This window comes from Oncorhynchus kisutch, unplaced genomic scaffold (genome assembly GCF_002021735.2).
Source record: "Oncorhynchus kisutch isolate 150728-3 unplaced genomic scaffold, Okis_V2 Okis03b-Okis08b_hom, whole genome shotgun sequence".
NCBI classification, from domain to species: Eukaryota; Metazoa; Chordata; class Actinopteri; order Salmoniformes; family Salmonidae; genus Oncorhynchus; species Oncorhynchus kisutch.
Genome location: NW_022261980.1, coordinates 16686952 through 16831130, shown reverse-complemented (window position 1 = coordinate 16831130; position 144179 = coordinate 16686952). Strand labels below are relative to the sequence as shown.

Sequence of the window (144179 nt, the reverse complement as noted above, 5' to 3'; positions counted from 1 at the left end):
CCCTGGACCACTCTATTCTAACGTAGGGTACTCCCCTGGACCACTCTATTCTAACGTAGGGTACTCCCCTGGAACTGGGCCACTCTATTCTAACGTAGGGTACTCCCCTGGAACTGGGCCACTCTATTCTAACGTAGGGTACTCCCCTGGACCTGGGCCACTCTATTCTAACGTAGGGTACTCCCCTGGACCACTCTATTCTAACGTAGGGTACTCCCCTGGACCACTCTATTCTAACGTAGGGTACTCCCCTGGAACTGGGCCACTCTATTCTAACGTAGGGTACTCCCCTGGAACTGGGCCACTCTATTCTAACGTAGGGTACTCCACTGGAACTGGGCCACTCTATACTAACGTAGGATACTCCCCTGGAACTGGGCCACTCTATTCTAACGTAGGGTACTCCCCTGGAACTGGGCCACTCTATACTAATGTAGGGTACTCCCCTGGACCACTCTATTCTAACGTAGGGTACTCCCCTGGAACTGGGCCACTCTATTCTAACGTAGGGTACTCCCCTGGAACTGGGCCACTCTATTCTAACGTAGGGTACTCCCCTGGAACTGGGCCACTCTATTCTAACGTAGGGTACTTCCCTGGAACTGGGCCACTCTATACTAACGTAGGGTACTTCCCTGGAACTGGGCCACTCTATACTAACGTAGGGTACTCCCCTGGAACTGGGCCACTCTATTCTAACGTAGGGTACTCCCCTGGAACTGGGCCACTCTATTCTAACGTAGGGTACTCCCCTGGAACTGGGCCACTCTATTCTAACGTAGGGTACTTCCCTGGAACTGGGCCACTCTATACTAACGTAGGGTACTTCCCTGGAACTGGGCCACTCTATACTAACGTAGGGTACTCCCCTGGAACTGGGCCACTCTATACTAACGTAGGGTACTTCCCTGATCCAGCTAAGAATGCGCTCTCTCTCTCTCTCTCTCTCTCTACAGTATATAGCTTCCACATTGACTCTGTACCGTAACATCCTGTATATAGTCTCCACATTGACTCTGTACCGTAACACCCTGTATATAGCCTCCACATTGACTCTGTACCAGTACCTCCTGTATATAGCCTCCACATTGACTCTGTACCGTAACACCCTGTATATAGCCTCCACATTGACTCTGTACCGTAATACCCTGTATATAGTCTCCACATTGACTCTGTACCGTAATACCCTGTATATAGCCTCCACATTGACTCTGTACCGGTACCCCCTGTATATAACCTCCACATCAACTCTGTACCGGTACCCCCTGTATATAGCTTCCACATTGACTCTGTACCGTAATACCCTGTATATAGTCTCCACATTGACTCTGTACCGGTACCCCTGTATATAGCCTCCACATTGACTCTGTACCAGTACCCCCTGTATATAGCCTCCACATTGACTCTGTACCGTAATACCCTGTATATAGCCTCCACATTGACTCTGTACCAGTACCCCCTGTATATAGCCTCCACATTGACTCTGTACCGGTACCCCTGTATATAGCCTCCACATTGACTCTGTACCAGTACCCCCTGTATATAGCCTCCACATTGACTCTGTACCGGTACCCCCTGTATATAGCCTCCACATTGACTCTGTACCGGTACCCCCTGTATATAGCCTCCACATTGACTCTGTACCGGTACCCCCTGTATATAGTCTCCACATTGACTCTGTACCGGTACCCCCTGTATATAGCCTCCACATTGACTCTGTACCGGTACCCCCTGTATATAGCCTCCACATTGACTCTGTACCGTAACACCCTGTATATAGCCTCCACATTGACTCTCTACCGTAACACCCTGTATATAGCCTCCACATTGACTCTGTACCGTAACACCCTGTATATAGCCTCCACATTGACTCTGTACCGGCATTTCACTGTAAGGTCTACTACACCTGTTGTATTCAGCATTTTACTGTGAGGTCTACTACACCTGTTGTATTCAGCATTTCACTGTAAGGTCTACTACACCTGTTGTATTCAGCATTTCACTGTGAGGTCTACTATACCTGTTGTATTCAGCATTTCACTGTGAGGTCTACTACACCTGTTGTATTCAGCATTTCACTGTAAGGTCTACTACACCTGTTGTATTCAGCATTTCACTGTAAGGTATACTACACCTGTTGTATTCAGCATTTCACTGTGAGGTCTACTATACCTGTTGTATTCAGCATTTCACTGTAAGGTCTACTACACCTGTTGTATTCAGCATTTCACTGTGAGGTCTACTACACCTGTTGTATTCAGCATTTCACTGTGAGGTCTACTACACCTGTTGTATTCAGCATTTCACTGTGAGGTCTATTACACCTGTTGTATTCATCATTTCACTGTAAGGTCTACTACACCTGTTGTATTCAGCATTTCACTGTGAGGTCTACTACACCTGTTGTATTCAGCATTTCACTGTAAGGTCTACTACACCTGTTGTATTCAGCATTTCACTGTAAGGTCTACTACACCTGTTGTATTCAGCATTTCACTGGCAGGTCTACTACACCTGTTGTATTCAGCATTTCACTGTGAGGTCTATTACACCTGTTGTATTCATCATTTCACTGTAAGGTCTACTACACCTGTTGCATTCAGCATTTCACTGTGAGGTCTACTACACCTGTTGTATTCAGCATTTCACTGTAAGGTCTACTACACCTGTTGTATTCAGCATTTCACTGGCAGGTCTACTACACCTGTTGTATTCAGCATTTCACTGTAAGGTCTACTACACCTGTTGTATTCAGCATTTCACTGTAAGGTCTACTACACCTGTTGTATTCAGCATTTCACTGTGAGGTCTACTACACCTGTTGTATTCAGCATTTCACTGTAAGGTCTACTACACCTGTTGTATTCAGCATTTCACTGTGAGGTCTACTACACCTGTTGTATTCAGCATTTCACTGTAAGGTCTACTACACCTGTTGTATTCAGCATTTCACTGGCAGGTCTACTACACCTGTTGTATTCAGCATTTCACTGTGAGGTCTACTACACCTGTTGTATTCAGCATTTCACTGTGAGGTCTACTACACCTGTTGTATTCAGCATTTCACTGTGAGGTCTACTACACCTGTTGTATTCAGCATTTCACTGTAAGGTCTACTACACCTGTTGTATTCAGCATTTCACTGTTAGGTCTACTACACCTGTTGTATTCAGCATTTCACTGTGAGGTCTACTACACCTGTTGTATTCATGTGACAAATACAATTTGATTTGTACATTGACAAGACGGAGAAACCAGACATGCGCTCCAAACAAAAGACAATGAAGAAATGCACATTAAAACTGGTAAATCTCATTACATTTGGAACAAACCTCTAGTTGGTTATAGAGCAGGTTAAACCTCAGGGAGGGAGGCTTCTAGAAACACAACTGCCAGCTACGCCTGTAATAACACACAACAGAAACCAGGCTACCTTAACCACACAGTGTAGAGTACTGGGGAAACCAGGCTACCTTAACCACACAGTATAGAGTACTGGGGAAACCAGGCTACCTTAACCACACAGTGTAGAGTACTGGGGAAACCAGGCTACCTTAACCACACAGTATAGAGTACTGGGGAAACCAGGCTACCTTAACCACACAGTATAGAGTACTGGGGAAACCAGGCTACCTTAACCACACAGTATAGAGTACTGGGGAAACCAGGCTACCTTAACCACACAGTATAGAGTACTGGGGAAACCAGGCTACCTTAACCACACAGTATAGAGTAATGATCACTGTTGTGATCATCCTGTCTGGGTTGGTGCCCCCCCCCTTGGGTTGTGCCGTGGCGGAGATCTTTGTGGGCTATACTCAGCCTTGTCTCAGGATGGTAAGTTGGTGGTTGAAGATATCCCTCTAGTGGTGTGGGGGCTGTGCTTTGGCAAAGTGGGTGGGGTTATATCCTTCCTGTTTGGCCCTGTCCGGGGGTGTCCTCGGATGGGGCCACAGTGTCTCCTGACCCCTCCTGTCTCAGCCTCCAGTATTTATGCTGCAGTAGTTTATGTGTCGGGGGGCTGGGGTCAGTTTGTTATATCTGGAGTACTTCTCCTGTCCTATTCGGTGTCCTGTGTGAATCTAAGTGTGCGTTCTCTAATTCTCTCCTTCTCTCTTTCTTTCTCTCTCTCGGAGGACCTGAGCCCTAGGACCATGCCCCAGGACTACCTGACATGATGACTCCTTGCTGTCCCCAGTCCACCTGGCCATGCTGCTGCTCCAGTTTCAACTTCCACCTGACTGTGCTGCTGCTCTAGTTTCAACTGTTCTGCCTTATTATTATTCGACCATGCTGGTTATTTATGAACATTTGAACATCTTGGCCATGTTCTGTTATAATCTCCACCCGGCACAGCCAGAAGAGGACTGGCCACCCCACATAGCCTGGTTCCTCTCTAGGTTTCTTCCTAGGTATTGGCCTTTCTAGGGAGTTTTTCCTAGCCACCGTGCTTCTACACCTGCATTGCTTGCTGTTTGGGGTTTTAGGCTGGGTTTCTGTACAGCACTTTGAGATATCAGCTGATGTACGAAGGGCTATATAAATAAATTTGATTTGATTTGATTTGATTTGGGGAAACCAGGCTACCTTAACCACACAGTATAGAGTACTGGGGAAACCAGGCTACCTTAACCACACAGTATAGAGTACTGGGGAAACCAGGCTACCTTAACCACACAGTATAGAGTACTGGGGAAACCAGGCTACCTTAACCACACAGTATAGAGTACTGGGGAAACCAGGCTACCTTAACCACACAGTATAGAGTACTGGGGAAACCAGGCTACCTTAACCACACAGTATAGAGTACTGGGGAAACCAGGCTACCTAAACCACACAGTATAGAATACTGGGGAAGCCAGGCTACCTTAACCACACAGTATAGAGTACTGGGGAAACCAGGCTACCTTAACCACACAGTATAGAGTACTGGGGAAACCAGGCTACCTAAACCACACAGTATAGAATACTGGGGAAGCCAGGCTACCTTAACCACACAGTATAGAGTACTGGGGAAACCAGGCTACCTTAACCACACAGTATAGAGTACTGGGGAAACCAGGCTACCTAAACCACACAGTATAGAATACTGGGGAAACCAGGCTACCTTAACCACACAGTATAGAGTACTGGGGAAACCAGGCTACCTTAACCACACAGTATAGAGTACTGGGGAAACCAGGCTACCTTAACCACACAGTATAGAGTACTGGGGAAACCAGGCTACCTAAACCACACAGTATAGAATACTGGGGAAACCAGGCTACCTTAACCACACAGTATAGAGTACTGGGGAAACCAGGCTACCTTAACCACACAGTATAGAGTACTGGGGAAACCAGGCTACCTTAACCACACAGTATAGAGTACTGGGGAAACCAGGCTACCTAAACCACACAGTATAGAATACTGGGGAAACCAGGCTACCTTAACCACACAGTATAGAGTACTGGGGAAACCAGGCTACCTTAACCACACAGTATAGAGTACTGGGGAAACCAGGCTACCTTAACCACACAGTATAGAGTACTGGGGAAACCAGGCTACCTTAACCACACAGTATAGAGTACTGGGGAAACCAGGCTACCTTAAATTTAATGAAGAGGATATCAGAAACCAGGTGTTACCAGAAACCAGGGTTTGGGGAATGGTCCATCATTAAGGATGGAGGCCTGGTTTGGGGAATGGTCCATCATTAAGGATGGAGGCCTGGTTTGGGGAATGGTCCATCATTAAGGATGGAGGCCTGGTTTGGGGAATGGTCCCTCATTAAGGAGACAGGCCTGGTTTGGGGAATGGTCCCTCATTAAGGATGGAGGCCTGGTTTGGGGAATGGTCCATCATTAAGGATGGAGGCCTGGTTTGGGGAATGGTCCATCATTAAGGAGACATGCCTGGTTTGGGGAATGGTCCATCATTAAGGATGGAGGCCTGGTTTGGGGAATGATCCATCCTTAAGGACACAGACCTGGTTTGGGGAATGGTCCACCCCTCCACTCCGTCTCAGATGGATGGACGTGTCACATGTCACTTGGAACTGTTCTCTCAGAGATAATATATCTGAGAACAAGAAAACCTTCAGCTGATTAGAGCTGGAGGGGACAACCCAAATATTAGAGCAGCTTAAACCTCTGGGAGACAGAGAGAGAGATTTAGGTGCTAGTTCTCTGCCTCAGATAATCAGCTTGGTGGATAATCAGTAAGTGTCTGAGGGACTTAAAAAGCTCTGAGAGCTATGATCCCTGTGTGACTGGGAGGACTAGGTACCGCATGGTGCTATGACACAATCTGCTCCCCATCACAGAGTGATGCTGAGTAGGTTATTCTAGATTAGGAGTCTGCCCTCCTGGAGTCAGGAACCTGGTATGCTGGCTATGCAGAGTAACACTGAGTAGGTTATTCTAGATTAGGAGTCTGCCCTCCTGGAGTCAGGTACCAGGTATGCTGGCTATGCAGAGTAACACTGAGTAGGTTATTCTAGATTAGGAGTCTGCCCTCCTGGAGTCAGGTACCAGGTATGCTGGCTATGCAGAGTAACACTGAGTAGGTTATTCTAGATTTGGAGTCTCCCCTCCTGGAGTCAGTCAGTCAGTTATTCAGCCAGTCAGGCAGCCAGTTAGTTAGTCAGCCAGCCAGTCAGTCAGCCAGCCAACCAACCAGTCAGTCAGTCAGTCAGTCAGACCTGTCAGTTAGTCAGTCAGTCAGCCAGTCGGTGAGTCAGTCAAACAACCAGTCAGCCAGCCAGTCAGTTAGTCGGCCAGCCAGTCAGTAAATTAGCCAGTCAGTCAGTTAGTCGGCCAGCCAGTCAGTAAATTAGCCAGTCAGTCAGTTAGTCGGACAGCCAGTCAGTAAATTAGCCAGCCAGTCAGTTAGTCGGCCAGCCAGTCAGTAAATTAGCCAGTCAGTCAGTTAGTCAGCCAGCCAGTCAGTTAGTCAGCCAGCCAGCCAGTAAATTAGCCAGCCAGTCAGTTAGTCGGCCAGCCAGTCAGTAAATTAGCCAGTCAGTCAGTTAGTCGGCCAGCCAGTCAGTTAGTCAGCCAGCCAGCCAGTCAGTAAATTAGCCAGTCAGTCAGTTAGTCGGCCAGCCAGTCAGTTAGTCAGCCAGCCAGCCAGTCAGTAAATTAGCCAGAGTCAGTCAGCCAGCCAGCCAGCCAGCCAGTCAGCCAGCCAGCCAGTCAGTAAATTAGCCAGAGTCAGTCAGCCAGCCAGCCAGCCAGCCAGTCAGCCAGCCAGTCAGTAAATTAGCCAGAGTCAGCCAGCCAGCCAGTCAGCCAGCCAGTCAGTAAATTAGCCAGAGTCAGCCAGCCAGCCAGCCAGTCAGCCAGCCAGCCAGTCAGCCAGTCAGCCAGCCAGCCAGCCAGTCAGCCAGTCAGCCAGTCAGCCAGTCAGCCAGCCAGTCAGTCAGCCAGTCAGCCAGTCAGCCAGCCAGTCAGTCAGCCAGCCAGTCAGTCAGTCAGTCAGCCAGCCAGCCAGTCAGCCAGCCAGCCAGTCAGCCAGTCAGCAGGGCCAGCCAGCCAGTCAGCCAGCCAGTCAGCCAGTCAGCCAGTCAGCCAGTCAGCCAGCCAGTCAGCCAGCCAGCCAGCCAGTCAGCCAGTCAGCCAGCCAGTCAGCCAGTCAGCCAGTCAGCAGGGCCAGCCAGCCAGCCAGCCAGCCAGTCAGCCAGCCAGCCAGTCAGCCAGTCAGCCAGCCAGTCAGTCAGTCAGCCAGTCAGCCAGCCAGTCAGTCAGCCAGCCAGCCAGTCAGCCAGCCAGCCAGCCAGTCAGCCAGTCAGCCAGCCAGTCAGTCAGTCAGCCAGTCAGCAGGGCCAGCCAGCCAGTCAGCCAGCCAGTCAGCCAGCCAGTCAGCCAGCCAGCCAGCCAGTCAGCCAGCCAGCCAGCCAGCCAGTCAGCCAGCCAGCCAGCCAGTCAGCCAGTCAGCCAGCCAGCCAGCCAGCCAGCCAGTCAGCCAGTCAGTCAGTCAGTCAGCCAGCCAGCCAGCCAGTCAGTTTAACCACAGACATGTATATACAGAATATATATATATATATATATAAAACAGTGGAGGCTGGTGGAGAAGCTATAGGAGGACAGGCTCAGAAGAAGAAGCCTGGAAGGAGGAGAGATGACGAAATTATTCGGTTGACCGTTTTATGTGTGAATTAATTGTCGGAGTAGAGGACCTTGTGCAGTTCAGGTAAAATAACAACTCAATGTTTATATCCTAGGACAAATTAGCTAGCAACTGCAAGTTAGCTAGCAAAATAAGACAAATTAGCTAGCAAAAACAATTTGCGGACGATGGACGCGCGGTTTGGGCATGATGTCAGAAATCTCAGTGAAGAAGTGACTTGACTCCTACTCTGTAATAAGCTGAAACCTAGAGACAGACTGATCTAGAACTGGTACAGTAGGAAAGCTGTTGAATGCTATCTGGAATCCCGTGTCAGATTTGGCCAGTAGAAGAGTTATTTAGCCAGTAGAAGAGTTATTTAGCCAGCAGAATAGTTATTTAGCCAGTAGAAGAGTTATTTAGCCAGTGGAAGAGTTATTTAGCCAGTAGAAGAGTTATTTAACCAGTGGAAGAGTTATTTAGAATAGTTATTTAGCCAGTATAAGAGTTATTTAGAAGAGTTATTTAGCCAATAGAAGAGTTATTTAGCCAGTATAATAGTTATTTATCCAGTAGAAGAGTTATTTAGCCAGTAGAAGAGTTATTTAGCCAGTGGAAGAGTTATTTAGCCAGTGGAAGAGTTATTTAGCCAGTAGAATAGTTATTTAGCCAGTAGAAGAGTTATTTAGCCAGTAGAAGAGTTATTTAGAAGAGTTATTTAGCCAGTAGAAGAGTTATTTAGAAGAGTTATTTAACCAGTAGAAGAGTTATTTAGCCAGTAGAATATTTATTTAGCCAGTAGAAGCGTTATTTAGAAGAGTTATTTAGCCAGTGGAAGAGTTATTTAGCCAGTAGAATAGTTATTTAGCCAGTGGAAGAGCTATTTAGCCAGTATAAGAGTTATTTAACCAGTAGAATAGTTATTTAACCAGTAGAAGAGTTATTTAGCCAGTAGAATAGTTATTTAGCCAGTAGAATAGTTATTTAGCCAGTGGGGAGTTATTTAGCCAGTAGAGGTATTTAGCCAGTAGAATAGTTATTTTGCCAGTGGAAGAGTTATTTAGCCAGTGGAAGAGTTATTTAGCCAGTAGAAGAGTTATTTAGCCAGTAGAAGAGTTATTTAGCCAGTAGAAGAGTTATTTAGCCAGTAGAAGAGTTATTTAGCCAGTAGAGTTATTTAGCCAGTAGAAGAGTTATTTAGCCAGTAGAAGAGTTATTTAGAAGAGTTATTTAGCCAGTGGAAGAGTTATTTAGCCAGTGGAAGAGTTATTTAGCCAGTAGAATAGTTATTTAGCCAGTGGAAGAGCTATTTAGCCAGTAGAATAGTTATTTAGCCAGTAGAAGAGTTATTTAGCCAGTAGAATAGTTATTTAGCCAGTAGAAGAGTTATTTAGCCAGTAGAAGAGTTATTTAGAAGAGTTATTTAGCCAGTGGAAGAGTTATTTAGCCAGTAGAATAGTTATTTAGCCAGTGGAAGAGCTATTTAGCCAGTAGAATAGTTATTTAGCCAGTAGAAGAGTTATTTAGCCAGTAGAAACGTTATTTAGCCAGTAGAAGAGTTATTTAGCCAGTAGAAAAGTTATTTAGCCAGTAGAAGAGTTATTTAGCCAGTAGAAGAGTTATTTAGCCAGTAGAATAGTTATTTAGCCAGTAGAAGAGTTATTTAGCCAGTAGAAGAGTTATTTAGCCAGTAGAAGAGTTATTTAGAAGAGTTATTTAGCCAGTGGAAGAGTTATTTAGCCAGTGGAAGAGTTATTTAGCCAGTAGAATAGTTATTTAGCCAGTGGAAGAGCTATTTAGCCAGTAGAATAGTTATTTAGCCAGTAGAAGAGTAATTTAGCCAGTAGAAACGTTATTTAGCCAGTAGAAGAGTTATTTAGCCAGTAGAAAAGTTATTTAGCCAGTAGAAGAGTTATTTAGCCAGTAGAAGAGTTATTTAGCCAGTAGAATAGTTATTTAGCCAGTAGAAGAGTTATTTAGCCCATGTAAACACAGTATTGTCGGTCACTCTACACCCCAGACACAGGTCACTCTACACCCCAGACACAGGTCACTCTACACCCCAGACACAGGTCACTCTACACTCCAGATGTAAACACAGTATTGTCGGTCACTCTACATCCCAGACACAGGTCACTCTACACCCCAGATGTAAACACAGTATTGTCGGTCACTCTACACCCCAGACACAGGTCACTCTACACCCCAGACACAGGTCATTCTACACCCCAGACAATGCTGCTGGTTTCACTACAATAGTTGACAAACCTTGATCTTCCACAGGCTGCTCTCCGGTGTTATTGACTGATCTTCCACAGGCTGCTCTCTGGTGTTATTGACTGATCTTCTCCAGGCTGCTCTCTGGTGTTATTGACTGATCTTCTCCAGGCTGCTCTCTGGTGTTATTGACTGATCTTCCACAGGCTGCTTTCTGGTGTTATTGACTGATCTTCTCCAGGCTGCTCTCTGGTGTTATTGACTGATCTTCTCCAGGCTGCTCTCTGGTGTTATTGACTGATCTTCTCCAGGCTGCTCTCTGGTGTTATTGACTGATCTTCCACAGGCTGCTTTCTGGTGTTATTGACTGATCTTCTCCAGGCTGCTCTCTGGTGTTATTGACTGATCTTCTCCAGGCTGCTCTCTGGTGTTATTGACTGATCTTCCACAGGCTGCTTTCTGGTGTTATTGACTGATCTTCCACAGGCTGCTCTCCGGTGTTATTGACTGTCTTCGTTGTGTACTCAGTCAGACATGTTGAAACACTCCCCAGTAGATTAATGGCAGGCTGGCTGGCTTGCAGGCTGGCTGGCAGGCTGGCTGGCTGGCTGGCAGGCTGGCTGAAGGACCGGCTGGCCCATCCCAGGGTGTACGACAGACCTGGGTTCAGAAACTACTTGAAATCTTTTAAAATAGTTTTATGGTTTGATCTAGCCTGCCTAGAGTGCCAGTCTGCAGTTTTGGGACGTCTCTATTGGCTCATTAAGCCAGGCAAGCTCAATCAAGCACATTTAACGTATTTTAACTCATTTCAAATAGTATTTGAACCTGGCAGACCCAGCCCAGGGTGGAGGTGTTGTGCTCAGGCCTGCTCTGCTGACGTGATGTCATGCTCTCTGTTTACTCTGGGTGATGTAGTAGACAGTACAGCCTGTCAGATCCTGTGTTTACTCTGGGTGATAGACAGTACAGACTGTTAGGTCCTGTGTTTACTCTGGGTGATAGACAGTACAGACTGTCAGGTCCTGTGGGTGATAGACAGTACAGACTGTTAGGTCCTGTGTTTACTCTGGGTGATAGACAGTACAGCCTGTCAGGTCCTGTGGGTGATAGACAGTACAGACTGTTAGGTCCTGTGTTTACTCTGGGTGATAGACAGTACAGCCTGTCAGGTCCTGTGGGTGATAGACAGTACAGACTGTTAGGTCCTGTGTTTACTCTGGGTGATAGACAGTACAGACTGTCAGGTCCTGTGGGTGATAGACAGTACAGACTGTTAGGTCCTGTGTTTACTCTGGGTGATAGACAGTACAGTCTGTCAGGTCCTGTGTTTACTCTGGGTGATAGACAGTACAGCCTGTCAGGTCCTGTGGGTGATAGACAGTACAGCCTGTCAGGTCCTGTGGGTGATAGACAGTACAGTCTGTCAGGTCCTGTGTTTACTCTGGGTGATAGACAGTACAGACTGTCAGGTCCTGTGTTTACTCTGGGTGATAGACAGTACAGCCTGTCAGGTCCTGTGTTTACTCTGGGTGATAGACAGTACAGCCTGTCAGGTCCTGCGGGTGATAGACAGTACAAACTGTCAGGTCCTGTGTTTACTCTGGGTGATAGACAGTACAGCCTGTGTCAGGTCCTGTGATCTAATAGCCCTCACTGTAACTAACAGGCCGTACTCAGCCAGAGTTATAACAGCCCTCACTGTAACTAACAGGCCGTACTCAGCCAGAGTTATAACAGCCCTCACTGTAACTAACAGGCCGTACTCAGCCAGTTATAACAGCCCTCACTGTAACTAACAGGCCGTACTCAGCCAGTTATAACAGCCCTCACTGTAACTAACAGGCAGTACTCAGCCAGAGTTATAACAGGCCTCACTGTAACTAACAGGCCGTACTCAGCCAGAGTTATAACAGGCCTCACTGTAACTAACAGGCCGTACTCAGCCAGAGTTATAACAGCCCTCACTGTAACTAACAGGCCGTACTCAGCCAGAGGAGAATGCAGCCAACAGCTTCAGACCGCTGATCACTATCTATGTAAGGAGGGGAGATATGAGTGGCTGTGTGTGTGTGTGTGTGTGTGTGTGTGTGGCTGTGTGTATGTGGCTGTGTGTGTGGCTGTGTGTGTGTGTGTGTGTGTGTGTGTGTGTGTGTGTGTGTGTGTGTGTGTGTGTGTGTGTGTGTGTGTGTGTGTGTGTGTGTGTGTGTGTGTGTGTGTGTGTGTGTGTGTATGTGTGTGTGTGTGTGTGTGTGTGTGTGTGTGTGTGTGTGTGTGTGTGTGTGGCTGTGTGTGTGTGTGTGTGTGTGTGTGTGTGTGTGTGTATATAAACTGGACAGTTAATGGTGCACCACAGCTCCGTCAGGACGAAGCAGCACCGAGCCCCAGGCGGTGCAGTTACCCAGCCTCCCTCCTTTCTAAAACCAGCTGGTACGTATCAACTGGAAACATTACAGGGAGCTAAACATTCTGCCATCTCACATGATGAACAGTCAGTTTAGACAGTAGTACTACCTCAGTTTAGACAGTAGTACTACCTCAGTTTAGACAGTAGTACTACCTCAGTTTAGACATTAGTATACTGGAACTATCTACTACCTCAGTTTAGACAGTAGTACTACCTCAGTTGAGGCAGTAGTACACTGGAACTATCTACTACCTCAGTTGAGGCAGTAGTACACTGGAACTATCTACTGCCTCAGTTGAAACAGTAGTATACTGGAACTATCTACTACCTCAGTTGAAACAGTAGTATACTGGGACTATCTACTACCTCAGTTGAAACAGTAGTATACAGGAACTATCTACTACCTCAGTTGAAACAGTAGAATACTGGACCTATCTGTAAAAGTCCTGGAATGCCACAGATGTCATTAATCTGTGCTGTGGTGCTCTGTTTACTCTGTGTAGTATACTGGTGCTCTGTGCTGCCAACAGGACAATTCACTGCATATGTAGAAGTGAATGCAACAACAAGTAATGCACTATACATACACTATAGTAACAAAGCGGCTGTATAACGGACGAGGCAGTAGGCCGATACAGCACCGACCAGGCAGTAGGCCGATACAGCACCGACCAGGCAGTAGGCCGATACAGCACCGACCAGGCAGTAGGCCGATACAGCACCGACCAGGCAGTAGGCCGATACAGCACCGACCAGGCAGTAGGCCGATACAGCACCGACCAGGCAGTAGGCCGATACAGCACCGACCAGGCAGTAGGCCGATACAGCACCGACCAGGCAGTAGGCCGATACAGCACCGACCAGGCAGTAGGCCGATACAGCACCGACCAGGCAGTAGGCCGATACAGCACCGACGAGGCAGTAGGCCGATACAGCACCGACGAGGCAGTAGGCCGATACAGCACCGACCAGGCAGTAGGCCGATACAGCACCGACCAGGCAGTAGGCCGATACAGCACGGACGAGGCAGTAGGCCGATACAGCACCGACGAGGCAGTAGGCCGATACAGCACCGACGAGGCAGTAGGCCGATACAGCGCCAATGAGGCAGTAGGCCGATACAGCAACGACGAGGCAGTAGGCCGATACAGCGCCGACGAGGCAGTAGGCCGATACAGCACCGACGAGGCAGTAGGCCGATACAGCACCGACGAGGCAGTAGGCCGATACATCACCGACGAGGCAGTAGGTCTGTGGCTACCTCAACTGTTCAGTCCCATCAGTAGGATCAGAACAAAGATAGGTCAATAATTAGCTCTGTGACTACCTCAACTGTTCAGTCCCATCAGTAGAATAAGAGCAGACAGCATATGGTCAGACTGAGACCACCTTAAACAGCACAGATTACATCCCACCCTGGACGATAACCTTGGTAATTAGAGGGAGTTTAGCTGCTGCTCAATCTGTGCCATTATAAAAACAGAGTTTAGAAGGATGGCACTGTTTGTTTGGAGCGTGGCTTTTTGGTATACAGCATGCAAGTGTTTACCTATCTCCCTCTGGTTAGTCTAATTTACCATCTGGTTAGTCTACTTTACCATCTGGTTAGTCTAATTTACCATCTGGTTAGTGTAATTTATCATCTGGTTAGTCTAATTTACCATCTGGTTAGTCTAATTTACCATCTGGTTAGTCTAATTTACCATCTGGTTAGTCTAATTTATCATCTGGTTAGTCTAATTTACCATCTGGTTAGTATACTTTACCATCTGGTTAGTCTAATTTACCATCTGGTTAGTCTAATTTACCATCTGGTTAGTCTAATTTACCATCTGGTTAGTGTAATTTATCATCTGGTTAGTCTAATTTACCAACTGGTTAGTCTAATTTACCATCTGGTTAGTCTAATTTACCATCTGGTTAGTGTAATTTATCATCTGGTTAGTCTAATTTACCATCTGGTTAGTCTAATTTACCATCTGGTTAGTCTAATTTACCATCTGGTTAGTCTAATTTACCATCTGGTTAGTATACTTTACCATCTGGTTAGTCTAATTTACCACCTGGTTAGTCTAATTTACCATCTGGTTAGTCTACTTTACCATCTGGTTAGTGCACTATATAGGGAATAGGGCTCTGGTCTATAGTAGTACCACTATATAGGGAATAGGGCTCTGGTCTATAGTAGTACCACTATATAGGGAATAGGGCTCTGGTCTATAGTAGTACCACTATATAGGGAATAGGGCTCTGGTCTATAGTAGTACCACTATATAGGGAATAGGGCTCTGGTCTATAGTAGTACCACTATATAGGGAATAGGGCTCTGGTCTATAGTAGTACCACTATATAGGGAATAGGGCTCTGGTCTATAGTAGTACCACTATATAGGGAATAGGGCTCTGGTCTATAGTAGTACCACTATATAGGGAATAGGGCTCTGGTCTATAGTAGTACCACTATATAGGGAATAGGGCTCTGGTCTATAGTAGTACCACTATATAGGGAATAGGGCTCTGGTCTATAGTAGTACCACTATATAGGGCTCTGGTCTATAGTAGTACCACTATATAGGGCTCTGGTCTATAGTAGTACCACTATATAGGGAATAGGGCTCTGGTCTATAGTAGTACCACTATATAGGGAATAGGGCCCTGGTTTATAGAAGTACCCTATATAGACAATAGGGCTCTTGTCTATAGTAGTACCACTATATAGGGAATAGGGTGGCATTTGTGACGCAACCCAGACAGAGAAATCTCTGGTGAAACTCAGTGTGGCGACAGGGTGGGTCAGCTGGCTTAGTTCACCTGAATAACCCGCTGGGAGGAGAGAGGATGACGCTTTAACACAGTCAATAAGGTGTAGCTGACTGTACAGAATAACCAACCACACACACACACACACACACACACACACACACAGACACAGACAAGTACGAAAGGCACGTGGAACCGTGTTGTGTCAATATGTGTGTCGGTCACGTATTTAATGTCTGTTGTTGTCATTGTTTGTATACTAATAGACTGTTTATTACAGTCTGGTCTATATGGATGTATGGGTCAGTGTTTATTACAGTCTGGTCTATATGGATGAATGGGTCAGTGTTTATTACAGTCTGGTCTATATGGATGAATGGGTCAGTGTTTATTACAGTCTGGTCTATATGGATGAATGGGTCAGTGTTTATTACAGTCTGGTCTCCATGGATGAATGGGTCAGTGTTTATTACAGTCTGGTCTATATGGATGTATGGGTCAGTGTTTATTACAGTCTGGTCTATATGGATGTATGGGTCAGTGGTTACTATAGTCTGGTCTATATGGATGTATGGGTCAGTGTTTATTACAGTCTGGTCTATATGGATGTATGGGTCAGTGTTTATTACAGTCTGGTCTATATGGATGTATGGGTCAGTGTTTATTACAGTCTGGTCTATATGGATGTATGGGTCAGTGTTTATTACAGTCTGGTCTATATGGATGTATGGGTCAGTGTTTATTACAGTCTGGTCTATATGGATGTATGGGTCAGTGTTTATTACAGTCTGGTCTATATGGATGAATGGGTCAGTGTTTATTACAGTCTGGTCTCCATGGATGAATGGGTCAGTGTTTATTACAGTCTGGTCTATATGGATGTATGGGTCAGTGTTTATTACAGTCTGGTCTATATGGATGTATGGGTCAGTGTTTATTACAGTCTGGTCTATATGGATGAATGGGTCAGTGTTTATTACAGTCTGGTCTCCATGGATGAATGGGTCAGTGTTTATTACAGTCTGGTCTATATGGATGTATGGGTCAGTGTTTATTACAGTCTGGTCTATATGGATGTATGGGTCAGTGGTTACTATAGTCTGGTCTATATGGATGTATGGGTCAGTGTTTATTACAGTCTGGTCTATATGGATGTATGGGTCAGTGTTTATTACAGTCTGGTCTATATGGATGAATGGGTCAGTGTTTATTACAGTCTGGTCTATATGGATGTATGGGTCAGTGGTTACTATAGTCTGGTCTATATGGATGTATGGGTCAGTGTTTATTACAGTCTGGTCTATATGGATGTATGGGTCAGTGTTTATTACAGTCTGGTCTATATGGATGTATGGGTCAGTGTTTATTACAGTCTGGTCTATATGGATGTATGGGTCAGTGGTTACTATAGTCTGGTCTATATGGATGAATGGGTCAGTGTTTATTACAGTCTGGTCTATATGGATGAATGGGTCAGTGTTTATTACAGTCTGGTCTATATGGATGTATGGGTCAGTGTTTATTACAGTCTGGTCTATATGGATGTATGGGTCAGTGGTTACTATAGTCTGGTCTATATGGATGTATGGGTCAGTATTTATTACAGTCTGGTCTATATGGATGTATGGGTCAGTGTTTATTACAGTCTGGTCTATATGGATGTATGGGTCAGTGTTTATTACAGTCTGGTCTATATGGATGAATGGGTCAGTGTTTATTACAGTCTGGTCTATATGGATGTATGGGTCAGTGTTTATTACAGTCTGGTCTATATGGATGAATGGGTCAGTGTTTATTACAGTCTGGTCTATATGGATGTATGGGTCAGTGTTTATTACAGTCTGGTCTATATGGATGTATGGGTCAGTGGTTACTATAGTCTGGTCTATATGGATGTATGGGTCAGTGTTTATTACAGTCTGGTCTATATGGATGTATGGGTCAGTGTTTATTACAGTCTGGTCTATATGGATGTATGGGTCAGTGTTTATTACAGTCTGGTCTATATGGATGAATGGGTCAGTGTTTATTACAGTCTGGTCTATATGGATGTATGGGTCAGTGGTTACTATAGTCTGGTCTATATGGATGTATGGGTCAGTGTTTATTACAGTCTGGTCTATATGGATGTATGGGTCAGTGTTTATTACAGTCTGGTCTATATGGATGTATGGGTCAGTGTTTATTACAATCTGGTCTATATGGATGTATGGGTCAGTGTTTATTACAGTCTGGTCTATATGGATGAATGGGTCAGTGTTTATTAGTCTGGTCTATATGGATGAATGGGTCAGTGTTTATTACAGTCTGGTCTATATGGATGTATGGGTCAGTGTTTATTACAGTCTGGTCTATATGGATGTATGGGTCAGTGTTTATTACAGTCTGGTCTATATGGATGTATGGGTCAGTGTTTATTACAGTCTGGTCTATATGGATGTATGGGTCAGTGTTTATTACAGTCTGGTCTCCATGGATGAATGGGTCAGTGTTTATTACAGTCTGGTCTATATGGATGTATGGGTCAGTGTTTATTACAGTCTGGTCTCCATGGATGAATGGGTCAGTGTTTATTACAGTCTGGTCTATATGGATGTATGGGTCAGTGTTTATTACAGTCTGGTCTCCATGGATGAATGGGTCAGTGTTTATTACAGTCTGGTCTATATGGATGTATGGGTCAGTGTTTATTACAGTCTGGTCTATATGGATGTATGGGTCAGTGTTTATTACAGTCTGGTCTATATGGATGAATGGGTCAGTGTTTATTACAGTCTGGTCTATAAGGATGAATGGGTCAGTGTTTATTACAGTCTGGTCTATATGGATGTATGGGTCAGTGTTTATTAGTCTGGTCTCCATGGATGAATGGGTCAGTGTTTATTACAGTCTGGTCTATATGGATGTATGGGTCAGTGTTTATTACAGTCTGGTCTATATGGATGTATGGGTCAGTGGTTACTATAGTCTGGTCTATATGGATGTATGGGTCAGTGTTTATTACAGTCTGGTCTATATGGATGTATGGGTCAGTGTTTATTACAGTCTGGTCTATATGGATGTATGGGTCAGTGGTTACTATAGTCTGGTCTATATGGATGTATGGGTCAGTGGTTACTATAGTCTGGTCTATATGGATGTATGGGTCAGTGTTTATTACAGTCTGGTCTATATGGATGTATGGGTCAGTGTTTATTACAGTCTGGTCTATATGGATGTATGGGTCAGTGTTTATTACAGTCTGGTCTATATGGGTGAATGTATCAAGTGTTGTGGAATGAGGAAGACAGCCAACTGAAGTCCATACCAATGACTTCACACCGCCAGAGCACAGTTCAGTCATAAAACGAGTCACAACAAAACAAATGAAACATATTCCTTAGAATGTGACATTGCTGAGTGGAAAAGGGGTAGGGGTGTATACTTCCATGTCTGTAAAACAGCACAGCGGATAAATATTTGGCACCTGGGAACCAAACGAGGGTGGTCTACAGAGGTGTGATGGGCTGAGAGTAGTGATTAAAGAGCTTGGTAATATATATATATACATACAGTTAGTGTAATTTATCATCTGGTAAACACACAGATTAGATAGATAGATAGATAAGATGATAGATAGATAAGATGGATGGATAGATAAGATGGATGGATAAGATGGATAAGATGGATAAGATAGATAGATAGATAGATAGATAGATAGATAGATAGATAGATAGATAGATAGATAGATAGATAGATAGATAGATAGATAGATAGATAGATAGATAGATAGATAGATAGATAGATAGATAGATAGATAGATAGATAGATAGATAGATAGATAGATAGATAGATAGATAGATAGATAGATAGATAGATAGATAGATAGATAGATAGATAGATAGATAGATAGATAGATAGATAGAACCAGTCAAAAGTTTTTACCCACCTACTCATTCCAGGGTTTTTCTTTATTTTTACTATTTCTACATTGTAGAATAATAGTGAAGACATTAAAACCACGAAATAACACATATGGAGTCATGTAGTAAACAAAAAAACGTTTTAAGCAAATCAAAATATATTTTATATTTGAGATTCTTCAAAGTAGGCACCCTTTGCTTTAATGACAGCTTTGCACACTCTTGGCATTCTCTCAACCAGCTTCACATGGAATGCTTTTCCAACACTCTTGGCATTCTCTCAACCAGCTTCACCTGGATTGCTTTTCCAACAGTCTTGGCATTCTCTCAACCAGCTTCACCTGGAATGCTTTTCCAACAGTCTTGGCATTCTCTCAACCAGCTTCACCTGGAATGCTTTTCCAACAGTCTTGAATGAGTGCTGTATCAGATGACCTGGCCTCCACAATCACCTGACCTCAACCCAAATTAGATGGTTTAGGATGAGTTGGACTGCGGAGTGAAGGAAAATCAGCCAACAAGTGCTCAGCATATGTGGGAACTCCTTCAAGACTGTAGGGGAGTTGGTACTAGCTACCAGTGACTCTAATACAGGTTGCTACTAGCTACCAGTAGCTCTAATACAGGTTGCTACTAGTTACCAGTAGCTCTAATACAGGTTGCTACAAGCTACCAGTAACTCTAATACAGGTTGCTACAAGCTACCAGTAACTCTAATACAGGTTGCTACTAGTTACCAGTAGCTCTAATACAGGTTGCTACTAGTTACCCGTAACTCTAATACAGGTTGCTACTAGCTACCAGTAACTCTAATACAGGTTGCTACTAGTTACCAGTAGCTCTAATACAGGTTGCCACTAGTTACCAGTAGCTCTAATACAGGTTGCTACTAGCTACCAGTAGCTCTAATACAGGTTGCTACTAGCTACCAGTAACTAGAATACAGGTTGCTACTAGTTACCAGTAACTCTAATACAGGTTGCTACTAGTTACCAGTAACTCTAATACAGGTTGCCACTAGTTACCAGTAACTCTAATACAGGTTGCTACTAGTTACCAGTAACTCTAATACAGGTTGCTACTAGTTACCAGTAACTCTAATACAGGTTGGTACCAGTGGTGGTGTAGACCAATATGTTGTTTATGCAAAGATATGTTCTGAATCAGAAAGCTTATTATATTCTAACATCTTTGTCTAAATGTAACACATAAGGTTTTCTAACGATGTTCCTAACTCTGTACTGAATGGTAAAGATCACAACAACACTAGTAAGGAGTCAATAGGGTTTTCTAACGATGTTCCTAACTCTGTACTGAATGGTAAAGATCACAACACTAGTAAGGAGTCAATAGGGTTTTCTAACGATGTGAACTAACTCTGTACTGAATGGTAAAGATCACAACAACACTAGTAAGGAGTCAATAGGGTTTTCTAACGATGTGAACTAACTAACTCTGTACTGAATGGTAAAAGGCAGAGAAACTCTAACAGGATATGACATCATCTCCAGACAGAACAATAGAGCCTAAATCTCCTCTATGCCCCCTCTAGAGTTTCATTTCCTCCCCACTAACCCTCGCAGCTGCTGCCTGAGCTGGGACGCGCCCCTCCACTCCTCTAGTCCCTGCCTCATTGTGTCTGAAATGGCACCCTATTCCCTCAGTAGAGCACTACTTTAGACCAGGGCCCTATGGAACCCTATTCCCTCAGTAGAGCACTACTTTAGACCAGAGGCCTATGGAACCCTATTCCCTCAGTAGAGCACTACTTTAGACCAGGGCCCTATGGAACCCTATTCCCTCAGTAGAGCACTACTTTAGACCAGGGCCCTATGGAACCCTATTCCCTCAGTAGAGCACTACTTTAGACCAGAGCCCTATGGAACCCTATTCCCTCAGTAGAGCACTACTTTAGACCAGAGGCCTATGGAACCCTATTCCCTCAGTAGAGCACTACTTTAGACCAGGGCCCTATGGAACCCTATTCCCTCAGTAGAGCACTACTTTAGACCAGAGCCCTATGGAACCCTATTCCCTCAGTAGAGCACTACTTTAGACCAGAGCCCTATGGAACCCTATTCCCTCAGTAGAGCACTACTTTAGACCAGAGCCCTATGGAACCCTATTCCCTCAGTAGAGCACTACTTTAGACCAGAGCCCTATTCCCTATATAGTGCACTACTTTAGACCAGAGCCCTATGGCACCCTATTCCCTCAGTAGAGCACTACTTTAGACCAGAGCCCTATGGAACCCTATTCCCTCAGTAGAGCACTACTTTAGACCAGGGCCAGCGCATTTGGCTTTGGGGCAATTCCAGAGTAGGCCAGAAATATTCTTTGGTAGCTCATACGGCTGGGAATTACCAGGGTCTCTCCCACTAGTTGTCCCTCATTAGCCAGTCCAGTCAACACAGTAACCTAGTTGTTCCTCATTAGCCAGTCAACACAGTAACCTAGTAGTTCCTCATTAGCCAGTACAGTCAACACAGTAACCTAGTTGTTCCTCATTAGCCAGTCCAATCAACACAGTAACCTAGTTGTCCCTCATTAGCCAGTCCAGTCAACAATCTAATTGCTGATCTCTGTTTTAGAGTGTCTCTGCTCCCCCCGACCATCTCTCGATAATCTAGTTGCTGATCTCTGTTTTAGAGTGTCTCTGCTCCCCCCGACCTTCCGCCTGGTCAGCAGCCCTTAACCTCCGAGCCACTCAGCCAGACATCTTACCTCTATTGGGCACGTACACACACACACACACACACACATGTACACACACACACACACACACACACACACACACACACGTACACACACACCTGCAGAAACGATGCAGTGCCCAATTTCTCAAAAGCCACAATGTGTTTGTAGGAATCTGTGAGTGTGTTTGTGTGTGTCAAGGTTTCTGTTAGGAAAATGTAGCGCCTGACAAGTGACCAGGAAGATTAACATTTAAATCGGACATTTACCCGGTTACAACGACATGATATAGTGTGTGTGTGTGTGTGTGTGTGTGTGTAAGTTGACTTTGGAAAAAACTATTTGAAATGTTTAACACATCATTGTTTCTGTGAAGCAGTCAGTCTCTCCTCAAACTCTGAGCCAAGAGAGACTGGAATAAATAGTATTTACATCAGCCCTCTGATTACAATGAAGAGCAAGACATGCCTCTCTGTTCTGGGCCAGATGCAGCTCAACTAGGATGAAGAACACGACTGGACAATAATCAAGATCAGACAAAACTAGAGGCTGCAGAACTTGCTTTGTGGAGTGGGGTGTAAAAAAGCAGAGCATCTCTACAGACAGACCTCTCCCCATCTTTACAACCATTGAATCTATATGTTTTGACCATGACAGTTTACAATCTAAGGAAACACAAAGTAATTTAGTCTCCTCAACTTGTTCAACAGCCACATCCTTCATTACCAGATCCAGCTGAGGTCTAGAACTTAAGGAATGATTTGTACCAAATAAAACCCTCTTAGTTTTAGAGATGTTCAGGACCAGTTTATTACTGGCCACCCATTCCAAAACAGACTGCAACTCTTTGTTAAGAGTTTCAGGGACTTCATTAGCTGTGGTTGTTGATGCGTATATGGTTCAATTACGTGCATACATGCACACACATGCTTTGTTTAATGCCAGTGGCATCAACAAATAGAAAAGAGTAGAGGGCCTAGAGAGCTGCCCTGCGGTACACCACACTTTACATGTTAAGAGTAGCTTCCATGAAAGAAAACCCTCTGAGTTCTATTAGCTCTGAATCCACGATATGGCAGAGGTTGAAAGGCCATAACATATAGGTTATAGGTCAACAACCGGTTATGATAAATAATGTCAAAGGCTACACTGAAATCTCCCACAATCTTCTTATTATCAATTTCTTTCAACCAATCATCAGTCATTTGTGTCAGTGCAGTACATGTTGAGTGCCCTTCTCTATAAGCATGCTGAATGTCTGTTGTTCATTTGTTTACAGAGAAATAACATTGTATTTGGTCAAACACCATTTTTTCCAACAGTTTGCTAAGAGCTGGCAGCTGATAGGTCTGCTGTTGGAACCAGTAAAGGCCGCTTTACCATTCTTGGGTAGCGGAATAACTTTGGCTTCCCTCCAGGCCTGAGGACAAAGACTTTCCTCCAGGCCTGAGGACAGAGACTTCCCTCCAGGCCTGAGGACAGAGACTTCCCTCCAGGCCTGAGGACAGAGACTTCCCTCCAGGCCTGAGGACAAAGACTTTCCTCCAGGCCTGAGGACAAAGACTTTCCTCTGGGCTCAGATTAAAGATATGCCAGAAATGAAGAAATAATTTAATACAGTTTAAATGTTTACAAATGAGATAATCTGAAATGAAAGCAACTTCCGAAAATGAACACTTGGATTAGGGTGATATTATGTATTTTATATATATATATTTACCTGTATTTAACCAGGTAGACCAGATCACCTGTATTTCACCAGGTAGACCAGATCACCTTTATTTCACCAGGTAGACCAGATCACCTTTATTTAACCAGGTAGACCAGATCACCTTTATTTAACCAGGTAGACCAGATCACCTGTATTTCACCAGGTAGACCAGATCACCTGTATTTCACCAGGTAGACCAGATCACCTGTATTTCACCAGGTAGACCAGATCACCTTTATTTCACCAGGTAGACCAGATCACCTTTATTTCACCAGGTAGACCAGATCACCTTTATTTAACCAGGTAGACCAGATCACCTTTATTTAACCAGGTAGACCAGATCACCTTTATTTCACCAGGTAGACCAGATCACCTTTATTTCACCAGGTAGACCAGATCACCTTTATTTCACCAGGTAGACCAGATCACCTTTATTTCACCAGGTAGACCAGATCACCTTTATTTAACCAGGTAGACCAGATCACCTGTATTTAACCAGGTAGACCAGATCACCTTTATTTCACCAGGTAGACCAGATCACCTTTATTTCACCAGGTAGACCAGATCACCTTTATTTCACCAGGTAGGCCAGATCACCTTTATTTAACCAGGTAGACCAGATCACCTTTATTTAACCAGGTAGACCAGATCACCTTTATTTCACCAGGTAGACCAGATCACCTTTATTTCACCAGGTAGACCAGATCACCTTGATTTCACCAGGTAGACCAGATCACCTTTATTTCACCAGGTAGACCAGATCACCTTTATTTCACCAGGTAGACCAGATCACCTTTATTTCACCAGGTAGACCAGATCACCTTTATTTCACCAGGTAGACCAGATCACCTTTATTTCACCAGGTAGACCAGATCACCTTTATTTCACCAGGTAGACCAGATCACCTTTATTTCACCAGGTAGACCAGATCACCTTTATTTCACCAGGTAAACCAGATCACCTTTATTTCACCAGGTAGGCCAGATCACCTTTATTTAACCAGGTAGACCAGATCACCTTTATTTAACCAGGTAGACCAGATCACCTTTATTTAACCAGGTAGACCAGATCACCTTGATTTCACCAGGTAGACCAGATCACCTTGATTTCACCAGGTAGACCAGATCACCTTGATTTCACCAGGTAGACCAGATCACCTTGATTTCACCAGGTAGACCAGATCACCTTGATTTAACCAGGTAGACCAGATCACCTTGATTTAACCAGGTAGACCAGATCACCTTGATTTAACCAGGTAGACCAGATCACCTTTATTTCACCAGGTAGACCAGATCACCTTGATTTCACCAGGTAGACCAGATCACCTTGATTTCACCAGGTAGACCAGATCACCTTGATTTCACCAGGTAGACCAGATCACCTTGATTTAACCAGGTAGACCAGATCACCTTGATTTAACCAGGTAGACCAGATCACCTTTATTTAACCAGGTAGACCAGATCACCTTGATTTAACCAGGTAGACCAGATCAACTTTATTTAACCAGGTAGGCCAGTTGAGAACAAGTTCTCATTTACAACTGTGACCCTGACCAAGATAAAGCAAAGCAGTTCGACACAAACAACAACAGAGTTACACATGGAGTAAACAACAACACAGAGTTACACATGGAGTAAACAAACATACAGTCAATAACACAATCTCCTTATTATGTCTGATCTCACAAACCAGCTCCAGTCTCAGCCCTAACCCCAGCTCCAGTCTCAGCCCTAACCCCAGCTCCAGTCTCAGCCCTAACCCCAGTCTCAGCCCTAACCCCAGCTCCAGTCTCAGCACTAACCCCAGTCTCAGCCCTAAGCCCAGCTCCAGTCTCAGCCCTAACCCCAGTCTCAGCCCTAACCCCAGCTCCAGTCTCAGCCCTAACCCCAGTCTCAGCCCTAACCCCAGCTCCAGTCTCAGCCCTAACCCCAGTCTCAGCCCTAACCCCAGCTCCAGTCTCAGCCCTAACCCCAGTCTCAGCCCTAACCCCAGCTCCAGTCTCAGCCCTAACCCCAGCTCCAGTCTCAGCCCTAACCCCAGCTCCAGGCTCAGCCCTAACCCCAGCTCCAGGCTCAGCCCTAACCCCAGCTCCAGGCTCAGCCCTAACCCCAGCTCCAGGCTCAGCCCTAACCCCAGCTCCAGGCTCAGCCCTAACCCCAGCTCCAGTCTCAGCCCTAACCCCAGCTCCAGGCTCAGCCCTAACCCCAGCTCCAGGCTCAGCCCTAACCCCAGCTCCAGTCTCAGCCCTAACCCCAGCTCAGGCTCAGCCCTAACCCCAGCTCCAGACTCAGCCCTAACCCCAGCTCCAGGCTCAGCCCTAACCCCAGCTCCAGGCTCAGCCCTAACCCCAGCTCCAGGCTCAGCCCTAACCCCAGTCTCAGCCCTAGACCCAGCTCCAGTCTCAGCCCTAGACCCAGCTCTAGCTTCAGCCCTAACCCCAGCCTTAATCCCAGCTCCATTCTCAGCCCTAACCCCAGTCTCAGCCCTAGACCCAGCTCCAGTCTCAGCCCTAGACCCAGCTCTAGCTTCAGCCCTAACCCCAGCCTTAATCCCAGCTCCATTCTCACCCTCAGCCCCAGCCCCAGCTAAATACCCTAATCTCAGCTCCATCCTCACCCTCAGCCCCAGCCTCAGCTAAATACTCTAATCCCAGCTCCATCCTCACCCTCAGCCCCAGCCTCAGCTAAATACTCTAATCCCACCTCCAGCTCCAGCCCCAATCCCATCGCTAGGGATGATTTATAGCTCCCACGCTTCCACAAATGCAAACCCTAATATCAGGCATGTGTCTCTCTCTCACTCTGGGTGTCTGGGGGGGGGGTTAATGGTGTGTGAACTTCAGCACGGTCCCAGTGCACAAACTCTCAACACTTCTATTTAAAAACAACACGCCACTCTCCTGATGGATTCATCCTCTCAGCGGGCTGCAAGACTGATATGGTAAATATTACTGACAGACTTCCAGAAGCCCATTCATAGGCTAGAAGTCTGACTTTACCACAGGCTGATTCCACAACAATACGTCTAACATGCTGACCACACTGCCCGCGCTGCAAAATTTAAATGTACACATACATGTTATTCAAATCATTGCACCCACAATGCTCGCGCACGCCAACGAGCGTCTGAGTAGCCAGGCGATAAAATATTACTTGGTTCTATTGTTGACGCTTGACGCGCTGCAAGTCCCGCCTCTCCCATCTCCTCATTGGTTTTCAGGAGCATATACCCACGTCCCATCTCCTCATTGGTTTTCAGGAGGATATACCCACGTCCCATCTCCTCATTGGTTTTAAGGAGCATATACCCACATCCCATCTCCTCATTGGTTTTAAGGAGCATATACCCACGTCCCATCTCCTCATTGGTTTTCAGGAGCATATACCCACGTCCCATCTCCTCATTGGTTTTAAGGAGTATATACCCCCGTCCCATCTCCTCATTGGTTTTCAGGAGCATATACCCACGTCCCATCTCCTCATTGGTTTTAAGGAGCATATACCCACGTCCCATCTCCTCATTGGTTTTAAGGAGCATATACCCACGTCCAATCTCCTCATTGGTTTTAAGGAGCATATACCCACGTCCCATCTCCTCATTGGTTTTAAGGAGCATATACCCACGTCCCATCTCCTCATTGGTTTTAAGGAGCATATACCCACGTCCCATCTCCTCATTGGTTTTAAGGAGCATATACCCACATCCCATCTCCTCATTGGTTTTAAGGAGCATTTACCCACGTCCCATCTCCTCATTGGTTTTCAGGAGCATATACCCACGTCCCATCTCCTCATTGGTTTTAAGGAGCATATACCCACGTCCCATCTCCTCATTGGTTTTAAGGAGCATATACCCACGTCCCATCTCCTCATTGGTTTTCAGGAGCATATACCCACGTCCCATCTCCTCATTGGTTTTAAGGAGCATATACCCACGTCCCATCTCCTCATTGGTTTTAAGGAGCATATACCCACGTCCGATCTCCTCATTGGTTTTAAGGAGCATATACCCACGTCCCATCTCCTCATTGGTTTTAAGGAGCATATACCCACGTCCCATCTCCTCATTGGTTTTAAGGAGCATATACCCACGTCCCATCTCCTCATTGGTTTTAAGGAGCATATACCCACGTCCCATCTCCTCATTGGTTTTCAGGAGCATATACCCACGTCCCATCTCCTCATTGGTTTTAAGGAGTATATACCCACGTCCCATCTCCTCATTGGTTTTCAGGAGCATATACCCACGTCCCATCTCCTCATTGGTTTTAAGGAGTATATACCCACGTCCCATCTCCTCATTGGTTTTAAGGAGTATATACCCACATCCCATCTCCTCATTGGTTTTAAGGAGCATATACCCACGCGGGTGATTGAAAGATGAACTGCCATTCACTCTCCAGTCCAGTTGGTGGTGGTAACGCACCTTAAAGTTGGTTGCCAACCGCCATATAAAGTCTACAGAAGAAGAAGAAGCCTGAAGGAGGAGAAAATAACTAGAAACGAACTAGGTTTCCCCCTTTTTAATATGTGGATTTAATTGTCAAGGACACACGATTTTGTGTGACTCAAAATGGGTCAAAATTCTAGAAAGATCCAGAAAAAAAGGAGCTTGTGCATTTCAGGTGAAACGACCCAGCGTGTATCTCCCAGGACAACCCAGCGTGTATCTCCCAGGACAACCCAGCGTGTATCTCCCAGGACAACCCAGCGTGTATCTCCCAGGACAACCCAGCGTGTATCTCCCAGGACAACCCAGCGTGTATCTCCCAGGACAACCCAGCGTGTATCTCCCAGGACAACCCAGCGTGTATCTCCCAGGACAACCCAGCGTGTATCTCCCAGGACAACCCAGCGTGTATCTCCCAGGACAACCCAGCGTGTATCTCCCAGGACAACCCAGCGTGTATCTCCCAGGACAACCCAGCGTGTATCTCACAGGACAACCCAGAGTGTATCTCCCAGGACAACCCAGCGTGTATCTCCCAGGACAACCCAGAGTGTATCTCCCAGGACAACCCAGCGTGTATCTCCCAGGACAACCCAGCGTGTATCTCCCAGGACAACCCAGAGTGTATCTCCCAGGACAACCCAGCGTGTATCTCCCAGGACAACCCAGCGTGTATCTCCCAGGACAACCCAGCGTGTATCTCCCAGGACAACCCAGCGTGTATCTCCCAGGACAACCCAGCGTGTATCTCCCAGGACAACCCAGAGTGTATCTCCCAGGACAACCCAGTGTGTATCTCCCAGGACAAATGAGTAACAAGCTACATGTCCATGAATGTTTAATGCTTTTCGACCTGTCCCCAAATGAATATAGTTGGTTCAGAGTTTGTTTTGATATATTTCAACCTGCGTGTCCTGATCGCATTTGGTGTGGATAGACAAAAGTAATTTACAACATTTAAAAACAATGAGCACAAGTCCTTGGTGTAGGGTAATCCCCGCGACTTTGTCTGGAACAAGCTAATTAGCTAGTCAGACTACAATAAGCTAATTAGCTAAAGACAGACAACAATAAGCTAATTAGCAAAAGACAGACTACAACAAGCTAATTAGCAAAAGACAGACTACAACAAGCTAATTAGCTAGTCAGAATACAACAAGCTAATTAGCTAAAGACAGACTACAACAAGCTAATTAGCTAAAGACAGACTACAATAAGCTAATTAGCAAAAGACAGACTACAACAAGCTAATTAGCAAAAGACAGACTACAACAAGCTAATTAGCTAAAGACAGACTACAACAAGCTAATTAGCTAGTCAGAATACAACAAGCTAATTAGCTAGTCGGACTACAACAAGCTAATTAGCTAAAGACAGACTACAACACACTAACTAAAGTCAGACTACAACAAGCTAATTAGCTAGTCGGACTACAACAAGCTAATTAGCTAAAGACAGACTACTACAAGCTAATTAGCTAAAGACAGACAACAACATGCTAATTAGCTAGTTGGACTACAACAAGCTAATTAGCTAGTCAGACTACAATAAGCTAATTAGCTAAATACAGACTACAACACACTAATTAGCTAGTCAGACTACAACAAGCTAATTAGCGAATGACTGACTACAACAAGCTAATTAGCTAAAGACAGACTACAACACACTAATTAACTAAAGTCAGGCTACAACAAGCTAATTAGCTAGTCGGTATACAACAAGCTAATTAGCTCATCAGACTACAACAAGCTATTTAGCTCGTCAGACTACAACAAGCTATTTAGCTCGTCAGACTACAACAAGCTAATTAGCTCGTCAGACTACAACAAGCTAATTAGCTAGTCAGACTAAAACACGATAATTAGCTAGTCAAACTACAATAAGCTAATTAGCTAGTCAGACTACAACAAGCTAATTAGCTAGTCAGACTACAATAAGCTAATTAGCTAGTTTATTTTTTATTTATTTTTTATTTTTTATTTCACCTTTATTTAACCAGGTAGGCTAGTTGAGAACAAGTTCTCATTTGCAACTGCGACCTGGCCAAGATAAAGCATAGCAGTGTGAGCATACAACAAAGAGTTACACATGGAGTAAACAATTAACAAGTCAATAACACAGTAGAAAACGAAGGGGGGGTCTATATACAATGTGTGCAAAAGGCATGAGGAGGTAGGCAAATAATTACAATTTTGCAGATTAACACTGGAGTGATAAAAGATCAGATGGTCATGTACAGGTAGAGATATTGGTGTGCAGAAGAGCAGAAAAGTAAATAAATAAAAACAGTACGGGGATGAGGTAGGTGAAAAGGGTGGGCTATTTACCAATAGACTATGTACAGCTGCAGCGATCGGTTAGCTGCTCAGATAGCTGATGTTTGAAGTTGGTGAGGGAGATAAAAGTCTCCAACTTCAGCGATTTTTGCAATTCGTTCCAGTCACAGGCAGCAGAGTACTGGAACGAAAGGCGGCCAAATGAGGTGTTGGCTTTAGGGATGATCAGTGAGATACACCTGCTGGAGCGCGTGCTACGGATGGGTGTTGCCATCGTGACCAGTGAGCTGAGATAAGGCGGAGCTTTACCTAGCATAGACTTGTAGATGACCTGGAGCCAGTGGGTCTGGCGACGAATATGTAGCGAGGGCCAGCCGACTAGAGCATACAAGTCGCAGTGGTGGGTAGTATAAGGTGCTTTAGTGACAAAACGGATGGCACTGTGATAGACTGCATCCAGTTTGCTGAGTAGAGTGTTGGAAGCCATTTTGTAGATGACATCGCCGAAGTCGAGGATCGGTAGGATAGTCAGTTTTACTAGGGTAAGCTTGGCGGCTTGAGTGAAGGAGGCTTTGTTGCGGAATAGAAAGCCGACTCTTGATTTGATTTTCGATTGGAGATGTTTGATATGAGTCTGGAAGGAGAGTTTGCAGTCTAGCCAGACACCTAGGTACTTATAGACGTCCACATATTCTAGGTCGGAACCATCCAGGGTGGTGATGCTAGTCGGGCATGCAGGTGCAGGCAGCGACCGGTTGAAAAGCATGCATTTGGTTTTACTAGCGTTTAAGAGCAGTTGGAGGCCACGGAAGGAGTGTTGTATGGCATTGAAGCTTGTTTGGAGGTTAGATAGCACAGTGTCCAAAGACGGGCCGAAAGTATATAGAATGGTGTCGTCTGCGTAGAGGTGGATCAGGGAATCGCCCGCAGCAAGAGCAACATCATTGATATACACAGAGAAAAGAGTCGGCCCGAGAATTGAACCCTGTGGCACCCCCATAGAGACTGCCAGAGGACCGGACAGCATGCCCTCCGATTTGACACACTGAACTCTGTCTGCAAAGTAATTGGTGAACCAGGCAAGGCAGTCATCCGAAAAACCGAGGCTACTGAGTCTGCCGATAAGAATATGGTGATTGACAGAGTCGAAAGCCTTGGCAAGGTCGATGAAGACGGCTGCACAGTACTGTCTTTTATCGATGGCGGTTATGATGTCGTTTAGTACCTTGAGTGTGGCTGAGGTGCACCCATGACCGGCTCGGAAACCAGATTGCACAGCGGAGAAGGTACGGTGGGATTCGAGATGGTCAGTGACCTGTTTGTTGACTTGGCTTTCGAAGACCTTAGATAGGCAGGGCAGGATGGATATAGGTCTGTAACAGTTTGGGTCCAGGGTGTCTCCCCCTTTGAAGAGGGGGATGACTGCGGCAGCTTTCCAATCCTTGGGGATCTCAGACGAGATGAAAGAGAGGTTGAACAGGCTGGTAATAGGGGTTGCGACAATGGTGGCAGATAGTTTCAGAAATAGAGGGTCCAGATTGTCAAGCCCAGCTGATTTGTACGGGTCCAGGTTTTGCAGCTCTTTCAGAACATCTGCTATCTGGATTTGGGTAAAGGAGAACCTGGAGAGGCTTGGGCGAGGAGCCGCGGGGGGGGCGGAGCTGTTGGCCGAGGTTGAAGTAGCCAGGCGGAAGGCATGGCCAGCCGTTGAGAAATGCTTATTGAAGTTTTCGATAATCATGGATTTATCAGTGGTGACCGTGTTACCTAGCCTCAGTGCAGTGGGCAGCTGGGAGGAGGTGCTCTTGTTCTCCATGGACTTCACAGTGTCCCAGAACTTTTTGGAGTTGGAGCTACAGGATGCAAACTTCTGCCTGAAGAAGCTGGCCTTAGCTTTCCTGACTGACTGCGTGTATTGGTTCCGGACTTCCCTGAACAGTTGCATATCACGGGGACTATTCGATGCTATTGCAGTCCGCCACAGGATGTTTTTGTGCTGGTCGAGGGCAGTCAGGTCTGGGGTGAACCAAGGGCTGTATCTGTTCTTAGTTCTGCATTTTTTGAACGGAGCATGCTTATCTAAAATGGTGAGGAAGTTACTTTTAAAGAATGACCAGGCATCCTCAACTGACGGGATGAGGTCAATGTCCTTCCAGGATACCCGGGCCAGGTCCATTAGAAAGGCCTGCTCACAGAAGTGTTTTAGGGAGCGTTTGACAGTGATGAGGGGTGGTCGTTTGACTGCGGCTCCGTAGCGGATACAGGCAACGAGGCAGTGATCGCTGAGATCCTGGTTGAAGACAGCGGAGGTGTATTTGGAGGGCCAGTTGGTCAGGATGACGTCTATGAGGGTGCCCTTGTTTACAGAGTTAGGGTTGTACCTGGTGGGTTCCTTGATGATTTGTGTGAGATTGAGGGCATCTAGCTTAGATTGTAGGACTGGCGGGGTGTTAAGCATATCCCAGTTTAGGTCACCTAACAGAACAAACTCTGAAGCTAGATGGGGGGCGATCAATTCACAAATGGTGTCCAGGGCACAGCTGGGAGCTGAGGGGGGTCGGTAGCAGGCGGCAACCGTGAGAGACTTATTTCTGGAGAGAGTAATTTTCAAAATTAGTAGTTCGAACTGTTTGGGTATGGACCTGGAAAGTATGACATTACTTTGCAGGCCATCTCTGCAGTAAACTGCAACTCCTCCCCCTTTGGCAGTTCTATCTTGACGGAAGATGTTATAGTTGGGTATGGAAATCTCTGAATTTTTGGTGGCCTTCCTGAGCCAGGATTCAGACACAGCAAGGACATCAGGGTTAGCAGAGTGTGCTAAAGCAGTGAGTAAGACAAACTTAGGGACCTAGTCAGACTAAATGATTCAAAACAAACAGATACAAGCAGAACCCCCCTCTCAGCCAAAACCTTATAGTCAGATAGCGTAGCGTTGTGTCTGTCTGCTGTAACAGAGGGGTGGGAGGGTCAACAAACAGACTCCTCATTCTTCCATTTCAGACTAACACAAGAAGAAGAGTGGTTGAGTTCAAACAACCAGCGCCCAACAAAAACCTGAGCAAAGACAGTGTCTGTCCAATGAGGGGGCAGGTTCACAGGATGACTTTCAGAGACGGTGTCTGTCCAATGGGGGGGCAGGTTCACAGAGACAGGTGAAGACATGGAGGTGGGCAGTAACAGACTTACCCCAATACGACCACGTTGGAGCTGAGCTAGTGTTGTAGTCCTCCTGCTGCTCTCCCCTCTCCCACCTCAGGCAGGGCTGGCTGGCAGGCTGGCTGGCTGGCTGTTGATTCCACTCCAGACTGGGCTAATCCTTCTTCAGCTGCTGCCTGTATAACTCTATGATAGAGCAACAAGATAGAGGTGTATGTCAGAAAACGTGCTTCTCTGTTGAGTTACCGAGATGTTTCTGACTCCACAGAGCGAGAGAGAGTGTGCGTAGTGTGATGTGTCTGAGAAAAACAATCTGGCACACTCTGTAACAACACACACACACACACACACACGCTTACATACCACTCCTCCCTCTCTCCCTCCCTCCACAATGTCTGTCTGGGGATTGATCAGAAATGTGCTCCTCCCTCCCCCTCTCTCTCTTTACAGTATATCCCTCTTCCTCTTTCAATTCAATTTCAATTTAAGGGCTTTATTGGGAAACATATGTTTACATTGTCAACACAAGTGAAATATGAAGAAAAAAAACTAACGTGAAATAAACAATAAATGTACAGTAGACATTACACACATTACATTACATTCCCTCCCTCCAGTCCACCCCCCAGCCCTCTACTCCCTCCAGTCCACCCCCCAGCCCTCTACTCCCTCCAGTCCACCCCCCAGCCCTCTACTCCCTCCAGTCCACCCCCCAGCCCTCTACTCCCTTCAGTCTACCCCCCAGCCCTCTACTCCCTCCAGTCCACCCCCCAGCCCTCTACTCCCTCCAGTCCACCCCCCAGCCACTCCACCCCCCAGCCGCTCCACCCTCCAGTCCACCCCCCAGCCCTCTACTCCCTCCAGTCCACCCCCCAGCCACTCCACCCCCCAGCCGCTCCACCCTCCAGTCCACCCCCCAGCCCTCTACTCCCTCCAGTCCACCCCCCAGCCACTCCACCCCCCAGCCCCTCTCTCTATCTGATCCCCTGTGAGTGTAGCAGACAGCTGGGGAGAACAGCCAGATACAGCTAGCCACACACACACACACACACAGCTAGCCACACACACACACACAGCTAGCCACACACACAGCTAGCCACACACACACACACACACACACACACACACACACACACACACACACACACACACACACCTCCACAGTAGAAGAAAAACCCAGGGGTCAGATCAGATAGCAGTCAAGGGAATAGTTAAGGCTTACACTATGGTCTGGCAGGTTAGTGGTCTTTGGAAGAGGCACTCAGAGAAGAACATTCCCCTGCATCCCAAATGGCTCCCCATTCCCTATATAGTGCACTACTTTAGACTAGAGCGCCATCAGTCCTGTAGGGAATAGGGTGCCATTTGGGATACAGGCTGGCTGATTGGCTTGATTTCCAAAGAGAAAGACATATGGGAAAGAAAGAATGAAATCCTAAAGTGGTTTTCTTCCCAGTGTCCGTATAGTAAAGGTCTTCAAGATCTGATCTGATAAATCACACCCTGGAGAGAGATATACACTATGATAAATCACACCCTGGAGAGAGAGATACACTATGATAAATCACACCCTGGAGAGAGAGATACACTATGATAAATCACACCCTGGAGAGAGAGATACACTATGATAAATCAAACCCTGGAGAGAGATATACACTATGATAAATCACACCCTGGAGAGAGAGATACACTATGATAAATCACACCCTGGAGAGAGAGAAACACTATGATAAATCACACCCTGGAGAGAGATATACACTATGATAAATCACACCCTGGAGAGAGAGATACACTATGACAAATCACACCCTGGAGAGAGAGATACACTATGATAAATCACACCCTGGAGAGAGAGATACACTATGATAAATCACACCCTGGAGAGAGATATACACTATGATAAATCACACCCTGGAGAGAGAGATACACTATGATAAATCACACCCTGGAGAGAGAGATACACTATGATAAATCACACCCTGGAGAGAGATATACACTATGATAAATCACACCCTGGAGAGAGAGATATACACTATGATAAATCACACCCTGGAGAGAGAGATACACTATGATAAATCACACCCTGGAGAGATATACACTCTGATAAATCACACCCTGGAGAGAGATATACACTATGATAAATCACACCCTGGAGAGAGAGAGAGATATACACTCTATGATAAATCACACCCTGGAGAGAGAGAGATATACACTCTATGATAAATCACACCCTGGAGAGAGATATACACTCTATGATAAATCACACACTGGAGAGAGAGATACACTATGATAAATCACACCCTGGAGAGAGAGAGATATACACTCTATGATAAATCACACACTGGAGAGAGATACACTCTATGATAAATCACACCCTGGAGAGAGAGATATACACTCTATGATAAATGACTCTCTACTGTAAATCTCTCTGGATCAGAGAGTCTGTTAAATGACTCTCTACCGTAAGTCTCTCTGGATCAGAGAGTCTGTTAAATGACTCTAATGTAAGTCTCTCTGGATCAGAGAGTCTGTTAAATGACTCTCTACTGTAAGTCTCTCTGGATCAGAGAGTCTGTTAAATGACTCTCTACTGTAAGTCTCTCTGGATCAGAGAGTCTGTTAAATGACTCTCTACTGTAAGTCTCTCTGGATCAGAGAGTCTGTTAAATGACTCTCTACTGTAAATCTCTCTGGATAAGAGTCTGTTAAATGACTCTCTACTGTAAGTCTCTCTGGATAAGAGTCTGTTAAATGACTCTCTACTGTAAGTCTCTCTGGATCAGAGAGTCTGTTAAATGACTCTCTACTGTAAGTCTCTCTGGATAAGAGTCTGTTAAATGACTCTCTACTGTAAGTCTCTCTGGATCAGAGTGTCTGCTAAATGAATAAAAAAAATCTCACAAACACACAACACAGTAACAACACACCTAACAGCTCTGAGAATTTGATGACCAAACATGTTTTTATTACTGTCAACTAGCCAGGGATTTTCCTGCCACTGAAATCCTTAGGCGGGCCGCCAAAGTTTATTCGGGATGCGCAAGTCCAAACAGCGTAATGTAATACACACACACACACACACACACACACACACACACACACACACATACACATATATATAAATATATATTTATTTTTATACATTTTTGGGATTGTAAAAATGCTTTCTGTGTAAACTTCAGCGATTAAAACCAGATATAAATTCTATAGAAAAGATAATGGACCTAAATGTTTTTTAATAATATAATATTTGAGAAGAAAATCAATCACCAAAATAAAAGCTTGACAGTCAGGGCGAATAGAAAATTCCCTAAAAAACAATGAATTTAGCGGTATTGACTTTGTTGCTATGTTTGAGCAGAAGAACACAACATTAGCCATGTCAAAATGCATGGAATTACAGGACCTTAGCTTTAAAACTCTTAAGATTTCTCGACACACCGCCAAGATAGGAGTCTCTAAAACGTTCTAAATAATTCAGCAGAGCCAACAGACCAACCACGCCCATTGCCACGCCCATTGCCGCGCCCATTGCCACACCCATTGTCCCACCCACTGCCACGCCCATTGCCACACCCATTGTCCCACCCACTGCCACGCCCATTGTCCCGCCCATTGTCCCGCCCACTGCCACGCCCATTGTCCCGCCCACTGCCACGCTCACTGCCACACCCACCACCTAAGCCCCTTCCTGATCCAGAAGAGAGCTCTGCTCCTCCTACTCGTCCTGCAGTAGAACTGGTTGACCAACCTCTGAAAGGCATCTGAACACCTCGTAATACCCACATTCCAAACAACGGCCTGAGAGAGACTACTGCCGTGTTGTACAGGGGTGTGTTCTGAATCTGAGTTACCCGAGTTCAACAAGGCTTTCTGAATCTGACCTGTGCTTACCTGAGTTCAACAAGGCTTTCTGAATCTGACATGTGCTTACCTGAGTTCAACAAGGCTTTCTGAATCTGACCTGTGCTTACCTGAGTTCAACAAGGCTTTCTGAATCTGACCTGTGCTTACCTGAGTTCAACAAGGCTTTCTGAATCTGACCTGTGCTTACCTGAGTTCAACAAGGCTTTCTGAATCTGACCTGTGCTTACCTGAGTTCACCAAGGCTTTCTGAATCTGACCTGTGCTTACCGGAGTTCAACAAGGCTTTCTGAATCTGACCTGTGCTCACCTGAGTTCAACAAGGCTTTCTGAATCTGACCTGTGCTCACCTGAATTCAACAAGGCTTTCTGAATCTGACCTGTGCTTACCTGAGTTCAACAAGGCTTTCTGAATGTGAGTTACCGGAGTTCAACAAGGCTTTCCCATTTGCGGCCAACATGTTACCTAGTAACCACTTCAGTTGAACGATTTCAAATGAAGATTCCAACACGGTGCACACTGCCATCTCAGAATGGTATCGTACGTTAGGCCAAACAAATGTAATTAACTGCATAACGGATTACTTTTTAATGTATTTTTTAGTGAGGGGAGCAAGCACCTCTTTTAATAATACTAAAACAAACTTAGTACAACACCTAGCGCCCTCTCGCCGAGAGAGTTTAGTACAACACCTAGCGCCCTCTCGCCGAGAGAGTTTAGTACAACACCTAGCGCCCTCTCGCCGAGAGAGTTTAGTACAACACCTAGCGCCCTCTCGCCGAGAGAGTTTAGTACAACACCTAGCGCCCTCTCGCCGAGAGAGTTTAGTACAGCACCTAGCGCCCTCTCGCCGAGAGAGTTTAGTACAGCACCTAGCGCCCTCTCGCCGAGAGAGTTAGCTACAGCACCTAGCGCCCTCTCGCCGAGAGAGTTTAGTACAGACACCTAGCGCCCTCTCGCCGAGAGAGTTTAAGTACAAACACCTAGCGCCTTCTCGCCGGATGAGAGTTTAGTAAACACCTAGCGCCCTCTCGCCGAGGAGAGGTAGTACAACACCTAGCGCCCCTTCTCGCCGAGGAGGTTTAGTCAACACAGCGCCTCCGCCGAGAGGAGTTAGTTACAACACCAGCGCCCTCTCGCCGGAGAGTTTGACAACACCTAGCGCCCTCTCGCCGGAGAGAGTTTTAGTTACAACACCTACGCCCTCTCGCCGAGGAGAGTTTAGTACACACCCTAGCGCCCTCTCGCGAGGAGAGTTTAGTCAAACACCTAGCGCCCTCTCGCGAAGGAGATTAGTACAACATCCTAGCGCCTCTCGCCGAGAGGAGTTTAGTACAACACCTAGCGCCCTCTCGCCGAGAGAGTTTAGTACAACACCTAGCGCCCCTCGCCGAGAGAGTTTAGTAACAACACCTAGCGCCCTCTCGCCGAGAGAGTTTAGTACAACACCTAGCGCCCTCTCGCCGAGAGAGTTTAGTACAACACCTAGCGCCTCTCGCCGAGAGAGTTTAGTACAACACCTAGCGCCCTCTCGCCGAGAGAGTTTAGTACAACACCTAGCGCCCCTCTCGCCGAGAGAGTTTAGTACAACACCTAGCGCCCTCTCGCCGAGAGAGTTTAGTTACAACACCTAGCGCCCTCTCGCCGAGAGAGTTTAGTACAACACCTAGCGCCCTCTCGCCGAGAGAGTTTAGTACAACACCTAGCGCCCTCTCGCCGAGAGAGTTTAGTACAACACCTAGCCCTCTCGCCGAGAGAGTTTAGTACAACACCTAGCGCCCTCGCCGAGAGAGTTTAGTACAACACCTAGCGCCCTCTCCGCCGAAGAGTTTAGTACAACACCTAGCGCCCTCTCGCCGGGGGAGAGTTTAGTACAACACCTAGCGCCCCCTCTCGCCGAGAGAGTTTAGTACAACACCTAGCGCCCTCTCGCCGAGAGAGTTTAGTACAACACCTAGCGCCCTCTCGCCGAGAGAGTTTAGTACAACACCTAGCGCCCTCTCGCCGAGAGAGTTTAGTACAACACCTAGCGCCCTCTCGCCGAGAGAGTTTAGTACAACACCTAGCGCCCTCTCGCCGAGAGAGTTTAGTACAACACCTAGCGCCCTCTCGCCGAGAGAGTTTAGTACAACACCTAGCGCCCTCTCGCCGAGAGAGTTTAGTACAACACCTAGCGCCCTCTCGCCGAGAGAGTTTAGTACAACACCTAGCGCCCTCTCGCCGAGAGAGTTTAGTACAACACCTAGCGCCCTCTCGCCGAGAGAGTTTAGTACAACACCTAGCGCCCTCTCGCCGAGAGAGTTTAGTACAACACCTAGCGCCCTCTCGCCGAGAGAGTTTAGTACAACACCTAGCGCCCTCTCGCCGAGAGAGTTTAGTACAACACCTAGCGCCCTCTCGCCGAGAGAGTTTAGTACAACACCTAGCGCCCTCTCGCCGAGAGAGTTTAGTACAACACCTAGCGCCCTCTCGCCGAGAGAGTTTAGTACAACACCTAGCGCCCTCTCGCCGAGAGAGTTTAGTACAACACCTAGCGCCCTCTCGCCGAGAGAGTTTAGTACAACACCTAGCGCCCTCTCGCCGAGAGAGTTTAGACTTTTGGTATTTGGTCGACCCCTTAGCACGTCTGGGCCACCTCACTTATCCGCTACATTGGTGTCAGGTGTTGGACAGCACCATTGAAAAGCGCGTCCCGGACAATTTTTTGTCAAAGTAACAATTTTCAGAGGCATAGATCTGTCCTTTTTCCTACTTTATGTGCTAAAATACTGCATAGAGCAGCAGTCCACTACAGTAATAAGTCCCATTCTGACTGTACTGAACTGCTTCAGCTTGAATTCAGCTTGAATTCTACATTTAACACATCTCCCACTACCATACCTGCCTGGCCTGCCTGCCTGCCTGCCTGCCTGCCTTGCCTGCCTGCCTACCTGCCTTGCCTGCCTGCCTGCCTTGCCTGCCTTGCCTGCCTTGCCTGCCTTGCCTGCCTGCCTGCCTTGCCTGCCTGCCCTGCCTGCCTGCCCTGCCTGTCTGCCTGCCCTGCCTGTCTGCCTGCCCTGCCTGCCTGCCTGCCCTGCCTGCCTGCCCTGCCTGTCTGCCTGCCCTGTCTGCCTGCCCTGCCTGCCCTGCCCTGCCTGCCTGCCCTGCCTGCCTGCCCTGCCTGCATGCCCTGCCTGCCTGCCCTGCCCTGTCTGCCCTGCCCTGTCTGCCTGCCCTGTCTGCCTGCCCTGCCCTGCCTGCCTGCCTGCCTGCCTGTCTGCCTGCCTGCCCTGTCTGCCTGCCTTGTCTGCCTGCCTGCCTGCCCTGCCTGCCCTGCCTGCCCTGCCCTGTCTGTCCTGCCTGCTTTACAGACAGTAGATGCTGTCTTCTTCAGAGTAGAAGAAATATGAAGGAGTTAGTTATCTAGACTGTCGGTGCCACACGAGGCCAGCTGAGCCACAACCCCATGTCCCTCTCCCATCATGCTCATCCATAGTCAACAGTTATATGACATTATGAAAGCACTCTGGTCAAAGAGCCAGGCTCCTCCTGCTGCACAAACCATTGAAGCTGGAGGTTTAAATCATGTCTGGGACAGCGAGTGGCCCGGGTCAAGTTTGGGAGAGGAACATGGGGTTGTGGCTCAGCTGGCACCGACAGTCTTCACCTAGATAACTAAACCCCCCCCCAGGGATGCTAAAATGATATATCAGCTTCTCAACGGCTGGCTACGGGCTTTGTGTTGATGCTTTGGCAGTCTGAAGGCAGACTTCAGAGCACTAGTTACCCCCTCGTGACCACTCTGGTTCAGGAAGTGCAATAGAGTTCAGCTCTGCAGGAAATGGGTTGAAAGGTCCAGGAAATGCATCACCACTAGTCTACCCCATTAAATACTGTCTAAACAGCCCCTGTACCCCTAGTCTACCCCATTAAATGCTGTCTAAACAGCCCCTGTACCACTAGTCTACCCCATTAAATACTGTCTAAACAGCCCCTGTACCACTAGTCTACCCCCATTAAATACTGTCTAAACAGCCCCTGTATCACTAGTCTACCCCCATTAAATACTGTCTAAACAGACAGAGCCCCTGTACCACTAGTCTACCCCATTAAATACTGTCTAAACAGCCCCTGTACCACTAGTCTACCCCATTAAATACTGTCTAAACAGCCCCTGTACCACTAGTCTACCCCCATTAAATACTGTCTAAACAGCCCTTGTACCACTAGTCTACCCCCATTAAATACTGTCTAAACAGCCCCTGTACCACTAGTCTACCCCATTAAATACTGTCTAAACAGACAGAGCCCCTGTACCCCTAGTCTACCCCCATTAAATACTGTCTAAACAGCCCCTGTACCACTAGTCTACCCCATTAAATACTGTCTAAACAGCCCCTGTACCACTAGTCTACCCCATTAAATACTGTCTAAACAGCCCCTGTACCACTAGTCTACCCCATTAAATACTGTCTAAACAGCCCCTGTACCACTAGTCTACCCCATTAAATACTGTCTAAACAGCCCCTGTACCACTAGTCTACCCCATTAAATACTGTCTAAACAGCCCCTGTACCACTAGTCTACCCCATTAAATACTGTCTAAACAGCCCCTGTACCACTAGTCTACCCCATTAAATACTGTCTAAACAGCCCCTGTACCACTAGTCTACCCCATTAAATACTGTCTAAACAGCCCCTGTACCACTAGTCTACCCCATTAAATACTGTCTAAACAGCCCCTGTACCCCTAGTCTACCCCCATTAAATACTGTCTAAACAGACCCTATACCACTAGTCTACCCCCATTAAATACTGTCTAAACAGTCCCTGTACCACTAGTCTACCCCCATTAAATACTGTCTAAACAGCCCCTGTACCACTAGTCTACCCCATTAAATACTGTCTAAACAGCCCCTGTACCCCTAGTCTACCCCCATTAAATACTGTCTAAACAGCCCCTGTACCCCTAGTCTACCCCATTAAATACTGTCTAAACAGCCCCTGTACCACTAGTCTACCCCATTAAATACTGTCTAAACAGCCCCTGTACCACTAGTCTACCCCATTAAATACTGTCTAAACAGCCCCTGTACCACTAGTCTACCCCATTAAATACTGTCTAAACAGCCCCTGTACCCCTAGTCTACCCCCATTAAATACTGTCTAAACAGCCCCTGCACCCCTAGTCTGCCCCCATTAAATACTGTCTAAACAGACAGAGCCCCTGTACCCCTAGTCTACCCCCATTAAATACTGTCTAAACAGCCCCTGTACCCCTAGTCTACCCCCATTAAATACTGTCTAAACAGACAGAGCCCCTGTACCCCTAGTCTACCCCCATTAAATACTGTCTAAACAGCCCCTGTACCCCTAGTCTACCCCCATTAAATACTGTCTAAACAGACCCTATACCACTAGTCTACCCCCATTAAATACTGTCTAAACAGCCCCTGTACCACTAGTCTACCCCCATTAAATACTGTCTAAACAGCCCCTGTACCACTAGTCTACCCCATTAAATACTGTCTAAACAGCCCCTGTACCCCTAGTCTACCCCCATTAAATACTGTCTAAACAGCCCCTGTACCCCTAGTCTACCCCATTAAATACTGTCTAAACAGCCCCTGTACCACTAGTCTACCCCATTAAATACTGTCTAAACAGCCCCTGTACCCCTAGTCTACCCCATTAAATACTGTCTAAACAGCCCCTGTACCACTAGTCTACCCCATTAAATACTGTCTAAACAGCCCCTGTACCCCTAGTCTACCCCCATTAAATACTGTCTAAACAGACAGAGCCCCTGTACCCCTAGTCTACCCCCATTAAATACTGTCTAAACAGCCCCTGTACCCCTAGTCTACCCCCATTAAATACTGTCTAAACAGACAGAGCCCCTGTACCCCTAGTCTACCCCCATTAAATACTGTCTAAACAGCCCCTGTACCCCTAGTCTACCCCCATTAAATACTGTCTAAACAGACAGAGCCCCTGTACCCCTAGTCTACCCCCATTAAATACTGTCTAAACAGCCCCTGTACCCCTAGTCTACCCCATTAAATACTGTCTAAACAGCCCCTGTACCACTAGTCTACCCCATTAAATACTGTCTAAACAGCCCCTGTACCCCTAGTCTACCCCCATTAAATACTGTCTAAACAGACAGAGCCCCTGTACCCCTAGTCTACCCCCATTAAATACTGTCTAAACAGCCCCTGTACCCCTAGTCTACCCCCATTAAATACTGTCTAAACAGACAGAGCCCCTGTACCCCTAGTCTACCCCCATTAAATACTGTCTAAACAGCCCCTGTACCCCTAGTCTACCCCCATTAAATACTGTCTAAACAGACAGAGCCCCTGTACCCCTAGTCTACCCCCATTAAATAATGTCTAAACAGCCCCTGTACCCCTAGTCTACCCCATTAAATACTGTCTAAACAGCCCCTGTACCCCTAGTCTACCCCATTAAATACTGTCTAAACAGCCCCTGTACCACTAGTCTACCCCATTAAATACTGTCTAAACAGCCCCTGTACCCCTAGTCTACCCCCATTAAATACTGTCTAAACAGACAGAGCCCCTGTACCCCTAGTCTACCCCCATTAAATACTGTCTAAACAGCCCCTAGTCTACCCCATTAAATACTGTCTAAACAGACAGAGCCCCTGTACCCCTAGTCTACCCCCATTAAATACTGTCTAAACAGCCCCTGTACCCCTAGTCTACCCCCATTAAATACTGTCTAAACAGACAGAGCCCCTGTACCCCTAGTCTACCCCCATTAAATACTGTCTAAACAGCCCCTGTACCCCTAGTCTACCCCATTAAATACTGTCTAAACAGCCCCTGTACCACTAGTCTACCCCATTAAATACTGTCTAAACAGCCCCTGTACCACTAGTCTACCCCATTAAATACTGTCTAAACAGACAGAGCCCCTGTACCCCTAGTCTACCCCATTAAATACTGTCTAAACAGCCCCTGTACCCCTAGTCTACCCCATTAAATACTGTCTAAACAGCCCCTGTACCACTAGTCTACCCCCATTAAATACTGTCTAAACAGCCCCTGTACCCCTAGTCTACCCCATTAAATACTGTCTAAACAGACAGAGCCCCTGTACCACTAGTCTACCCCATTAAATACTGTCTAAACAGCCCCTGTACCACTAGTCTACCCCATTAAATACTGTCTAAACAGCCCCTGTACCCCTAGTCTACCCCCATTAAATACTGTCTAAACAGCCCCTGTACCCCTAGTCTACCCCATTAAATACTGTCTAAACAGCCCCTGTACCACTAGTCTACCCCATTAAATACTGTCTAAACAGCCCCTGTACCACTAGTCTACCCCATTAAATATTGTCTAAACACATTCCAAGGCCGAAGGCCGAATCAACTATTAGAAATATGTCATTGCCCATATAAACCGAGTTAAAACGCCTTCCGTAATTAATAAAAACCAAATATTTCAGGCTGTGCATTTCCCTTTAACAGGGAGATTGAATTATGTTGTTGTTAACTGCAGATCATTGTGTTCCTATTAACAGTAGCCATTCATTCATCTTCTCTTTTTTTAAAGACTAAGGAGCCAAAACTCATTAATCATCATGTGATTGGCCGGCGTTGGCCCAGACCGATGGAGCCAAAACTCATTAATCATCATGTGATTGGCCGGCGTTGGCCCAGACTGATGGAGCCACGCCCCCGAGCTGAAGGCCAACTATTGTTCCAGAACTGATTCATCTTGTTTCACTTCGCTCTGTATGAAGAGAGGCTAACCAACCTGGTGGAGGGAACATATTTGTTTTCGCTTCATTCATGCTCTACTTGGCGAACGTTACACATTTTTCCTAGCTGACAGTACAACAACAAAAAACACATGTTTGAAATGAAGCTGTGGATAAATGACAAGAATTCAAGTTGTCCTGGTAAACTCCTCGGATCCTAATTGTGTGTTAGTCAGACAGCCTGAAGCAGAAAATACATAGCTGATGACTGTTAAAGAACCAGTTAGGAGCAGTGTGGCAGTCTGACAACGAGTAGCCCTGTACAGACTGACTAGACACAGACCACAGACCGGGGCGGCAGGGTAGCCTAGTGGTTAGAGTGTGGCAGTCTGACAACGAGTAGCCCTGTACAGACTGACTAGACACAGACCACAGACCGGGGCGGCAGGGTAGCCTAGTGGTTAGAGTGTGGCAGTCTGACAACGAGTAGCCCTGTACAGACTGACTAGACACAGACCACAGACCGGGGCGGCAGGGTAGCCTAGTGGTTAGAGTGTGGCAGTCTGACAACGAGTAGCCCTGTACAGACTGACTAGACACAGACCACAGACCGGGGCGGCAGGGTAGCCTAGTGGTTAGAGTGTGGCAGTCTGACAACGAGTAGCCCTGTACAGACTGACTAGACACAGACCACAGACCGGGGCGGCAGGGTAGCCTAGTGGTTAGAGTGTGGCAGTCTGACAACGAGTAGCCCTGTACAGACTGACTAGACACAGACCACAGACCGGGGCGGCAGGGTAGCCTAGTGGTTAGAGTGTGGCAGTCTGACAACGAGTAGCCCTGTACAGACTGACTAGACACAGACCACAGACCGGGGCGGCAGGGTAGCCTAGTGGTTAGAGTGTGGCAGTCTGACAACGAGTAGCCCTGTACAGACTGACTAGACACAGACCACAGACCGGGGCGGCAGGGTAGCCTAGTGGTTAGAGTGTGGCAGTCTGACAACGAGTAGCCCTGTACAGACTGACTAGACACAGACCACAGACCGGGGCGGCAGGGTAGCCTAGTGGTTAGAGTGTGGCAGTCTGACAACGAGTAGCCCTGTACAGACTGACTAGACACAGACCACAGACCGGGGCGGCAGGGTAGCCTAGTGGTTAGAGTGTGGCAGTCTGACAACGAGTAGCCCTGTACAGACTGACTAGACACAGACCACAGACCGGGGCGGCAGGGTAGCCTAGTGGTTAGAGTGTGGCAGTCTGACAACGAGTAGCCCTGTACAGACTGACTAGACACAGACCACAGACCGGGGCGGCAGGGTAGCCTAGTGGTTAGAGTGTGGCAGTCTGACAACGAGTAGCCCTGTACAGACTGACTAGACACAGACCACAGACCGGGGCGGCAGGGTAGCCTAGTGGTTAGAGTGTGGCAGTCTGACAACGAGTAGCCCTGTACAGACTGACTAGACACAGACCACAGACCGGGGCGGCAGGGTAGCCTAGTGGTTAGAGTGTGGCAGTCTGACAACGAGTAGCCCTGTACAGACTGACTAGACACAGACCACAGACCGGGGCGGCAGGGTAGCCTAGTGGTTAGAGTGTGGCAGTCTGACAACGAGTAGCCCTGTACAGACTGACTAGACACAGACCACAGACCGGGGCGGCAGGGTAGCCTAGTGGTTAGAGTGTGGCAGTCTGACAACGAGTAGCCCTGTACAGACTGACTAGACACAGACCACAGACCGGGGTGGCAGGGTAGCCTAGTGGTTAGAGTGTGGCAGTCTGACAACGAGTAGCCCTGTACAGACTGACTAGACACAGACCACAGACCGGGGCGGCAGGGTAGCCTAGTGGTTAGAGTGTGGCAGTCTGACAACGAGTAGCCCTGTACAGACTGACTAGACACAGACCACAGACCGGGGCGGCAGGGTAGCCTAGTGGTTAGAGTGTGGCAGTCTGACAACGAGTAGCCCTGTACAGACTGACTAGACACAGACCACAGACCGGGGCGGCAGGGTAGCCTAGTGGTTAGAGTGTGGCAGTCTGACAACGAGTAGCCCTGTACAGACTGACTAGACACAGACCACAGACCGGGGCGGCAGGGTAGCCTAGTGGTTAGAGTGTGGCAGTCTGACAACGAGTAGCCCTGTACAGACTGACTAGACACAGACCACAGACCGGGGCGGCAGGGTAGCCTAGTGGTTAGAGTGTGGCAGTCTGACAACGAGTAGCCCTGTACAGACTGACTAGACACAGACCACAGACCGGGGCGGCAGGGTAGCCTAGTGGTTAGAGTGTGGCAGTCTGACAACGAGTAGCCCTGTACAGACTGACTAGACACAGACCACAGACCGGGGCGGCAGGGTAGCCTAGTGGTTAGAGTGTGGCAGTCTGACAACGAGTAGCCCTGTACAGACTGACTAGACACAGACCACAGACCGGGGCGGCAGGGTAGCCTAGTGGTTAGAGTGTGGCAGTCTGACAACGAGTAGCCCTGTACAGACTGACTAGACACAGACCACAGACCGGGGCGGCAGGGTAGCCTAGTGGTTAGAGTGTGGCAGTCTGACAACGAGTAGCCCTGTACAGACTGACTAGACACAGACCACAGACCGGGGCGGCAGGGTAGCCTAGTGGTTAGAGTGTGGCAGTCTGACAACGAGTAGCCCTGTACAGACTGACTAGACACAGACCACAGACCGGGGCGGCAGGGTAGCCTAGTGGTTAGAGTGTGGCAGTCTGACAACGAGTAGCCCTGTACAGACTGACTAGACACAGACCACAGACCGGGGCGGCAGGGTAGCTTAGTGGTTAGAGTGTGGCAGTCTGACAACGAGTAGCCCTGTACAGAATGACTAAACACAGACCATATGAACGACTAGGGTTTAAAGTGGTATCCAGATGTTTATATCGTCATACTGTCCTTCTCTCATACTGGGATATACAGTAGCACCGGCTTAGTACACAAGGGGGGTAGGGTTGCAAACTTTTCAGACATTTTCCAAGAAATTTGACAGATTTGTACCTTGTCAGCTCGGGGGTTTGAACTTGCAACCTTCCGGTTACTAGTCCAACTCGCTAACTCTCTAACCACTAGGCTACCTACATTATGAAGAAGAAGAAGAAGAAGGTAGTCTGGAATCAGACAGATACAGTAGAGTTGTAACGATGGGACAAGTCTGTAACTACCAACTGAATATCACGAAATTAGGAAGAACAGAAAGACAAAAATAATACAACTTGGTCTTCGTCAACGAAAAGAACGATTGGCTGAATCAGCTTAATCTACCAACCAATCATCTCCCACAATACCTTCCCCCTGCATGTCTTGTGCACCTCAAGTTCCTACCCGGGTCCCGCCTCCATTGGGAGCCACGCCTCACAGTCGTGTGATTCGCTAAACATTTAATTATGAGAAATAATTTACTCAGTTAAGTCACTCCCATTCAGTTATATGGCCACGCCCACTAAGGCCTCACAGTCGTGTGATTCGCTAAACATTTAATTATGAGAAATAATTTACTCAGTAAAGTCACTCCCATTCAGTTATGGCCACGCCCACTAAGGCCTCACAGTCGTGTGATTCGCTAAACATTTAATTATGAGAAATAATTTACTCAGTTAAGTCACTCCCATTCAGTTAAATGGCCACGCCCACTAAGGCCATCTTTTGAATGATTGATATCCCAGGCTTATAAAGGCTGTGTTAATAACCTGGGACGACGTCGGTCATACACACGACTGAGGACTAGCTACATTTATAGCAGAAAATACTGAGAATAAATCACTTAGAAACTAGATCAAGCTTAATCAACATTCCACTAAGCACATTATCCCACTAGAGTTTTGTAAAAACGGCAGAATCCAAATGTCATGTCGGCCCAAAACGGTTTACCTGATAACATGTGTCTGCCTGTACACTGCGGCTTTGAATTTCCTCCATAACGGCCTCAAGGGACCATAAAAACCACCACTGTATTTATTAGATCAAACTGAAGGAAATTATTGAATTTACCACTGACATGAATCATCAGTCGAGAAGACGGGGTGGCATTTCTATGAACCTAGAAAACACAGCCGTGTCCTTTCCTTCTCTGCCGTTCGACTCAGTTCTGTCAGGTTAAATATACCTCCGTCCAGACACGCAGCCTCTCAGTGATTCTCCCTCTCTGGGTCGTGTCCCAAATCACACCCTATTCCCTTTATATAGTGCACCCTATAGTGCACCCTATTCCCTTTATATAGTGCACCCTATTCCCTTTATATAGTGCACCCTATTCCCTTTATATAGTGCACCCTATTCCCTTTATATAGTGCGCCCTATTCCCTTTATATAGTGCGCCGTATTCCCTTTATATAGTGCGCCCCTATTCCCTTTATATAGTGCACCCTATTCCCTTTATATAGTGCACCCTATTCCCTTTATATAGTGCACCCTATTCCCTTTATATAGTGCACCCTATTCCCTTTATATAGTGCACCCTATTCCCTTTATATAGTGCGCCCTATTCCCTTTATATAGTGTGCCCTATTCCCTTTATATAGTGCACCCTATTCCTTTTATATAGTGTGCCCTATTCCCTTTATATAGTGCACCCTGTTCCCTTCATATAGCACACACTAAAGTATAGAAGGATGGTGTCCCTCACCAGAGTATGCTGCTAACCACCATATATAGTATAGAAGGACAGTGTCCCTCACCAGAGTGTGCTGCTAACCACCATATATAGCATAGAAGGACAGTGTCCCTCACCAGAGTACACTGCTAACCACCATATATATTATAGAAGGACAGTGTCCCTCACCAGAGTACACTGCTAACCACCATATATAGTATAGAAGGACAGTGTCCCTCACCAGAGTATGCTGCTACCCACCATATATAGTATAGAAGGACAGTGTCCCTCACCAGAGTATGCTGCTAACCACCATATATAGTATAGAAGGACAGTGTCCCTCACCAGAGTACGCTGCTAACCACCATATACAGCATAGAAGGACAGTGTCCCTCACCAGTGTGCTGCTACCCACCATATATAGTATAGAAGGACAGTGTCCCTCACCAGTGTGCTGCTACCCACCATATATAGTATAGAAGGACAGTGTCCCTCACCAGAGAACGCTGCTAACCACCATATACTGTATAGAAGGACAGTGTCCCTCACCAGAGTACGCTGCTAACCACCATATATAGCATAGAAGGACAGTGTCCCTCACCAGAGTATGCTGCTAGTATAGAAGGACAGTGTCCCTCACCAGAGTACGCTGCTAACCACCATATATAGTATAGAAGGACAGTGTCCCTCACCAGAGTACACTGCTAACCACCATATATAGTATAGAAGGACAGTGTCCCTCACCAGAGTACACTGCTAACCACCATATACAGTATAGAAGGACAGTGTCCCTCACCAGAGTACACTGCTAACCACCATATATAGTATAGAAGGACAGTGTCCCTCACCAGAGTACACTGCTAACCACCATATATAGTATAGAAGGACAGTGTCCCTCACCAGAGTACACTGCTAGTATAGAAGGACAGTGTCCCTCACCAGAGTGTGCTGCTAACCACCATATACTGTATAGAAGGACAGTGTCCCTCACCAGAGTACGCTGCTAACCACCATATATAGTATAGAAGGACAGTGTCCCTCACCAGAGTACGCTGCTAACCACCATATACAGTATAGAAGGACGGTGTCCCTCACCAGAGTACGCTGCTACCCACCATATATAGTATAGAAGGACAGTGTCCCTCACCAGTGTGCTGCTACCCACCATATATAGTATAGAAGGACGGTGTCCCTCACCAGAGTACGCTGCTACCCACCATATATAGTATAGAAGGACAGTGTCCCTCACCAGTGTGCTGCTACCCACCATATATAGTATAGAAGGACAGTGTCCCTCACCAGAGTACGCTGCTAACCACCATATATAGTATAGAAGGACAGTGTCCCTCACCAGAGTACGCTGCTACCCACCATATATAGTATAGAAGGACAGTGTCCCTCACCAGAGTACGCTGCTAGTATAGAAGGACAGTGTCCCTCACCAGAGTGTGCTGCTACCCACCATATACAGTATAGAAGGACAGTGTCCCTCACCAGAGTACGCTGCTAACCACCACGTTTAGTCTTCCACACACAGCTGGTCCTCTCCCTGCTCTATATCCTCCTAGGCCCCAGCTTCCTCTTGAAGGCCTGACTGAGGACATCTGAAAGGCAGAGACAGACTCAGATTGGGTTGCCAGGTTGGGTTGAAGTGGAGGTTTCAGGACCCAGACCCTTACAGTTACCTGTCAGAAAAAGTACAACGCAAGACAAGATATTTCTGGTCCAGACGCTCCAACCCACAGATATTTCTGGTCCAGACGCTCCAACCCACAGATATTTCTGGTCCAGACGCTCCAACCCACAGATATTTCTGGTCCAGACGCTCCAACCCACAGATATTTCTGGTCCAGACGCTCCAACCCACAGATATTTCTGGTCCAGACGCTCCAACCCACAGATATTTCTGGTCCAGACGCTCCAACCCACAGATGTTTCTAGTTCAGACGCTCCAACCCACAGATGTTTCTAGTTCAGACGCTCCAACCCACAGATGTTTCTAGTTCAGACGCTGCTCTCCAACCCACAGATGTTTCTGGTCCAGACGCTCCAACCCACAGATGTTTCTAGTTCAGACGCTGCTCTCCAACCCACAGATGTTTCTGATCCAGACGCTCCAACCCACAGATGTTTCTGGTTCAGACACTCCAACCCACAGATGTTTCTGATCCAGACGCTCCAACCCACAGATGTTTCTGGTCCAGACGCTCCAACCCACAGATGTGTCTGGTTCCGACGCTCCAACCCACAGATGTTTCTGGTCCAGACGCTTCTCTCCAACCCACAGATGTTTCTAGTCCAGACGCTTCTCTCCAACCCACAGATGTTTCTAGTTCAGAGGCTCCAACCCACAGATGTTTCTGGTCCAGACGCTCCAACCCACAGATGTTTCTGGTCCAGACGCTCCAACCCACAGATGTTTCTGGTTCAGACGCTCCAACCCACAGATGTTTCTGATCCAGACGCTCCAACCCACAGATGTTTCTGGTTCAGACGCTCCAACCCACAGATGTTTCGGGTCCAGACGCTTCTCTCCAACCCACAGATGTTTCTAGTTCAGAGGCTCCAACCCACAGATGTTTCTGGTCCAGACGCTCCAACCCACAGATGTTTCTGGTTCAGACGCTGCTTTCCAACCCACAGATGTTTCTGGTCCAGACGCTCCAACCCACAGATGTTTCTGGTTCAGACGCTCCAACCCACAGATGTTTCTGGTTCAGACGCTCCAACCCACAGATGTTTCTGGTTCAGACGCTCCAACCCACAGATGTTTCTGGTTCAGACGCTCCAACCCACAGATGTTTCTAGTCTAGACGCTCCAACCCACAGATGTTTCTAGTTCAGACGCTCCAACCCACAGATGTTTCTGGTTCAGAGGCTGCTCTCCAACCCACAGATGTTTCTGGTCCAGACGCTCCAACCCACAGATGTTTCTGGTTCAGACGCTCCAACCCACAGATGTTTCGGGTCCAGACGCTTCTCTCCAACCCACAGATGTTTCTAGTTCAGAGGCTCCAACCCACAGATGTTTCTGGTCCAGACGCTCCAACCCACAGATGTTTCTGGTTCAGACGCTGCTTTCCAACCCACAGATGTTTCTGGTCCAGACGCTCCAACCCACAGATGTTTCTGGTTCAGACGCTCCAACCCACAGATGTTTCTGGTTCAGACGCTCCAACCCACAGATGTTTCTGGTTCAGACGCTCCAACCCACAGATGTTTCTGGTTCAGACGCTCCAACCCACAGATGTTTCTAGTCTAGACGCTCCAACCCACAGATGTTTCTAGTTCAGACGCTCCAACCCACAGATGTTTCTGGTTCAGAGGCTGCTCTCCAACCCACAGATGTTTCTGGTCCAGACGCTCCAACCCACAGATGTTTCTAGTTCAGACGCTCCAACCCACAGATGTTTCTGGTTCAGACGCTCCAACCCACAGATGTTTCTGGTTCAGACGCTCCAACCCACAGATGTTTCTGGTTCAGACGTTCCAACCCACAGATGTTTCTAGTCTAGACGCTCCAACCCACAGATGTTTCTGGTTCAGACGCTCCAACCCACAGATGTTTCTGGTTCAGACGCTGCTCTCCAACCCACAGATGTTTCTGGTCCAGACGCTCCAACCCACAGATGTTTCTGGTTCAGACGCTCCAACCCACAGATGTTTCTAGTTCAGATCGTTGAGACAGACAGGTCTGGTGACATTGAGGTTGGACTCAATCTACCACCTGGATATAGTGCACTACATAGGGATTAGTGTGCCATAGAGCCCTGGTCTAAAGGAGTGCACTACATAGGGATTAGTGTGCCATAGAGCCCTGGTCTAAAGGAGTGCACTACATAGGGATTAGTGTGCCATTTGGGAATCACGACTATGGGTTATTTTTTGTAAACACTACTGCTCCAGTTTCAACTGTTCTGCCCTATTATTATTCGAACATGCTGGTCATTTATGAACATTTTAACATCTTGGCCATGTTCTGTTATAATCTCCATCCGGCACAGCCAGAAGAGGACTGGCCACCCCACATATGCTCTCTCTAATTCTCTCTTTCTTTCTCTCTCTCGGAGGACCATGCCCCAGGACTACCTGACATGATGACTCCTTGCTGTCCCCAGTCCATCTGACCGTGCTGCTGCTCCAGTTTCAACTGTTCCGCCTTATTATTATTATACGACCATGCTGGTCATTTATGAACATTTGAACATCTTGGCCATGTTCTGTTAAAAATCTCCACCCGGCACAGCCAGAAGAGGACTGGCCACCCCTCATAGCCTGGTTCTTCTCTAGGTTTCTTCCTAGGTTTTGGCCTTTCTAGGGAGTTTTTCCTAGCCACTGTGCTTCTACACCTGCATTGCTTGCTGTTTGGGGTTTTAGGCTGGGTTTCTGTACAGCACTTTGAGATATCAGCTGATGTACGAAGGGCTATATAAATAAATTTGATTTGATACTGATGGACTTGAGAGTTACAAGCTGGCCTTCTCCATCAGCAACCAAAAACCCCTATTCTAATCCACTGCCTCTTCAATTCTGGCAAATAAAACATGTCAAGCTAAGTAAGGTGAACAAAAGAACATTACGCCAGTCTATTTGTTTTCTTGAACCAAAGGAATTTGGAGGAGGTGGCTAGGGCCGGCTAGAGATGCCAGAGGAGGGAACCACAAAAAATGTAGCACAACTCAGGCATCAGTTGGCTAGTTTTTTTTTTATGTAAAAAACCTAGAAAATGATGCACCTTACCTGGATACAACATGCCCTGTTCTGGAGACCAAGGTGTGAAATTGAGCAATCTGTGTTTTTCCTAACTATGTTCTCCCATCCAGGTAAAGGGGTTTAGCGCAAACAGTCCTCCCACCTGTAACCAAGCAGACATGCAGTCACAGAGCCGACGGGGCCTTACACAACACACCTATCTATAGCTGCAGGGGGGAATATCTTGGAATGGCATTAACTAAAATCATAGGCGGTGTGTGTGTGTCATAGTCACATGCACACACCGCTCGTCTGTCATTCAACCAACGGAATGTGTAATATCATACACTCACCTATTCATATGAACGTGTTAGTAGTCATTTAGCAGACCTTCTTATCCAGAGAGACATACAGGAGCGATTTACTGTAGTGCAAAAAGGGATATTGAATTGTGTTTTGGTTGTCAAGGCAACCAAATAATCAACGTTCTGAAGGAGATCCAGAGAGACTTACAGGAGCAATTAGGGATAAGTGCCTTGCTCAAGGGCACGACAGATTTTCACCTAGTCGGCTCGGGGATTCAAACCAGCAACCTTTCAGTTCCTAACCCAACGGTCTTAACCGCTAGGCTATTGGATTCACGTCTCTATCTCAACCAACAATCTAAGTTTAAAAATAATTTAAAAAATAGGACTAAATCTAATCAAACTTTAAATGCATTTTAAATAAAGTTGGATTTGATTTGAAATAAAGTTGGATTTGATTTGAAATAAAGTTGGATTTGATTTGAAATAAAGTTGGATTTGATTTGAAATAAAGTTGGATTTGATTTGAAATAAAGTTGGATTTGATTTGAAATAAAGTTGGATTTGATTTGAAATAAAGTTGGATTTGATTTGAAATAAAGTTGGATTTGAATTTAAATAAAGTTGGATTTGATTTTAAATAAAGTTGGATTTGATTTAGTCCTATTCTTTCAATTTGATTATTGGTTGAAATGGAGACATTAATCCAACATATCAATTATTATTAATTTATAGACAAACTGGAATTAAAGCCAGTGGTACAAAATATACTTCTCCTTCAAAATGTTGATATTTAGTCGCTTTGACAACCAAAACATAATTCAATATCCCTTTTTGCACGACAGTAAATAGTCTATTCACTTGTGGACTAGTTAAAGACCAGTTTAAAAACGGGGAAGGGTTGGGTTGTGTGTTCAAGATGCCCCACTTCACTTTAAAATGCATCCCTCATTGCTTAAAGCCACACCCCAGGTACACCTACCAAACGGAGCAAACATATCTCCTCCGCTCAAGAAAGAACATGAACGTTTTGGGAAAATGTGTCGTTCAGTACAAACCGTTCCCGCAACGTAGCAAACGTTCAAACAAAACTGAACACACCCCTCTCTTAGGTCACATTAATGTTCTATTATACAAATGGGAGGGTCTAATCATGAATGCTAATTAGTTAAAACCGCATACCAACAGGTGTCTATTTCACAAGATACCGCTGGCTAAATCTGACATTAAAATGCCTATTTACTCTGTTCCATCTGACTGCGCAATCCACAGCCCAGCAATTTATAAACCTGATCTCCACTATAAAAAGCATCTAGACATTATATCACATTTCTTTTAGACTAACATGTAGTTTTCAACAGCGGAGATGTGTATAAACCTTGCTGTCTGAACGACTGGGTCGCGTCCATAGATACAGAACAAAAAGACTGGACGTCGCATCTCTGGGTAGCAAACCTAAATTTGTGTCGGGACTATAGCTTGTGGAAGGATGAAAGAGCATGAATAAATTAATTAATAAATCAACGTTTTTAATGAAAATCGAAGCCGGTGTTTGGGGGATGTATTGGCATGGTTTGCCAGTCCGATGCAAACAACACATGTGCCAATATATCCTCCAAAACACCAGCTTCTCTGGGCACACGATCGCTTAAATAATGCCCCAAAAGGCTCTTGTCAAATACCTTGCTAGTTCCTTTCCCCATCCTCTCTCTGCTAGGCCCCACTAACAGAGAAGTACATGTTTCAGCAATAAACTGTAACTTAGCTTTCACCTCAAAAAATATTTTAATGACAATAGAATACAAAATGAGTTGGGGGGCTGACATTAGCTAGGTAGAAACATAAACATTGTATGGGGTCATGTTTAACTGACCATTAGCTAACTAACATTGACTCTAGCTTGAGTCTGTGTAACTTATTGGTTTGGAGTCAAACCATTACACAAGACCCCAGATGTTGTGTCCCGAAGCAAACTGGCCCCAATGCCTTCCTAGCATGAGGCTGGCTAGCATGCTAACAGCTAACTTTAACTAGCTAGATATTCTGAAAGCTAAATTAGGATCGTTGTCAGAGGCAAAGTTGGTTATAGTGTCAAATATTGGGAATAAAAACTCTCAAAATAACCTTTAACAAAACCCTAAAAGTTACACTGCACAATTACTAAGATTATTTGACCTTTTAACGGGCTACAAATCTAACTTTATTAACTTACCAGGGAATCTCTAACATCTGTCCACAGAGTTGCTATGTAGCTAGTGGCTGGTTTCCACTAGATAACACAGCCACAAAGTCGAAAAAAATTGTATGAAAACAAACTAAATTTATATATTTTTGGTCTTAATTTAGAGTTAGGCATAAAGTTAGCATTGTGGTTAAAGTTAGGTAAAAAAAAAAAGATTTTAAGAAGATCATTTGTAGAAATGGGCGGGGTTTGTGACTTTGTGACTGTGTTAACTAGTGACGACCCGTAGCTTGTGGAGTGATGCAAGCGTGTGATTGGTTACTGTTTAGACACGCGATTGAGTCTACACGGTTTTAATTGGACTAGACACGTGTGAATAACTCAGTGCAAGCTGGTCTCTAGATCAGGTTGGACATACTGTTGCTAGGTCAAATACATGTCCCCCTGACCGTTCTGTTGGACATACTGTTGGGCCCTGGTCTATGGGCCCTAGTCTAAAGTAGTGCACTATATAGGGAATAGGGTGCCATAGGGCTCTGGTCTAAAGTAGTGCACTATATAGGGAATAGGGTGCCATAGGGCTCTGGTCTAAAGTAGTGCACTATATAGGGAATAGGGTGCCATTTTGGACTAAAAGAAGCCTCTGGATGTGCCAGATACCCTTCTTCGAAAGGCAGGACGTGCCCCACTTCAGAGGTGATGGGGGGGGAAGCCGAACCCGCTGACATGATTCTTATTGTTAATGACATCTGTGTATGGACAGACCTGATATTTATTTATTTTATCCTTTATTTAACTAGGCAAGTCAGTTAAAGAACTAATTCTTATTGTCAATGACAGTGTAGGACCAGTGGGTTAACTGCCTTGGTCAGGGGGGAAGAACGACAGCATCCTCAAGTGTCCTTCAGAGTGACAGCATCCTCAAGTGTCCTTCAGAGTGACAGCATCCTCAAGTGTCCTTCAGAGTGAAAGGTAGAGATCTAGAAATAAAGCACGTGACCAACAGGTATTCATTCAGAAAAAACACTTTATCATTTATTCACTTTGTTTCTGGGCAAGAGCCAATAAGGTAACATTTTGGCACAGATATGTTTCATTAAACACAACAACCCGTCCAAATGGCAGATAAACACTAAATCATCGTTTCAAAGCAAAACAAATAGTCAGAAAAAAAGAAAAGGACTTCCGAACATTTCCTGTGTCGTGTTGTGATAGTTAGAGATCGGAACGGGTTGACTGACAGAGAGCATAACAACTTAAACAACAACGTGGACAAGCAGCTCAAGCAGCTCAAATAAAACAATGTTCAGCTGCACTCGGTGTTCCAGGCAAGCAGCTGGTACCACACTAGGGTTATGAGGCAAGCAGCTGGTACCACACTAGGGTTATGAGGCAAGCAGCTGGTACCACACTAGGGTTATGAGGCAAGCAGCTGGTACCACACTAGGGTTATGAGGCAAGCAGCTGGTACCACACTAGTCAAGGGTTATGAGGCAAGCAGCTGGTACCACACTAGGGTTATGAGGCAAGCAGTTGGTACCACACAAGGGTTATGAGGCAAGCAGTTGGTACCACACTAGGGTTATGAGGCAAGCAGTTGGTACCACACTAGGGTTATGAGGCAAGCAGTTGGTAACACACAAGGGTTATGAGGCAAGCAGTTGGTAACACACTAGGGTTATGAGGCAAGCAGTTGGTACCACACTAGGGTTATGAGGCAAGCAGTTGGTAACACACTAGGGTTATGAGGCAAGCAGTTGGTACCACACTAGGGTTTTGAGGCAAGCAGTTGGTACCACACTAGTCAAGGGTTATGAGGCAAGCAGTTGGTACCACACAAGGGTTATGAGGCAAGCAGCTGGTACCACACAAGGGTTATGAGGCAAGCAGCTGGTGCCACACTAGTCATGGGTTATGAGGCAAGCAGTTGGTACCACACTAGTCAAGGGTTATAAGGCAAGCAGTTGGTACCACACAAGGGTTATGAGGCAAGCAGCTGGTACCACACAAGGGTTATGAGGCAAGCAGCTGGTACCACACTAGTCAAGGGTTATGAGGCAAGCAGCTGGTACCACACTAGTCAAGGGTTATGAGACAAGCAGTTGGTACCACACTAGGGTTATGAGGCAAGCAGCTGGTACCACACTAGTCAAGGGATATGAGGCAAGCAGCTGGTGCCACACTAGTCATGAGGTAAGCAGCTGGTACCACACTAGGTTTATGAGGCAAGCAGTTGGTGCCACACTAGTCAAGGGTTATGAGGCAAGCAGCTGGTACCACACTAGTCAAGGGTTATGAGGCAAGCAGTTGGTACCACACTAGTCATGAGGCAAGCAGCTGGTGCCACACTAGTCAAGGGTTATGAGGCAAGCAGTTGGTACCACACTAGGGTTATGAGGCAAGCAGTTGGTACCACACTAGTCAAGGGTTATGAGGCAAGCAGCTGGTACCACACTAGTCATGAGGCAAGCAGCTGGTACCACACTAGTCAAGGGTTTAATCCCTAATTGCACCCTTTTCTCTTAAAGTCCTATACAGGCCTATGGTGGGCCCTGGTCCAGAGCAATGCCCTGGTCCAGAACAATGCACTATAAAGGGAATAGGGAGGGCCCTGGTCTAGAAAAATGCACTATAAAGGGAATAGGGAGGGCCCTGGTCCAGAACAGGGAATAGGGAGGGCCCTGGTCCAGAACAATGCACTATAAAGGGAATAGGGAGTGCCCTGGTCCAGAACAGGGAATAGGGAGGGCCCTGGTCCAGAACAATGCACTATAAAGGGAATAGGGAGGGCCCTGGTCTAGAAAAATGCACTATAAAGGGAATAGGGAGGGCCCTGGTCCAGAACGGGGCGGCAGCGTAGCCTAGTGGTTAGAGCGTCGGACTAGTAACCGGAAGGTTGCGAGTTCAATCCCCCGAGCTGACAAGGTACAAATCTGTCGTTCTGCCCCTGAACAGGCAGTTAACCCACTGTTCCCAGGCCGTCATTGAAAATAAGAATTTGTTCTTAACTGACTTGCCTGGTTAAATAAAGGTAAAAAAAAAAAGGGAGGGCCCTGGTCCAGAACAATGCACTATAAAGGGAATAGGGAGTGCCCTGGTCCAGAACAATACACTATAAAGGGAATAGGGAGTGCCCTGGTCCAGAACAGGGAATAGGGAGGGCCCTGGTCCAGAACAATGCACTATAAAGGGAATAGGGAGGGCCCTGGTCTAGAAAAATGCACTATAAAGGGAATAGGGAGGGCCCTGGTCCAGAACAGGGAATAGGGAGGGCCCTGGTCCAGAACAATGCACTATAAAGGGAATAGGGAGGGCCCTGGTCCAGAACAGGGAATAGGGAGGGCCCTGGTCCAGAACAGGGAATAGGGAGGGCCCTGGTCCAGAACAATGCACTATAAAGGGAATAGGGAGTGCCCTGGTCCAGAACAATGCACTATAAAGGGAATAGGGAGGGCCCTGGTCCAGAACAGGGAATAGGGAGGGCCCTGGTCCAGAACAGGGAATAGGGTGGGCCCTGGTCCAGAACAGGGAATAGGGAGGGCCCTGGTCCAGAACAGGGAATAGGGAGGGCCCTGGTCCAGAACAATGCACTATAAAGGGAATAGGGAGGGCCCTGGCCCAGAACAGGGAATAGGGAGGGCCCTGGCCCAGAACAGGGAATAGGGAGGGCCCTGGCCCAGAACAGGGAATAGGGAGGGCCCTGGCCCAGAACAGGGAATAGGGAGGGCCCTGGCCCAGAACAATGCACTATAAAGGGAATAGGGAGGGCCCTGGTCCAGAACAATGCACTATAAAGGGAATAGGGAGTGCCCTGGTCCAGAACAATGCACTATAAAGGGAATAGGGAGGGCCCTGGTCCAGAACAGGGAATAGGGAGGGCCCTGGTCCAGAACAGGGAATAGGGAGGGCCCTGGTCCAGAACAATGCACTATAAAGGGAATAGGGAGGGCCCTGGCCCAGAACAGGGAATAGGGAGGGCCCTGGTCCAGAACAATGCACTATAAAGGGAATAGGGAGGGCCCTGGCCCAGAACAGGGAATAGGGAGGGCCCTGGCCCAGAACAGGGAATAGGGAGGGCCCTGGCCCAGAACAGGGAATAGGGAGGGCCCTGGTCCAGAACAGGGAATAGGGTGGGCCCTGGTCCAGAACAGGGAATAGGGAGGGCCCTGGTCCAGAACAGGGAATAGGGAGGGCCCTGGTCCAGAACAATGCACTATAAAGGGAATAGGGAGGGCCCTGGCCCAGAACAGGGAATAGGGAGGGCCCTGGTCCAGAACAATGCACTATAAAGGGAATAGGGAGGGCCCTGGCCCAGAACAGGGAATAGGGAGGGCCCTGGCCCAGAACAGGGAATAGGGAGGGCCCTGGCCCAGAACAGGGAATAGGGAGGGCCCTGGCCCAGAACAATGCACTATAAAGGGAATAGGGAGGGCCCTGGTCCAGAACAATGCACTATAAAGGGAACAGGGTGCCATTTGGGACGAAAACCAATCGTTTCTTCTTACAATGCACAACATCCCTCATGTTAAACACATCACCTTTGCTGATTGGAGAGTTTGTGGCTGTTAACATGACAATAAACAACTGAATGATGGTGCTGGAGAGAGATATTTACAGGAGGTTATATCCCTATGGGCCTCTGGATTGTATTCTCTAAGGACAGTATGGAGGGCAGAACAGTAAGTATTTATTTGTTAGGGAAAACTGATTGTTTACGTCGCCACATTATAGACCCAGTATCAATGAGCTCGGGATTTAAATTAAGATTTCATGTGAATCTTTGGCAAAAGAAAACCAACAAAAACCCACCATGTACCAATCCATTATACATTAAACTAATTAATCAGTAAAACAACTCCTTTACATAAATACAGAATATAACAGTGTTAATCTCATCTGAATGCCTTATTAAGATCGGCGTGTGTTAAGATATTGGACAAGGTAAAACACAGGGGAGGGGGGATAATGTTGTGTCTCTACCGGGATAACAAGTCGATGAGATAGGAGAGGAGGTGGTAGGGAACTCTCACAGAACATCATACTGGTTTCTATATCAGATTAGACACTACACTTTATGTGTGTGTGTGTGTGTGTGTGTGTGTGTGTGTGTGTGTGTGTGTGTGTGTGTGTGTGTGTGTGTGTGTGTGTGTGTATGTGTGTGTGTGTGTATGTGTGTGTGTGTGTGTGTGTCACCTTTGACAACTGTCCACCAGCTTTACACAACAAGCGAAAGCAGATGAAACCCTAAATCGTCATGTTCCCCCTCTGACAGTTACAGTGGAATACACAACAGACTGAGGCATTGGATGATGTCATCACAACAAAAAGGAAAATGGTGACTTGAACTCTTCTACAAACTTTGGTCATTTTTTAAATAAAACTATTCTTCTGTAGCTCGGCAAAGATTTATTTTCATTTTCTTTATTTTTTTACAAAGAAAATGTCTTCTGTAGTTTTTATATAAGAGAAACAATGATAAATACATGTTTAAAACCAGGTTCTAGGTGTTTAGTCTTAACATACGGCTGCATTGGGTTGACACAGGCCATAAAGGACAGGCAGAGAGAGGGATTGAAAGGTGAAGTGCTCTTTAAAGTCACTAAGGGGGCGATTCTTAGGGGTTATTTCCCAAATCACATTCCCTATTGCCAATATAGTGCACTACTTTTGACCAGAGCCCTATAGTAGTGCACTACTTTTGACCAGAGCCCCATAGGCCCTATAGTAGTGCACTACTTTTGACCAGAGCCCCATAGGCCCTATAGTAGTGCACTACTTTTGACCAGAGCCCTATAGGCCCTATAGTAGTGCACTACTTTTGACCAGAGTCCCATAGGCCCTATAGTAGTGCACTACTTTTGACCAGAGCCCTATAGTAGTGCACTACTTTTGACCAGAGCCCCATAGGCCCTATAGTAGTGCACTACTTTTGACCAGAGCCCCATAGGCCCTATAGTAGTGCACTACTTTTGACCAGAGCCCTATAGTAGTGCACTACTTTTGACCAGAGCCCCATAGGCCCTATAGTAGTGCACTACTTTTGACCAGAGCCCCATAGGCCCTATAGTAGTGCACTACTTTTGACCAGAGCCCCATAGGCCCTATAGTAGTGCACTACTTTTGACCAGAGCCCCATAGGCCCTATAGTAGTGCACTACTTTTGACCAGAGCCCTATAGGCCCTATAGTAGTGCACTACTTTGACCAGAGCCCCATAGGCCCTATAGTAGTGCACTACTTTTGACCAGAGCCCCATAGGCCCTATAGTAGTGCACTACTTTTGACCAGAGCCCCATAGACCCTATAGTAGTGCACTATGTAGGGGTTAAGGGTGGCAATTAGGAGGCAGACTGTGATTGACCTGCTCTGACTGTACATGATGAGAGAAACAGAGAAAGTTCTCCCTGATGAATATCATCAGGAACTACGACTTGTCGCATGGACTAGTGGGTTAAATATACATCATATTCAATACTGTGTCTCCCCCTGGGCTTCCTGAGGTCCAGGTTCATCACTACTGAGAGGATGAGAGGAATATTCAATGCTGTGTCTCCCCCTGGGCTTCCTGCGGTCCAGGTTCATCACTACTGAGAGGATGAGAGGAATATTCAATACTGTGTCTCCCCCTGGGCTTCCTGAGGTCCAGGTTCATCACTACTGAGAGGATGAGAGGAATATTCAATACTGTGTCTCCCCCTGGGCTTCCTGCGGTCCAGGTTCATCACTACTGAGAGGATGAGAGGAATATTCAATACTGTGTCTCCCCCTGGGCTTCCTGCGGTCCAGGTTCATCACTACTGAGAGGAATATCCAATACTGTGTCTCCCCCTGGGCTTCCTGAGGTCCAGGTTCATCACTACTGAGAGGATGAGAGGAATATCCAATACTGTGTCTCCCCCTGGGCTTCCTGAGGTCCAGGTTCATCACTACTGAGAGGAATATTCAATAGTGTGTCTCCCCCTGGGCTTCCTGAGGTCCAGGTTCATCACTACTGAGAGGATGAGAGGAATATTCAATACTGTGTCTCCCCCTGGGCTTCCTGAGGTCCAGGTTCATCACTACTGAGGGGATGAGAGGAGTAGGTCTGTAGACATCACAAACAGATCTGGGACCAGGCGATGCTGGCTCTGGGCTGGGGTCATCAAGCATCGATGCTGGCTCTGGGCTGGGGTCATCAAGCATCGATGCTGGCTCTGGGCTGGGGTTTGGGAAATGTATGAAATTAAAGACTTTCCTGATAATCTCATGGCCTGGTCTCATATCTGCTTGTGCTGTTTTGTCAACTCCTATGGTTGTTGTTATTGCTGTGACCATGACCTGACCATGACCATAGGAGTTGGGTCCCATGGCCTGACCGTGACCATAGGAGTTGTTTGTAATGTATCTCTGAACCAATCAGGGACCCGGATCTGGTCATCAATCAACACTCTCTCTGGGCTGGTGTTTAGGAAGTTTATAAAGTTGGTGCTTTCAGCCCTGTCTTCTCCCTCTTTGATCTCTCTCTCTCTCTCTACATCCCTCTCTCTCTACCTCCCTCTCTCTGTCTCTCTCTCTCTCTACATCCCTCTCTCTCTCTACCTCCCCCTCTCTCTCTGTCTGTCTCTCCCTCTCTCTCTCTACCTCCCTCTCTCTCTCTGTCTGTCTCTCCCTCTCTCTCTCTACCTCCCTCTCTCTCTCTGTCTGTCTCTCCCTCTCTCTCTCTACCTCCCTCTCTCTCTCTGTCTCTCTCTCTCTCCCTCTCTCTCTCTACCTCCCTCTCTCTCCCTGTCTCTCTCTCTCTCTCTCTCTCTCTCTCTCCCTCTACCTCCCTCTCTCTCTCTCTGTCTCTCTCTCTCTCTCCCTCTCTCTCTCTACCTCCCTGTCTCTCTCTCCCTGTCTCTCTCTCTCTCTCTCTCCCTCTCTCTCTCTACCTCCCTCTCTCTCTCTCTCTCTCCCTCTCTCTCCATCTCTCTCTCTCTCTCTCTCTACCTCCCTCTCTCTCTACCCCCCTTTCTCTCTCTACCTCCCTCTCTATCTACCTCCCTCTCTATCTACCTCCCTCTCTATCTACCTCCCTCTCTATCTACCTCCCTCTCTATCTACCTCTCTCTCTACCTCCATCTCTATATCTCTACCTCCCATCTCTCTCTCTACCTCTCCCTCTCTCCCCCCTCTCTCTCTACCTCCCTTTCTCTCTCTACCTCCCTCTCTCTCTACCTCCCTCTCTCTATCTCTACCTCTCCCTCTCTCTCTCTACCTCCCTCTCTCTCTCTACCTCCCTCTCTCTCTCTACCTCCCTCTCTCTCTCTACCTCCCTCTCTCTCTCTACCTCCCTCTCTCTATCTACCTCCCTCTCTCTATCTACCTCCCTCTCTCTATCTACCTCCCTCTCTCTATCTACCTCCCTCTCTCTATCTATCTACCTCCCTCTCTCTATCTACCTCCCTCTCTCTATCTACCTCCATTTCTCTCTCCCTCCCTCCCTCTCTCTCTCTCTCTACCTCCCTCCCTCCCTCCCTCTCTACCTCCCTCTACCTCCCTCTACCTCCCTCTACCTCCCTCTACCTCCCTCTACCTCCCTCTCCTCTCCCCCCCTCTACCTCCCTCTCCTCTCCCCTCCCCCTCTCTCTCTCCCGAGTGGCAGCAGCGGTCTAGGGCACTGCAGTGCTAGAGGTGTTATTGCCACAACCAGCCGTGGCCAGGAGTCCCATAGGACGGCGCACAATTGGCCCAGCATCGTCCGGGTTACGGGAGGGTTTGGCCGGTGGGGCTTTACTTGGCTCATCGCACTCTAGCGACTCCTTGTGGTGGGATGGGTGCCTGCAGGCTGACCCCGGTCGTCAGTTAAACTGTGTTTCCTCTGACACATTGGTGCGGCTGGCTTCAGGTTAAGCTGGAATTATGTGTGTAACCTTGATTTAACTAGGCAAATCAGTTAAGTACAAATTCGTATATACAAAGACGCAAAGATGCCTCTAGCACTGAAATGCAGGGCCTTAGACCGCTGCGATACAGCCTGGAATCGAACCAGTGTCTGTAGTGACGCCTCTAGCACTGAGATGCAGTGTCATAGACCGCTGCGATACAGCCTGGAATGTAACCAGGGTCTGTAGTACCTTAGACCGCTGCGATACAGCCTGGAATGGAACCAGGGTCTGTAGTACCTTAGACCGCTGTGATACAGCCTGGAATGGAACCAGGGTCTGTAGTACCTTAGACCGCTGCGATACAGCCTGGAATGGAACCAGGGTCTGTAGTACCACTGCGCCGCTCGGGAGCCCTTGACCCGCGGTTTGGTGGGTCATGTTTCGGAGGACGCGAGACTCCGCCTTCGCCTCTCCCGAGAACGTGGGGAAGTTGCAGCGATGAGACAAGGGGGGTAAAAAAAATATATATATAAATTATATTATATAAGTGAAGCTGTTAGGCAGGACAAATGTTTTCTCTCTCTCTTTTCTTGTGGGTCGGGAGGAGAGGAGAGGAGAGGAGAGGAGAGGAGAGGAGAGGAGAGGAGAGGAGAGGAGAGGAGAGGAGAGGAGAGGAGAGGAGAGGAGAGGAGAGGAGAGGAGAGGAGAGGAGAGGAGAGGAGAGGAGAGGAGAGGAGAGGAGAGGAGAGGAGAGGAGAGGAGAGGAGAGGAGAGGAGGAGAGTACTGGGGGTTGAATGGAGTGTTTGATGTTAGATGGACCCACCCCATAAGGCCTAATGTGGCCGTCCGGCTGTAGACAGATATATTTCCCAAATCGGCTTACATCTTGACATTGACTTATATTCAAGTGTATGAAACAGACAGGGCAGAACCTCGACCCCTGCAGGGAGCTGTGGGGGTAGAACCAATCAGGGACCAGGATCTGGTCATCAATCAACAACACTCTCTCTGGAAACTGGTATTGTTTTACCACATGGACGGACGGCCCCAACCCTGGACCACAATGCACTGTGTCTGTCTATCTGTGACTGTACCAGCTGCCACATCAAAACTCTCAGCCTTCGTCCCAAATGGCACCCTACTCCCTGTGGGGCCCTGGTCAAAAGTAGTGCACTATATAGGGAATAGGGTGCTCATTATGGGATGCTCATTATACTTCCTCAATATCATCATCGCTGTATTAGTCCAACATGTGTCTGAATCTATAGAGACGGTGGATCCAGAGTTATTGAAGGAGATGATGACTCGTCGTCTGGAAGGAGAAGTAGCAGAGCTGAGGGGGTTGGACGGCCTGAGCTGGTGTGTGTGTGTGTGTGGTTGGGTGTCTGTTCTGTTGTTGAGTGTGTGAGGCAGTGAGGGACGTGATTGCCCATAAAAGCTGATTTGAAATCAGTCTTGTGTTGTTCTCCCTAGTAGGTATTGGTTAGGGACTTGGTTGAGTAAGCTGATCCTAGATCTGCGTCGCCGGGGCAACACCAGAGATGTAGTTGGAGCTATTAAAGCTGAGTGGGCCCTCTGCTGCGCGCCAGCGGCTCACTGCCAGGAGGGGGCGCTGTGACCAGGCTCCTCAGGTACACACAGGGGTTCCTCCTCCGCCCTAGACCCTGGGCCAGGGGGGGAGGGGGCGGGGGGCCAGGGGGCCTCACAGAGGATGACATGAGGGGCTGCAGCTCCTGCTCCTGATCAGACAAGGCTCCCTCTTCCTCGTCCTTCTCCTCTCCTCCTGGAGGAAACTCAAACCGAGCGATGCCCTGAGCTACTATTGACCCAGCCCCTCTGGATCCAAAACCAGAGCCACTAACTCCACTACCAGAGTATGAGACAGGACGCTGCCCTCCCAGCCTGGAGAGGGCGCTGACGCGGGGGTGTAAGGGCTCTACGGGGCCCGGCGGAGAGGCCAGGCTCTCTAAGGAGGAGATGCTCTGGTTCCACGCCTGCTGCAGGTCTATGGGGATGATTTTAGTAGCCTCCATGGAAACACACACCGGCAGGGTTCCGATGCCACCCTTCCAGGGCAGGTTCCTCTCACTGCAGGTGGGGGAGGGCGGGGCAACGGAGGGGCTCTGACACACCTCCAGACCAGCCGGGACTGAGACAGGACACGGGTCAGACAGTGGAGAATACAGTCAGGATTCTGTATTAGTACAGTATTTAGACAGGGACACCAGGCCATTTTCTCAGGTTTCTAGTCTCTCCTGTGTCAATGTGTCCTTACCAGATTTGGGTCGTTCTTTGGGCGTGTCTGGAACCTTTCGAGCCACAAAGGTGATGCCAACGTCCTCCTCCTTCTCTGGCTCTAAGTGTTCCCCCTTCTCATCCTCCGACTCCACTGGCACCACCACAGGATCTGAGGGGGCATCACAGACACATGAACACTACAGTACCCACAATGCACCACCACAGGATCTGAGGGGGCATCACAGACACATGAACACTACAGTACCCACAATGCACCACCACAGGATCTGAGGGGGCATCACAGACACATGAACACTACAGTACCCACAATGCACCACCACAGGATCTGAGGGGGCATCACAGACACATGAACACTACAGTACCCACAGTGCACCACCACAGGATCTGAGAGGGCATCACAGACACATGAACAGTACAGTACCCACAATGCACCTTCACAGGCTCTGAGGGGACATCACAGACACATGAACACTACAGTACCCATAATGCACCTTCAGAGGCTCTGCGGGGGCATCATAGACACATGAACACTACAGTACCCACAATGCACCACCACATGATCTGAGGGGGCATCACAGACACATGAACACTACAGTACCCACAATGCACCACCGCAGGATTTGAGGGGGCATCGTAGACACATGAACACTACCAATCATGATCAATGATAGCAACTATCTTTTATTTTTACAACCAACTCCTATGCTCTGTCCCAGTGTCCACACTTACATACTCCCTAGTGTGAACCAATGTCATGCCTGAGCATCCTGGATAATGTACTAGTGTGGATATTGGAACGTAGCCCTAGATTCCAGAACCCACAGAAATAGTTTGAGCGAGTGAGAACTGGGAACACAGGTTATGAAGGAATGCTATTGAAATCACTGAGGCCTGACTCCATTTCCAAGTGAGTGACTCACCTTTGTCCTGCCAGCTGACGTTCCGTCGAGGTTTGTCGTTGAGGTCCTGTTCTTTAACGTCCGATCCTCTCCGCTGTAGGAGGGAGAGAAAACACACGTTAGAATGTCTATTACAGGCAGGACCCACAGGAAACCAGGCAGGACCCACAGGAAACCAGGCAGGACCCACAGGAAACCAGGCAGGACCCACAGGAAACCAGACAGGACCCACAGGAAACCAGGCAGGACCCACAGGAAACCAGACAGGACCCACAGGAAACCAGGCAGGACCCACAGGAAACCAGGCAGGACCCACAGGAAACCAGGCAGGACCCATAGGAAACCAGGCAGGACCACAGGAAACCAGGCAGGACCCACAGGAAACCAGGTAGGACCCACAAGAAACCAGGCAGGACCCACAAGAAACCAGGCAGGACCCACAGGAAACCAGGCAGGACCCACAGGAAACCAGGCAGGACCCACAAGAAACCAGGCAGGACCCACAAGAAACCACCGATTGGTTACCAGCAGGTAGCCTAGTGGTTAGAGCGTTGGACTAGTAACCAGCAGGTAGCCTAGTGGTTAGAGTGTTGTACTAGTAACCAGCAGGTAGTCTAGTGGTTAGAGCGTTGGACTAGTAACCAGCAGGTAGACTAGTGGTTAGAGTGTTGTACTAGTAACCAGCAGGTAGTCTAGTGGTTAGAGTGTTGGACTAGTAACCAGAAGGTAGACTAGTGGTTAGAGCGTTGGACTAGTAACCAGCAGGTAGCCTAGTGGTTAGAGCGTTGGACTAGTAACCAGCAGGTAGTCTAGTGGTTAGAGTGTTGGACTAGTAACCAGCAGGTAGACTAGTGGTTAGAGCGTTGGACTAGTAACCAGCAGGTAGTTGACCCAATGTTCCCCTGAACAAGGCAGTTAACCCACTGTTCCCCGGTAGGCCGTCATTGAAAATGAGAATGTGTTCTTAACTGACTTGCTTTTGTCCCAAGAGGTTAAACCTTTCTCCAATCCAATCATTTCTTTTAGATATGCTAATGTATCCCCCTATCCTGGCTCCCTGCTGAAGTTACACAGAGATAATAACATGCAATCATTTCTTTTAGAGATGCTAAAGTCTCCCCCTATCCTGGCTCCCTGCTGAAGTTACACAGAGATAATAACATCCAATCATTTATTTTAGGGATCCCTGCCTTTTTCTGGCTGCGGTCCTTCTTGTGGCTGTGGCGTTTGTGTCGGGTGGTCTTGAACGTCTCCATGCGACTCTTCATATTTCTCTGGAAGATCTCTCTGTCCTGACGCTCGTGGTCCCCACTGTCATGAAGTGTCTGCTGTAGTGGGACTGGTACTATGGAGGGGGGAGAGAGGAGGGGAGAGAGAGAGAGAGGAGGGGAGGAGAGAGGAGAGGAGGGGAGGAGAGAGAGAGGAGGGGAGAGAGAGAGAGAGAGAGAGAGAGAGAGAGAGAGAGAGAGAGAGAGAGAGAGAGAGAGAGAGAGAGAGAGAGAGAGAGAGAGAGAGAGAGAGAGAGAGAGAGAGAGAGAGAGAGAGAGAGAGAGGAGGGGAGAGGGAGAGAGAGCAAGTCATATTGTAGTTATACAATGCAGATCTCTCTGTCCTGATGCTAGTGGTCCCCCACTGCTACTATGGGGGGGGGGAGTTATATGATTGGTCCCAGAGACGAGAGGAGAGGGAGGAGAGGAGATAAGAGGAGAGGGAGGAGAGGACAGGGAGGAGAGGACAGGGAGGAGAGGACAGGGAGGAGAGGACAGGACAGGGAGGAGAGGACAGGACAGGGAGGAGAGAAGATAAGAGGACAGGGAGGAGAGGAGAAAAGAGGACAGGAGATAAGAGGACAGGGAGGAGAGGAGATAAGAGGACGGGAGATAAGAGGACAGGGAGGAGAGGACAGGGAGGAGAGGAGATAAGAGGACAGGGAGGACAGAGAGAGTTATAGGCCTGATGTGACATTTGTTTTGGAGAGTAAGTCCTACTGAAGCTGGCTGGAATGTACATTTTGTCAATGTCATTGTGCGTGTCCCATTCTATTCTATATAGCCTAGCGCAAGAGGTCCAGCCAGCCTGCCAGCCAGCCAGCCAGCCTGTCTGTCTGTCTGTCTGTGTGACAGTCCCATTCTATTCTATATAGCCTAGCGCGAGAGGCCCAGCCAGCCAGCCAGCCAGCCTGCCTGTCTGTCTGTGTGACAGTGCTGACAGGGCCGTACCCGTCTCCTGGGCTTGTACAGGTTCCCAGCCAGGAAGTGATGCGTTTCTGACTCCTCCTCCACCTTGGCTCCCGGCACGTTGTCAATCACCTGGAGGTCCAGACAGACCCCACTACCGTTCTCTCTCCTGTAGGGTGAGAGTAAAGACTGTTAGCAGTGGTTGGGCTGGGTGGTTGGGGTGGGTGGTTGGGCTGGGTGGTTGGGCTGGGTGGTTGGGGTGGGTGGTTGGGGTGGGTGGTTGGTTGGGCTGGGTGGTTGGGCTGGGTGGTTGGGCTGGGTGGTTGGGCTGGGTGGTTGGGCTGGGTGGTTGGGCTGGGTGGTTGGGCTGGGTGGTTGGGGTGGGTGGTTGGGCTGGGTGGTTGGGCTGGGTGGTTGGGCTGGGTGGTTGGGCTGGGACCCCACAGGGGAGTTCATAAAGACTGTTAGCAGTGGTTGGGCTGGGTGGTTGGGCTGGGTGGTTGGGCTGGGACCCCACAGGGGAGTTCATAAAGACTGGGTATTGTTTGGAAAAGCACGGTCACACCCAGTGACCCAGTGCCATTAATAGACAGCTGCAGATATGACATTGAACGGTCACACCCAGTGCTATTAATAGATAGACACACACACACACACACACACCAAACACACACCAAACACACACACACACACACACTAAACACACACACACACTAAACACACCCACACACAGAGACTTAACTCACAGGTAGTTGGTGACGTTGGTGACCTCTGGGAAAGATGCCCTGGAGGCCATGGAGGGCAGAGAGAGCCTGGCAGAGGTCAGCACGTTGCCACCCTGTTCAGGAGACACACACAGAGGTTAAAGATCAGGGGTCAACGCATCCTCAAAACACCTCACGTTGTCTGAAAAGGTTTTATAAAATGGTGAGTCTGGACTAAAGTGGACAGTCAAAATGTAGTGGGTCACAAAACAGTCTGGGTGAAGTTAGTTAAACACCTCCTAGGAAAGAGTCTGGGTGGAGTTAGTTAAACACCTCCTAGGAAACAGTCTGGGTGGAGTTAAACACCTCCTAGGAAAGAGTCTGGGTGGAGTTAGTTAAACACCTCCTAGGAAACAGTCTTGGTGGAGTTAGTTAAACACCTCCTAGGAAACAGTCTGGGTGGAGTTAGTTAAACACCTCCTAGGAAACAGTCTGGGTGGAGTTAGTTAAACACCTCCTAGGAAACAGTCTGGGTGGAGTTAGTTAAACACCTCCTAGGAAACAGTCTGGGTGGAGTTAGTTAAACACCTCCTAGGAAACAGTCTGGGTGGAGTTAGTTAAACACCTCCTAGGAAACAGTCTGGGTGGAGTTAGTTAAACACCTCCTAGGAAACAGTCTGGGTGGAGTTAGTTAAACACCTCCTAGGAAACAGTCTGGGTGGAGTTAGTTAAACACCTCCTAGGAAACAGTCTGGGTGGAGTTAGTTAAACACCTCCTAGGAAACAGTCTGGGTGGAGTTAGTTAAACACCTTCTAGGAAACAGTCTGGGTGGAGTTAGTTAAACACCTCCTAGGAAACAGTCTGGGTGGAGTTAGTTAAACACCTCCTAGGAAACAGTCTGGGTGGAGTTAGTTAAACACCTCCTAGGAAACAGTCTGGGTGGAGTTAGTTAAACACCTCCTAGGAAACAGTCTGGGTGGAGTTAGTTAAACACCTCCTAGGAAACAGTCTGGGTGGAGTTAAACACCTCCTAGGAAACAGTCTGGGTGGAGTTAGTTAAACACCTCCTAGGAAACAGTCTGGGTGGAGTTAAACACCTCCTAGGAAACAGTCTGGGTGGAGTTAGTTAAACACCTCCTAGGAAACAGTCTGGGTGGAGTTAAACACCTCCTAGGAAACAGTCTGGGTGGAGTTAGTTAAACACCTCCTAGGAAACAGTCTGGGTGGAGTTAGTTAAACACCTCCTAGGAAACAGTCTGGGTGGAGTTAAACACCTCCTAGGAAACAGTCTGGGTGGAGTTAGTTAAACACCTCCTAGGAAACAGTCTGGATGGAGTTAGTTAAACACCTCCTAGGAAACAGTCTGGGTGGAGTTAAACACCTCCTAGGAAACAGTCTGGGTGGAGTTAAACACCTCCTAGGAAACAGTCTGGGTGGAGTTAAACACCTCCTAGGAAACAGTCTGGGTGGAGTTAGTTAAACACCTCCTAGGAAACAGTCTGGGTGGAGTTAGTTAAACACCTCCTAGGAAACAGTCTGGGTGGAGTTAAACACCTCCTAGGAAACAGTCTGGGTGGAGTTAGTTAAACACCTCCTAGGAAACAGTCTGGGTGGAGTTAGTTAAACACCTCCTAGGAAACAGTCTGGGTGGAGTTAGTTAAACACCTCCTAGGAAACAGTCTGGGTGGAGTTAGTTAAACACCTCCTAGGAAACAGTCTGGGTGGAGTTAAACACCTCCTAGGAAACAGTCTGGGTGGAGTTAAACACCTCCTAGGAAACAGTCTGGGTGGAGTTAGTTAAACACCTTCTAGGAAACAGTCTGGATGGAGTTAGTTAAACACTCCTAGGAAACAGTCTGGGTGGAGTTAAACACCTCCTAGGAAACAGTCTGGGTGGAGTTAGTTAAACACCTCCTAGGAAACAGTCTGGGTGGAGTTAGTTAAACACCTCCTAGGAAACAGTCTGGGTGGAGTTAAACACCTCCTAGGAAACAGTCTGGGTGGAGTTAGTTAAACACCTCCTAGGAAACAGTCTGGGTGGAGTTAGTTAAACACCTCCTAGGAAACAGTCTGGGTGGAGTTAGTTAAACACCTCCTAGGAAACAGTCTGGGTGGAGTTAGTTAAACACCTCCTAGGAAACAGTCTGGGTGGAGTTAAACACCTCCTAGGAAACAGTCTGGGTGGAGTTAAACACCTCCTAGGAAACAGTCTGGGTGGAGTTAGTTAAACACCTCCTAGGAAACAGTCTGGGTGGAGTTAGTTAAACACCTTCTAGGAAACAGTCTGGGTGGAGTTAGTTAAACACCTCCTAGGAAACAGTCTGGGTGGAGTTAGTTAAACACCTCATACTGTAGACATCTCTCCTACAGACTATACTACCTACCTACTGGAGACATCTCTCCTATAGGATAAGACTACCTACCTACTGGAGACATCTCTCCTATAGGATAAGACTACCTACCTACTGGAGACATCTCTCCTACAGGATAAGACTACCTACCTACTGGAGACATCTCTACTATAGGATAAGACTACCTACCTACTGGAGACATCTCTCCTACAGGATAAGACTACCTAACTACTGGAGACATCTCTCCTACAGGATAAGACTACCTACCTACTGTAGACATCTCTCCTACAGGATAAGACTACCTACCCTACTGGAGACATCTCTCCTATAGGATAAGACTACCTACCTACTGGAGACATCTCTCCTATAGGATAAGACTACCTACCTACTGGAGACATCTCTCCTACAGGATAAGACTACCTACCTACTAGAGACATCTCTCCTATAGGATAAGACTACATACCTACTGGATACATCTCTCCTATAGGATAAGACTACCTACCTACTGGATACATCTCTCCTATAGGATAATACTACCTACCTACTGGATACATCTCTCCTATAGGATAAGACTACCTACCTTCCATCTCTCCTACAGGATAAGACTACCCTACCCTACTGGAGACATCTCTCCTACAGGATAAGACTACCTACCGACCGACCATCTCTCCTATAGGATAAGACTACCTACCTACTGGAGACATCTCTCCTACAGGATAAGACTACCTACCTACTGGAGACATCTCTCCTACAGGATAAGACTACCTACCTACCTTCCATCTCTCCTACAGGATAAGACTACCTACCTACTGGAGACATCTCTCCTACAGGATAAGACTACCTACCTTCCATCTCTCCTACAGGATAAGACTACCTACCTTCCATCTCTCCTACAGGATAAGACTACCTACCTTCCATCTCTCCTACAGGATAAGACTACCTACCTTCCATCTCTCCTACAGGATAAGACTACCTACCTTCCATCTCTCCTACAGGATAATACTACCTACCTTCCATCTCTCCTACAGGATAAGACTACCTACCTTCCATCTCTCCTACAGGATAAGACTACCGACCTTCCATCTCTCCTACAGGATAAGACTACCTACCTTCCATCTCTCCTACAGGATAAGACTACCCACCCTACTGGAGTCATCTCTCCTACAGGATAAGACTACCTACCTACTGGAGACATCTCTCCTACAGGATAAGACTACCTACCTTCCATCTCTCCTACAGGATAAGACTACCTACCTTCCATCTCTCCTACAGGATAAGACTACCTACCTACTGGAGACATCTCTCCTACAGGATAAGACTACCTACCTTCCATCTCTCCTACAGGATAAGACTACCTACCTTCCATCTCTCCTACAGGATAAGACTACCTACCTTCCATCTCTCCTACAGGATAAGACTACCTACCTTCCATCTCTCCTACAGGATAAGACTACCTACCTTCCATCTCTCCTACAGGATAAGATTACCTACCTTCCATCTCTCCTACAGGATAATACTACCTACCTTCCATCTCTCCTACAGGATAAGACTACCTACCTTCCATCTCTCCTACAGGATAAGACTACCGACCTTCCATCTCTCCTACAGGATAAGACTACCCACCCTACTGGAGACATCTCTCCTACAGGATAAGACTACCTACCTACTGGAGACATCTCTCCTACAGGATAAGACTACCTACCTACTGGAGACATCTCTCCTACAGGATAAGACTACCTACCTTCCATCTCTCCTACAGGATAAGACTACCTACCTTCCATCTCTCCTACAGGATAAGACTACCTACCTTCCATCTCTCCTACAGGATAAGACTACCTACCTTCCATCTCTCCTACAGGATAAGACTACCTACCTTCCATCTCTCCTACAGGATAATACTACCTACCTTCCATCTCTCCTACAGGATAAGACTACCTACCTTCCATCTCTCCTACAGGATAAGACTACCGACCTTCCATCTCTCCTACAGGATAAGACTACCCACCCTACTGGAGACATCTCTCCTACAGGATAAGACTACCTACCTACTGGAGACATCTCTCCTACAGGATAAGACTACCTACCTACTGGAGACATCTCTCCTACAGGATAAGACTACCTACCTTCCATCTCTCCTACAGGATAAGACTACCCCACCCTACTGGAGACATCTCTCCTACAGGATAAGACTACCTACCTACTGGAGACATCTCTCCTACAGGATAAGACTACCTACCTACTGGAGACATCTCTCCTACAGGATAAGACTACCTACCTTCCATCTCTCCTACAGGATAAGACTACCCACCCTACTGGAGACATCTCTCCTACAGGATAAGACTACCTACCTTCCATCTCTCCTACAGGATAAGACTACCTACCTACTGGAGACATCTCTCCTACAGGATAAGACTACCTACCTTCCATCTCTCCTACAGGATAAGACTACCCACCCTACTGGAGACATCTCTCCTACAGGATAAGACTACCTACCTACTGGAGACATCTCTCCTACAGGATAAGACTACCTACCTACTGGAGACATCTCTCCTACAGGATAGAACTACCTACCTTCCATCTCTCCTACAGGATAAGACTACCGACCGACCACACGCCTATGAAGCATCCCAGCCATGTAAGCTGATAGGACCGGCCTACCCAATAGGCCTGTCTTACCATGGTGGTGATATTAACAAAGAATTCCCCCCCGAAAATACTTTCCTAAACCTCTCATATCTATTTCCCACACAGTCACGCGGTCTGATGTCATGCACCTTCGCCACTAAGGCCGTGTCCCTAACGGTAACCTATGAAGCGTGACACTTTCTACACAGAGCCCGATGGGCCCAAGTCAACAGTAGTGCACTACAGTATTTAGGGAGGCATGTAGGATGCAGAACCAATCAGAACCCATCACTCACTGTGATGTCACTAGTAGAGATGGGATGTTTGATGTGGCGACTCTCAGGTCTCAGATTATGCGGTGGTGTCAGCCGAGGAGACAAAGAGATGAATTATTCTCTCTGTCTCTCTATTCTCTCTCTCTCTATTTTCTCTCTCTCTCTCTATTTTCTCTCTCTCTCTCTCTCTCTCTCTCTCTCTCTCTCTATTTTCTCTCTCTCTCTCTCTCTCTATCTCTCTCTCTATATTTTCTCTATCTCTCTCTATATTTTCTCTATCTCTCTCTATATTTTCTCTCTCTCTCTCTCTCTCTCTCTATTTTCTCTCTCTCTATATATTTTCTCTCTCTCTCTCTATCTCTCTCTATATTTTCTCTCTCTCTCTCTATATTTTCTCTCTCTCTCTCTATATTTTCTCTATCTCTCTCTCTCTCTCTCTCCTCTCTCTCTATATTTTCTCTGTCTCTGTCTCTGTCTCTCTCTCTCTCTCTCTGTCTCTCTCTCTCTCTCTATTTTCTCTCTCTCTCTCTCTCTCTCTCTCTCTCTCTCTCTCTCTCTCTCTCTCTCTCTCTCTCTCTCTCTCTCTCTCTCTCTCTCTCTCTCTCTCTCTCTCTCTCTCTCTCTCTCTCTCTCTCTCTCTCTCTCTCTCTTCCTCTCTCTTCTTCTCTCTCTTCTCTCTATTCTCTCTATTCTCTCTCTATATATATCATTCTCTCTCTTTCTCTATTCTCTACTTTGGGGAAACTTTGCACATTCAGGTGTTCATTGTTGGTGCATCACTGCCATTGCTGCCGTGAGTTGAGGAGCAGTGCCATCTAGTGGTCGTAGTTGACATTTACAACACAACTGTGCACCGGACAAAATCATGGCAACAGTTGTGTCTCTGAGCCACCCATTCCCTCCCTCCCTCCCTCCCTCCCTCCCTCCCTCCCTCCCTCCCTCCCTCCCTCCCTCCCTCCCTCCCTCCAACACTGATGGCATCTCTAATATTGATTTTCTGATAGACCTCCCACAATTCCCTCCCTTTCTCCCTTTCTCCCTCTCACTAATATTGATTTTCTGATAGACCTCCCACGGCTCCCTCCCTCCCTCCCGGTCTATAACACTGATGGCATCTCTAATATTGATTTTTTGATAGACCTCCCACAATTCCCTCCCTCCCTCCCTCCCTCCCTCCCTCCCTCCCTCCCTCCCTCCCTCCCTCCCTCCCTCCCTCCCTCCCTCCCTCCCTCCTTCATACCTGGTCTATAACACTGATGGCGTCTCTAATATTGATTTTCTGATAGACCTCCCACAGCTCCCTCCCTCCCTCCCTCCTTCATACCTGGTCTATAACACTGATGGCGTCTCTAATATTGATTTTCTGATAGACCTCCCACAGCTCGCTCTTCCGGTACACAGACTTCCGCAGCAGCAGCTTGCTCAGGTAGTTCTTGTCAAACTGCTCCCACCTGAATGTAGGGAAAGGTTATTAATGTATATCAGTATATGTTACACGTTTTAGAAGGGAAACTCCTAACCTTCCACTTAGTCATCATTAGTGAATATAACTGAAGGGAAAACTCCTAACCTTCCACTTAGTCATCATTAGTGAATATAACTGAAGGGAAAACTCCTAACCTTCCACTTAGTCATCATTAGTGAATATATAACTGAAGGGAAAACTCCTAAACTTCCACTTAGTCATCATTAGTGAATATAACTGAAGGGAAAACTCCTAACCTTCCACTTAGTCATCATTAGTGAATATATAACTGAAGGGAAAACTCCTAACCTTCCACTTAGTCATCATTAGTGAATATATAACTGAAGGGAAAACTCCTAACCTTCCACTTAGTCAGCATTAGTGAATATATAACTGAAGGGAAAACTCCTAACCTTCCACTTAGTCATCATTAGTGAATATATAACTGAAGGGAAAACTCCTAACCTTCCACTTAGTCATCATTAGTGAATATAACTGATGTGAAAGTTAGGATTGACCCTTTAGAGTCCATGATAATGTCCAATAATAATGATGATATCTACTGACTTGTCCCCGTGATAATGTCCAATAATAATGAATGATATTTCAGTTGAAACATTGGCCTGCAGAGCTAAGGGCTACTGACTTGTCCCCGTGATAATGTCCAATAATAATGAATAATATTTCAGTTGAAACATGGCCTGCAGAGCTAAGGGCTACTGACTTGTCCCCGTGATAATGTCCAATAATAATGAATAATATTTCAGTTGAAACATGGCCTGCAGAGCTAAGGGCTACTGACTTGTCCCCGTGATAATGTCCAATAATAATGAATGATATTTCAGTTGAAACATTGGCCTGCAGAGCTAAGGGCTACTGACTTGTCCCCGTGATAATGTCCAATAATAATGAATGATATTTCAGTTGAAACATTGGCCTGCAGAGCTAAGGGCTACTGACTTGTCCCCGTGATAATGTCCAATAATAATGAATGATATTTCAGTTGAAACATTGGCCTGCAGAGCTAAGTGCTACTGACTTGTCCCCGTGATAATGTCCAATAATAATGAATAATATTTCAGTTGAAACATTGGCCTGCAGAGCTAAGGGCTACTGACTTGTCCCCGTGATAATGTCCAATAATAATGAAAGATATTTCAGTTGAAACATTGGCCTGCAGAGCTAAGGGCTACTGACTTGTCCCCCGTGATAATGTCCAATAATAATGAATGATATTTCAGTTGAAACATTGGCCTGCAGAGCTAAGGGCTACTGACTTGTCCCCGTGATAATGTCCAATAATAATGAATGATATTTCAGTTGAAACATTGGCCTGCAGAGCTAAGGGCTACTGACTTGTCCCCGTGATAATGTCCAATAATAATGAATGATATTTCAGTTGAAACATTGGCCTGCAGAGCTAAGGGCTACTGACTTGTCCCCGTGATAATGTCCAATAATAATAAATAATGATATCTACTGACTTGTCCCCGTGATAATGGATAATAATAATAATATAATAATGATGATATCTACTGACTTGTCTCTCCAGTGGTGGTAACCGTTGAGTCCAGCGATGTCTTCCACTGCAGTCAGACAATGGTCAAAGGCCTGGGGAGAGACCGTACACAGTCAGGTCAAAGGTCAAAGGCCTGGGGAGAGACCATACACAGTCAGGTCAGAGACCCGGGGAGAGACCGTATACAGTCAGGTCAAAGGTCAAAGGCCCGGGGAGAGACCGTACACAGTCAGGTCAAAGGTCAAAGGCCTGTGGAGAGACCGTACACAGTCAGGTCAGAGACCTGGGGAGAGGACCGTACACAGTCAGGTCAAAGGTCAAAGGCCCGGGGAGAGACCGTACACAGTCAGGTCAGAGACCTGGGGAGAGACCGTACACAGTCAGGTCAAAGGTCAAAGGCCTGGGGAGAGACCATACACAGTCAGGTCAGAGACCCGGGGAGAGACCGTATACAGTCAGGTCAAAGGTCAAAGGCCCGGGGAGAGACCGTACACAGTCAGGTCAAAGGTCCGGGGAGAGGCTGTACACAGTCAGGTCAAAGGTCAAAGGCCCGGGGAGAGACCGTACACAGTCAGGTCAAAGGCCTGGGGAGAGACCGTACACAGTCAGGTCAAAGGTCAAAGGCCTGGGGAGAGACCGTACACAGTCTGGTCAGAGACCTGGGGAGAGACCGTACACAGTCAGGTCAGAGACCTGGGGAGAGACCGTACACAGTCTGGATTAACAGAGTTTATACAGTCAGGTCAGAGGCCTGGGGGGAGACCGTACACAGTCAGGTCAAAGGCCTGGGGAGAGACCGTACACAGTCAGGTCAGAGACCTGGGGAGAGACCGTATACAGTCAGGTCAAAGGTCAAAGGCCTGGGGAGAGACCATACACAGTCAGGTCAGAGGCCTGGGGGGGAGACCGTACACAGTCTGGTCAGAGGCCTGTGGAGAGACCGTATACAGTCAGGTCAGAGACCTGGGGAGAGACCATACACAGTCAGGTCAGAGACCTGGGGAGAGACCGTACACAGTCTGGGTTAACAGAGTTTATACAGTCAGGTCAGAGGCCTGGGGGGAGACCGTACACAGTCAGGTCAAAGGCCTGGGGAGAGACCGTACACAGTCAGGTCAGAGACCTGGGGAGAGACCGTATACAGTCAGGTCAAAGGTCAAAGGCCTGGGGAGAGACCATACACAGTCAGGTCAGAGACCTGGGGAGAGACCGTACACAGTCTGGTCAGAGGCCTGTGGAGAGACCGTACACAGTCAGGTCAGAGACCTGGGGGGAGACCGTACACAGTCAGGTCAAAGGCCTGGGGAGAGACCGTACACAGTCTGGTCAGAGACCTGGGGAGAGACCGTACACAGTCAGGTCAGAGACCTGGGGAGAGACCGTACACAGTCAGGTCAGAGACCTGGGGAGAGACCGTACACAGTCTGGGTTAACAGAGTTTATACAGTCAGGTCAGAGGCCTGGGGGGAGACCGTACACAGTCAGGTCAAAGGCCTGGGGAGAGACCGTACACAGTCAGGTCAGAGACCTGGGGAGAGACCGTATACAGTCAGGTCAAAGGTCCAAGGCCTGGGGAGAGACCATACACAGTCAGGTCAGAGGCCTGGGGGGGAGACCGTACACAGTCTGGTCAAAGGTCAAAGGCCTGGGGAGAGACCGTACACAGTCTGGTCAGAGACCTGGGGAGAGACCGTACACAGTCAGGTCAGAGACCTGGGAGAGACCGTACACAGTCTGGGTTAACAGAGTTTATACAGTCAGGTCAGAGGCCTGGGGGGAGACCGTACACAGTCAGGTCAAAGGCCTGGGGAGAGACCGTACACAGTCAGGTCAGAGACCTGGGGAGAGACCGTATACAGTCAGGTCAAAGGTCAAAGGCCTGGGGAGAGACCATACACAGTCAGGTCAGAGGCCTGGGGGGAGACCGTACACAGTCTGGTCAGAGGCCTGTGGAGAGACCGTATACAGTCAGGTCAGAGACCTGGGGAGAGACCATACACAGTCAGGTCAGAGACCTGGGGAGAGACCGTACACAGTCTGGGTTAACAGAGTTTATACAGTCAGGTCAGAGGCCTGGGGGGAGACCGTACACAGTCAGGTCAAAGGCCTGGGGAGAGACCGTACACAGTCAGGTCAGAGACCTGGGGAGAGACCGTATACAGTCAGGTCAAAGGTCAAAGGCCTGGGGAGAGACCATACACAGTCAGGTCAGAGACCTGGGGAGAGACCGTACACAGTCTGGTCAGAGGCCTGTGGAGAGACCGTACACAGTCAGGTCAGAGACCTGGGGGGAGACCGTACACAGTCAGGTCAAAGGCCTGGGGAGAGACCGTACACAGTCTGGTCAGAGACCTGGGGAGAGACCGTACACAGTCAGGTCAGAGACCTAGGGAGAGACCGTACACAGTCAGGTCAGAGACCTGGGGAGAGACCGTACACAGTCTGGGTTAACAGAGTTTATACAGTCAGGTCAGAGGCCTGGGGGGAGACCGTACACAGTCAGGTCAAAGGCCTGGGGAGAGACCGTACACAGTCAGGTCAGAGACCTGGGGAGAGACCGTATACAGTCAGGTCAAAGGTCAAAGGCCTGGGGAGAGACCATACACAGTAAGGTCAGAGGCCTGGGGGGAGACCGTACACAGTCTGGTCAGAGGCCTGTGGAGAGACCGTATACAGTCAGGTCAGAGACCTGGGGAGAGACCATACACAGTCAGGTCAGAGACCTGGGGAGAGACCATACACAGTCTGGTCAGAGACCTGGGGAGAGACCGTACACAGTCTGGTCAGAGACCTGGGGACAGACCGTACACAGTCAGGTCAGAGACCTGGGGAGAGACCGTACACAGTCTGGTCAGAGACCTGGGGAGAGACCGTATACAGTCAGGTCAGAGACCTGGCGAGAGACCGTATACAGTCAGGTCAGAGGCCTGGGGGGAGACCGTACACAGTCAGGTCAGAGACCTGGGGAGAGACCGTATACAGTCTGGTCAGAGACGTGGGGAGAGACCGTATACAGTCTGGGTTAACAGAGTTTATACAGTCAGGTCAGGGACCTGGGGAGAGACCGTATACAGTCTGAGTTAACAGAGTTTATTCAGTCAGGTAATGATATGATACCCGATGAAGGTCCAGGGTAATGGTATGATACCTGATGAAGGTCCAGGGTAATGATACGATACCTGATGAAGGTCTAGGGTAATGATATGACACCTGATGAAGGCCCAAGGTAATGATATGATACCTGATGAAGGTCCAGGGTAATGATATGATACCTGATGAAGGTCCAGGGTAATGAGATGATACCTGATGACGGTCCAGGGTAATGATATGATACCTGATGAAGGTCCAGGGTAATGATATGATACCGGATGATGGTCCAGGGTAATGATATGATACCTGATGAAGGTCCAGAGTAATGATATGATACCTGATGAAGGTCCAGGGTAATGAGATGATACCTGATGAAGGTCCAGGGTAATGATATGATACCTGATGAAGGTCCAGGGTAATGAGATGATACCTGATGAAGGTCCAGGGTAATGAGATGATACCTGATGAAGGTCCAGGGTAATGAGATGATACCTGATGAAGGTCCAAGGTAATGATATGATACCTGATGAAGGTCCAGGCTAATGATATGATACCTGATGAAAGTCCAGGGAAATGATATGACACCTGATGAAGGTCCAGGGTAATGATATGATACCACCCCTGATGAAGGTCCAGGGTAATGATATGATATGACACCTGATGAAGGTCCAGGGTAATGATATGATATGACACCTGATGACGGCCCAGGGTAATGATATGATATCTGATGAAGGTCCAGGGTAATGATACGATACCTGATGAAGGTCTAGGGTAATGATATGACACCTGATGAAGGCCCAAGGTAATGATATGATACCTGATGAAGGTCCAGGGTAATGATATGATACCTGATGAAGGTCCAGGGTAATGAGATGATACCTGATGACGGTCCAGGGTAATGATATGATACCTGATGAAGGTCCAGGGTAATGATATGATACCTGATGATGGTCCAGGGTAATGATATGATACCTGATGAAGGTCCAGGGTAATGATATGATACCTGATGAAGGTCCAGGGTAATGAGATGATACCTGATGAAGGTCCAGGGTAATGATATGATACCTGATGAAGGTCCAGGGTAATGAGATGATACCTGATGAAGGTCCAGGGTAATGAGATGATACCTGATGAAGGTCCAGGGTAATGATATGATACCTGATGAAGGTCCAGGGTAATGAGATGATACCTGATGAAGGATCCAGGGTAATGATATGATACCTGATGAAGGTCCAGGGTAATGAGATGATACCTGATGAAGGTCCAGGGTAATGATATGATACCTGATGAAGGTCCAGGGTAATGAGATGATACCTGATGAAGGTCCAGGGTAATGAGATGATACCTGATGAAGGTCCAGGGTAATGAGATGATACCTGATGAAGGTCCAGGGTAATGAGATGATACCTGATGAAGGTCCAGGGTAATGATATGATACCTGATGACGGTCCAGGGTAATGATATGATACCTGATGAAGGTCCAGGGTAATGATATGATACCTAATGAAGGTCCAGGGTAATGAGATGATACCTGATGACGGTCCCAGGGTAATGATATGATACCTGATGAAGGTCCAGGGTAATGATATGATACCTAATGAAGGTCCAGGGTAATGGGACGATACCTGATGAAGGTCCAGGGTAATGAGATGATACCTGATGAAGGTCCAGGGTAATGATACGATACCTGATGAAGGTCCAGGGTAATGAGATGATACCTGATGAAGGTCCAGGGTAACGGTATGATACCTGATGAAGGTCCAGGGTAACGGTATGATACCTGATGAAGGTCCAGGGTAACGGTATGATACCTGATGAAGGTCCAGGGTAATGATATGATAACTGATGAAGGTCCAGGGTAATGATATGATACCTGATGAAGGTCCAGGGTAATGATATGATACCACCCCTGATGAAGGTCCAGGGTAATGATATGATATGACACCTGATGAAGGTCCAGGGTAATGATATGATATGACACCTGATGACGGCCCAGGGTAATGATATGATATCTGATGAAGGTCCAGGGTAATGATACGATACCTGATGAAGGTCTAGGGTAATGATATGACACCTGATGAAGGCCCAAGGTAATGATATGATACCTGATGAAGGTCCAGGGTAATGATATGATACCTGATGAAGGTCCAGGGTAATGAGATGATACCTGATGAAGGTCCAGGGTAATGATATGATACCTGATGACGGTCCAGGGTAATGATATGATACCTGATGAAGGTCCAGGGTAATGATATGATACCTGATGAAGGTCCAGGGTAATGAGATGATACCTGATGAAGGTCCAGGGTAATGAGATGATACCTGATGAAGGTCCAGGGTAATGATATGATACCTGATGAAGGTCCAGGGTAATGAGATGATACCTGATGAAGGATCCAGGGTAATGATATGATACCTGATGAAGGTCCAGGGTAATGAGATGATACCTGATGAAGGTCCAGGGTAATGATATGATACCTGATGAAGGTCCAGGGTAATGAGATGATACCTGATGAAGGTCCAGGGTAATGAGATGATACCTGATGAAGGTCCAGGGTAATGAGATGATACCTGATGAAGGTCCAGGGTAATGAGATGATACCTGATGAAGGTCCAGGGTAATGATATGATACCTGATGAAGGTCCAGGGTAATGATATGATACCTGATGACGGTCCAGGGTAATGATATGATACCTGATGAAGGTCCAGGGTAATGATATGATACCTAATGAAGGTCCAGGGTAATGAGATGATACCTGATGACGGTCCAGGGTAATGATATGATACCTGATGAAGGTCCAGGGTAATGATATGATACCTAATGAAGGTCCAGGGTAATGAGACGATACCTGATGAAGGATCCAGGGTAATGCCAATGTATTATTTATTCTCTCTGCATCGTAGAGTTATCAGGGCAATAGAGGTAATAGCCAACCAATAGCCACCTGATAGCCAGCCTGATAGCCAGCCTAAATGGATGGAGAGAATCGGCCCATATCTGTCACAGTGTTATAGACGAGTGTGTGTGTGTGTGTGTGTGTGTGTGTGTGTGTGTGTGTGTGTGTTTGTTAGTTGAGGTGCTGCAGCTCTATCTGTGAGTCCCTCCTGTCAGTCTGTCTCCGTTCAGTTTCGAGGCCGTAGCGGCTGTTCCTGTGACGTGACAGTGACTGAGTGGTCATGTGACACACCGCTCTTTAAGGATGAGCTTGACGTAGTTGAGTCGTCAGTGACGAAGACAGAAACATAGATCGAACTGAAATGAACTAAATTTCAGTTGATTTCAATCGAACTACATTCATATGATGAAATTAAATGAATCGCTCACACGCTCGTGTATCTCCTCGTTGATGGTGGGCTTGCGGTTGGTGGCACGAGGTACTTTGAGCCAGTTCACTAGAGGCTTGATGGTCAGACCCTGGAGGAAAGAGAGAGAGAGAGAGAGACAGAGAGAGAGAGAGATAGACAGAGAGTGAGAGAGACACACACACAGAGAGACACAGAGAGAGAGAGGGGAGGGGAGGATGAAAGGGGGGGGGTGAATGAGGGAGAGAGAGAGAGGGGGGGGACGAAATAGGGGGGGTGAATGAGAGAGAGAGAGAGAGAGAGAGAGAGAGAGGGTGGGGTGAAAGAGGGGGGGGTGAATTAGGGAGAGAGAGAGGGGGGGTGAAAGAGGGGGGGTGAATGAGGGAGAGAGAGGGGGGTGAAAGAGGGGGGGTGAATGAGGGAGAGAGAGGGTGGGTGAAAGAGGGGGGGGGTGAATGAGGGAGAGAGAGAGGGGGGGTGAAAGAGGGGGGGTGAATGAGGGAGAGAGAGAGAGGGGGGGTGAAAGAGGAGGGGTGAAGGAGGGAGAGAGAGAGAGGGTGGGGTGAAAGAGGGGGGGGTGAATGAGGGAGTGAGAGAGGGGGGGTGAAAGAGGGGGGGTGAATGAGAGAGAGAGAGAGGGTGGGGTGAAAGAGGGGGTGAATGAGGGAGAGGAGAGGGGGGGTGAATGAGAGAGAGAGAGAGAGAGAGAGAGGGGGGGGTGAATGAGGGAGAGAGAGAGGGGGGGGTGAAAGAGGAGGGGGGTGAATGAGGGAGAGAGAGAGAGAGAGGGTGGGGTGAAAGAGGGGGGGTGAATGAGAGAGAGAGAGAGAGAGAGAGAGAGAGGGTGGGGTGAAAGAGGGGGGGTGAATGAGGGAGAGAGAGAGAGAGAGAGAGAGAGAGAGGGTGGGGTGAAAGAGGGGGGGTGAATGAGGGAGAGAGAGAGAGAGAGAGAGAGAGAGAGAGAAAGAGAGAGAGAGGGTGGGGTGAAAGAGGGGGGGGGGTGAATGAGAGAGAGAGAGAGAGAGAGAGAGAGAGAGAGAGAGAGAGGGGGGGGGGGTGAAAGAGGAGGGGGGTGAATGAGGGAGAGGGGAAGAGGGAAGAAGCAAAGAAGGAGTTACTGGAGATTAGTAATGTAAATCCCTCCCATTCACACTCAGCTCACACAGGGATAAACACTGAGTGTGTACAGGAACACACCAGGCCCCTCCCCATAAACACTGAGTGTGTACAGGAACACACCAGGCCCCTCCCCATAAACACTGAGTGTGTACAGGAACACACCAGGCCCCTCCCCATAAACACTGAGTGTGTACAGGAACACACCAGGCCCCTCCCCATAAACACTGAGTGTGTACAGGAACACTCCAGGCCCCTCCCCATGTTCTGACATCACTGGATCAATACACAGATAAATCACATCTTGATTCTGCATGTCAATATGATTATCAATGTAGGACAACAAGCACTAGATAGACAGTGTGTTGGATCAGGCAGAGCAAGGTCAGCCTGGGGGCTCAGATCAGTGTGTTGGATCAGGCAGAGCAAGGTCAGCCTGGGGGCTCAGATCAGTGTGTTGGATCAGGCAGAGCAAGGTCAGCCTGGGGGCTCAGATCAGTGTGTTGGATCAGGCAGAGCAAGGTCAGCCTGGGGGCTCAGATCAGTGTGTTGGATCAGGCAGAGCAAGGTGAGCCTGGGGGCTCAGATCAGTGTGTTGGATCAGGCAGAGCAAGGTGAGCCTGGGGGCTCAGATCAGTGTGTTGGATCAGGCAGAGCAAGGTCAGCCTGGGGGCTCAGATCAGTGTGTTGGATCAGGCAGAGCAAGGTCAGCCTGGGGGCTCAGATCAGTGTGTTGGATCAGGCAGAGCAAGGTCAGCCTGGGGGCTCAGATCAGTGTGTTGGATCAGGCAGAGCAAGGTCAGCCTGGGGGCTCAGATCAGTGTGTTGGATCAGGCAGAGCAAGGTCAGCCTGGGGGCTCAGATCAGTGTGTTGGATCAGGCAGAGCAAGGTCAGCCTGGGGGCTCAGATCAGTGTGTTGGATCAGGCAGAGCAAGGTCAGCCTGGGGGCTCAGATCTCTCCAAGACTGTTGAGTCAACAGAAAAGCAAGCACTGACTGGGTTTGATGTATTAGCGCTGGGCTGGAACAAAAAGCCTGCACACATTACACAAAGGGGTGAGAGTAGAAGTCATGTCTTCCCAGTATGGGGACCTCTCTATATATGATCATAGGTCTAATCATAGAATTACATACAGTATAGAATCCCTTTTAATTGAATAAGGATTTATATGGGCATGATAGTGAAGATCAGTCGTTTCACTTTTAAAATGTATTAGCCTACATTTTTACTGTGGCATAAACACAACCGGTTATGATGTTTTCATCTGATTGGCTGACAGGCTAATGTAAGCTACCTGGGCGCGCTATTCAGGGGCGGCTGAACGACAGGGAGGGTGAGGGAATAGCTGCTACGTCTCATGTTTCTGCTTATCATTTCTGTCATTTTGGTAGAAGACTGTTTGTTAGTCAACGTGTCTATAATTAGATACGTGCAGCTTCTCTTCTGCCGTTAAGCTGACGTTCCTCCGGAACGCTCGATAAAACCCCGATCGGCAGAATGATGTCATAAATCAATAGAACGATCAACGCATCATGGACAATCTAGCTGACATCGGGTAAAGTTCTCTCTTCCATTTCTGCTTCTCTCTCACACACGGAGCGAGAACATTTGTGGACCAGGGAGATTTCCGTTTGACCGGTTTAAAAGAAAATGAAAAGCTGTGAAAATGATCCATCATGCTGAAAGAAATACATTATATTTCTCCATTCTGGTTCCCGAGATAAAATTTACTTTTGGTCTATAATTTTAATGCAAGGAACACCTAGTTCTGCAGGAGTTAATATTACAGTAATCTACATGAGATCTACAGTCAGTGTCCAGACTTCAGTTAATATTACTATAGACTACAGTCAGTGTCCAGACTTCAGTTAATATTATAATAGACTACAGTCAGTGTCCAGACTTCAGTTAATATTATAATAGACTACAGTCAGTGTCCAGACTTCAGTTAATATTACTTTTGGACATGGCCAAAAGTAATGCACTATATAGGGAATAGGGTGCCATATTGGATATACCTACTCTCTGTTCGCTCACATTATCCACTACCGCACATTATCCACTACCACACATCATCCGCTACCACACATTATCCACTACCGCACATTATCCACTACCACATCATCCACTAATCACATCATCCAATATCACACATCATCCACTATCAGACATTATCCACTACCACACATTATCCACTAATCACATCATCCACTATCACACATTATCCACTAATCACATGATACACTAACACACATCATCCACTATCACACATTATTCACTATCACACATCATCCACTAGTGTATAATCCACTACCACACATTATCCACTACCACACATTATCCACTACTACACATTATCCACTACCACACATCATCCACTACCACACATCATCCACTTCCACACATTATCGACTAGTGTATAATTCACTATCACCCATTATCCACTATCACCCATTATCCTCTATCACACAGTATCCACTAACACACATCATCTACTAGTGTATAATTCACTATCACACATTATCGACTATCACACAGTATCCACTATCACACATCATCTACTAGTGTATATTTCACTATCACACATTATCTACTATCACACATCATCCACTATTACACATTATTCACTACCACACATCATCGACTAGTGTATAATTCACTATCGCCCAATATCCACTATCACCCATTATCCTCTATCACACAGTATCCACTACCACACATCATCTACGCGTGTATAATCCACTATCACACATTATCCATTATCACACTATCCACCATCACATCATCCACTAGTGTATAATCCATAAATCAGCCAGAGTGACCCCTGGACAGGACACTAGTCTATCTCCTGTTTCTGTAGAGTGAGTACACCCCCTGGACAGGACACTAGTCTATCTCCTGTTTCTGTAGAGTGAGTACACCCCCCTGGACAGGACACTAGTCTATCTCCTGTTTCTGTAGAGTGAGTACACCCCCTGGACAGGACACTAGTCTATCTCCTGTTTCTGTAGAGTGAGTACACCCCCTGGACAGGACACTAGTCTATCTCCTGTTTCTGTAGAGTGAGTACACCCCCTGGACAGGACACTAGTCTATCTCCTGTTTCTGTAGAGTGAGTACACCCCCTGGACAGCACACTAGTCTATCTCCTGTTTCTGTAGAGTGAGTACACCCCCTGGACAGGACACTAGTCTATCTCCTGTTTCTACAGCGTGAGGCAGTTCACCTAGACAGGACACTAGTCTATCTCCTGTTTCTACAGCGTGAGGCAGCGTCTGTCAGCTCACATGGTCAGGAAAACTCCTGGCCTTAATTAATTCCATTTAGAACGATAAACATTCTATTTTCTGGACTAAAATATCTCTAGTATTAAAATATCTCTGGTATTAAAATATCTCTAGTATTAAAATATCTCTAGTATAAAATATCTCTAGTATTAAAATATCTCTGGTATCAAATATCTCTAGTATAAAATATGTATTAAAATATCTCTAGTATTAAAATATCTCTAGTATTAAAATATCTCTAGTATAAAATATCTCTGGTATTAAAATATCTCTGGTATTAAAATATCTCTAGTATTAAAATATCTCTAGTATAAAATATCTCTGGTATTAAAATATCTCTGGTATCAAATATCTCTAGTATAAAATATGTATTAAAATATCTCTAGTATTAAAATATCTCTAGTATTAAAATATCTCTAGTATTAAAATATCTCTAGTATAAAATATCTCTGGTATTAAAATATCTCTGGTATTAAAATATCTCTAGTATTAAAATATCTCTAGTATAAAATATCTCTGGTATTAAAATATCTCTAGTATTAAAATATCTCTAGTATAAAATATCTCTGGTATTAAAATATCTCTAGTATAAAATATCTCTGGTATTAAAATATCTCTGGTATTAAAATATGTATTAAAATATGTATTAAAATATCTCTGGTATTAAAATATCTCTGGTATTAAAATATGTATTAAAATATCTCTGGTATTAAAATATCTCTAGTATTAAAATATCTCTAGTATTAAAATATCTCTGGTATTAAAATATCTCTAGTATTAAAATATCTCTAGTATTAAAATATCTCTAGTATTAAAATATCTCTAGTATAAAATATCTCTAGTATAAAATATCTCTGGTATTAAAATATCTCTAGTATAAAATATGTATTAAAATATCTCTAGTATTAAAATATCTCTAGTATAAAATATGTATTAAAATATCTCTAGTATAAAATATCTCTGGTATTAAATATCTCTAGTATAAAATATGTATTAAAATATCTCTAGTATAAAATATCTCTGGTATTAAAATATCTCTAGTATTAAAATATCTCTAGTATTAAAATATCTCTGGTATTAAATATCTCTAGTATTAAAATATCTCTGGTATTAAATATCTCTAGTATTAAAATATCTCTGGTATTAAATATCTCTAGTATTAAATATGTATTAAATATCTCTAGTATTAAAATATCTCTGGTATTAAATATCTCTAGTATTAAAATATCTCTAGTATTAAAATATCTCTAGTATAAAATATCTCTGGTATTAAAATATCTCTGGTATTAAAATATCTCTAGTATTAAAATATCTCTAGTATAAAATATCTCTAGTATTAAAATATCTCTAGTATAAAATATCTCTGGTATTAAAATATCTCTAGTATAAAATATCTCTAGTATAAAATATCTCTGGTATTAAAATATCTCTGGTATTAAAATATGTATTAAAATATGTATTAAAATATCTCTGGTATTAAAATATCTCTGGTATTAAAATATGTATTAAAATATCTCTGGTATTAAAATATCTCTAGTATTAAAATATCTCTAGTATTAAAATATCTCTAGTATTAAAATATCTCTAGTATTAAAATATCTCTAGTATTAAAATATCTCTAGTATTAAAATATCTCTAGTATTAAAATATCTCTAGTATAAAATATCTCTAGTATAAAATATCTCTGGTATTAAAATATCTCTAGTATAAAATATGTATTAAAATATCTCTAGTATTAAAATATCTCTAGTATAAAATATGTATTAAAATATCTCTAGTATAAAATATCTCTGGTATTAAATATCTCTAGTATAAAATATGTATTAAAATATCTCTAGTATAAAATATCTCTGGTATTAAAATATCTCTAGTATTAAAATATCTCTAGTATTAAAATATCTCTGGTATTAAATATCTCTAGTATTAAAATATCTCTGGTATTAAATATCTCTAGTATTAAAATATCTCTGGTATTAAATATCTCTAGTATTAAATATGTATTAAATATCTCTAGTATTAAAATATCTCTGGTATTAAATATCTCTAGTATTAAAATATCTCTGGTATTAAATATCTCTAGTATAAAATATCTCTGGTATTAAATATATCTAGTATTAAATATGTATTAAATATCTCTAGTATTAAAATATCTCTGGTATAAAATATCTCTAGTAAATACTTTACCTGGAACATCACAGTGAAGAAAACCACTATGATGGTTGTGGCCACGAAGTAGTCTTTAGCCGGGACCCGTTCTGCGTCCAGCAGCACCACCAAGGCAAACGCCACCGCCCCTCGCAGGCCACCATACGACATCACCACCTGGTCGATCTTGTCCAATGGGACGAGGCGGAACCAGTTCAACACCCAGGTCTGCATGACCACACCTGAAAGAGATCAGAGACAGAGAATCCAGCTACAGTATAATACTTACCCCCCCACAGTATAAATGAAGTCGTGCCAATACATTCTCAGACTCATCATTGAGTACAGAGTACCATCTTGATTATTGATAAAGGACGACAGATATTCAGACACTTTTTGGAGTTAATTGAAGGAGTGATTATTTTATCATCTGTTTGGCATTAAAGGTTTTGATCACTGATAAAACACGCTGGATCCTCAAGACTCTGTTCAGTATCTGTGTGTAAAGCAAGCACCCTGACGAAAGGCTCTCTCAGACAAGCACCCTGACGAAAGGCTCTCTCAGACAAGCTCCCTGACGAAAGGCTCTCTCAGACAAGCACCCTGACAAAAGGCTCTCTCAGACAAGCACCCTGACGAAAGGCTCTCTCAGACAAGCACCCTGACGAAAGGCTCTCTCAGACAAGCACCCTGACGAAAGGCTCTTCAGACAAGCTCCCTGACGAAAGGCTCTCTCAGACAAGCTCCCTGACGAAAGGCTCTCTCAGACAAGCACCCTGACGAAAGGCTCTCTCAGACAAGCTCCCTGACGAAAGGCTCTCTCAGACAAGCTCCCTGACGAAAGGCTCTCTCAGACAAGCTCCCTGACGAAAGGCTCTCTCAGACAAGCACCCTGACGAAAGGCTCTCCCAGACAAGCACCCTGACGAAAGGCTCTCTCAGACAAGCACCCTGACGAAAGGCTCTCTCAGACAAGCACCCTGACGAAAGGCTCTCTCAGACAAGCACCCTGACGAACGGCTCTTCAGACAAGCACCCTGACGAACGGCTCTTCAGACAAGCACCCTGACGAACGGCTCTTCAGACAAGCACCCTGACGAACGGCTCTTCAGACAGGCACCCTGACGAACGGCTCTTCAGACAAGCACCCTGACGAAAGGCTCTCTCAGACAAGCACCCTGACGAACGGCTCTTCAGACAAGCACCCTGATGAAAGGCTCTCCCAGACAAGAATGTTGGTCAAATAAATCCACATTAAGGACAGAGAAGACTCCTCTCTTTGTGCTGCGTAGGTCCACTCTTACCCAGGGGGCTGCAATCCCTGATACATAGTAGTATAGTATTGAAATTCACCTTCAGCTACGTGTAGAGTAACAACGCTGGGTACTGAACCAATGTTTAGTAAGGCGGCACACCTACCCAGGGCCCTGAAGACGAAGATGAAGATGAGCGTACAGGAGATGAGTCCTGTGTCCCAGGCCCACTTAGACTTGTCCACGGCTGAGATGCCCAGGAAGATGAAGATGATGGTTTCGGCGATGCTGGCTAGGGTTTTCATCGTGTACTTCACCGTGGTACGAGATTTCTGGGATATGTTGGCCTCCACGTACTTGTTACAGCCGATACCACAGAAAGTCATTCTGAAGGTGGAGAGAGAGAGAGACAGAGGACAGGAGAGGACCAGGGTCCAGATTCACAAAACACTTCTTAAATGCAAAAAAATTAACAAGTTCATAAGATAGTTCGTAAGTGCAATTCCTCAACAATATCTTAAGATTTTATGATTTTCTTACAAACTCCTCAAACATCTTCTTTACATATCTTCTTTAAGATGTTTGTTGCTAGGCAACCAATTTAGCTATCGAGCTAGCTAGCAATGGGAAAAAAATAATCAATACTTAATAGAATGATCAATACTTAAAATAATCAATATTATTTTTTTACCTTTATTTAACCAGGCAAGCAGAACAGGGTGCCATTGGGCTCTGGTCTTTTTATTTTACCTTTATTTAACCAGGCAAGTCAGTTAAGAACAAATTCTTATTTTCAATGACGGCCTAGGAACAGTGGGTTAACTGTCTGTTCAGGGGCAGAACGACAGATTTGTACCTTGTCAGCTCGGGGGTTTGAACTCGCAACCTTTCGGTTACTAGTCCAACACTCTAATCACTAGGCTACCTGCTGGTTACTAGTCCAACGCTCTAACCACTAGGCTACCTGCTGGTTACTAGTCCAACACTCTAACCACTAGTCTACCTGCTGGTTACTAGTCCAACACTCTAACCACTAGGCTACCTGCTGGTTACTAGTCCAACGCTCTAACCACTAGGCTACCTGCTGGTTACTAGTCCAACGCTCTAACCACTAGGCTACCTGCTGGTTACTAGTCCAACGCTCTAACCACTAGTCTACCTGCTGGTTACTAGTCCAACGCTCTAACCACTAGGCTATCTGCTGGTTACTAGTCCAACACTCTAACCACTAGGCTACCTGCTGGTTACTAGTCCAACGCTCTAACCACTACGCTACCTGCTGGTTACTAGTCCAACGCTCTAACCACTAGGCTACCTGCTGGTTACTAGTCCAACGCTCTAACCACTAGGCTACCTGCTGGTTACTAGTCCAACACTCTAACCACTAGGCTACGTGCTGGTTACTAGTCCAACGCTCTAACCACTAGGCTACCTGCTGGTTACTAGTCCAACGCTCTAACCACTAGGCTACCTGCTGGTTACTAGTCCAACACTCTAACCACTAGGCTACCTGCTGGTTACTAGTCCAACACTCTAACCACTAGGCTATCTGCTGGTTACTAGTCCAACGCTCTAACCACTAGGCTACCTGCTGGTTACTAGTCCAACGCTCTAACCACTAGGCTATCTGCTGGTTACTAGTCCAACACTCTAACCACTAGGCTACCTGCTGGTTACTAGTCCAACGCTCTAACCACTAGGCTACCTGCTGGTTACTAGTCCAACGCTCTAACCACTAGGCTATCTGCTGGTTACTAGTCCAACGCTCTAACCACTAGGCTACCTGCTGGTTACTAGTCCAACGCTCTAACCACGAGGCTATCTGCTGGTTACTAGTCCAACACTCTAACCACTAGGCTACCTGCTGGTTACTAGTCCAACGCTCTAACCACTAGGCTACCTGCTGGTTACTAGTCCAACACTCTAACCACTAGGCTATCTGCTGGTTACTAGTCCAACGCTCTAACCACTAGGCTACCTGCTGGTTACTAGTCCAACGCTCTAACCACTAGGCTATCTGCTGGTTACTAGTCCAACACTCTAACCACTAGGCTACCTGCTGGTTACTAGTCCAACGCTCTAACCACTAGGCTACCTGCTGGTTACTAGTCCAACGCTCTAACCACTAGGCTACCTGCTGGTTACTAGTCCAACGCTCTAACCACTAGGCTACCTGCTGGTTACTAGTCCAACGCTCTAACCACTAGGCTACCTGCTGGTTACTAGTCCAACGCTCTAACCACTAGGCTACCTGCTGGTTACTAGTCCAACACTCTAACCACTAGGCTACCTGCTGGTTACTAGTCCAACACTCTAACCACTAGGCTATCTGCTGGTTACTAGTCCAACGCTCTAACCACTAGGCTACCTGCTGGTTACTAGTCCAACGCTCTAACCACTAGGCTACCTGCTGGTTACTAGTCCAACACTCTAACCACTAGGCTACCTGCTGGTTACTAGTCCAACGCTCTAACCACTAGGCTACCTGCTGGTTACTAGTCCAACGCTCTAACCACTAGGCTACCTGCTGGTTACTAGTCAACGCTCTAACCACTAGGCTACCTGCTGGTTACTAGTCCAACGCTCTAACCACTAGGCTACCTGCTGGTTACTAGTCCAACACTCTAACCACTAGGCTACCTGCTGGTTACTAGTCCAACGCTCTAACCACTAGGCTACCTGCTGGTTACTAGTCCAACGCTCTAACCACTAGGCTACCTGCTGGTTACTAGTCCAACACTCTAACCACTAGGCTACCTGCTGGTTACTAGTCCAACACTCTAACCACTAGGCTACCTGCTGGTTACTAGTCCAACGCTCTAACCACTAGGCTACCTGCTGGTTACTAGTCCAACGCTCTAACCACTAGGCTACCTGCTGGTTACTAGTCCAACACTCTAACCACTAGACTACCTGTTGGTTACTAGTCCAACACTCTAACCACTAGTCTACCTGCTGGTTACTAGTCCAACACTCTAACCACTAGGCTACCTGCTGGTTACTAGTCCAACGCTCTAACCACTAGGCTACCTGCTGGTTACTAGTCCAACGCTCTAACCACTAGGCTACCTGCTGGTTACTAGTCCAACGCTCTAACCACTAGGCTACCTGCTGGTTACTAGTCCAACACTCTAACCACTAGGCTACCTGCTGGTTACTAGTCCAACCCTCTAACCACTAGGCTACCTGCTGGTTACTAGTCCAACCCTCTAACCACTAGGCTACCTGCTGGTTACTAGTCCAACCCTCTAACCACTAGGCTACCTGCTGGTTACTAGTCCAACACTCTAACCACTAGGCTACCTGCTGGTTACTAGTCCAACACTCTAACCACTAGGCTACCTGCTGGTTACTAGTCCAACCCTCTAACCACTAGGCTACCTGCTGGTTACTAGTCCAACACTCTAACCACTAGACTACCTGCTGGTTACTAGTCCAACGCTCTAACCACTAGGCTACCTGCTGGTTACTAGTCCAACCCTCTAACCACTAGGCTACCTGCTGGTTACTAGTCCAACACTCTAACCACTAGGCTACCTGCTGGTTACTAGTCCAACCCTCTAACCACTAGGCTACCTGCTGGTTACTAGTCCAACACTCTAACCACTAGGCTACCTGCTGGTTACTAGTCCAACACTCTAACCACTAGGCTACCTGCTGGTTACTAGTCCAACACTCTAACCACTAGGCTACCTGCTGGTTACTAGTCCAACGCTCTAACCACTAGGCTACCTGCTGGTTACTAGTCCAACACTCTAACCACTAGGCTACCTGCTGGTTACTAGTCCAACGCTCTAACCACTAGGCTACCTGCTGGTTACTAGTCCAACGCTCTAACCACTAGGCTACCTGCTGGTTACTAGTCCAACGCTCTAACCACTAGGCTACCTGCTGGTTACTAGTCCAACGCTCTAACCACTAGGCTACCTGCTGGTTACTAGTCCAACGCTCTAACCACTAGGCTACCTGCTGGTTACTAGTCCAACACTCTAACCACTAGGCTACCTGCTGGTTACTAGTCCAACACTCTAACCACTAGGCTATCTGCTGGTTACTAGTCCAACGCTCTAACCACTAGGCTACCTGCTGGTTACTAGTCCAACGCTCTAACCACTAGGCTACCTGTGGTTACTAGTCCAACACTCTAACCACTAGGCTACCTGCTGGTTACTAGTCCAACGCTCTAACCACTAGGCTACCTGCTGGTTACTAGTCCAACGCTCTAACCACTAGGCTACCTGCTGGTTACTAGTCCAACGCTCTAACCACTAGGCTACCTGCTGGTTACTAGTCCAACGCTCTAACCACTAGGTTACCTGCTGGTTACTAGTCCAACACTCTAACCACTAGGCTACCTGCTGGTTACTAGTCCAACACTCTAACCACTAGGCTATCTGCTGGTTACTAGTCCAACGCTCTAACCACTAGGCTACCTGTTGGTTACTAGTCCAACGCTCTAACCACTAGGCTACCTGCTGGTTACTAGTCCAACACTCTAACCACTAGGCTATCTGCTGGTTACTAGTCCAACGCTCTAACCACTAGGCTACCTGCTGGTTACTAGTCCAACACTCTAACCACTAGGCTACCTGCTGGTTACTCGTCCAACGCTCTAACCACTAGTCTACCTGCTGGTTACTAGTCCAACGCTCTAACCACTAGGCTACCTGCTGGTTACTAGTCCAACGCTCTAACCACTAGGCTACCTGCTGGTTACTAGTCCAACACTCTAACCACTAGGCTACCTGCTGGTTACTAGTCCAACACTCTAACCACTAGGCTACCTGCTGGTTACTAGTCCAACACCCTAACCACTAGGCTACCTGCTGGTTACTAGTCCAACGCTCTAACCACTAGGCTACCTGCTGGTTACTAGTCCAACACTCTAACCACTAGGCTACTGCTGGTTACTAGTCCAACACTCTAACCACTAGGCTACCTGCTGGTTACTAGTCCAACACTCTAACCACTAGGCTACCTGCTGGTTACTAGTCCCAACACTCTAACCACTAGGCTACCTGCTGGTTACTAGTCCAACGCTCTAACCACTAGGCTACCTGCTGGTTACTAGTCCAACACTCTAACCACTAGGCTACCTGCTGGTTACTAGTCCAACACTCTAACCACTAGACTACCTGCTGGTTACTAGTCCAACGCTCTAACCACTAGGCTACCTGCTGGTTACTAGTCCAACGCTCTAACCACTAGACTACCTGCTGGTTACTCATCCAACGCTCTAACCACTAGGCTACCTGCTGGCTACTAGTCCAACACTCTGACCACTAGGCTACCTGCTGGTTACTGGCCCAACGCTCTAACCACTAGGCTACCTGCTGGTTACTAGTCCAACACTCTAACCACTAGACTACCTGCCGTCCCTCCACTCTAACCACTAGTCTACCTGCTGGTTACTAGTCCAACGCTCTAACCACTAGTCTACCTGCTGGTTACTAGTCCAACACTCTAACCACTAGGCTACCTGCTGGTTACTAGTCCAACGCTCTAACCACTAGGCTACCTGCTGGTTACTAGTCCAACACTCTAACCACTAGGCCACCTGCTGGTTACTAGTCCAACACTCTAACACTAGACTACCCTGCTGGTTTACTAGTCCAACACTCTAACCACTAGACTAACCTGCCTGGTTACTAGTCCAACACTCCTAACCCACTAGATCTACCTGCCGCCCATACCACCTCTTAACCACTAGTCTACCTGCCGTCCCTTCCACTCGAACCACTTAGGCTACCTGCCGTCCCTCCACTCCTACTCACTTCGACTGTAGTCTACTGCCGTCCCTCCCACTTCTAACCACTAGTCTACCTGCCGTCCTTCCACTCTAACCACCCTAGTCTACCTGCCGTCCTCCACTCTAACACTAGTCTACTGCCGTCCCTCCACTCTAACCACTAGTCTACCTGCCGTCCCTACCACTCTAACCACTAGTCTACCTGCCGTCCCTCCACTCTAACCACTAGTCTACCTGCCGTCCCTCCACTCTAACCACTAGTCTACCTGCCGTCCCTCCACTCTAACCACTAGTCTACCTGCCGTCCCCTCCACTCTAACCACTAGTCTAACCTGCCGTCCCTCCACTCTAACCACTAGTCCTACCTGCCGTCCCTCCACTCTAACCACTAGTCTACCTGCCGTCCATCCACTCTAACCACTAGTCTACCTGCCGTCCCTCCACTCTAACCACTAGTCTACCTGCCGTCCCTCCACTCTAACCACTAGTCTACCTGCCGTCCCTCCACTCTAACCACTAGGCTACCCTGCCGCCCCTCCACTCTAACCACTAGTCTACCTGCCGCCCATCCACTCTAACCACTAGTCTACCTGCCGTCCCTCCACTCTAACCACTAGGCTACCCTGCCGCCCCAAAATAATCAATACTGAAACTTTCAGATATAGTTTGAGAGTGAATGATGTACAATTGATTTTCATGAGCTGTTTTTTTCTCACTGCCCAGAGTTTAAGACAACGGTTAAAAATATTTCCAACAAACGTTATTTTCAAGAATATAATTTCTTAACGTTTTGCTTAAAGGAGAAACATAAGAAAACAGCGAAAGAGAATTTCCAAGAACCTTTTTGAGGAATAGCAACTTTGCTGAACTTTCTTCTTAAGTCTAAAGTCTATAGTTAAGAGAAAAACATGGCAGTTTAGAAGACATTCCTTCTTTTTAATTTTAACCTTTATTTCACCTTTATTTTACCTTTATTTTACTAGGCAAGTCAGTTCAGAACAAATTCTTATTTCCAATGACGGCCTAGGAACAGTGGGACTAACTGCCTTGTTCAGGGGAACAGTGGGTTAACTGCCTTGTTCAGGGGAACAGTGGGTTAACTGCCTGTTCAGGGGAACAGTGGGTTAACTGCCTGTTCAGGGGAACAGTGGGTTAACTGTCTGTTCAGGGGCAGAACGACAGATTTTGTACCTTGTCAGCTCGGGGATTTGAACTTGCAACCTTTCGGTTACTAGTCCAATGCTTTAACCACTAGGGTACCCTGCCGCTCCTTCTAAAGAGTGGCTTAGAGAATCTGAGCCCAGGGCCTTAACCAGGGTTTGAGTTTGAGTGAAGTCCGGAAGAGGACATTTTTGAAAATTGAAGCTTTTCTATACAATTTAAAACCTTTTTCAAATGCTATTTGGAGAACATCAAAACCAAAATGACCCCAGCCATTATCACCTTGGCTGCTGTAGGTTCATTCACCTCAGTCCATCTACAAGCACACAGCCTGTTAGCTATACAATCTACCTACCTCAGTCCATCTACAAACACACAGCCTGTTAGCTGTACAATCTACCTATCTCAGTCCATCTATAAACACACAGTCTGTTAGCTATTCAATCTACCTACCTCAGTCCATCTACAAACACACAGCCTGTTAGCTATACAATCTATCTATACAATCTACCTACCTCAGTCCATCTACAAACACACAGCCTGTTGGATATACAATCTACCTACCTCAGTCCATCTACAAACACACAGCCTGTTAGCTATACAATCTACCTACCTCAGTCCATCTACAAACACACAGCCTGTTAGCTGTACAATCTACCTACCTCAGTCCATCTACAAACACACAGCCTGTTAGCTATACAATCTACCTACCTCAGTCCATCTACAAACACACAGCCTGTTAGCTATACAATCTACCTACCTCAGTCCATCTACAAACACACAGCCTGTTAGCTATACAATCTACCTACCTCAGTCCATCTACAAACACACAGCCTGTTGGATATACAACTGTAATGTTATGAAGGGGGGAGATATGAGACATGATTCACACTGACATTTGAACATCTTGGCCATGTTCTGTTATAATCTCCACCCGGCACAGCCAGAAGAGGACTGGCCACCCCTCGTAGGTTTTGGCCTTTCTAGGGAGTTTTTCCTAGCCACTGTGCTTCTACACCTGCATTGCTTGCTGTTTGGGGTTTTAGGCTGGGTTTCTGTACAGCACTTTGAGATATCAGCTGATGTACGAAGGGCTTTATAAATAAATGTGATTTGACACGTAGAATCAGTGATGAAACAAAACCTATTACATGTTTACAACTGTATTGTTTGGATGTTGGTTGTATTTTAATGTTGGTCTGTAGGGAGGATAGGTCCTGTTGAGATGTTCATATTGTAACATACAGTGGTTGTATTTTAATGTAGGTCTATACACACACACACACACACACACACACACCCACCCTGTCAACTGTGGTACCATGTAATATATAGACAGGTGTGTGCCTTTCCAAATCATATCCAATCAGTTGAATTTACCACAGGTGGATTCCAATCAAGTTGTAGAAACATCTCAAATATAATCAATGGAAACAGGAAGCACCTGAGCTCAATTTCGAGTCTCATAACAAAGGGACTGAATGCTTATGTAAATAAGGTATTTAGAATTTTTGATTTTTAAAATAAATGTGCATTCTTCTTGCTATGTCATAATGGGTTATTGTGATGTCATTATGGGGTATTGTGATGTCATAATGGGTTATTGTGTGTAGATTACTGAGGAACATGTTTTATGTAACGTAATAAAATGTGGAACATGTCAAGGGGTCTGAATACTTTCAGGAGTCACTGACACAGACACACACACACACACACAGACAGACAGACAGACAGACAGACACACACACACACACGCACACACACACACACACACACATGCACACACATGCACGCACACACACACACCCTAATGACAGCGGAATACATTTTTTTTTTTTTTATGAAGTGAAAAATGAAGTGAGTTTAAATGCAACATCTTTTTGAGTACAGACCATCACATTTTCTGTGGTGATTTCTAGAACACATACTGAAGATTTACTCACGACAAGATGGCGGACAGAGAGAAGAGCTCAGCGGTGAGGTAGGCCAGGTAGACCATGAGGAAGACCAATAGAGGCTCAATGATGCGGACCTTCTTGGTGAAACGTGTGATGAAGGCTAGGAGAGCAGCAAAGATCAGACCCACCATGGTCCCCCCAATACTGACGATGAGGAATGAGGCTGAGGAGGGAGAGGAGGATGGAGATGGGGAGGAGGAGGAGGGGGAGGAGGAGGGGGAGGAGGGGGAGGAGAGGGGTGGAGGAAGATGGGGAGACAGGGAGGAAGAGGAGAGGGGTGGAGGAAGATGGGGAGAAAGGGAGGAAGATGGGGAGACAGGGAGGAAGAGGAGAGGGGTGGAGGAAGATGGGGAGACAGGGAGGAAGAGGAGGGAGAGAAAAACGGAAATGGGGAGGAGGAGGAGGAGGGGGAGGAGGGAGAGGAGGGGGAGAAGGACGGAGATGGGGAGGAGGAGGAGGAGGAGGGGGAGGAGGGGGAGAAGGACAGAGATGGGGAGGAGGAGGAGGAGGGGGAGGAGGGAGAGGAGGGAGAGAAGGACGGAGATGGGGAGGAGGAGGAGGAGGAGGAGGAGGGGGGGAGAAGGACGGAGATGGGGGGAGGAGGAGGAGGATGGGGAGGAGGGAGAGGCGGGAGAGGAGGGAGAGGAGGGAGAGGAGGGAGAGAAGGACGGAGATGGGGAGGAGGAGGAGGAGGGGGAGGAGGGGGATGAGGGAGAGAAGGACGGAGATGGGGAGGAGGAGGAGGAAGGGTGGAGGGAGACAGGGAGGAGGAGGAGAGGGGTGGAGGAAGATGGGGAGACAGGGAGGAAGACGAGGGGAGATGGAGGAGGAAGGGTGGAGGGAGACAGGGAGGAAGAGGAGAAGGGATGAGGAAGATGGGGAGATGGAGGAGGAAGGGTGGAGGGAGACAGGGAGGAAGAGGAGAGGGGTGGAGGAAGATGGGAGACAGGGAGGAAGAGGAGAAGGGATGAGGAAGATAGGGAGATGGAGGAGGAAGGGTGGAGGGAGACAGGGAGGAAGAGGAGAGGGGTGGAGGAAGATGGGGAGACAGGGAGGAAGATGGGGAGACAGGGAGGAAGAGGAGAAGGGAGGAGGGAGATGGGGAGGTGGAGGAGGTAGGGTGGAGGAGAGAAGGGAGAGAAGGACGGAGATGGGGAGGAGGAGGAGGAGGAAGGGTGGAGGGAGACAGGGAGGAAGAGGAGAGGGGTGGAGGAAGATGGGGAGATGGAGGAGGAAGGGTGGAGGGAGAGAAGGGAGAGAAGGACGGAGATGGGGAGGAGGAAGGGTGGAGGGAGACAGGGAGGAAGAGGAGAGGGGTGGAGGAAGATGGGGAGACAGGGAGGAAGAGGAGAAGGGATGAGGAAGATGGGGAGATGGAGGAGGAAGGGTGGAGGGAGACAGGGAGGAAGAGGAGAGGGGTGGAGGAAGATGGGGAGACAGGGAGGAAGATGGGGAGACAGGGAGGAAGAGGAGAAGGGAGGAGGAGGAAGTGTAGAGGGAGACAGGGAGGAAGAGGAAGAGGGGGAGGAGGAGGAAGGGTGGGGGGAGACAAGGAGGAGGAGGAAGGGTGGAGGGAGAGAGAGGAAGGGTGGAGAGAGAGGGGTGGAGGAAGAGAGGAGGCACAGGGGACGTGGGAGAGTCTTTAGGTTCAGAGACAGGAAATCAGGAGAGGTCTCATAGTGGCTATGCAGAGCATAGTGTATGTGTAAATAGACTACAGCTAACACAGACTACAGCTAACACAGACTACAGCAAACACAGACTACAGCAAACACAGACTACAGCAAACACAGACTACAGCTAAACACAGACTACAGCTAACACAGACTACAGCTAAACACAGACTAGAGCTAACACAGACTACAGCTAAACACAGACTAGAGCTAAACACAGACTACAGCTAACACAGACTACAGCTAACACAGACTACAGCTAACACAGACTACAGCTAAACACAGACTACAGCTAAACACAGACTACAGCAAACACAGACTACAGCTAAACACAGACTACAGCTAAACACAGACTACAGCTAACACAGACTACAGCTAACACAGACTACAGCTAACACAGACTACAGACAGACTCCAGCTAACACAGACTCCAGCGAACACAGACTACAGCTAACACAGACTACAGCTAAACACAGACTAGAGCTAACACAGACTACAGCTAAACACAGGCTAGAGCTAACACAGACTACAGCTAAACACAGACTACAGCTAAACACAGACTAGAGCTAAACACAGACTACAGCTAACACAGACTACAGCTAACACAGACTACAGCTAACACAGACTACAGCTAACACAGACTACAGCTAACACAGACTACAGCTAACACAGACTACAGCTAAACACAGACTACAGCTAACACAGACTACAGCTAACACAGACTACAGCTAACACAGACTACAGCTAACACAGACTACAGCTAACACAGACTACAGCTAAACACAGACTACAGCTAACACAGACTACAGCTAACACAGACTACAGCTAACACAGACTACAGCTAACACAGACTACAGCTAACACAGACTACACACACGACTACACACAACACACAGACTACACACACAGACTACACACACAGACTACACACACAGACTACACACACAGACTACAGCAAACACAGACTACAGCTAACACAGACTACAGCTAAACACAGACTACAGCTAACACAGACTACAGCTAAACACAGACTACAGCGAACACAGACTACAGCTAACACAGACTACAGCTAACACAGACTACAGCTAACACAGACTACACACAGACTACAGCTAAACACAGACTACAGCTAACACAGACTACAGCTAACACAGACTACAGCTAACACAGACTACAGCTAACACAGACTACAGCTAAACACAGACTACAGCTAAACACAGACTACAGCTAAACACAGACTACAGCTAACACAGACTACAGCTAACACAGACTACACACAGACTACAGCTAACACAGACTACACACACAGACTACACACACAGACTACAGCTAACACAGACTACAGCTAACACAGACTACAGCTAACACAGACTACAGCTAACACAGACTACACACAGACTACAGCTAAACACAGACTACAGCTAACACAGACTACAGCTAACACAGACTACAGCTAACACAGACTACAGCTAAACACAGACTACAGCTAAACACAGACTACAGCTAAACACAGACTACAGCTAACACAGACTACAGCTAACACAGACTACAGCTAACACAGACTACACACACAGACTACAACACACAGACTACAGCTAACACAGACTACAGCTAACACAGACTACAGCTAACACAGACTACAGCTAACACAGACTACACACACAGACTACAGCTAACACAGACTACAGCTAAACACAGACTACAGCTAACACAGACTACAGCTAACACAGACTACAGCTAACACAGACTACAGCTAAACACAGACTACAGCTAAACACAGACTACAGCTAAACACAGACTACAGCTAACACAGACTACAGCTAACACAGACTACAGCTAACACAGACTACAGCTAAACACAGACTACAGCTAACACAGACTACAGCTAACACAGACTACAGCTAACACAGACTACACACACAGACTACAGCTAACACAGACTACAGCTAACACAGACTACAGCTAACACAGACTACAGCTAACACAGACTACAGCTAACACAGACTACAGCTAAACACAGACTACAGCTAACACAGACTACAGCTAAACACCAGAAGTCATCCTCACCCACTCCTTTGAAATAGTCAGCTGTCTGAACATTCTCAGGGCCCACCTCCACGAAGGACATGTACACCTTATACAACACCTGCAGAGGAGGAGACATGACATCATCAGGAGATTGTCTTTGTAACTCTCTCCATAACACAATGCATTCTCTATACAGGTGGGTGCTACTTATTGGTGGTGCACAACACACTGCAGCACTGCAGGCCTGGAGCTGGTTATAACCCTGATCAACTATTAAAGGCCTGGGGGGTGGTTATAACCCTGATCTACTATTAAAGACCTGGGGTTGGTTATAACCCTGATCTACTATTAAAGGCCTGGGGTTGGTTATAACCCTGATCTACTATTAAAGGCCTGGGGTTGGTTATAACCCTGATCTACTATTAAAGGCCTGGGGCTGGTTATAACCCTGATCTACTATTAAAGGCCTGGGGCTGGTTATAACCCTGATCCACTATTAAAGGCCTGGGGCTGGTTATAACCCTGATCCACTATTAAAGGCCTGGGGCTGGTTATAACCCTGATCTACTATTAAAGGCCTGGGGCTGGTTATAACCCTGATCTACTATTAAAGGCTGGTTATAACCCTGATCTACTATTAAAGGCCTGGGGCTGGTTATAACCCTGATCTACTATTAAAGGCCTGGGGCTGGTTATAACCCTGATCTACTATTAAAGGCTGGTTATAACCCTGATCCACTATTACAGGCCTGGGGCTGGTTATAACCCTGATCTACTATTACAGGCTGGTTATAACCCTGATCTACTATTAAAGGCTGGTTATAACCCTGATCTACTATTAAAGGCTGGTTATAACCCTGATCTACTATTAAAGGCCTGGGGCTGGTTATAACCCTGATCTACTATTAAAGGCCTGGGGCTGGTTATAACCCTGATCTACTATTAAAGGCCTGGGGCTGGTTATAACCCTGATCCACTATTAAAGGCTGGTTATAACCCTGATCTACTATTAAAGGCCTGGGGCTGGTTATAACCCTGATCCACTATTAAAGGCCTGGGACTGGTTATAACCCTGATCTACTATTAAAGGCTGGTTATAACCCTGATCTACTATTAAAGGCCTGGGGCTGGTTATAACCCTGATCCACTATTAAAGGCCTGGGGCTGGTTATAACCCTGATCTACTATTAAAGGCCTGGGGCTGGTTATAACCCTGATCTACTATTAAAGGCTGGTTATAACCCTGATCTACTATTAAAGGCCTGGGCTGGTTATAACCCTGATCTACTATTAAAGGCCTGGGGCTGGGTTATAACCCTGATCTACTATTAAAGGCTGGTTATAACCCTGATCCACTATTACAGGCCTGGGGCTGGTTATAACCCTGATCTACTATTACAGGCTGGTTATAACCCTGATCCACTATTAAAGGCCTGGGGCTGGTTATAAACCCTGATCTACTATTAAAGGCTGGTTATAACCCTGATCTACTATTAAAGGCTGGTTATAACCCTGATCTACTATTAAAGGCCTGGGGCTGGTTATAACCCTGATCCACTATTAAAGGCCTGGGGCTGGTTATAACCCTGATCTACTATTAAAGGCCTGGGGCTGGTTATAACCCTGATCTACTATTAAAGGCTGGTTATAACCCTGATCTACTATTAAAGGCCTGGGGCTGGTTATAACCCTGATCTACTATTAAAGGCCTGGGGCTGGTTATAACCCTGATCTACTATTAAAGGCCTGGGGGTGGTTATAACCCTGATCTACTATTAAAGGCTGGTTATAACCCTGATCTACTATTAAAGGCTGGTTATAACCCTAATCTACTATTAAAGGCCTGGGGCTGGTTATAACCCTGATCCACTATTAAAGGCCTGGGACTGGTTATAACCCTGATCTACTATTAAAGGCTGGTTATAACCCTGATCTACTATTAAAGGCCTGGGGCTGGTTATAACCCTGATCTACTATTAAAGGCCTGGGGCTGGTTATAACCCTGATCCACTATTAAAGGCCTGAGGCTGGTTATAACCCTGATCTACTATTAAAGGCCTGGAGCTGGTTATAACCCTGATCTACTATTAAAGGCCTGGGGGTGGTTATAACCCTGATCTACTATTAAAGGCCTGGGGTTGGTTATAACCCTGATCTACTATTAAAGACCTGGGGTTGGTTATAACCCTGATCTACTATTAAAGGCCTGGGGCTGGTTATAACCCTGATCTACTATTAAAGGCCTGGGGTTGGTTATAACCCTGATCTACTATTAAAGGCCTGGGGCTAGTTATAACCCTGATCTACTATTAAAGGCCTGGGGCTGGTTATAACCCTGATCCACTATTAAAGGCCTGGGGCTGGTTATAACCCTGATCCACTATTAAAGGCCTGGGGCTGGTTATAACCCTGATCTACTATTAAAGGCTGGTTATAACCCTGATCTACTATTAAAGGCTGGTTATAACCCTGATCTACTATTAAAGGCCTGGGGCTGGTTATAACACTGATCCACTATTAAAGGCCTGGGGCTGGTTATAACCCTGATCTACTATTAAAGGCATGGGGCTGGTTATAACCCTGATCTACTATTAAAGGCTGGTTATAACCCTGATCTACTATTAAAGGCCTGGGGCTGGTTATAACCCTGATCTACTATTAAAGGCCTGGGGCTGGTTATAACCCTGATCTACTATTAAAGGCTGGTTATAACCCTGATCCACTATTACAGGCCTGGGGCTGGTTATAACCCTGATCTACTATTACAGGCTGGTTATAACCCTGATCTACTATTAAAGGCCTGGGGTTGGTTATAACCCTGATCTACTATTAAAGGCCTGGGGCTGGTTATAACCCTGATCTACTATTAAAGGCCTGGGGCTGGTTATAACCCTGATCCACTATTAAAGGCCTGGGGCTGGTTATAACCCTGATCTACTATTAAAGGCTGGTTATAACCCTGATCTACTATTAAAGGCTGGTTATAACCCTGATCTACTATTAAAGGCCTGGGGCTGGTTATAACCCTGATCTACTATTAAAGGCTGGTTATAACCCTGATCTACTATTAAAGGCCTGGGGCTGGTTATAACCCTGATCCACTATTAAAGGCCTGGGGCTGGTTATAACACTGATCCACTATTAAAGGCCTGGGGCTGGTTATAACCCTGATCTACTATTAAAGGCCTGGGGCTGGTTATAACCCTGATCTACTATTAAAGGCTGGTTATAACCCTGATCCACTATTAAAGGACTGGGGCTGGTTATAACCCTGATCTACTATTACAGGCTGGTTATAACCCTGATCCACTATTAAAGGCCTGGGGTTGATTATAACCCTGATCTACTATTAAAGGCTGGTTATAACCCTGATCCACTATTAAAGACCTGGGGTTGGTTATAACCCTAACTGGGGCCTGGGGCTGGTTATAACCCTGATCCACTATTAAAGGCCTGGGGTTGGTTATAACCCTGATCCACTATTAAAGGCCTGGGGCTGGTTATAACCCTGATCCACTATTAAAGGCCTGGGGTTGGTTATAACCCTGATCCACTATTAAAGGCTGGTTATAACCCTGATCCACTATTAAAGGCCTGGGGTTGGTTATAACCCTGATCTACTATTAAAGGTTGGTTATAACCCTGATCCACTATTAAAGGTTGGTTATAACCCTGATCTACTATTAAAGGCTGGTTATAACCCTGATCCACTATTAAAGGCCTGGGGGTGGTTATAACCCTGATCCACTATTAAGACCTGGGGCTGGTTATAACCCTGATCCACGATTAAAGGCCTGGGGCTGGTTATAACCCTGATCTACTATTAAAGGCTGGTTATAACCCTGATCCACTATTAAAGGCCTGGGGGTGGTTATAACCCTGATCCACTATTAAAGACCTGGGGCTGGTTATAACCCTGATCCACTATTAAAGGCCTGGGGCTGGTTATAACCCTGATCTACTATTAAAGACTGGTTATAACCCTGATCTACTATTAAAGGCTGGTTATAACCCTGATCTACTATTAAAGGCTGGTTATAACCCTGATCTACGATTAAAGGCTGGTTATAACCCTGATCTACTATTAAAGGCCTGAGGCTGGTTATAACCCTGATCTACTATTAAAGGCCTGGGGCTGGTTATAACCCTGATCTACTATTAAAGGCCTGGGGCTGGTTATAACCCTGATCTACTATTAAAGGCCTGGGGCTGGTTATAACCCTGATCCACTATTAAAGGTTGGTTATAACCCTGATCTACTATTAAAGGCCTGGGGCTGGTTATAACCCTGATCTACTATTAAAGGATGGTTATAACCCTGATCTACTATTAAAGGCTGGTTATAACCCTGATCCACTATTAAAGGCCTGGGGTTGGTTATAACCCTGATCTACTATTAAAGGCCTGGGGCTGGTTATAACCCTGATCCACTATTAAAGGCCTGGGGCTGGTTATAACCCTGATCTTCTATTAAAGGCCTGGGGCTGGTTATAACCCTGATCTACTATTAAAGGCTGGTTATAACCCTGATCCACTATTAAAGGCCTGAGGCTGGTTATAACCCTGATCTACTATTAAAGGCCTGGGGTTGGTTATAACCCTGATCCACTATTAAAGACCTGGGGGTGGTTATAACCCTGATCTACTATTAAAGGCTGGTTATAACCCTGATCCACTATTAAAGGCCTGGTTATAACCCTGATCTACTATTAAAGGCCTGGGGCTGGTTATAACCCTGATCCACTATTAAAGGCCTGGGGTTGGTTATAACCCTGATCCACTATTAAAGACCTGGGGGTGGTTATAACCCTGATCTACTATTAAAGACCTGGGGCTGGTTATAACCCTGATCCACTATTAAAGACCTGGGGTTGGTTATAACCCTGATCCACTATTAAAGGCCTGGGGCTGGTTATAACCCTGATCCACTATTAAAGACCTGGGTTTGGTTATAACTCTAATCCACTATTAATGCACAGTCGCTGTGGAGAAACAGACCAGGAACAGACAGAAGGTAGCTGCAGAACAGAACGATGAGGGAACCTGTAAGTCTATCTGAAAACGTTAAATCCATCCTACTAGTCTTGACTGACTCCTGTCCTCAGACTAGACCAGAGAAAGACTCCCAACCTGCCGCTGCAATCCTCACAATGGGCTGCACAGCATCTCAGAGTACATGTGCTGATCTAGGATCAGTTTAGCCTAGGATCTAGGATCAGCACTCCTACTCTGAAACGGTTGATCCATACAGACGACAGCGCTCGGCTCTTCTGCAGTTTAATCTTCCCGTAAACTCTTCTCACAAAAGCATAGTAGCAACACTGTACAAGCAGAGGGCCTGAAATCCTAGGTTAGATCCCAAATAGCACCCTATTTTCAAAGTCAGTGCACTACTTCGGGTCAGAAGTAGTGCACTATATAGGGAATAGGGTTCCATAGGGCTCTGGTCTAAAGTAGTGCACTATATAGGGAATAGGGTTCCATAGGGCTCTGGTCTAAAGTAGTGCACTATAAAGGGGATAGGGTTCCATTTGGGACGTAGGCCCTCCTCTCCGGGTGACTGTGTTCACAACTCACTGGGACCAAAAGAGTTAAAGACCATAGAAACTTAAAGAGAGACCGAACGACAACAAATCGGTTGTGTTGGGCTGATACATCAGAGAACTAAGAGATATGAGAGAGGTTGTTTAAAGCACTAGAATGTTACTGTGTTCATCAACAACAACAACAACGTGAATAGACTTTCTAATGTGTCTAACGGCCTACTACGACAGAAACCCAAGAGCAAAGCTGCTTAGGTTTCATCAAATAAGCCTGAGCTTGAGACCTGGGGGGGGAGTACGGTTACCAGACCTGGGGGGGAGTACGGTTTACCAGACCTGGGGGGGGAGTACGGTTTACCAGACCTGGGGGGGGAGTACGGTTTACCAGACCTGGGGGGGGGAGTACGGTTTACCAGACCTGGGGGGGGGTACGGTTTACCAGACCTGGGGGGGGAGTACGGTTTACCAGACCTGGGGGGGGAGTACGGTTTACCAGACCTGGGGGAGGGGGGGGGGGGTACGGTTTACCAGACCTGGGGGGAGGAGGGGAACGGAGTACGGTTTACCAGACCTGGGGGGGGAGTACGGTTTACCAGACCTGGGGGGGGAGTACGGTTTACCAGACCTGGGGGGGGAGTACGGTTTACCAGACCTGGGGGGGGAGTACGGTTTACCAGACCTGGGGGGGGAGTACGGTTTACCAGACCTGGGGGGGGAGTACGGTTTACCAGACCTGGGGGGGAGTACGGTTTACCAGACCTGGGGGAGGGGGGAACGGAGTACGGTTTACCAGACCTGGGGGGGAGTACGGTTTACCAGACCTGGGGGGGGGAGTACGGTTTACCAGACCTGGGGGAGGGGGGAACGTAGTACGGTTTACCAGACCTGGGGGGGGAGTACGGTTTACCAGACCTGGGGGGGGGGGGAACGGAGTACGGTTTACCAGACTCTGGGGGGGGAGTACGGTTTTACCAGACCTGGGGGGGGGGGGGGGGGGGGGGAGTACGGTTTACCAGACCTGGGGGTGGGGGGGGGAACGGAGTAACGGTTTACCAGACCTGGGGGGGGGGGGGGGGGGACGGAGTACGGTTTACCAGACCTGGGGGGGGAGTACGGTTTACCCAGACCTGGGGGAGGGGGTACGGTTACCAGACCTGGGGGAGGGGGTACGGTTTACCAGACCTGGGGGGGGGGGGGGGAACGGAGTACAGTTTACCAGACCTGGGGGAGGGGGGGGAACGGAGTACGGTTTACCAGACCTGGGGGGGGGGGAACGGAGTACGGTTTACCAGACCTGGGGGGGGGGGGGGGGGACGGAGATACGGTTTACCAGACCTGGGGGAGGGGGGGAACGGAGTACGGTTTACCAGACCTGGGGGAGAGGGGGGAACGGAGTACGGTTTACCAGACCTGGGGGGGGGGGAACGGAGTACGGTTTACCAGACCTGGGGGGGGGGGGAAACGGAGTACGGTTTACCAGACCTGGGGGAGGGGGGGAACGGGAGTACGGTTTCCAGACCTGGGGGGGGGGGGAACGGAGTACGGTTTACCAGACCTGGGGGGCGGAGTAACGGTTTACCAGACTGGGGGGGAACGGAGTACGGTTTACCAGACCTGGGGGGGGGGGGAACGGAGTACGGTTTTACCAGACCTGGGGGGGGGGAACGGAGTACGGTTTACCAGACCTGGGGGGGAGTACGGATACCAGACCCTGGGGGGGGGGGGGGACGGAGTACGGTTTACCAGACCTGGGGGGGGAGTACGGTTTACCAAGACCTGGGGGGGGGGGTGGGAACGGAGTACGGTTTACCAGACACTGGGGGGGGGGGGAACGGAGTACGGTTTACCAGACCTGGGGGGGGGGGGGGGAGTACGGTTTACCAGACCTGGGGGAGGGGGGGAACGGAGTACGGTTTACCAGACCTGGGGGAGGGGGGGAACGGAGTACGGTTTACCAGACCTGGGGGGGGGGGGAACGGGAAGTACGGTTTACCAGACCTGGGGGGAGGAGGGAAACGGAGTACGGTTTACCAGACCTGGGGGGGGGGGGGGGGGAGTACGGTCTACCAGACCTGGGGGGGGGGGGGGGGAACGGAGTACGGTTTACCAGACCTGGGGGGGGGGGGGGGGGGGAGTACGGTTTACCAGACCTGGGGGAGGGGGGGGAACGGAAGTACGGTTTACCAGACCTGGGGGAGGGGGGGAACGGAGTACGGTTTACCAGACCTGGGGGAGGGGGGGGAACGGAGTACGGTTTACCAGACCTGGGGGAGGGGGGGAACGGAGTACGGTTTACCAGACCTGGGGGAGGGGGGAACGGAGTACGGTTTACCAGACCTGGGGGAGGGGGGTGGAACGGAGTACGGTTTACCAGACCTGGGGGAGGGGGGGAACGGAGTACGGTTTACCAGACCTGGGGAGGGGGTGAACGGAGTACGGTTTACCAGACCTGGGGGGAGAGGGGGCACGGAGTACAGTTTTACCAGACCTGGGGAGGGGGGGGGGGGAGTACGGGTTTACCAGACCTGGGGGGGGGTGAGGAAACGGAGTACGGTTTACCAGACCTGGGGGGAGGAGGGGGGGGGGGGGGGGGAGTACGGTTTTACCAGACCTGGGGGTGGAGGGGGGGGGGGGTACGGGTTTACCAGACCTGGGGGGGAGGGGGGAGTACGGTTTACCGTACTATATAGTGTTGGTGTTCTATATAGTGTTTGGTGTTCATATAGTGGTGGTGTTCTATATAGTGGTGGTGTCTATATAGTGGTGGTGTTCTATATAGTGGTGGTGTTCTAATAGTGGTGGTGTTCTATATAGTGGTGGTGTTTCTTATAGTGGTGGTGTTCTATATAGTGTTGGTGTTCTATATAGTGGTGGTGTTCTATATAGTGTTGGTGTTCTATATAGTGGTGGTGTTCTATATAGTGGTGGTGTTCTATATAGTGGTGGTGTTCTATATAGTGTTGGTGTTCTATATAGTGGTGGTGTTCTATATAGTGTTGGTGTTCTATATAGTGGTGGTGTACTATATAGTGTTGGTGTTCTATATAGTGTTAGTGTTCTATATAGTGGTGGTGTTCTATATAGTGGTGGTGTTCTATATAGTGGTGTGTTCTATATAGTCTATATAGTGGTGGTGTTCTATATAGTCATATAGTGGTGGTGTTCTATATAGTGGTGGTGTTCTATATAGTGGTGGTGTTCTATATAGTGGTGGTGTTCTATATAGTGGTGGTGTTGGTGTTCTATATAGTGGTGGTGTTCTATATAGTGTTGGTGTTCTATATAGTGGTGTGTTCTATATAGTGGTGGTGTGTGTTCTATATAGTGGTGGTGTTCTATATAGTGGTGGTGTTCTATATAGTGTTGGTGTTCTATATAGTGTTGGTGTTCTATATAGTGTTGGTGTTCTATATAGTCTATATAGTGGTGGTGTTCTATATAGTGTCGGTGTTCTATATAGTGTTGGTGTTCTATATAGTGGTGGTGTTCTATATAGTGGTGGTGTTCTATATAGTGGTGGTGTTCTATATAGTGTTGGTGTTCTATATAGTGGTGGTGTTCTATATAGTGGTGGTGTTCTATATAGTGTTGGTGTTCTATATAGTGGTGGTGTTCTATATAGTGTTGGTGTTCTATATAGTGGTGGTGTTCTATATAGTGGTGGTGTTGGTGTTCTATATAGTGTTGGTGTTGGTGTTCTATATAGTGGTGGTGTTCTATATAGTGTTGGTGTTCTATATAGTGTTAGTGTTCTATATAGTGGTGGTGTTCTATATAGTGGTGGTGTTCTATATAGTGGTGGTGTTCTATATAGTGGTGGTGTTCTATATAGTGGTGGTGTTCTATATAGTGGTGGTGTTCTATATAGTGTTGGTGTTCTATATAGTCTATATAGTGGTGGTGTTCTATATAGTGGTGGTGTTGGTGTTCTATATAGTGTTGGTGTTCTATATAGTGGTGGTGTTCTATATAGTGTTGGTGTTCTATATAGTGGTGGTGTTCTATATAGTGTTGGTGGTCTATATAGTGGTGGTGTTCTATATGGTCTATATAGTGTTGGTGTTCTATATAGTGGTGGTGTTCTATATAGTGGTGGTGTTCTATATAGTGGTGGTGTTCTATATAGTGTTGGTGTTCTATATAGTGTTGGTGTTCTATATAGTGGTGGTGTTCTATATAGTGGTGGTGTTCTATATAGTGGTGGTGTTCTATATAGTGGTGGTGTTCTATATAGTGGTGGTGTTCTATATAGTGGTGGTGTTCTATATAGTGTTGGTGTTCTATATAGTGTTGGTGGTCTATATAGTGTTGGTGTTCTATATAGTGGTGGTGTTCTATATAGTGGTGGTGTTGGTGTTCTATATAGTGGTGGTGTTCTATATAGTGTTGGTGTTTTATATAGTGGTGGTGTTCTATATAGTGTCGGTGTTCTATATAGTGGTGGTGTTCTATATAGTGGTGGTGTTCTATATAGTGGTGGTGTTCTATATAGTGGTGGTGTTCTATATAGTGTTGGTGTTCTATATAGTGGTGGTGTTCTATATAGTGGTGGTGTTCTATATAGTGGTGGTGTTCTATATAGTGGTGGTGTTCTATATAGTGGTGGTGTTCTATATAGTGGTGGTGTTCTATATAGTGTTAGTGGTGGTGTTCTATATAGTGGTGGTGTTCTATATAGTGGTGGTGTTCTATATAGTGGTGGTGTTCTATATAGTGGTGGTGTTGGTATTCTATATAGTGGTGGTGTTCTATATAGTGGTGGTGTTCTATATAGTGTTGGTGTTCTATATAGTGTTGGTGTTCTATATAGTCTATATAGTGGTGGTGTTCTATATAGTGTCAGTGTTCTATATAGTGTCGGTGTTCTATATAGTGTCGGTGTTCTATATAGTGGTGGTGTTCTATATAGTGGTGGTGTTCTATATAGTGGTGGTGTTCTATATAGTGGTGGTGTTCTATATAGTGTTGGTGTTCTATATAGTGGTGGTGTTCTATATAGTGGTGGTGTTCTATATAGTGGTGGTGTTCTATATAGTGTTAGTGTTCTATATAGTGGTGGTGTTCTATATAGTGGTGGTGTTCTATATAGTGGTGGTGTTCTATATAGTGTTAGTGGTGGTGTTCTATATAGTGGTGGTGTTCTATATAGTGGTGGTGTTCTATATAGTGGTGGTGTTCTATATAGTGGTGGTGTTGGTATTCTATATAGTGGTGGTGTTCTATATAGTGGTGGTGTTCTATATAGTGGTGGTGTTCTATATAGTGGTGGTGTTCTATATAGTGGTGGTGTTCTATATAGTGGTGGTGTTCTATATAGTGTAGGTGTTCTATATAGTGGTGGTGTTCTATATAGTGTTGGTGTTCTATATAGTGGTGGTGTTCTATATAGTGTTGGTGTTCTATATAGTCTATATAGTGGTGGTGTTCTATATAGTGTAGGTGTTCTATATAGTATTGGTGTTCTATATAGTGGTGGTGTTCTATATAGTGTTGGTGTTCTATATAGTGGTGGTGTTCTATATAGTGTTGGTGTTCTATATAGTGTTGGTGTTCTATATAGTGTTAGTGGTGGTGTTCTATATAGTGTAGGTTTTCTATATAGTGTTGGTGTTCTATATAGTCTATATAGTGTTGGTGTTCTATATAGTGTTGGTGTTCTATATAGTGGTGGTGTTCTATATAGTGGTGGTGTTCTATATAGTGGTGGTGTTCTATATAGTCTATATAGTGGTGGTGTTCTATATAGTCTATATAGTGGTGGTGTTCTATATAGTGGTGGTGTTCTATATAGTGTTGGTGTTCTATATAGTGTTGGTGTTCTATATAGTGGTGGTGTTCTATATAGTGGTGGTGTTCTATATAGTGTTGGTGTTCTATATAGTGGTGGTGTTGGTATTCTATATAGTGGTGGTGTTGGTATTCTATATAGTGGTGGTGTTCTATATAGTGGTGGTGTTCTATATAGTGGTGGTGTTGGTATTCTATATAGTGGTGGTGTTCTATATAGTGGTGGTGTTCTATATAGTGGTGGTGTTCTATATAGTGGTGGTGTTCTATATAGTGGTGGTGTTCTATATAGTGTAGGTGTTCTATATAGTGTAGGTGTTCTATATAGTGGTGGTGTTCTATATAGCTATGGTGTTCTATATAGTCTATATAGTGGTGGTGTTCTATATAGTGGTGGTGTTCTATATAGTGTTAGTGGTGGTGTTCTATATAGTGTTGGTGTTCTATATAGTGTTGGTGTTCTATATAGTGGTGGTGTTCTATATAGTGGTGGTGTTCTATATAGTGGTGGTGTTCTATATAGTGTGGTGTTCTATATAGTGGTGGTGTTCTATATAGTGGTGGTGTTCTATATAGTGGTGGTGTTCTATATAGTGTTGGTGTTCTATATAGTGGTGGTGTTCTATATAGTGGTGGTGTTCTATATAGTGGTGGTGTTCTATATAGTGGTGGTGTTCTATATAGTGGTGGTGTTCTATATAGTGGTGGTGTTCTATATAGTGGTGGTGTTCTATATAGTCTATATAGTGGTGGTGTTCTATATAGTCTATATAGTGGTGGTGTTCTATATAGTCTATATAGTGGTGGTGTTCTATATAGTGTTGGTGTTCTATATAGTGTTGGTGTTCTATATAGTGTTAGTGGTGGTGTTCTATATAGTCTATATAGTGGTGGTGTTCTATATAGTCTATATAGTGTAGGTGTTCTATATAGTGTAGGTGTTCTATATAGTGGTGGTGTTCTATATAGTGGTGGTGTTCTATATAGTGTTAGTGGTGGTGTTCTATATAGTGGTGGTGTTCTATATAGTGTAGGTGTTCTATATAGTGGTGGTGTTCTATATAGTGGTGGTGTTCTATATAGTGGTGGTGTTCTATATAGTGGTGGTGTTCTATATAGTGGTGGTGTTCTATATAGTGTTGGTGTTCTATATAGTGGTGGTGTTCTATATAGTGGTGGTGTTCTATATAGTGGTGGTGTTCTATATAGTGTAGGTGTTCTATATAGTGGTGGTGTTCTATATAGTGTTGGTGTTCTATATAGTGGTGGTGTTCTATATAGTGGTGGTGTTCTATATAGTGTTGGTGTTCTATATAGTGGTGGTGTTCTATATAGTGTTGGTGTTCTATATAGTGGTGGTGTTCTATATAGTGGTGGTGTTCTATATAGTGGTGGTGTTCTATATAGTGGTGGTGTTCTATATAGTGGTGGTGTTCTATATAGTGTTGGTGTTCTATATAGTGGTGGTGTTCTATATAGTGGTGGTGTTCTATATAGTGGTGGTGTTCTATATAGTGGTGGTGTTCTATATAGTGGTGGTGTTCTATATAGTGTTGGTGTTCTATATAGTGGTGGTGTTCTATATAGTGGTGGTGTTCTATATAGTGGTGGTGTTCTATATAGTGGTGGTGTTCTATATAGTGGTGGTGTTCTATATAGTGGTGGTGTTCTATATAGTGGTGGTGTTCTATATAGTGTGGTGTTCTATATAGTGTTGGTGTTCTATATAGTGGTGGTGTTCTATATAGTGTAGGTGTTCTATATAGTGTTGGTGTTCTATATAGTGGTGGTGTTCTATATAGTGGTGGTGTTCTATATAGTGTTGGTGTTCTATATAGTGGTGGTGTTCTATATAGTGGTGGTGTTCTATATAGTGGTGGTGTTCTATATAGTGGTGGTGTTCTATATAGTGGTGGTGTTCTATATAGTGTTGGTGTTCTATATAGTGGTGGTGTTCTATATAGTGGTGGTGTTCTATATAGTGGTGGTGTTCTATATAGTGGTGGTGTTCTATATAGTGGTGGTGTTCTATATAGTGTTGGTGTTCTATATAGTGGTGGTGTTCTATATAGTGGTGGTGTTCTATATAGTGGTGGTGTTCTATATAGTGGTGGTGTTCTATATAGGCTATATAGTGTTGGTGTTCTATATAGTGGTGGTGTTCTATATAGTGGTGGTGTTCTATATAGTGGTGGTGTTCTATATAGTGGTGGTGTTCTATATAGTGGTGGTGTTCTATATAGTGGTGGTGTTCTATATAGTGGTGGTGTTCTATATAGTGGTGGTGTTCTATATAGTGGTGGTGTTCTATATAGTGTAGGTGTTCTATATAGTGGTGGTGTTCTATATAGTGGTGGTGTTCTATATAGTGGTGGTGTTCTATATAGTGGTGGTGTTCTATATAGTCTATATAGTGGTGGTGTTCTATATAGTCTATATAGTGGTGGTGTTCTATATAGTGGTGGTGTTCTATATAGTGGTGGTGTTCTATATAGTGGTGGTGTTCTATATAGTGGTGGTGTTCTATATAGTGGTGGTGTTCTATATAGTGGTGGTGTTCTATATAGTGGTGGTGTTCTATATAGTGGTGGTGTTCTATATAGTGGTGGTGTTCTATATAGTCTATATAGTGGTGGTGTTCTATATAGTGGTGGTGTTCTATATAGTGGTGGTGTTCTATATAGTGGTGGTGTTCTATATAGTGGTGGTGTTCTATATAGTGGTGGTGTTCTATATAGTGGTGGTGTTCTATATAGTGGTGGTGTTCTATATAGTGGTGGTGTTGGTGTTCTATATAGTGGTGGTGTTCTATATAGTGGTGGTGTTCTATATAGTGGTGGTGTTCTATATAGTGGTGGTGTTCTATATAGTGGTGGTGTTCTATATAGTGGTGGTGTTCTATATAGTGGTGGTGTTCTATATAGTGGTGGTGTTCTATATAGTGGTGGTGTTCTATATAGTGGTGGTGTTCTATATAGTGGTGGTGTTCTATATAGTGGTGGTGTTCTATATAGTGGTGGTGTTCTATATAGTGGTGGTGTTCTATATAGTGGTGGTGTTCTATATAGTGGTGGTGTTCTATATAGTGGTGGTGTTCTATATAGTGGTGGTGTTCTATATAGTGGTGGTGTTCTATATAGTGGTGGTGTTCTATATAGTGGTGGTGTTCTATATAGTGGGGGTGTTCTATATAGTGGGGGTGTTCTATATAGTGGGGGTGTTCTATATAGTGTTGGTGTTCTATATAGTGGTGGTGTTCTATATAGTGGTGGTGTTCTATATAGTGGTGGTGTTCTATATAGTGGTGGTGTTCTATATAGTGGTGGTGTTCTATATAGTGGTGGTGTTCTATATAGTGGTGGTGTTCTATATAGTGGTGGTGTTCTATATAGTGGTGGTGTTCTATATAGTGGTGGTGTGGTGTTCTATATAGTGGTGGTGTTCTATATAGTGTTAGTGTTCTATATAGTGGGGGTGTTCTATATAGTGGTGGTGTTCTATATAGTGGTGGTGTTCTATATAGTGGTGGTGTTCTATATAGTGTAGGTGTTCTATATAGTGTTGGTGTTCTATATAGTGGTGGTGTTCTATATAGTGGTGGTGTTCTATATAGTGTTGGTGTTCTATATAGTGTTGGTGTTCTATATAGTGGTGGTGTTCTATATAGTGGTGGTGTTCTATATAGTGGTGGTGTTCTATATAGTGGTGGTGTTCTATATAGTGGTGGTGTTCTATATAGTGTTGGTGTTCTATATAGTGGTGGTGTTCTATATAGTGTTGGTGTTCTATATAGTGGTGGTGTTCTATATAGTGGTGGTGTTCTATATAGTGTTGGTGTTCTATATAGTGGTGGTGTTCTATATAGTGGTGGTGTTCTATATAGTGGTGGTGTTCTATATAGTGGTGGTGTTCTATATAGTGGTGGTGTTCTATATAGTGTTGGTGTTCTATATAGTGGTGGTGTTCTATATAGTGGTGGTGTTCTATATAGTGGTGGTGTTCTATATAGTGGTGGTGTTCTATATAGTGGTGGTGTTCTATATAGTGGTGGTGTTCTATATAGTGGTGGTGTTCTATATAGTGTGGTGTTCTATATAGTGTTGGTGTTCTATATAGTGGTGGTGTTCTATATAGTGTGGTGTTCTATATAGTGTTGGTGTTCTATATAGTGGTGGTGTTCTATATAGTGGTGGTGTTCTATATAGTGTTGGTGTTCTATATAGTGGTGGTGTTCTATATAGTGGTGGTGTTCTATATAGTGGTGGTGTTCTATATAGTGGTGGTGTTCTATATAGTGGTGGTGTTCTATATAGTGTTGGTGTTCTATATAGTGGTGGTGTTCTATATAGTGGTGGTGTTCTATATAGTGGTGGTGTTCTATATAGTGGTGGTGTTCTATATAGTGGTGGTGTTCTATATAGTGTGGTGTGTTCTATATAGTGGTGGTGTTCTATATAGTGGTGGTGTTCTATATAGTGGTGGTGTTCTATATAGTGGTGGTGTTCTATATAGGCTATATAGTGTTGGTGTTCTATATAGTGTTGGTGTTCTATATAGTGGTGGTGTTCTATATAGTGGTGGTGTTCTATATAGTGGTGGTGTTCTATATAGTGGTGGTGTTCTATATAGTGGTGGTGTTCTATATAGTGGTGGTGTTCTATATAGTGGTGGTGTTCTATATAGTGGTGGTGTTCTATATAGTGGTGGTGTTCTATATAGTGTGGTGTTCTATATAGTGGTGGTGTTCTATATAGTGGTGGTGTTCTATATAGTGGTGGTGTTCTATATAGTGGTGGTGTTCTATATAGTCTATATAGTGGTGGTGTTCTATATAGTCTATATAGTGGTGGTGTTCTATATAGTGGTGGTGTTCTATATAGTGGTGGTGTTCTATATAGTGGTGGTGTTCTATATAGTGGTGGTGTTCTATATAGTGGTGGTGTTCTATATAGTGGTGGTGTTCTATATAGTGGTGGTGTTCTATATAGTGGTGGTGTTCTATATAGTGGTGGTGTTCTATATAGTCTATATAGTGGTGGTGTTCTATATAGTGGTGGTGTTCTATATAGTGGTGGTGTTCTATATAGTGGTGGTGTTCTATATAGTGGTGGTGTTCTATATAGTGGTGGTGTTCTATATAGTGGTGGTGTTCTATATAGTGGTGGTGTTCTATATAGTGGTGGTGTTCTATATAGTGGTGGTGTTCTATATAGTGGTGGTGTTCTATATAGTGGTGGTGTTCTATATAGTGGTGGTGTTCTATATAGTGGTGGTGTTCTATATAGTGGTGGTGTTCTATATAGTGGTGGTGTTCTATATAGTGGTGGTGTTCTATATAGTGGTGGTGTTCTATATAGTGGTGGTGTTCTATATAGTGGTGGTGTTCTATATAGTGGTGGTGTTCTATATAGTGGTGGTGTTCTATATAGTGGTGGTGTTCTATATAGTGGTGGTGTTCTATATAGTGGTGGTGTTCTATATAGTGGTGGTGTTCTATATAGTGGTGGTGTTCTATATAGTGGTGGTGTTCTATATAGTGGTGGTGTTCTATATAGTGGTGGTGTTCTATATAGTGGTGGTGTTCTATATAGTGGTGGTGTTCTATATAGTGTTGGTGTTCTATATAGTGGTGGTGTTCTATATAGTGGTGGTGTTCTATATAGTGGTGGTGTTCTATATAGTGGTGGTGTTCTATATAGTGGTGGTGTTCTATATAGTGGTGGTGTTCTATATAGTGGTGGTGTTCTATATAGTGGTGGTGTTCTATATAGTGGTGGTGTTCTATATAGTGGTGGTGTTGGTGTTCTATATAGTGGTGGTGTTCTATATAGTGTTGGTGTTCTATATAGTGGTGGTGTTCTATATAGTGGTGGTGTTCTATATAGTGGTGGTGTTCTATATAGTGGTGGTGTTCTATATAGTGGTGGTGTTCTATATAGTGGTGGTGTTCTATATAGTGGTGGTGTTCTATATAGTGGTGGTGTTCTATATAGTGTGGTGTTCTATATAGTGTTGGTGTTCTATATAGTGGTGGTGTTCTATATAGTGGTGGTGTTCTATATAGTGGTGGTGTTCTATATAGTGGTGGTGTTCTATATAGTGGTGGTGTTCTATATAGTGGTGGTGTTCTATATAGTGTTGTGTTCTATATAGTGGTGGTGTTCTATATAGTGGTGGTGTTCTATATAGTGGTGGTGTTCTATATAGTGGTGGTGTTCTATATAGTGGTGGTGTTCTATATAGTGGTGGTGTTCTATATAGTGGTGGTGTTCTATATAGTGTTGGTGTTCTATATAGTGGTGGTGTTCTATATAGTGGTGGTGTTCTATATAGTGGTGGTGTTCTATATAGTGGTGGTGTTCTATATAGTGGTGGTGTTCTATATAGTGGTGGTGTTCTATATAGTGGTGGTGTTCTATATAGTGGTGGTGTTCTATATAGTGGTGGTGTTCTATATAGTGGTGGTGTTCTATATAGTGTTGGTGTTCTATATAGTGGTGGTGTTCTATATAGTGGTGGTGTTCTATATAGTGGTGGTGTTCTATATAGTGGTGGTGTTCTATATAGTGTTAGTGGTGGTGTTCTATATAGTGGTGGTGTTCTATATAGTGGTGGTGTTCTATATAGTGGTGGTGTTGGTATTCTATATAGTGGTGGTGTTCTATATAGTGGTGGTGTTCTATATAGTGGTGGTGTTCTATATAGTGGTGGTGTTCTATATAGTGGTGGTGTTCTATATAGTGGTGGTGTTCTATATAGTGTGGTGTTCTATATAGTGGTGGTGTTCTATATAGTGTTGGTGTTCTATATAGTGGTGGTGTTCTATATAGTGTTGGTGTTCTATATAGTCTATATAGTGGTGGTGTTCTATATAGTGTAGGTGTTCTATATAGTATTGGTGTTCTATATAGTGGTGGTGTTCTATATAGTGTTGGTGTTCTATATAGTGGTGGTGTTCTATATAGTGTTGGTGTTCTATATAGTGTTGGTGTTCTATATAGTGTTAGTGGTGGTGTTCTATATAGTGTAGGTTTTCTATATAGTGTTGGTGTTCTATATAGTCTATATAGTGTTGGTGTTCTATATAGTGTTGGTGTTCTATATAGTGGTGGTGTTCTATATAGTGGTGGTGTTCTATATAGTGGTGGTGTTCTATATAGTCTATATAGTGGTGGTGTTCTATATAGTCTATATAGTGGTGGTGTTCTATATAGTGGTGGTGTTCTATATAGTGTTGGTGTTCTATATAGTGTTGGTGTTCTATATAGTGGTGGTGTTCTATATAGTGGTGGTGTTCTATATAGTGTTGGTGTTCTATATAGTGGTGGTGTTGGTATTCTATATAGTGGTGGTGTTGGTATTCTATATAGTGGTGGTGTTCTATATAGTGGTGGTGTTCTATATAGTGGTGGTGTTGGTATTCTATATAGTGGTGGTGTTCTATATAGTGGTGGTGTTCTATATAGTGGTGGTGTTCTATATAGTGGTGGTGTTCTATATAGTGTAGGTGTTCTATATAGTGTAGGTGTTCTATATAGTGGTGGTGTTCTATATAGTGGTGGTGTTCTATATAGCTATGGTGTTCTATATAGTCTATATAGTGGTGGTGTTCTATATAGTGGTGGTGTTCTATATAGTGTTAGTGGTGGTGTTCTATATAGTGTTGGTGTTCTATATAGTGTTGGTGTTCTATATAGTGGTGGTGTTCTATATAGTGGTGGTGTTCTATATAGTGGTGGTGTTCTATATAGTGGTGGTGTTCTATATAGTGGTGGTGTTCTATATAGTGGTGGTGTTCTATATAGTGGTGGTGTTCTATATAGTGTTGGTGTTCTATATAGTGGTGGTGTTCTATATAGTGGTGGTGTTCTATATAGTGGTGGTGTTCTATATAGTGGTGGTGTTCTATATAGTGGTGGTGTTCTATATAGTGGTGGTGTTCTATATAGTGGTGGTGTTCTATATAGTCTATATAGTGGTGGTGTTCTATATAGTCTATATAGTGGTGGTGTTCTATATAGTCTATATAGTGGTGGTGTTCTATATAGTGTTGGTGTTCTATATAGTGTTGGTGTTCTATATAGTGTTAGTGGTGGTGTTCTATATAGTCTATATAGTGGTGGTGTTCTATATAGTCTATATAGTGTAGGTGTTCTATATAGTGTAGGTGTTCTATATAGTGGTGGTGTTCTATATAGTGGTGGTGTTCTATATAGTGTTAGTGGTGGTGTTCTATATAGTGGTGGTGTTCTATATAGTGTAGGTGTTCTATATAGTGGTGGTGTTCTATATAGTGGTGGTGTTCTATATAGTGGTGGTGTTCTATATAGTGGTGGTGTTCTATATAGTGGTGGTGTTCTATATAGTGTTGGTGTTCTATATAGTGGTGGTGTTCTATATAGTGGTGGTGTTCTATATAGTGGTGGTGTTCTATATAGTGTGGTGTTCTATATAGTGGTGGTGTTCTATATAGTGTTGGTGTTCTATATAGTGGTGGTGTTCTATATAGTGGTGGTGTTCTATATAGTGTTGGTGTTCTATATAGTGGTGGTGTTCTATATAGTGTTGGTGTTCTATATAGTGGTGGTGTTCTATATAGTGTTGGTGTTCTATATAGTGGTGGTGTTCTATATAGTGGTGGTGTTCTATATAGTGGTGGTGTTCTATATAGTGTTGGTGTTCTATATAGTGGTGGTGTTCTATATAGTGGTGGTGTTCTATATAGTGGTGGTGTTCTATATAGTGGTGGTGTTCTATATAGTGGTGGTGTTCTATATAGTGTTGGTGTTCTATATAGTGGTGGTGTTCTATATAGTGGTGGTGTTCTATATAGTGGTGGTGTTCTATATAGTGGTGGTGTTCTATATAGTGGTGGTGTTCTATATAGTGGTGGTGTTCTATATAGTGGTGGTGTTCTATATAGTGTGGTGTTCTATATAGTGTTGGTGTTCTATATAGTGGTGGTGTTCTATATAGTGTAGGTGTTCTATATAGTGTTGGTGTTCTATATAGTGGTGGTGTTCTATATAGTGGTGGTGTTCTATATAGTGTTGGTGTTCTATATAGTGGTGGTGTTCTATATAGTGGTGGTGTTCTATATAGTGGTGGTGTTCTATATAGTGGTGGTGTTCTATATAGTGGTGGTGTTCTATATAGTGTTGGTGTTCTATATAGTGGTGGTGTTCTATATAGTGGTGGTGTTCTATATAGTGGTGGTGTTCTATATAGTGGTGGTGTTCTATATAGTGGTGGTGTTCTATATAGTGTTGGTGTTCTATATAGTGGTGGTGTTCTATATAGTGGTGGTGTTCTATATAGTGGTGGTGTTCTATATAGTGGTGGTGTTCTATATAGGCTATATAGTGTTGGTGTTCTATATAGTGGTGGTGTTCTATATAGTGGTGGTGTTCTATATAGTGGTGGTGTTCTATATAGTGGTGGTGTTCTATATAGTGGTGGTGTTCTATATAGTGGTGGTGTTCTATATAGTGGTGGTGTTCTATATAGTGGTGGTGTTCTATATAGTGGTGGTGTTCTATATAGTGGTGGTGTTCTATATAGTGGTGGTGTTCTATATAGTGTAGGTGTTCTATATAGTGGTGGTGTTCTATATAGTGGTGGTGTTCTATATAGTGGTGGTGTTCTATATAGTGGTGGTGTTCTATATAGTCTATATAGTGGTGGTGTTCTATATAGTCTATATAGTGGTGGTGTTCTATATAGTGGTGGTGTTCTATATAGTGGTGGTGTTCTATATAGTGGTGGTGTTCTATATAGTGGTGGTGTTCTATATAGTGGTGGTGTTCTATATAGTGGTGGTGTTCTATATAGTGGTGGTGTTCTATATAGTGGTGGTGTTCTATATAGTGGTGGTGTTCTATATAGTGGTGGTGTTCTATATAGTGGTGGTGTTCTATATAGTGGTGGTGTTCTATATAGTCTATATAGTGGTGGTGTTCTATATAGTGGTGGTGTTCTATATAGTGGTGGTGTTCTATATAGTGGTGGTGTTCTATATAGTGGTGGTGTTCTATATAGTGGTGGTGTTCTATATAGTGGTGGTGTTCTATATAGTGGTGGTGTTCTATATAGTGGTGGTGTTCTATATAGTGGTGGTGTTGGTGTTCTATATAGTGGTGGTGTTCTATATAGTGGGGGTGTTCTATATAGTGGTGGTGTTCTATATAGTGGTGGTGTTCTATATAGTGGTGGTGTTCTATATAGTGGTGGTGTTCTATATAGTGGTGGTGTTCTATATAGTGGTGGTGTTCTATATAGTGGTGGTGTTCTATATAGTGGTGGTGTTCTATATAGTGGTGGTGTTCTATATAGTGGTGGTGTTCTATATAGTGGTGGTGTTCTATATAGTGGGGGTGTTCTATATAGTGGTGGTGTTCTATATAGTGGTGGTGTTCTATATAGTGGTGGTGTTCTATATAGTGGTGGTGTTCTATATAGTGGGGGTGTTCTATATAGTGGGGGTGTTCTATATAGTGGGGGTGTTCTATATAGTGGGGGTGTTCTATATAGTGTTGGTGTTCTATATAGTGGTGGTGTTCTATATAGTGGTGGTGTTCTATATAGTGGTGGTGTTCTATATAGTGGTGGTGTTCTATATAGTGGTGGTGTTCTATATAGTGGTGGTGTTCTATATAGTGGTGGTGTTCTATATAGTGGTGGTGTTCTATATAGTGGTGGTGTTCTATATAGTGGTGGTGTTGGTGTTCTATATAGTGGTGGTGTTCTATATAGTGTTAGTGTTCTATATAGTGGGGGTGTTCTATATAGTGGTGGTGTTCTATATAGTGGTGGTGTTCTATATAGTGGTGGTGTTCTATATAGTGGTGGTGTTCTATATAGTGGTGGTGTTCTATATAGTGGTGGTGTTCTATATAGTGGTGGTGTTCTATATAGTGTAGGTGTTCTATATAGTATTGGTGTTCTATATAGTGGTGGTGTTCTATATAGTGGTGGTGTTCTATATAGTGGTGGTGTTCTATATAGTGGTGGTGTTCTATATAGTGGTGGTGTTCTATATAGTGGTGGTGTTCTATATAGTGGTGGTGTTCTATATAGTGGTGGTGTTCTATATAGTGGTGGTGTTCTATATAGTGGTGGTGTTCTATATAGTGGTGGTGTTCTATATAGTGGTGGTGTTCTATATAGTGGTGGTGTTCTATATAGTGGTGGTGTTCTATATAGTGTTGGTGTTCTATATAGTGGTGGTGTTCTATATAGTGGTGGTGTTCTATATAGTGGTGGTGTTCTATATAGTGGTGGTGTTCTATATAGTGGTGGTGTTCTATATAGTGGTGGTGTTCTATATAGTGGTGGTGTTCTATATAGTGGTGGTGTTCTATATAGTGTTGGTGTTCTATATAGTGGTGGTGTTCTATATAGTGGTGGTGTTCTATATAGTGGTGGTGTTCTATATAGTGGTGGTGTTCTATATAGTGGTGGTGTTCTATATAGTGGTGGTGTTGGTGTTCTATATAGTGGTGGTGTTCTATATAGTGGTGGTGTTCTATATAGTGTTGGTGTTCTATATAGTGGTGGTGTTCTATATAGTGTAGGTGTTCTATATAGTGGTGGTGTTCTATATAGTGGTGGTGTTCTATATAGTGGTGGTGTTCTATATAGTGGTGGTGTTCTATATAGTGGTGGTGTTCTATATAGTGGTGGTGTTCTATATAGTGGTGGTGTTCTATATAGTGTAGGTGTTCTATATAGTGGTGGTGTTCTATATAGTGGTGGTGTTCTATATAGTGGTGGTGTTCTATATAGTGTAGGTGTTCTATATAGTGGTGGTGTTCTATATAGTGGTGGTGTTCTATATAGTGTAGGTGTTCTATATAGTGGTGGTGTTCTATATAGTGGTGGTGTTCTATATAGTGGTGGTGTTCTATATAGTGGTGGTGTTCTATATAGTGGTGGTGTTCTATATAGTGGTGGTGTTCTATATAGTGTTGGTGTTCTATATAGTGGTGGTGTTCTATATAGTGGTGGTGTTCTATATAGTGGTGGTGTTCTATATAGTGGTGGTGTTCTATATAGTGGTGGTGTTCTATATAGTGGTGGTGTTCTATATAGTGGTGGTGTTCTATATAGTGGTGGTTGTTCTATATAGTGGTGGTGTTGTGAGGTGTTTGCATAAGGGCTGCTGGGCGTGATCGTGAGAGGGTAATCGTGATCGCTCTCTAAATCCTGGGTACTTTACCAAATTTAAGGTCACAGGTCATATAAACAAAAGGAGCTTGTTGTGGCGGGTTTAGTGGGTTGGCTGGGGACAAACAGAGAAATGAGAGGGGGGGGCAGAGAGAGAGAGAAGAGAGGGGGAGAGAGAGAGAAGTGAGGGGGAGAGAGAAGAGAGGGGGGCAGAGAGAGAGAGAGAGAGAGAGACAGAGACAGAGACAGAGAGAGAGAGACCGACAGAGAGACCGACAGAGAGAGAGAGAGACAGACTCTGTCTTATCCATGTTCATTTATAAGATTTATCAGCCAGTCAGCCTTGGTCTTGTTCATTTATAAGATTTATCACCCAGTCTGAACATCTCAACAGAGCCTGAACACAGCTTTTGTGTGTGTGTGTGTGTGGTGTAGAGATGTGCTGGCGAGGCTACAAGGGCTACAGATCAGCCCCATCCCCTCCCCTTCAGAGCTTCAGGTGTGCAATTGTGCCCCAAATGGCATCCTATTCCCTATATAGTACACTACTATAGACCAGAGCCCTATTCCCTATATAGTGGTACTACTATAGACCAGTGCCCTATTCCCTATATAGTGGTACTACTATAGACCAGAGCCCTATTCCCTATATAGTGGTACGACTATAGACCAGAGCCCTATTCCCTATATAGTGGTACTACTATAGACCAGAGCCCTATTCCCTATATAGTGGTACTACTATAGACCAGAGCCCTATTCCCTATATAGTGCACTACTATATACCAGAGGAATAGGGTGTCATTTTGGGATGCAGATTGAGACTAGTGGAGCTGGTCTCTCCAGCCCCCCCCCCCCCCCCCCCCCCCCCCCCTCCACTGACCTTCAAAGCGTCCTGTCTCTATGGTTACCTGTCTGTAAAACCCTCCTGTCCCAGCAGGGGGAGGAATCAACCAGTATGTCAGTTTGTCTGTTGCTTTGGGGCATCATTGTTTGAACGTGAGCCCAGCGTGTGTGTGTGTGTGCGTGTCAGTTAGTAAGGTGCGTATGTGTGTGTGTGTGTGTGTGTGTGTGTGTGTGTGTGTGTGTGTGTGTGTGTGTGTGTGTGTGTGTGTGTGTGTGTGTGTGTGTGTGTGTGTGTGCGTGTGTGCGTGTCAGTTAGTAAGGTGTGTATGTGTGTGTGTGTGTGTGTGTGTGTGTGAGAGAGTAAAAGTGTAATCTGTGCGTCTGTCATCCGAGTACAGCTGACTCACCACGGTGACGGCGTCGTTAAGCAGGGACTCTCCAAAGACGATGATGAAGAGAGTCTCGTTGACGTGGACCTCCTCGAACACGGCCAGCACCGCCACTGGGTCCACCGCAGAGATCAACGCTCCAAACAACAGGAACTCCATCAGACCTGCCTGAACCTTCTGGTCTGAACACAGAGACACATCAGACCTGCCTGAACCTTCTGGTCTGAACACAGAGACACATCAGACCTGCCTGAACCTTCTGGTCTGAACACAGAGACACATCAGACCTGCCTGAATCTTCTGGTCTGAACACAGAGAGACACATCAGACTCTGCCTGAATCTTCTGGTCTGAACACAGAGAGACACATCAGACCTGCTGAATCTTCTGGTCTGAACACAGAGAGACACATCAGACCTGCCTGAATCTTCTGGTCTGAACACAGAGAGACACATCAGACCTGCCTGAACCTTCTGGTCTGAACACAGAGAGACACATCAGACCTGCCTGAACCTTCTGGTCTGAACACAGAGACACATCAGACCTGCCTGAACCTTCTGGTCTGAACACAGAGACACATCAGACCTGCCTGAACCTTCTGGTCTGAACAGAGACACATCAGACCTGCCTGAACCTTCTGGTCTGAACAGAGAGACACATCAGACCTGCCTGAACCTTCTGGTCTGAACGAGAAGACACATCAGACCTGCCTGAACCTTTGGTCTGAACACAGAGAGACATCAGACCTGCCTGAACCTTCTGTCTGAACACAGAGAGACATCAGACCTGCCTGAACCTTCTGGTCTGAACAGGAACAATCAGACCTGCCTGAACCTTCTGGTTCTGAACACAGAGAGACATCAGACTGCCTGAACCTTTGGTCTGAAAAGAGACACATCAGACCTGCCTGAACCTTCTGGTCTGAACAGAGACACATCAGACCTGCCTGAACTTCTGGTCTGAACACAGAGAGACATCAGACCTGCCTGAACCTTCTGGTCCTGAACACACAGAGACACATTTTACATACAGCCTACTGGTTACTGTCTAAACTGTCAGGGTAAAGCCTATTGGCTACTGTCTAAAACTGTAAGAGTACAGCCTATTGGCTACTGTCTAAAACTGTACGGGTACAGCCTATTGGCTACTGTCTAAAACTGTACGGGTACAGCCTATTGGCTACTGTCTAAAACTGTACGGGTACAGCCTATTGGCTACTGTCTAAACTGTCAGGGTACAGCCTATTGGTTACTGTCTAACTGTAAGGGTACAGCCTATTGGTTACTGTCTAAAACTGTAAGGGTACAGCCTATTGGCCCCCCAGCGGCTATTGGCCCCCCAGCGGCTTTGACTCACCTCTGACCCCCGGCGGCTTGACTCACATCTGACCCCCCCAGCGTCTTGACCCCCCTCTGACCCCCAGCGGCTTTACTCACCCCTGAACCCCAGCAGCTTGACCCTTTTCCCTGACCCCCAGCAGCTTGACTCACCCCTGACCCCCCAGCAGCTTGACTCACCCCTGACCCCCAGCAGCTTGACTCACCTATGATCCCCAGCAGTTTGACCCCGTAGAGGCAGAAGCCTGTACAGAAGGCATTCCAGAGAGTTTCCCACCACAGCATACAGTAAGATGGCTCCCAGATTGTCAAAGAAGAGCCTCGCGGGCATGAAATACCCGGCGTCACCTAAATCAATGCAGAAAATGATCTGTCATATGTACAGGATACAGAGTACAATGACCTGTTAACTTGTGAGGAATGGAGGGAAATGCAGTTGAGATTCCCCCCCAGAGAGAAGGCACCTACCTACGATGGTTGGCAGGAGGAAGAGGAAGAAGAGGCCAGGCTCTAGCTGGTACAGCTGTTTCTTACTGGTCAGCAGTACGATGCCACCCAGTACCAGGCCCAGTAAGATCAACATACAGCTCTCTGGGACCACTGTGGTGAACCGCTGGGAGAAGTGGAACACTGGAGAGGGGAGGGGAGGAGAGGGGAGGGGAGGGGAGAGGAAATGAGAAGAGGATAGGAGAAGAGGATAGGAGAGAGGAGACGAAAGGAGAGAGGATAGGAGAGAGGAGACGAAAGGAGAGAGGATAGGAGAGAGGAGACGAAAGGAGAGAGGATAGGAGAGAGGAGACGAAAGGAGAGAGGAGAGGAGAGGAGAGGAGACGAAAGGAGAGAGGAGAGGAGAGGAGAGGAGAGGAGAGGAGAGGAGAGGAGAGGAGAGGAGAGGAGAGGAGGAGAGGAGAGGAGAGGGAGGAGAGGAGAGGAGAGGAAGAGGAGAGGAGAGGAGAGGAGAGGAGAGGAGAGGAGAGGAGAGGAGAGGAGGGAGAGGGGGAGGGGAGGTGAGGGGAGGGGAGAGGACAGGATGAGGGACAGGATGAGAGGACAGGAGAGGATGTGTGAGAGGAAAAGAGAGGTAAGGAGAGGAGAGAGGACAGGAGAGAGGAAAGGAGAGAGGAGAGGACAGGAGAGAGGAAAGGAGAGAGGAGAGGACAGGAGAGAGGAAAGGAGAGAGGAGAGGACAGGAGAGAGGAAAGGAGAGAGGAGAGGACAGGAGCGAGGAAGGAGAGAGGAGAGGACAGGAGAGAGAAAGGAAGAGAGGAGAGGACAGGAGAGGAAAGGAGAGAGGACATAGGACAAGTAGAAGAAAGGAGAGAGGAGAGGAGAGGAACACAGACACATTTAAACATAGCTATCTATAGGTAACACACATCAGATAGTACCAGGTCCAGCAGAATCACATCAGATAGTACGAGGCCCAGCAGAATCACATCAGATAGTACCAGGCCCAATAGAATCACATCAGATAGTACCAGGCCCAGCAGAATCACATCAGATAGTACCAGGCCCAATAGAATCACATCAGATAGTACCAGGCCCAGCAGAATCACATCAGATAGTACCAGGTCCAGCAGAATCACATCAGATAGTACCAGGTCCAGCAGAATCACATCAGATAGTACCAGGCCCAGCAGAATCACATCAGATAGTACCAGGCCCAGCAGAATCACATCAGATAGTACCAGGCCCAGCAGAATCACATCAGATAGTACCAGGCCCAGCAGAATCACATCAGATAGTACCAGGTCCAGCAGAATCACATCAGATAGTACCAGGCCAAGGAGAATCACATCTGTTCTCTTGTTCCATCACTACTGTCAACACTATCACATCAGCTACAGTATATCAGTCTGTTCTCATCACTACTGTCAACACTATCACATCGGCTACAGTATATCTGTTATCAGTCTGTTCTCTTGTTCCATCACTACTGTCAACACTATCAGATCAGCTACAGTACATCAGTTATCAGTCTGTTCTCATCACTGTCGCCAAGACCCCAGACAGCCATCTGCTGCATTACCAAACAATTCCAGAACGAACACAGAAGAGAAGGAAGCTGAACAGAGCGATAGATGAAGTGGGTTCCCTTGGAGATGGAATTTGAAATCCACTGATGAAATGTATGACACTGACACACACACACACAGTAGAGCTACATGGCAGAGGTCCCAATGGGGCCCTACCTAATCTGTCCCATCTATTCAGAGGTCCCAATGGCGTCCTACCTAATCTGTCCCATCTATTCAGAGGTCCCAATGGGGCCCTACCTAATCTGTCCCATCTATTCAGAGGTCCCAATGGGGCCCTACCTAATCTGTCCCATCTATTCAGAGGTCCCAATGGCGTCCTACCTAATCTGTCCCATCTATTCAGAGGTCCCAATGGCGTCCTACCTAATCTGTCCCATCTATTCAGAGGTCCCAAATGGCGCCCTACCTAATCTGTCCCATCTATTCAGAGGTCCCAATGGCGTCCTACCTAATCTGTCCCATCTATTCAGAGGTCCCAATGGCGTCCTACCTAATCTGTCCCATCTAGTAGATGGTAGAGAACCCAACACTTCAATGTAGTGGACAGTGTCTGAGATACTGAGGTAGAGAACCAAACACTTCAATGTAGAGGACAGTGTCTGAGATACTGAGGTAGAGAACCCAACACTTCAATGTAGTGGACACTGTCTGAGATACTGAGGTAGAGAACCAAACACTTCAATGTAGAGGACAGTGTCTGAGATACTGAGGTAGAGAACCCAACACTTCAATGTAGTGGACAGTGTCTGAGATACTGAGGTAGAGAACCCAACACTTCAATGTAGTGGACAGTGTCTGAGATACTGAGGTAGAGAACCCAACACTTCAATGTAGTGGACAGTGTCTGAGATACTGAGGTAGAGAACCCAACACTTCAATGTAGTGGACAGTGTCTGAGATACTGAGACTGAGGTAGAGAACCCAACACTTCAATGTAGTGGACAGTGTCTGAGATACTGAGACTGAGGTAGAGAACCCAACACTTCAATGTAGTGGACAGTGTCTGAGATACTGAGACTGAGGTAGAGAACCCAACACTTCAATGTAGTGGACAGTGTCTGAGATACTGAGGTAGAGAACCCAACACTTCAATGTAGTGGACAGTGTCTGAGATACTGAGGTAGAGAACCCAACACTTCAATGTAGTGGACAGTGTCTGAGATACTGAGACTGAGGTAGAGAACCCAACACTTCAATGTATTGGACAGTGTCTGAGATACTGAGGTAGAGAACCCAACACTTCAATGTAGTGGACAGTGTCTGAGATACTGAGGTAGAGAACCCAACACTTCAATGTAGTGGACAGTGTCTGAGATACTGAGGTAGAGAACCCAAACCTCCTGGTGTTCCCTAACAGTAAGGGGTTACTATGGAAACCTCCTGGTGTTCCCTAACAGTAAGGGGTTACTATGGAAACCTCCTGGTGTTCCCTAACAGTAAGGGGTTACTATGGAAACCTCCTGGTGTTCCCTAACAGTAAGGGGTTACTATGGACACCTCCTGATGTTCCCTAACAGTAAGGGGTTACTATGGACACCTCCTGGTGTTCCCTAACAGTAAGGGGTTACTATGGACACCTCCTGGTGTTCCCTAACAGTAAGGGGTTACTATGGAAACCTCCTGGTGTTCCCTAACAGTAAGGGGTTACTATGGACACCTCCTGGTGTTCCCTAACAGTAAGGGGTTACTATGGAAACCTCCTGGCGTTCCCTAACAGTAAGGGGTTACTATGGAAACCTCCTGGTGTTCCCTAACAGTAAGGGGTTACTATGGACACCTCCTGGTGTTTCCTAACAGTAAGGGGTTACTATGGTAATCGGTAATCAGGCCGTAATGAGGTATAAGAGCTGTGCTGCCTAGTTAGTATGACATCACTCATGTAGAGCTCAGCTCATGGCCACTGTGTGTGTGTGTTAGTGATGTGTGTGTTTAGTGATGTTTGTGTGTTAGTGATGTTTGTGCCTGGTGTGTGAGCCTGGTGTGTGTATGTGTGTGTGTTAGTGTGGGCCTGGTGTGTGTGTGTGGGCCTGTTCTATCTCTGCTCTCTCTGATGACCCCCCCCCCTCCCACACACACACACAGTTCAAACCCACACCTACATTTCCATGTCGTCATCAACAGTACCAGCTGCCCCTCTGCTAAACTGACTAGCGAGCTACACGTTTATCACGACACATTAAACCACATTTAGGGGCTCCTGAGGGGAGCAGCAGTCTAAGGTACTACAGAACCTGGTTCAACCCCGGGCTGTATCACAGTGGTCTAAGGTACTACAGACCCTGGTTTGATTCCAGGCTGTATCACAGCGGTCTAAGGCACTGCATCTCAGTGCTAGAGGCGTCACTACAGACCCTGGTTCGATTCCAGACTGTATCACAGTGGTCTAAGGCACTGCATCTCAGTGCTAGGGGCGTCACTACAGACCCTGGTTCAATTCCAGGCTGTATCACAACCGGCAGTGATTGGGAGTCCCATAGGGCGGTGCACGATTGGCCCAGCGTCGTCCTGGTTAGTGTTTGGCCGGGGTAGACCGTCATTGTAAATAATGACTTGCATCATAAAAATAATGTTTAAATAAAAATGTTAAAAATGTGTAACGACACATGAAAAACCACATTTATAACGACACATGAAAAACCACATTTATAACGACACATGAAAAACCACATTTATAACGACACATGAAAAACCACATTTATAACGACACATGAAAAACCACATTTATAACGACACATGAAAAACCACATTGATAAGGACACATCAAAACCACATTGATAAGGACACATAAAAACCACATTGATAAGGACACATAAAAACCACATTGATAAGGACACATCAAAACCAGGTGTGTGTTTGGGCCAGTAGTTCCATAAAGAGGAACAAGTCCATAATGATATTCAGCACTGAGGGCTTCTTCTGGATGGCATCTTTACTAGTTCAACTAGGACTGCTATGTGGCTGGGTGGGTGTACGTGTGTGTGTGTGTGTGTGTGTGTGTGTGTGGGCCTGGTGTGTGTGTGTGTGTGTGTGTGTGTTAGCCTGGTGTGTGTGTGTGTTAGTGTGGGCCTGGTGTGTGTGTGTGTTAGCCTGGTGTGTGTGTGTGTTAGTGTGGGCCTGGTGTGTGTGTGTGAGTGTGAGTGTGTGTGTGTTAGCCTGGTGTGTGTGTGTGTTTGTTAGTGTGGGCCTGTTGTGTGTGTGTTTGTTAGTGTAGGCCTGGTGTGTGTGTGTGTGTGTGTGTGTGTGTGTGTGTGTGTGTGTGTGTGTGTGTGGGCCTGTTCTATCTCTGCTCTCTCTGATGTCTGATGTCACACAGCAGGCCTTGCCTCCTCCTCCTCCTCTAATACACTGATCAGCTCTATACTGCTGCCTCCTCCTCCTCTAATACACTGATCAGCTCTATACTGCTGCCTCCTCCTCCTCCTCCTCCTCTAATACACTGATCAGCTCTATACTGCTGCCTCCTCCTCTAATACACTGATCAGCTCTATACTGCTGCCTCCTCCTCCTCCTCTAATACACTGATCAGCTCTATACTGCTGCCTCCTCCTCTAATACACTGATCAGCTCTATACTGCTGCCCTCCTCCTCTAATACACTGATCAGCTCTATACTGCTGCCTCCTCCTCTAATACACTGAGCAGCTCTATACTGCTGCCTCCTCCTCTAATACACTGATCAGCTCTATACTGCTGCCTCCTCCTCCTCTAATACACTGATCAGCTCTATACTGCTGCCTCCTCCTCTAATACACTGATCAGCTCTATACTGCTGCCTCCTCCTCTAATACACTGATCAGCTCTATACTGCTGCCTCCTCCTCCTCCTCCTCTAATACACTGATCAGCTCTATACTGCTGCCTCCTCCTCCTCCTCCTCTAATACACTGATCAGCTCTATACTGCTGCCTCCTCCTCCTCCTCTATACACTGATCAGCTCTATACTGCTGCCTCCTCTTCCTCCTCTAATACACTGATCAGCTCTATACTGCTGCCTCCTCCTCCTCCTCTACATACACTGAATCAGCTCTATACTGCTGCCTCCTCCTCCTCTAATACACTGATCAGCTCTATACTGCTGCCTTCCTCCTCCTCTAATACACTGATCAGCTCTATACGCTGCCTCCTCCTCTAATACACTGATCAGCTCTATACTGCTGCCTCCTCCTCTAATACACTGATGCAGCTCTATACTGCTGCCTCCTCCTCCTCCTCTAAATACACTGATCAGCTCTATACTGCTGCCTCCTCCTCTAATACACTGATCAGCTCTATACTGCTGCCTCCTCCTCTAATACACTGATCAGCTCTATACTGCCTCCTCCTCCTCCTCTAATACACTGATCAGCTCTATACTGCTGCCTCCTCCTCCTCTAATACACTGATCAGCTCTATACTGCTGCCTCCTCCTCCTCTAATACACTGATCAGCTCTATACTGCTGCCTCCACCTCTAATACACTGATCCGCTCTATACTGCTGCCTCCTCCTCCTCTAATACACTGATCAGCTCTATACTGCTGCCTCCTCCTCTAATACACTGATCAGCTCTATACTGCCTCCTCCTCCTCCTCTAATACACTGATCAGCTCTATACTACTGCTGCCTCCTCCTCCTCCTCTAATACACTGATCAGCTCTATACTGCTGCCTCCTCCTCCTCTAATACACTGATCAGCTCTATACTGCTGCCTCAACCTCTAATACACTGATCAGCTCTATACTGCTGCCTCCTCCTCTAATACACTGATCAGCTCTATACTGCTGCCTCCTCCTCCTCCTCTAATACAACTGATCAGCTCTATACTGCTGCCATCCTCCTCCTCCTCTAATACACTGATCAGCTCTATACTGCTGCCTCATCCTCCTCTAATACCTGATCAGCTCTATACTGCTGCCCTCTCCTCTAATACACTGATCAGCTCTATACTGCCTCCTCCTCCTCCTCTAATACACTGATCAGCTCTATACTGCTGCTCTCCTCCTCTAAATACACTGAGCAGCTCTATACTGCTGCCTCCTCCTCTCCTCTATATACAACACTGATCACTCATACTGCTGCCAGCCCTCCTTCTGAATACACTGTCTCAGCTTCTATACTACTGCTGGTCCTCCCCTCCTCAATACACTGCTCAGCTCTATACTGCTTCCTTCCTCCTCCTCCTCTAATACACTGATCAGCTCTATACTTCTGCCTCCTCTAATACACTGATCAGCTCTATACTGCTGCCTCTCTATACACTGACAGCTCTATACCTTGCGCTCTCGAATACACTGATCCAGCTCTATACTGACTGCTGCCTCCTCCTAGCCTCTAACATACACTGATCATCTCTATACTGCTGCCTCCTCCTCCTCTATACCCTGACAGCTCTATACTGCTGACCCCTCCTCCTCCTCTAATCACTGATCAGCTCTATCACTACTGCTGCCCTCCTCTAATAACTGATCAGCTCTATACTGCTGCCTCCTCCTCCTCCTCTAATACACTGATCAGCTCTATACTGCCTCCTCCTCCTCCTCTAATACACTGATCAGCTCTATACTGCTGCCTCCTCCTCTAATACACTGATCAGCTCTATACTGCCTCCTCCTCCTCCTCTAATACACTGATCAGCTCTATACTGCTGCCTCCTCCTCTAATACACTGATCAGCTCTATACTGCTGCCTCCTCCTCCTCTAATACACTGATCAGCTCTATACTGCTGCCTCCTCCTCCTCCTCTAATACACTGATCAGCTCTATACTGCTGCCTCCTCCTCCTCCTCTAATACACTGATCAGCTCTATACTGCTGCCTCCTCCTCTAATACACTGATCAGCTCTATACTGCTGCCTCCTCCTCTAATACACTGATCAGCTCTATACTGCTGCCTCCGCCTCCTCCTCTAATACACTGATCAGCTCTATACTGCCGCCTCCTCCTCCTCTAATACACTGATCAGCTCTATACTGCTGCCTCCTCCTCTAATACACTGATCAGCTCTATACTGCTGCCTCCTCCTCCTCTAATACACTGATCAGCTCTATACTGCTGCCTCCTCCTCCTCCTCTAATACACTGATCAGCTCTATACTGCTGCCTCCTCCTCTAATACACTGATCAGCTCTATACTGCTGCCTCCTCCTCTAATACACTGATCAGCTCTATACTGCTGCCTCCTCCTCCTCCTCTAATACACTGATCAGCTCTATACTGCTGCCTCCTCCTCCTCCTCTAATACACTGATCAGCTCTATACTGCTGCCTCCTCCTCCTCTAATACACTGATCAGCTCTATACTGCTGCCTCCTCCTCTAATACACTGATCAGCTCTATACTACCTCCTCCTCTAATACACTGATCAGCTCTATACTACCTCCTCCTCCTCTAATACACTGATCAGCTCTATACTGCCTCCTCCTCCTCCTCCTCTAATACACTGATCAGCTCTATACTGCTGCCTCCTCCTCCTCCTCTAATACACTGATCAGCTCTATACTGCTGCCTCCTCCTCCTCCTCCTCTAATACACTGATCAGCTCTATACTGCTGCCTACCTCCTCTAATACACTGATCAGCTCTATACTGCTGCCTCCTCCTCCTCCTCTAATACACTGATCAGCTCTATAACTGCTGCCTCCTCCTCTAATAAACTGATCAGCTCTATACTGCCTCCTCCTCCTCCTCTAATACACTGAATCACGTCTATACTGCTGCCTCCTCCTCTAATACACTGATCAGCTCTATACTGCTGCCTCCTCCTCCTCTAATACACTGATCAGCTCTATACGCTGCCTGCTCCTCCTCCTCCTCTATATACACTGATCAGCTCTATACTGCTGCCTCCTACTCCTCCCTCTAATACACTGATCAGCTCTATACTGCTGCGCTCCTCCTCCTCCTCTATACACTGACAGCTCTATACTGCTGCCTCCTCCTCTAAGACACTGTATCAGCTCTATACTGCTGCCCGTCCCGCCGCTCAATACACTGATCAGCTCTATACTGCTGCCTCCTCCTCCTCCTCTAATACACTGATCAGCTCTATACTGCTGCCTCCTCCTCCTCCTCCTCTAATACACTGATCAGCTCTATACTGCTGCCTCCTCCTCTAATACACTGATCAGCTCTATACTGCCTCCTCCTCCTCTAATACACTGATCAGCTCTATACTGCTGCCTTCTCCTCTAATACACTGATCAGATCTATACTGCTGCCTCCTCCTCCTCTAATACACTGATCAGCTCTATACTGCTGCCTCCTCCTCCTCTAATACACTGATCAGCTCTATACTGCTGCCTCCTCCTCCTCTAATACACTGATCAGCTCTATACTGCTGCCTCCTCCTCTAATCCACTATATGGCAGTGTGGGGTCCAGTATATGTCAGCGTGGGGTCCACTATATGGCAGTGTGGGGTCCACTATATGACAGTGTGGGGTCCACTATATGGCAGTGTGGGGTCCACTATATGGCAGTGTGGGGTCCACTATATGGCAGTGTGGGGTCCACTATATGGCAATGTGGGGTCCACTATTATGGCAGTGTGGGGTCCACTATATGGCAGTGTGGGGGTCCACTATATGGCAGTGTGGGGTCCACTATATGGCAGTGTGGGGTCCACTATATGGCAGCGTGGGGTCCACTATATGGCAGCGTGGGGTCCACTATATGGCAGCGTGGGGTCCACTATATGGCAGCGTGGGGTCCACTATATGGCAGCGTGGGGTCCACTATATGGCAGTGTGGGGTCCACTATATGGCAGTGTGGGGTCCACTATATGGCAGTGTGGGGTCCACTATATGGCAGTGTGGGGTCCACTATATGGCAGTGTGGGGTCCACTATATGGCAGTGTGGGGTCCACTATATGGCAGTGTGGGGTCCACTATATGGCAGTGTGGGGTCCACTATATGGCAATGTGGGGTCCACTATATGGCAGTGTGGGGTCCACTATATGGCAGTGTGGGGTCCACTATATGGCAGTGTGGGGTCCACTATATGGCAGTGTGGGGTCCACTATATGGCAGTGTGGGGGTCCACTATATGGGCAGCGTGGGGTCCACTATATGGCAGCGTGGGGTCCACTATATGGCAGCGTGGGGTCCACTATATGGCAGCGTGGGGTCCACTATATGGCAGCGTGGGGTCCACTATATGGCAGTTTGGGGTCCACTATATGGCAGTGTGGGGTCCACTATATGGCAGTGTGGGGTCCACTATATGGCAGTGTGGGGTCCACTATATGGCAGTGTGGGGTCCACTATATGGCAGTGTGGGTCCACTATATGGCAGTGTGGGGTCCACTATATGGCCAGTGTGGGGTCCACTATATGGGCAGTGTGGGGTCCACTATATGGCAGTGTGGGGTCCACTATATGGCAGTGTGGGGTCCCCTATATGGCAGTTGTGGGGTCCACTATATGGCAGTGGGGTCCACTATATGGCAGTGTGGGGTCCACTATATGGCAGTGTGGGGTCCACTATATGGCATTGTGGGGTCCACTATATGGCAGTGTGGGGTCCACTATAGGCAGTGTGGGGTCCACTATATGGCAGTGTGGGGGTCCACTATATGGCAGCGTGGGTCCACTATAGGGTCCACTATATGGCAGTGTGGGGTCCACTATATGGCAGTGTGGGTTCCACTATATGGCAGTGTGGGGTCCACTATATGGCAGTGTGAATCAAGGTCTCTTCTGATTAATATCCAGAGTCACCAAATGTTATAATAATTTAAAACCACATGACCCCCCCCCCCCCCCATTACAAAGCCCTCAACTCCAAGAGGTGACTGTAGAGAAGAGTCCCATCAGCCACCTGGTTCCAAGGCCCAATAACTAACCACTACCAACCCAGACAAGTCTCCCTCAGGACAGCACAGACAATCTGGCCCAACCAAATTTTCACAAAGCAAAAATATATCACCTATTGAAAATAAATCACAATCAATGCTTCAATGCTATTTTGGCTCTAAAACAGAGAGTAGATGGTTGCAGACTATCTGACCACTGTGATTGATGGAAAACACTAACTATGTACAGACTCAGCGAGCACAGTCTGGTAGACCTGGCCCAGAGAGGACAGGCTGGTAGACCTGGCTGCCCAGAGAGGACAGGCTGGTAAACCTGGCCCAGAGAGGACAGGCTGGTAAACCTGGCCCAGAGAGGACAGGCTGGTAACCT

The 144179-nt window shown here is 46.4% G+C and overlaps 1 protein-coding gene across 1 annotated transcript; it reads right to left on the bottom strand.

Moving 5' to 3' along the window:
* Positions 1-66618: 66618 nt before the first annotated feature.
* Positions 66619-134797, bottom strand: LOC116359580 (sodium/hydrogen exchanger 5-like). Its single transcript, XM_031812417.1, is given in 19 exon segments — positions 66619-68029; positions 68156-68287; positions 69060-69132; positions 70229-70350; positions 70353-70383; positions 71258-71384; positions 71962-72053; positions 78496-78622; positions 80177-80247; positions 86572-86661; positions 93138-93340; positions 94517-94737; positions 103204-103381; positions 106959-107037; positions 131665-131828; positions 133189-133252; positions 133254-133330; positions 133451-133612; positions 134779-134797. Coding segments are annotated over 19 exon segments (2625 nt in total). The 3' UTR covers positions 66619-67436.
* Positions 134798-144179: the final 9382 nt, after the last annotated feature.